This window comes from Phalacrocorax carbo, chromosome 14 (assembly GCF_963921805.1).
Source record: "Phalacrocorax carbo chromosome 14, bPhaCar2.1, whole genome shotgun sequence".
Classification (NCBI taxonomy): domain Eukaryota; kingdom Metazoa; phylum Chordata; class Aves; order Suliformes; family Phalacrocoracidae; genus Phalacrocorax; species Phalacrocorax carbo.
In genome coordinates, this window is record NC_087526.1 from 12059506 (window position 1) to 12203684 (window position 144179).

Below are 144179 nucleotides of genomic sequence, written 5' to 3' on the forward strand. Positions count from 1 at the left end.
CTGGGAACAGGACCTGGGCAGCTCTGCACCCTCAGAACTTGGAGGGCCGGCCTGCTGATATGTACATGCATCATTCAAGGCAGCTTCCCGGGGGTGCAGCAACCAACCCCTACAAGCACACTGCCACGTGGGGAGCAGATGAGGGATCTGGGAACCAGGCGAGCTGATGGAGCACCTTAAGCCCAGCCTGACCAGCGGCACAGCCTGGTCAGCCCTCTGCGCCCCTCACCGGCGCTCCAGAACACCCCACACTGTGATGCTGCAGGACCAACCCCTCCATCCAGTGAGGGTCCGGCTACATGACCATACCCGCCTACCACGGAGCCACCACGACTCAACACGAGCAAGCAGCAATGACAGTTACTCAAAACATTAGGGCACCATGAGCGGCGGCGGAAAGCATTATCCCTTCCAAAAGCCAGCCGTGGCCAGGTGCCTCATTTCAGATCCCTGGCACCGCTATGAGCCCACATGCTCTCAACTCCCCCGCTGATGCGCACACAACTGCCGGGTTAACCCCAACGCACCTGGCCCCTGCCATGGCCTCGCCAAGTGAGAAAGGCCCTGTTCAAATGAGAAAGGCTCGAGCATCTTGCTACGGCGGCAGCGCCTGCTGTATGGGGGCTGCGAAACAGCACGGTGCCAGGCACACCACCTCCCCCCCAGCGTGGGGACCTCGCGGCCCAGGGCCCGAGGTGGAAGAACACACAGACACCAACACTCAGTTAAGTTGTAGGAATTTATTTTAAATAACCTACAGTTGATTAAAAGGGAATTCATGATAAAAATAGAAGATACTTGTTGAGGAAAGGCTGCAGGAAATGGTCTTCGCACACACACTACGCTAACAATGCCTCTAAAACTAATGATTATAGCAAAAAAAGGTTTCACATTAAAATTCTGCTTTTTAATTTTTTAAAATTTTTTTACACAATTACAAAAGAAAAAATAAAAGCCCTAAAATCTTGATTTTTTCCTTTTTGGACCGATGCTCATTTCCCTCGAAATTTATTGACCTGTGAAACTTCTTTTTACACAATAAAATCTTTCAAGTAAAAGAGGGGAGTGGGGCTTAGAAAAAAAGGGGGGGAAAGGTAAAACAGTCTGACAAACCTAAAAAGTAGATATTCTTGAAGTGTACAGAGCGTGTTCAGAACAAAGGGTGATGGGAATATCATTTGTAGCTAATTTCACTTGTCCTCAAATCCCACACGCACCTCCCCATCACACGGCCCCCTCCCCCGCTCCCCAAACCTACACGATCTTTAAGATCAAGAAGAAAAACACCTGTTTAAATATTTTAAAATAATTAAAAGAAATAAAAATTCACATTTAAAAAAGGAACACTCAAGTCAGGAGGCCGATTTCCCATCACGCTTTGCTCTGAACAAATGTGGTGGATATTTGTAATTCATGTTCCAATGCCACGACTGTTTCAAGTGACAAATTAAAAAAGATTTGGGTATTTCCATGACTATAGTGACAGCTGTAACAGGTGCGTTGGGTTTTCTTAAATTTTGTTTATTTGTTAAATTCTGAAATGGGGCGGGAGGGGGAGGGGAAGGGCAGGGGTTAAGGAGTCCATTTTCTATTAAAATATAGAAGTTATTGCAAAACCCTAACTGTAAAAACGCACCAATATAATTGGATTTTGTATACAGTAGCTAAAGATTCCCACGCTCTCAGTGTGATGGTGAATTTGCCTGGCGGAAGGTTGACAAATCCCCCATCCACTTGCCCTGCCTCAAGAGAAAAACCACACAAACCAGACAGCTAGAATTTGGATCTCTGAAACATTTTTAAATAAGTTGTCCATAGGACAACTGGCTCAGCTCCTTTAGGATATTTCCAGGTTATGCTTTCTGCAAGATGTTGGCTGTTTTATCTGATGCTCACTTGCCCCTTTCCTCCCCCTTCCCCAGCATCCAAGGACAAGTAAGGCTCACAGTTTATCAATCTCCCTAAAAACCAGGCTACTCCCCCTTTTTTTTTTTCCCATAAAATTCAGCTCATTAAAAACAGGTTAAAACTCATAGTCTTCCTCTGCCATGTCGATAGCCCAGGCAAATTTTTCTCGTTGGGTCTTGTTATAAATCTTCTCTATAGGAATTCCCCACTTCTTACACCTGCAGAAGAGGAGACACTGTTGGAGTCAACACAGCACAGGCACTCAACTGTCCCTCGCCGTGCCCCGCTCATCTCCCAGCACCTTTTTAGCTCTGCTCCATTACAAGACACGCCACGCAGCCCTCTGGCATTAGACCCTGCAGGTTCTCCAGCCCATCACTCCCCAGCGCGGTGCTGGCATGTTACACTTGAGGCAAGAGACTCTCATAACTTCCTGAAACTATCCGAAGATAAGGGAAGGCCACAGAGACAGACACCTCTGGCAGCACAGGGGCACTGCTCTCAGCCGCAGCCCTGTCTGCTAACTGGGTGGGACACGACACGAGGGAAGGGCTGGTTCCTTCCAGCACACCCCAGGCAGATGCTTACCAAGCAACGGAGATCCTGGGATCCAGATAGTTGAGTTTGGAGGTGCCCAAAGCAATCTGCTTGTTCTCCTCCCTATCTGTAGCCTGAACCTCCAGCTTCATCAGTTGCTCCTCAATCCTCTGCACTGCTTTCTTCTTGCTCTCCACTGTCCTGGGGTGGGAAAGAACCAAAGCATTTAATGCCTAATGCTCTGCTGGGCTTGAGACGGCAGCACTGTGGGAACCCAGCGGGACTCTGCTCAAGGTAAGCAATGCCACCAGCCACAAAGGGCAGCTGTGTCAGCACAGACGGTGACACAAAACACTCAGCACATGCAATTAAGAACCGACATTTTTGAAGAGGCCGAGCAGAAATCTTAAGCAGCAGTTTTGTTTTACGGGATTGGAAGCAACAGCCTGAACTACACTGATGCTACACCCACTTTAAAACCAGCCCATCTATCCCTCTATAACAGTCATGCTGTGATTCTGCTTTCAAAGCTCCCTTAACTCAGCACCCCTGTGGCTATTCTGCAGCGCCCCCACAGAGTCCATGTACATCATCTGCACCGCAGGCTCCCAACAGAGCAGAGCAGAACCCAGAAAAGTGCGTGTGCAATTGCGTAACTCCTGGTTCCCCATTAAGACGGCAAAGCTGCACACTGGATCCGTTGCTCTGCTTGGTCCTGGGCAGCAGGGTGGTTGAGCGCCGGTTGGTGCTCAGCTCAGAGGGGTGACACGGAAGAGACTAATGCTAGTGACCACATCAGGAACTGCAGTGTCAGACCACCCTATAGTCGTCAGCTTGAAGGCTATTTCTTCATGCACTGAATGAAGAAGGGACAGGAAAGCCTGAGGAAGAAGTCTTCCCAGATGACAGGCTGGGGGAGCAGAACACAGGGCGAAGGACTCATTTGGAGCTGAGAGTACTGTGAGCATTGCACAGCCTGGTAACACCAGCCTTACTTTTTAGACTTCTCATCCCTCCGGACCTTGGCATCAGCTTTGGCGCTTTTCAGTTCTCTCCTGGCATCAGCTAACTGCTCCTTCTTGGCATCGATCTAGGAGAGGCAAAACCAGACGGCAGCACTGTGAACAAGCTGCTGACAACTGTGGTAGTCACCCGTGGGCAGCACGACCCAGGGAGTGAGTCTGTGACCACGTTCATAATCCACCAGCGCTCAGACCCACTTCTGCAGAACAATTAGGCCATTGGCCTTTCAGTTTGCTACAAAGCCTAGTGTGGTGAAATATTCCCCTCAGAAAATAGGGCCCCACTCATTTCCAAAGACAAGGTTGTGCTGAGAGCTGTCTCGCACAGCTACAATCAAGCAGGTGAAGGAATTGGCTTGGCCTGGGACTGGCCAACAGCCCCTCCAGGCAGCTTGTCTGCCTCCCGTGTATCCCGCTACTACCAACTCTCTGATGATAACATGGAAGGATGATCCCTGTTCCCTCAGCAGCAATCAGTTCTTGCCCCAAATCCTACAGGCTGAAAGCTATTAGGGTTTCAGGCAGTTCTTCTCCAGTAAGTTTAGGATTCAGGGAGATTTAGCATTTTGCAGCCCCTGTTCAACCATTCCCCTTAAACATCCCCCAAGCTCTACGAACTAGGGTGAAGGCAGCCATGTTAGGTGTTACAGAAGCAGGGGACACTGCAGTGCCAAACCAGAAGTCCTTATTGTGAAGGTTACTCTAAAGCCAGACCAGGAACAGACCTAACCCCTTTGGACCTCATGGCCTTCACCAGAAACAATCTGCAAAGGAAGAGGTCAAGTCAGAGGGGCATAATGTACCATGTACACAGCCTGCACTGACAGTGGCCTGGGAGTCACACAACAAGAGTGGATGCCCACTCTGGGTTCTTTAGGGGATACAAATCAGAGCTAGAGCTTGCTGCTCTGAAGTTTCAATGGCAGCAGAACACATAACTATGGGATGAAGGGCAGATAAAAAGGGTCTGGTCTTGGTCTTTACAAGTAAAAGATGACTCAGATTGAAAGGTGTCCCTTTCAGCTCACTACTCTTCTCCAAGCAGGCCCATCTCTGAGGCAGCACTAACAAACTCCTGAGAGGGAAAAGCAGGCTCTGCTTCTGTTTCACCCCAAGTGAAAGGAAGCAGTGACTCCTGAGATGCAGCACTCTGAGCCCTGCCCCAACCCAAGAGCTGGGCAAGGGTGGGGTACCTTGCTTTGCAGGTTCATCATGGACTTCTCAAAGGTCTTCGGCGGAGCCCTCTGGTGGTTACACAAAATGGCAACCGCTCTGTTGGCACGGTTATAGGAAAGGATCTTCGCTGGGATGTTATCATCCGCTGCAAAGTACAAGAAAGTGGTGAACAAGTGGGTTCTCCAGGGCTGTGCAGTCCCAGCCAGTGTCCTACTGACTCTGCAAGCTCACAGTCACTGCAGAGCTGACCTTCCCCTCTGATGGGCCAGTCTCAACACTGCACTCTAATTACAGTTGTAAGAGGCTGAGCACTTCCATCCTGGGCCCTAACTCTTTCTGGAACAGTTTCTTCAAAAGCAAAGACACCATTGCTGCTCATGAGAAGGGAGGCACATCCATGCTCAGAGCAAAGGACAGCAGGACCATACTGCTCAAGACACCGTTGGGCTTCACAGATTGAACGTGCCCATTTTGTAAAGCTGTTAAAGTTACAAGTTGTCAGTGCTCGACAGAGAGGTTGTGAATGAGCAGCCAAGAAACATGGGGCTGTTACAGATGCATCTGCCTTCCCTGTCACCTGTAGCACTTTACAATTAACAGAAAGCAAATGAAGAGATTTTGTAAAGGACAGGCATGAACTAGCAGGCTCACCTTGGTGTGCTCACAGGTCAGCTCTGCCCTGCCCCAGTGCTGGGCTGCTCAACTACCCCAGAAGATTGTCTGGCAGCAGATTTTTGGTCAGACCTCAGCTGTCTGACTTTTGCACTGACACAACTGCAATGAGGAAGTGGAGTACAGATACAAGACTTGTGGCTAAGCCAAGGACACCAGGTCTGTGTTGCAGAGTAAGATCTGTTCCCCTCACAGATTCAAGGACAAGACTTACGATTAGTGAGCTCCTTGAGCTGCTGCTGTAGCGTGATGGAGGCGTTGTAAGTACGGAATACCTTGGCTGTCAGTCCCTCCATAAGGTCTTGAAGGTGTTTATTTAAGATACTGGTCTAAGGAAGCAGAAAGGACATGACGATTAGCACTAGAACTGAACACAGCATTTGTGAAATCTCTAGACACATGGCTGATGAAGACATGCAGCTCAGGGCTGAAGCCTAATGTACCTGACCACAATATTACTGAAACCAAAGAAAAGGCAAACAAAGAACCAACAAGTATGAGATTGGTATCAAATACCACAAGTGTCCAGAAAAGTTTTTTTCAGTGTAGAGATTTTGGTTCCCAACTTGTCTGCCCCATCCCAGGGAAGGTGCCTGAGCCACCACAGTGCTCCCATAGAGCCAAATGTGCAGACGGGGATGGCATCTGAAAATCTGTCACCTGACACAATCATCTTCTCTGAACTCTGAAAAAAAACTCCCCAAGCCAGAGCCAGACAGGCTCACCAGGACCAAAACCCATTGCTTCAGGAACCTGTGGGTACAGTGGACAATACAGACACCAGATTGAGAGAGACTCTCACTGCTTTTAGGCTGCTCATGCCAGCTCTGGAAGAAAATCACGACTGAAACCATGTCTGGAACAGAGCAGTTATTGCCTGGTGCAGACTGAGCCTGTTCATGGTGCTCTACCACCATCCCATCCCATTAACTATATGCTTACATTGAGGCGGTCAAAGAGGTCATCTTCAGGCTGCTTGTTCTCCATGAACAGCTGAAGATTCTTGAACACCTGCAGGGAAAAGAAAACGAGTAACTTCAGGCACACAGACCAGACAGCACCGGGTAGCAGTAATATGTAAGGAAGCAATACTGCCAGGGAGCCATTTAAACTATTTTCAGGCAACAGTGACAATGCTGGATGTTACCTCCCAGCAGGTAAAGACCCACCTCTCAAATACAACACCTGTGTTGAAGGTTCCTCCCCAGCAACAAGAGTCTGGAGCATTCAAAACCTTTTATCCTCATCCTTTAGATCAAGGCTGCAGGAGTCCTGATTCTGCTCTGGCTTAGCTGCCTTAACACAGAAAGAGACCCTAAACCTACCACTTTTCCCTTACTGTCCGTCATTACTCCAGGCAAAGAGACCCCTGAGCCATTTCCCATGGAGTGACACTACCAAAACTCAACCCTTCTCACTGTTACATTAACTGTTTTGTACTGTTCCACCCCGAACAGTCTCACTCAGATAGGGAGAATAACCAAAGCATCTTTGATTACACCGAGATCACAAATCCTAGCTCTCCGTGCTCCAAATCCCCAGTTCCCACTTCTCAACCATATACGTTCTTCTATAGACACTGAATACACACAGGTTTCTAGTTCCACAATAATCAATTCCCCATTGTAAGCACTGAAGAAGAGACCAAGAGATACCAACACCAATAAATCTAAACAGGAAAAATGTTTTCTTCTTTAAACAAAGAAGTAAGAATTCTCATTTTTATATGCTCATTTCTATAGCAGCCATAGTTTGGGTTTTTTTCAGTTGTTTTGCCTCTCAAGAGGACAACATTTACTGCCAATCATCGTTACAATTACCACAGTATTTTACATGCGGTATCTAACATACTGTGCTGACTGCAGAGCTGTGGGCCAAATGCAAAGCTGTTACACCCACAAAAACAAGTCTTTTTGGACAGTGCCCTCCAGGTTCATGCTGCTGGATGGCGATTTATTTTGGAATGAGGTCAAGATCACAGCGGATTTGAAATTCGTGGGTGACAAAGAAAAAAGGGAATTAACATTGCCTAGGGAAGAAGTTTTGGTTGGTAGATACCCAGGTTCACAGGCCAGAAGTATCAGTGCAGCTACTCCGTATGCTCCGGAGCACCCAAGACCAAGACCTACCTGAGTGAAGATTCAGCTCCAACATGAACAAAACCACTACGACAGGGAAGCTGGTATCATGAAAGCCCAATTCAGGCTGCTACTCTAACAGTGCCGTCCAGCACTGTATTTCAGAACCTTTAAGCTATTACTGGTCATATAGGCCTAGAACTCTACCTCTAAAAGTGACAAAACCAACTCTGCTGACCAAAACGAGACCCAGGAAACTCATCTAACATAGCTGTTGCAGTTATGTTATGCCCACTCTTGACACTGAGACCACAGGGAAAAGCAGTAAGGTGTTTAAACCTCTCATCTGCTGGGTGATGTCACACCACCAGCAGCCTTGTCTTCCGTGGCACCGCCAATAAAAGGGGAAGAACATTAACTGACTTATCTGGATTGGTATCTGACCAATGACAAAACACCCTGTTATTGCCATCAAAACTGTTGAGCACATTTTTCTGCAATTCAGTCTGCATATCTGTTTGTGGAGATGCCTTACCCTTTTCTCAACAGGGACTTTGTTGTAGTATCGGATGGAGTCCTTTCCGAGGAAGTCAAACTCAACCACGTATTCCTGGCCATCCAGTTCAGGATGCAGCTTGATATGTTCTACTCTCAGAGAGCAGCAGCCCACGGTGTCAGCTGTCTCTCCTTCTTCTTTTTCGTTACCAGCTCTCAGGGCAAGCTAAATTTATATCAAAACAAGAGAGGTAAGCATTTCAAACCATCCCAGTAATGTACAGATGTTAGAAATTTTCAGACACTGGCCTAGAATCAGCAGTGTCCATAGGAGAAGAGAAAGGGAGAAAATCCATTTGAGTGAATAAAATTGACGCTTAGCAAATCGTTTGATTTTTTTTTAGAAATCAAACTGACTTCCATGTGAACCCAACCTGATACAAAATCATGAAGTTCAGTTGTTCATCTTGTATGATCCTACTTCTTCACTACACACTAAATAAATACACGTTAAATAGCACATAGGACGCTTTGTGTTATGTAAATAATCTAAAGGCCACATTTGGCTGCATTAAAAGTGTTTTAACAGTAGTGGCTGAATAGATTCCTGATTTTTGAAGAAAAGCCTTCAGTGCTCATACAAAACCACAATTACTCAAATTAAAGTTCCCTGGTTTACACCAAATTATTTTGAACAAAACCTGTTAAGTTAGTTGGTCAAGACACCATACCCTACCAGGGCAACAGTTCTCTGGGAACTGCTTTTAAGTAGCTTTAAATGCATCAAAACAACTGCAGTTTTCTTTATGCTGTGGTGAAAAAATTAGCATAATTATGAAACCTCATGACTGTGACCTCAAACTAAAGAGGTGACAAACCAGCAGAAATTCCCAGCAGGAAAACTGAAACAGCTGGAGACAAAAGGCCCAATCAAACTACCCAGTAAACCAACTGGGCGATTCTGGAACCAGGCTGTGAGTTTTGCCTGAACTAAAACAATGCTGCCTGAAATAGCCTTGTTCAGTACAATAGTCTATTGCTCTGGATTCCAGGTAAGGGGAAGGAAAAGGAGACGGGAGCCTGCCCACCAGGGAGTCTCAGGATACCTTAGTAACTGGCTCAGTTCTGCCTTAGGAACACACAGAGCATTCCTGAATATTCCCAGCAGGACAGGAAAGGTAAGAGGAACGTGCTGGGGAACAAGCCTTACTTTATCAATGAAGTACAGTGCCACAGCCCTCTGCCGTACTTTCATCTCTTTGGATTTCCAGTCTTCTCGATATTGATTTCTGATTTTATCTACGCACTTCTTCAACCTCCGAGCCGTCTCATACTTCTGCCAGTCCTTCTCACCCTGCAGAGGAAGTTGGAAGAGAGTCAGCATCAGAAACCAGGCAAAGGACCAGTTCCAATTTGCATCTCTCAAGGCTTTGCAAGTCTCTGTGTGGCAAATGGTCTCGCTGTACAAAAGCACTGAGATTTTGATGCTTAACAGCTCAGCTTCAAACTATGCTGCCATGCAGCTGTAGGTAATTCAGATTTTCATGATATTGAATGGTTCCATGGAAGTGAATATAAGACACAAAAGATACTGTGTCTTCCATGCTTCTCAACATACAAATGGTTTCCTCTGCTTTATTCAGAGGACACTTATGCTCTTTCAGCTGTGTAATTAAACACCTATAAAACATAAAAGCAACATCAACAGTTCATCATCATTATTATATATTCAGGCCATGGCAAAAAGAGGGCATGAATTCACAAGGAACAGAGATTTTTTCCCTAGACTTGTAGGATAAACCCCTTGTTTCCAATCCAGGAAAAATATTTCTTAGAAAAAAAGAATTAATGAGAGGAACTTAAATCCTGCCCCTGAAACTGAAGGCTACTCATCTTTCAACAGGTTTATCACTGCTTTTATGGAATTGGTCCTTTGACTGGTTATTTGCTCCCACAGCAGGGTTTGTTTTCCTTCAGTCATGAGCTCCTTACCAGCCTTCTCAGCCAGTGGCCTGGCCACGTTTTTAATTTTACAACGGACTAATTAGCAACCCATGGTTAGAACTTGACTACACGATCAGGCAGGGGAAGTTAGGGCCAAAAGTAGATAAAATATCCACTAGAGCAAGTCTGTTCTTGGATAAATTGCTTCCTTTTAGGTTTACACAGAGTAAAGGACTCCTACTAGGAATTGTGTCATTACACAATGATGCTTTTCAATAGACGTTTTCCAGATTTCATCTGCTCTCCTGTGCAGCAATTTTGTTCTTTCTTTTCAAGGGGATCAGAAGCACAGACACTTTCCTGTGTTTTTCAATCAATGTAGGATGAAATAGCAAGACAGCTTTACTTCCTATCTCTCTTCTAGCCAACACCTACACTTGTTTCTTGGAGACATGATCAGTAAGATATTTTTTTTTTTAAACTACATCCTTACCTTGATTCTTGAGCTAGGGTTCAACATGATGTATTTGATAGACCCTTGGATGTTCTCAGTCCATGACACCAGCCAGGTAACCTTGTTATCATGCCGGACCTCCTTCCATTTGTGTCCTGGGGGAGGGGAAGGAATCTTGGAATCCCTGCAGAGAATTACAAAACGGCAAATAAAAACTATTTAAAGAGACTTCCACAGCATCAAAATAGAGAAAATAATTAATACCATCACACAAAAAAGCATAGGGAAAGAAATTGAGGCAACATAACTAGGTATTTCCACAAGCAGGAAATCAAGTGAATAAAAGTGAACAGTCAAAGAGCAGAAATGTAACCGCTATCAATATGTATCTGCTGAAGAATTATATTAGAGGTGAGAACACACACTGCTAGGATCAGCTTTCATTTGTGGACACTGCAGTAGCGTGGACAGTTATCAGAACAAGACTGAAGAGAAGCCCACCAAACCTTAGCCTTCAACATCAAGGAAGACAAAGTAAGGCCACCTACCCAGAAGAAAATTAATTTCTGGCAATACTAGCACAAAAGACTGTTTAAGCAGATGTAGGCTTAGGCATGAAGAAGAAAATATGTTGACAGAGTTCTACATAAAACCCATGACAGCCTTGTTCAGTCTTTGCTCAGTATGACTCAGTTTCTTATCCATATAAGAATTGGATAAGCAGTATGTGTATTTCTACGTGCTTGAATATCAACCTATACAGGATTTTTAAAAAGAAGCTATCCTATCTGGAAAGCAAAGCCAAGGTGTGAAGCATCCAGCGCTCACTTGCTGCAGTTAATGATGATGTCTTCTGGCATGATGCGTCTCTTCAACATGCCCATTTTGGGATGATTCCCACGACCTCGGAAGAGACCTGGGGGTTCAATCTTAAAGTTGGCAATCCTCTCCTTGTGGTTATCCATCACGCAGTAACCATATTCCTTCAATAGCCGCTCATTCTCCTCTTTGATTTTCTGGAAAAAAAGCAAAAGTGATATGGTATACCCAGCACCACACACATCTCTAAATGCCAAGATTAAAAGATTTTGATATTTGCACTGCACTAATGCTGAAGACCCAACTCAAAACCAGATCCCCATCATGCAATGTGCTGTATCAACACACAGAGCAGCAGACTGTCCAGAAAAGCATTCATAAAGTGCAAGCAGCACAAACCGGAAAAGGGGAAAGAATGTGCAAAAACTCTCTTAAAACTTGTATTTCAGGGAAACAGATTAGGGCTGGTGAGGACAGCTACAATTTTGCCACAATAGAGGCCTTTACCTCTATCTACATATCACAGCTACAAGGGCAGCCCTAGCACAGTACTGCTGCTTTATACTCAGCATTTGACATTCACCGGCCTTTACATCTTGTTGTTTATGTATAAGAACTGACTTCTGTGTTTGAACTCAGCATTGGAAAGCAGGCAGAAGAATGTCTCCAGTCTGCCGCATGTCAAGCCTGTGTCAGCAAATGGTCTCATAAGTAGAACACAGTCTCCTAAGTAAAAATGTGCTGAGATTTCATTGTGTACCTCTGTGCTTGAACTCTAATTATATGAAGAGAAAATAAAAACATTGCAGTCCAAAATAAGACATCTGACCCACAGACAGCACTGGTGCACCAGCTAAGAAACTAACACAATAAGCCATTTCTGCTCCATTGTAATAGCGACCATGGAGGGCAACTGAGAAGGGCTCACCCACACGTTTATCAAATGGAAACGGCAGTAAGACACAGGCTCTCTATTTTAGTGGGACCCCCTCTGACCCCAGAGCTGTACTTCCAAGCCACCAGGCCCCTTACTCAAGGGACAATTACTGTAGCATTGCAAAAGATCAACTGAGAACCTGGGGCAAGTTTCCAACTTCCACTGCAGTAAGTCTCAGTCATCTAAAATCTATTTAATTCTCTCCCCGCAAGCCACTGTACCCATGCTATTGAAAAACAATGTTTGTTTTTTATTCAGAAAACTGCATTATCTGATATTTAAGAGTTGTTCTCTTATTTTATTCACTAATGTCATTGCTGCGTCTCTTCCACCATCCCCAATTTTGCCCTCAGACCCAAGGAGCTTCTAAAATGAAAAGCTATTTCTTAGCTGAGTATCCACTGCTCATTATTAGCCAGGGACCAAGGCTCCCATGGCGGTAGCACCTCTGATTCTCTTTATTTACTTATGCAGGATCAGGAGCCTTAGCCCTCTCAATATCATTTTAAGTCAGGAGGAAGATTCAGCTGTAAACATAGTGCTCTACTGTGCAGCTCAGGTAGGGCAAAGACTCCTACATTTAACATGAAAGTCATAATGTGAAAGCTAGTAAACACTGACTTACAAACGACAAGGCAGGCAGAGGAATGATTACACAAAGATGTTTACAAGCCAGCTAAGAATCAAGAAGCCTCCTAGAATTCCCTCTGGTACCTGTTTCTCCTCCTTGGACATCTGTTTCCTAGCTTCCGTCTGAGCTTTGAAATACTGGCTCATGTGGGTGAAGTCACACTTGCTGAGGTTGGTGATAGTGCTCTTCTCTTCAGAGGTCATTTCCTTGCAGAAAGAAAGTAGCGCCTTAAGTTTTCATGCATAGCAGAGCTTACCCTACCCCAGGCAGTTTAAATAGGAACAATAGAGGCTCTCACAATAAACCCCCAGATTCTTGCACATGCTCCCTCCAGCTAAGGTCAAAGAGAAAAGGACAAGAAGCAGAGCATGTGGACCGCTGGCCTTCCAGAGGTCTGACCTCTGCAAGCGCTGGCAACGCTGTACCACCTCCCAGAGTGCTCTCTCAGTGAACAGTGGCTGGAACTGTTGAGGGATAGGGAGGAAAATCAGTGACCCATTTAGGAAAACTGCATCAACTGACCTAAAGGTTTAATCTTATGGCTGACAAGTTGACTGAGGCAAAGTTCTGAGGTTTAGGTCTTGGGAAAGGGTTTCCTTCTAATATAAAGCTGGCTCTTCAAGAAGGCATTTAACAGATCAGCTATATCCCACCCTGCTAGAACAGGCGAATTTGGCTGGGAGAAGTCCGACTCTGTTCTTTTAGAAAGGTATTTAAGATAGGGTCCTTCCTGGTGAAACTACAGGATAAACTGGGAACTTCACAGCTACAATCTGAGGCAGCTTTTAGTTGCCTCAAGCTAACTTTCCTGTGCATGGAACCATAGCCCCTTTTCACTGCCCAGTGCTGAGGGGACACTGCAGCCATTGCAGCCCAGTCTACACGTGTACCTTTCTCCAGTCTTTGAAAAAGTTTTTCCTGAAGATCTCCTTTGTAGTGTACTCATGATCCAGCATTTTTGCAAAGAATGTGGCGACTTCTTCTGCTTTGGTGCTCAGCTTCATGACCTTACCTACAAAGAAAGGTTTTCTTTTTAAACAAAATGGTAAACAGGAATTGAAGCCAGAAGGAGGCCATAGTGACTACCTTAAAGGACAGTATATTTTTACCACAGAGTTTCTTAAAACCGTTACATAGTACAGCAAATTGGATGGACAAGGGAAACAGAGGAGCACAATTACTTGACGTTCATCATAAACATTTTGAAAAAAGTTTCCTCTGGAATCTAAACATTAAAAAAAGCAACAGCAATCCGATGAGACAGGCCTGGGAGACACAGGGCAGGAAGGGGAAAAGGCCTCCCGCAGGAAACCCTATGCTGAGACACCCCAGCAGTGTGTACTGCTGTTTGAAGTGAGAGAGGCAAGGGATTTTATGAAATTTCATATTCTGGCACTCAGACATATGGGAAATATAGTCTCTGTATTCCTCTTCTACCCACAGAGGGATTCTGCTTTGGAGCACCCCATCCAGCCTTTAGCTATTTCTAGCCAGGAAGAGCCCTTCCTATGTATACACCACGAAGAGGCTGGAAAGCGATGCCAAATATTTAAACCCCCTTCATTGCAGGGAAACATGTCAGGATTCTGCTAAGCGTTCCTTTTGCTGTTGGAACGCACTCCTGTGTCTCCAAATCAGGCTCAATAGCTAGTAATTTTTAAGAAAGACTGAGCTTTCAGTGAATGGAGAAGTCACATTTCAGCTTATCTGCAAGACTGCAGTACAAAGTGATATTGCTGCAAGGGAAGACTTCATAACACAAGGGAAAAGAGGCTGCTGCAACCCTGAAGCTGTGGATTCGACATCTAACATTCCTATCGAGTGTCTTTTTGGTCCAGACTGCATTCCTGACAACCTGTGAGGTGCCAGTGATCTCTGTGAAGGATTTTGCATGCAGCTCACATCTCTAGCTAGTTGCAAGAAATATTTAAAGTCCCAATGGGCTGGCAAACAGTCAACACCTGTGGATTTTTTAACAACCATTTTACTGCACAAAAGTCAATACAAGAAACAGTACCGTTGATTCTATGCTCTTGGAAAAAAAATACCACACTTTTGATTTACTACGTGTTTTAAAAAGTTGCACCATCTCCAAAATTAAAGTATGGGAGTAAGCTATAAAACTTTAAGATCTATAAACCCTTGTAAAACAGGACTTAACAAAAGGTCCACAATTAAATTAAACCAACAGTAACTCTGCCAATTTTTAAGCTGCAACCCAAAATACAGCATGTTTGCTTGTAACAGGAAATGGGGGAAGGGAGAGACAGCAAGGGAAACTGTTTTTCCAGGCTGCAAGTCTAGCTTGAAAGAGGCTATCAAGTTAGTATGGCGTTACGGGGCTAAGATGACCGATATTTTTCCCAAATTGCTGAAGGCTCAGTCGCCTTTATCTAATCACTTTAGAATATATTTTATTGGACTCAATTTCCTCTTTTTTACAAAGGTTTGAAAAGGCTTTCAGTGACAGGGCTGGAAAAGAAAAAAAATAGTATTTCCAGAACCATGAATCTTAAGGTACCTGACTTAAAAACTGAAAGACCGAGAGCAATCAGGGGACATAATGAGCAGAAGAGACTGAAGCACAGCTGCCACCATCTACTCTCCTACCTTGTCCCGTCTACAGAAAAACACGCAAGTTCAAGCCACCTTTAGGGTACGAGCAGTAGCTCGTTAACTCCGTCACCTGAACATATAAGCCAAGCCCTAAAGATGGTTTTGGCATTTCAAGGTCCTTCGCTGAGTCTGGTATTGTCAGCACAAACAATAAGTCCAGCAGCCATTACGTTAGATGGAAACGGGCAGTCTCACTGCAGTGCAATCACTCGGCAAGGGACAGATCCCTCCAGCGAGAGCCCGCAGCCTGGCAGCTGGCTGCCCAGCCATAGCGTGATTATTGGACTCTACAAATCACCCTAGGATAATCTTGAAATTAGACAATGCCTTGTGAGCACAGACAGCGGCTCTCAGCAGCTGCTGTGTATATCAGACATCTGATTTTTTGTCTAGTTTCTCAAGGAAGATTTATGTGATTGCTTTATTTGCCAGACCCGCTGTTCACCCTGTAACTGTTGAGCCTATTGATGAATTCCTGCCATGACAGAGACAGGTTGCAAAATCCCTGCACCTCCTAAAGGTTTCATGAAATAGATGGCTTGATAGAAGAGGAGCAATTTGCTGCCCACACCAAAGGGACAGCTACAGTGCAATTTGCCCATCCCCTTCTCTAGACAGCTGGAGAGATACCATACATTCTTCAATGGAGGAAAAAAATTTCCAACTTTGTAACAGGTTCTTATCAAACCCTAAGAAAGAAGTCTGTAGGCTTCCTTGATCAGTGTGCTGCTTGCTTGGTGTCAGCCTTTAATGGGATATGTTTATTTCACTATATTGATGCTGAAAATGGATGCCACCTATTTCTCAGTATTTAAAAATGTGCCATGTCACATGAAAATGGCACACTGCTCCTGGAAGGGTTCCATGCACAGATGTCCCCTTCACCAAAAATTACATTTTCATCCATTCAAATGCCTCCCACTTAATTCAGTCCTGGGTTAATTTGACCCTTCATTTCACATGATCACAGGACTAAAAGGAAACACATGGGTCATCAAGTCTGGTCTCCAGCAGGCATCACATCATATAATCCCTTCCACATGAGCCTCTAACAGCCAGTCAGCCCAGCATATTAGAATCCCACATCAATTAGTTCTACCGCACACAATGGTGAGTGGGACCATGACTTACATCACAGGGCTGTGTCCTTGAGGCCAGGGTCATCCCATGCATTCCTACAAAATTCCATTGTTTTTTATCCCACTCATACCACCAGATGAATTTCATCACAGATGACAGAAGTTGCATTTCATAAGGTTAAAGAAAACAGAGCAAGCCTACAGGTGACCGGTGATGAAGTAGTTACAATTACGTGCTCTACTGGTTATACACTACTACTCTCAGGCGTACGACACACTGATACTGTTAAGTAACCTGAGAGATTTACTACCATAGCAGAGTGAGAAGAAGTTTACCTCCATGTCAACTCGGTTAGCGGAATTCAGGAGGGTGTTCCTTTACTTCCACAGATCATTCCTTCACTTAGCCACTGAGGAACTTCTTTTAAGCTAACCACTGAAACAAAACCACCTCCTCGTCTCCTCAGTCCCCAGAAGAATGCCACAATACCCTGAGAATGTTTATTTCTCTTCCCAGAAAGTGGAAACAGATTAACTCACCATCATAATAAAACTTGACATTTTCAGGCAGAGGTTCATATGGTGGAGCAAATACAGGACCTTTGTGCTCTAGGAACTTCCATTTAATGCCTTCAGGGTAGCGCTCTTCTTCCCACCTTCAAGAGAGAAATATGAACCAATACAATTTTAAGCTCCTAATATTCATTTTATTACTAGGTGGGTATAAGAATATGCTGAAGAAAAATCAGCACGCAATCATTGCTTTGCCAGGCACAGACCGAGTACAAATATTCAATGCAGTCACCATTTATTTTCTCTCCCCCCACCCCCCCTTTTTTTTTTTTTCCTTTTTTTAAAAAACAAAAATGCACAACCATGCCCCTAAACAGAACACCTTGGGTCACAGGTTATCTGATAGCACCATAGACCTCACCTCCCACTTGCTGCCCTTTTCACAAAATCACACAGCTGAAAAAGCTTAGAACTTAAGAAAATGAAGAATTCAGTCTTGTAAAGCAGCTAGGATGAGGCCAAATTACAGTCAGCTGTGATCTAACATCAGGTCCAGGATGCCTGCTCAGCAAAGCCAAACAACTGTAGTATATTATGCATCTGCTTTCAGATGTGGACAAGTATGTCGTTAAGGGCAGAGATAAAGAAACACGTGTTCATTTACAACCTAAATGAGAACAAACCTGCTCAGACAAGAAAGACTGAAACCTGCTCTATCATTTTAAATTCATTCCAATTCTTTGGGTAAGAACAGCATACTTGAAGAAACACAGAGTAGCACAGGAAAATGGCAAACTTGCCTTAAAGCACCTCTATAAAAATGTTTTGCAAATGATGCATTAGATATCACAACATGGCAAGGTAGGTGCCACCAATCCCACATTCCAACTGAACAAACTCACATGGTCAGCAACTCATCTACAGAGAAAAGGGGTCCTGCCAGGCCAGTACCCTCCCCCTATTTCCCAGTTCCCTGTGCCCAAGCCACTGATTCCACACTCCTCCCCTCTAAACTTCTTTCATGATTACCAGAACATTACTGTTACATGCTGCCGGCATAGGGTTCCCTGCTGAGAAAGGCTATTTTACCTTAGTGACTAATCAACTGGAGGACCATTAACCTGTCACAGCACTTGGTCTTTGAATTGCCCAAACAACTTTGCTGAGCAGCCATGACAATACAAAAAGTTAAAGCTTCCCTCTAGTGTCAGCCCTACGGAGCGGTCCCAGTCTGGGTGCAACAGCAGCTAAGAGAAGATGTGCATGTACTGCATGCATCTCAAGAGATGTCATGTACAAAAGCAGATCACTTCATCCCTAGTGAAGTAACAGGGCCACTGTACAGAAGATAAGCACTGTATAGAGAAAAGAGCTTCTGCTAGAAAACACTCAAAATCCTTCTCTGGTGCCTCTACGTGTATAATTTCAGAACAACAACAATTGTATGGGACACAGTGCTTTGCTATAGTTAAAAAGGCACCATCTTTGACCACAGCACTAGACCTGACTTCTCCCTCGTGAGAAGCACGGTAACATCTTTAACAGCAAAGCGCGCAACCCCAGCCATCGGTACAAAACCTGCACATCGGATTTCAGTCCCTGGCTGGGAAGAAGGCTTGAGTAAACGATGTTGATATAAGAAGCTAATATTGACATTTGAAGTCTAGATCCCAAATATTTACATTCCTAATGATTGTTTTTTACATTCATTAGAAGCTACAAATCTAAATATTTTGTCAAACATAGGCCTAGGTTCTTCCACCCAGAAGCTCCTTCCAGCAAAATAAATCTAAACCATTCACCCCTCCTCCCAGCCACAAAAAGGCTATCCTCTCTGACAATGAATATTTTCAGTCCAGTAAGAAAAAAAGTGAGGGGATCATTCACAGTAGCTACTACTTTACGGGATAGGTTTGTTATTCTTGCTTTTCAGCTGTGGCCTTTTAAGATTTATCACTCTGGTATTTACTTGATGAGAAATTCTGTTCCTCTACCCATTCCTGCTCTTTTATAAAGGATGTATGGAAAAGGAGTACCAGAAAGGTAGTAGTTTAAATAGATAGCTGAAGCACATTGTGTCTTTTGGGAGGGCTACAAGGAAACACGGGATTCATGGGGTGGTTTCGAAGCCCAAAGCTACCAGAGAGTTTGCCACAAAAAGATCACAAACCATTCCCAAACCCACCTCCACCTTCCTAAACCTTGTACATAAGCATTAAGAGAAAAGGTAAAAGTGAACCTCCTGAGGTTAATCAATTTTTCATCCTCATATCCTTTTAAACAAATAAAAAACACTACAGCAGCACTGCCCAAGGTAGCTCTTGGCACTAAAGCAACATTCTACAAATGATTTTGTGGGAGCGTATTAGGACAGCTGCCTTACTGATTTGAGCAGAAGCAGCACTAACCAGGCAAACAGGTACAGTGATGAAACACTGCATTGAACCTGTCGAAGAATGCCAGGGTGGCTCAGGAAGGTAGAGTTGGGGAGGGTTTTCCAAGTGGAATGAAAACAGAGAAGATTCTTAGGGAAAAAAAAAAAAGAATACACCTCAGGGACATGTTATTTCAAGGAAATGAACTTGCTATAACACAAGGTGGGAGAAGTGCTCGTAAGGTATACTTCTGGGTTGCATATTCTTCACACGCTGACAGGGTGTGAAAATGACCTCTAGCAGAGCTCCACATAGTGATGAACGAGGCCAGTGCCTGGGAATGTCTAGCATCAAGTATTCACATAAGTGAGGATGAAAAATGCTAAAGGCAGCAAGCGCTTGAGGAAGCAGCAAAAAAAAAAAAAAGATATCAGACATTCAGAAAATTGACTCAGATGGAACATAAAATGACCTTAAGAGACACAGCTAAGTGCAGATGAAACCCTGTCCAGCAAAGACACACTACACAAAAGCTGTGGCTGGACGACAGGAACATCAACAGAAGGATGATGCAGTTACCTACTGCCAAATTTTGCAAAACACGCTTTCAAAGGCAGTTTTCCTCAGCAGTAAGCACAAATCGCAGAGCTTTTCACAGCTACCTGGGAGTGTGCTGCCAAGGCAGGTGAGGGGAGATCAGTACGGCTTTCCAGTAAAGGTCTGCTGTTGAAGGATACAGACTATGATAAAAGGGAGCTGTGATAACAGAACATTAAGTTGGATAGAACCAGCAAGGGCAGCTGAGACAAAGCCAAAAAGAGAACGGATCGTTAAGGCTTAAAGAGACCTTCTGTAGCTTCCTATTGCTTCGTGTCCCTGTAGTTTGTTAATATCAAAGCACATTAAAAACATACGGTCAAGGGGATAGAGAAAAGTGTTTTGCTCAGAAAAAAAAATATCAGAAGAGTTTTGGGGAGAGGCCTGAAAACCAAGTTTCTAAGGGAGTATACAAATATGAAAAATATATGCAAGTGCTGATGTACTGAGGAAGCTGCGACAATCAAAGAAAAATACGCGAAGACTACAAACACTACAGAATAATTTTTCTTTTTAAAGGTGAAACAATAAAAGTGACAATAGAGGGGTAAAAGACTGAAGCTGAAAGGATCGAAGAAGCTTGCAAAGGCATTCCCCAACGCTACAGATCTATTAAAAATAGCCAAATGATGTAAGAAAATGCTCATGGAGACGTCATCCCCAAAAGGTCCTCAAAATACATTACTGGAGTGCAGAAAACACACACACTTTTGAAATCTACATATGCATTAAATTGAGGGAAGTACTAAAGACCCAAACTTCAAAACACACAAGTAATAGCTCCTCAAATCTAGCAATAAGAGTAGCTTAAATTACTGCGGAGAGTTAAAAAAAATCCATCAGGTTTCTTACAGAGCACTACTGATGCTGCACAGGTCTGTCTTCCAAATGAACCACAACGTTTAGCCTCATTTAGAAAAAGTTCTAAAACAATTTAAGAGTGAGAGAAAGCACAACTTCAGTTGCTCAGCAATGTTACTTCAGGACCCTGGGCAAGACAGGAAGCGCTTTCCATTCAAAATGTTTTCAAAATTCATTTTCCAAACAGGCTACGCTTAACTGGCCACTTGACCAACTTTCCTTTTTCTTCCAGAGACAGAAGCAGGTTTGAGGGGAACACAGGTGACACCCAGCTAGAATAAAAAGGTGAGCACCCACTTATGTTGTACCTCCTATATAATACAGATAAGATCTACTGGAATACTATGCCTGCACATATTTATATATTCCTGCTGATACGCCCAAGCCTACACGTTTTCATATTGCTCTGAAAAGTGTCAGCAAGAAGCAGGTTCTGGGTACAAGAATACTGGTATTTGATCATTATAGGCAGCCGCTACATTCTACAGATGGGGGGAAAAAAACACCCTAAAACCCCCTTCTTTCTTGTTTTAGGTATACCAAAAAAGGTATTGTACTTACAATTCAGAGGATGAATGTAGTGAATGAGCTATTTATTTAGAGCTTACCAGAAAGTAAACCAATTATTCTGAACAAATCCTCATGAACCAACGACAGAGAAAGCCAGATGTGCTTAGTCAGCATGGGAGGTTAACAGGGAAAGTCCAGGTGCAGAGGGTAGCCTATGTCATTGGTATATAGTTACCATTTCCATTTTTGCTCCTCTTCTTTTTTCGGCTTCTTTCTCTTGTCCGCTTCAGGGACTTTCTTATCTTTGCTCTTAGCTTTCTTTGCTTTGATGTCCTGCAAAACAAATAAGAATCTGTTAGAAGAAGCTACTGTATTTCCCCCTCCCTGAAGAGATGTTTTAAAGCTAAAAGACTGTCTCTTGGGGTATATAAGTTTGACCACAAACAACTGAATTCCTGTGGCCTCACTATATAAATGCGTTCTTAGACCATCCTATTAAGTCAAAGTTTGCTGACGGTCCCACTTACATTTTAGGCCAAATTCTTTTACTTTACACCTGGGACATGTGAAGCGCGCACACAGCCAGCTACCCTGCCTCACCTGATAAGTGGTGAATCTGGGCTATAGTAACATGGTTGCTTAGTTATATAAACACCCTTCCTGGCCTGCACTAGGGTATCTAGTCTGGCAAATGCTCTGTAGCACTTACACCACTGTGAGGTGGCTTCTGGGAACGTACTGGTATATGCTCACTATAGAGACACTTTCACTGAAGGGAAGAATTAACCATGTTGCCAGAAGATGCTTGTGACTTGTGCCTTAGAAGGTTATCTTTGCTAGACAGGGAACATAGCTCATTAGTCTCAAATTATGGCTACTCTCTCTTCACTGAGTCCCTCTCCGAAGAAATTTCCACCCCAGGCTCCACCTAAAATCTTAAAGTGTCTTTCTAGCAGCTAATCTTGGTTTCATGTCCTCTACTTCTGAACTGTGCTGCATCATCTGTGCAGTTACCAGATGATGTTAGTAAGGCTCCTCTACCCTCTGCGAGCTACTTAACAGAAGGACTGTGAATTGCCTGGAACAGGCTGAAGTTCATGTCCTGGAGGCATCTTCTCCAGCCGTTCCTTTAAGAGCAGGAAAAAGTTTTCCTGACTTTTTTTACATTATGGCTCAGAGAAGTTAACCTGCACCATATGTGGGGATCTACCACACGCAGTTTTGTTCCAGACTGGTCCTTGCCTCCTTACCCTTGAATCAGATTACCCCCGCCTTACATAATTCAACACCAAATTGTCAGCCTTGCTTTTCTTGATCATAGAAATAAACTCATCTTTCACATTACCTCTTCCTCCTCTTGTTTCCTTTTTTTTGCTTTCTTGATGTCTTCTGTTTTGATTTTATTGGGTTTGTACTCAGCACTGTAAGAACAAAAAGACTAGCTGATGAAAAGAATCAATTTTCCAGTATAAAAAATAAAGATAAGTCATACACATGCAAAGCTTGTGTGCACAAGTTCACAATATTTCTGGCACATTTAATTTCTAAAGAATATAATTTTATGCCCAACTCTCCCAGAAGACTGAATAATCCCTATCCAGCAAAACAGCCTACAAAATCCTGAAACCCATACGCTGTTACTGTGAACACCTCTCCACAGGTTTCAGACTGCTGAAGCAAAAATCTTCCTTGATGAAGAATCGATTCAAAAGCATTAGTAGTCACCCAGTGATTACATGGGATGGGATAAATGGGCAAAAGCTTAGTGGCATGTTCTACCCCTAAATCCTTTTCTAGTCATCAGTCTGGGATCTGCCCACAAGCCTCATTTTTTGTATCCCCCACCAGTTCAAACAATAACAAAATTGACTACTGGCAAATTCTTAATCTTTCCACTGCAGACATGAGATGGGAGGTCACAAAAACTTAACAGAAGGCAGCAAGTGATTACACAAAAGAAAAGCTGCCACACCCATCCCTCTTGGAAACTGAGAAATACCACATAGGGACAGAATGCCACTATGGTTAAACCCTACCAACCCTTCAGCTCCAGCCTGCTAATGAGGTCACGCTACCTAAAGAGCTGGACGCACACAGATGGCGACAGATGACAGCATGATGTAACTGGGCTCTTATTTTACTGGGTAGGTTCCTATATCAGGCAAACACCATGTATATTTTTCTTTTGATTTAGAGACAAAAATCCTCAGCATAACCCACGACATATTTAGACTCTAGGCAAACCATGCCAAGCAGCGGAGGCAAACCTCCTCCCCGCCCCCAAACAGGCTGACAATGCATTTTCTTCCTCTTGTGCAGTCATTTCCTCACCCAGCAGAAACCACTGCAGCCACTTACTGAGCATTAATACCTCACTTGCTCAGATTTATGTTTTACAATCTTTATCGGTGCCTTTATCTACCTTCTGGGTTTTTACTTCTTTATTTACTAGCACTGCAACATTTCACAGCAGCAGGTAATGGTATTTTACCTTGGACACCACAAATACTAGCCTTGCCCTGCTCAGAGAACTTGTAACAGCATAAGGAGCCTGGTCTCAGACCTCCAGTCACCCATCTGAACAAGTTTGTACTGATGACCTGAAATCCCACCTGCTCCCTCAATGTTATATATTTAAAACTACCAGTAAACATCCAAGTCACCAGCACCCACGCCACTTACTCATCATCTTCTCGAGGTCTCTTCAGGGGTTTGGAGTCCTCTTTAGGAGACGCATAAAACCCATCATCATCTGGTTCATCTTTAATACGTGGTGGACTACAATAAGAAGCAAAGAAAGGTGGTTCTAACTTCAAAGAGAAAGCTTATTGGAAACCAGCAACAACTCAGTTTTAAGAAATTATCATCTGCAAAATGGGCATGCCCTCCAGTCCTGGAATGTGTTGTTTTCTTACAACCCCAAAGACCTGAGGTGTGTCATTCTGTGAATATCCACAGACAGCATAAGGAGAGCCTTTCAGCATCTATGTATTTGCCATTTCTCAAGCAACATCAAGATCAATTTCAACTGCTTAGATTTAACTGTTGTTTCTTTGAGGTTTTGAGTAAAAACAACTGCAGCTTCCAGCACTTTCAAATATACTTAAAACAAAACTGAAGTACATGCATGTGTGCAAATAGAGGACATTACCTTCAACTCAATAACCTTATTGCGCCTGATAAGAGAGAAAAATATTCCCAACTAAACAAAGATTTGAAAGCTATTCCCTGAAAAGGAAGCAAAGATTTGGCAAAGTTAAGCTGATCGGTCTCTTTTCACTGTCCAAACTGCAGGAGGCAAACAATTCTGTCCCTTTCAACAGACCGCAAATCTTAAATTAGGCTCAATGTTTTCAGCCATAATGTCCCAAGACACCAGTAATAAGAAAAAAAAAAAAGTACGAGTACAAGAGACTCTCACTTTAAACAAACTCATTATTTCTAGATTTCACAGAAGCATTTCACTTATCTTCATAAAGAAGAGTCCAAAATTACATTTTGAAGCACTTAGCACTGCTCCACTCAGGTAGAAAAAGAATCAGTGCCGTCTTGGGCTTTCCTATTCATATTCAGTCAGCAATAGCTGTATCAAATTGACTCAGTTTCCAAGTCAACATGCGGATTTTGCAATTGGATGGAGTGGGAGAGAAAAAAAAACCACCAGCATTCTGCTTTGTAGATCGCAGTCAGCAAGAGACATTCTAGAGTCTTATTTTAGCTGGTAATGTGTCCATGAAGCAGAACAAGGTGGTTTGCTCTTTCACAGCTGTAAAGCCACTGCAGTGCTGGCAGATGCAACTTAAGGGAAACAGATACGTGCTGATATAAGAAGCCATTTCTGTGGCATCGCCTAAGATTAAGTAAGACACAAGCCTGCAGCACACAGACAGTTGCTAAACATCTGTGGAAAAAGAGGTATTTGTCCCATTTAATTTCTTCTCCCTTCCAGGCAGAAATCTAGAACTACTGTTTCATAAGTTGCTAGGAATGTTATCTAGTCTATTTTAACACTGAAATATTTTGCAGCATTTTCTAATAGTGGGAAATGAAGTGTGATTATCTTAGAAGAAAGGAGCTATATGACCAAGCTGAACCTTGACTTGCATTGTTTCTAAGACCGTAACGTTGCTCATCATACTGAGTCTTAAGGAAGAAAACCAAAACCATGTGAGTGAGTACATCTTCCTCTGGTGAACTTGTAAGAGAACATTTCAGCAGGAAAAAAGAAAATTATTACTTCACTCTTAGCCAGCTTTTGGCCCTGAGGGAGGCACAATTGTCATGGCTCCTCCAGGCTTTCCTCAAACACACAAGAAAATGCTCTTGGACCTAGAGAGGACCCAGTTACCTTGATATGAGCACACCCAAAGTCCCTCGTGAGATTAGCACATGCATGCAATTCTGCTGAACAGTAGAGGCTAGAACAAGTTATTAACTGTCTCCCACACCATGAAACACCTATGCTATTTCCAGAGTATCCCCAAAAGAGCCTGGAGAGGGCGCCTCTTCCCTGTGCCAAGCATAACTACTTAGCTTGCATTTTAGAATAGCAGTAAGAAGATGAAATGAATGGAAGAACTCATGTCAAGAAGGCGCATGCAAAATACACAAAGACCAACAAACAGGCATGGACTAGACAGGTGTCTTCTCCCAGCCTCTCTGTGTCCGCAGAACATGGTGAGACTGGAAGGATTTTGTTGTTAAGTGGTTTTGTAAAACTGGACACATGATTGAAAGCTTTTCTTGACTAACAGATATGAACACGTGCATCCACCGTACCACAGACCTCCAATAAGTCAGTGGACTGGATTTACCACCATAAAAATAACAAATGGCTGGATTTCAACAAGCCACAAGAGATCTTAGTCAAGTATTAAGAAAAAGCACTCTTCTACCAATTGCTCACTTCAAGTTTTTAATAAGACTACTTAGTGGTGACTGATACAACACCTCAGTCCAGGAGGCTCTATTATTGCCAGGAATTTAGTAGAGTAGGACATCTAGGCATTTTCTGAAGGTACTTCTGATTTTACACAAGCACCCTCCTTACTCGTCACTCCTCTGCAAAGGCTTTAGGCTGCAGTCACTTACAGAAGAGACACTCAGAGGCAATCTTGACTGTCTTTACACAGCCCTGTCTCCAGAGGACTGCCTGCAGGGTTCAAGTACCAATTTTACGACCCACTACCAGTATTTCTATAGTCCAATCTGTCCTTGGCAGAATTCAACTATGTAACAGTTGGACAAACCCAGCACGTGCAGGCAGATACCAGGTATTCAACAGCTCCCATCTCCAGTTACTAGGTAAGTAGATCAATTACCAGTTCCTGTAATTGAGAGGAATATATCGTCTGAAGGGGCAAAGGCACTTCAATTTTTTTCCCCAAGACCAAGTGAGAGGAGTCAAACACTGAGCACCTAAGAAAAGTCGAACTGCTTCTTTTTTCAGATCATACACCTGGTTTCTTACCTGGAGAAACCATTTTCCTTTTCCTTCTTTATTTTTATATCACCAGAAGACGATTTCATCTGAAAAAAATAAAAAGTAGGAGCTGATTAGCACTGCCCAGGGCACCTTATGTTTTCCAACATGCAACACAGGCAGGATATTTAACTTGCTGAAGGAACCAAAGGGCATTGTGACTGCATCTTCATCCCTTGTAGCCCTCAGCAAACTACATGACACACAAGGCAACATTTTCTGTAAGTCTTAGCCAATTCAGTATTTTCTGGCCCTCCAATTGATTGGACTTAACTTTAGAGTTTGTTCTTGCACAAACGTGATCTAACAGACTTTTCTCCCTTGTCTCTGAATCTAAGCTTAGCCAAGTGAAAAGTAACAGGGTTAAAAATGTGGAGCCAGGGGGCAGAGATCCAGTGTGGAACTGTTTCCATTCACAATATCTGCAGATAAAGCCTTCACAAGTTCTGGCACCCCACAAACCAAGACTCTGGGTTAGCTTTGGGATAATTCTCTCCAGGTTGAAAAAAACCCTTGGAACTATAAGCTACATCTAACCCACTGAGTTTGTACCATTCTGTAATACAAACCAGAAGCATCCTCTTGTCTCTCTCACAGGACACCTACCTTCTCTTCCTTTCTCTTCTCCTTGTCTTTATCTTTGTGTTTGTCTTTGTGTTTCTCTGAGCTGCCATCTTTGTGTTTGGTTTTCTCCTTGTCTTTGTGTTTCTTTTCCGAGGAATCTTTGTGCTCACTGCAAGACAAAAGCATATGTTTGCAGGAGGGAACACAAGGAGATTTGACTAAAACAGACAACTTCCAGCAGTAAAGAGTCACAGGTTTTGATGATTACAAACCCTACAAAATAAGGGATCACCTTAACAGGAAGATCCACCAGTCTCCTGTCATATGTCATCCATTCTCTGCGGGAGGAAGAGGAACAGGAGGGGAACATACCACAAAACCACAGCCGCCAAGCGCTCCACTTCAGGAAAACCCCCGTCAGCCTGGATTGCTGAGGAAATCCACAGCTGCTACACTTAAAGGTCAACACTTTAGGTTGAATTCCCACTGTCTCTGCTTTTCCTCTTTTTCCTAGTAAAAGGTCACTGGAATAGAGCCGCCAGTCCCATCAATGCCCATGTCAGCTTTTGCTCAGATAACAGTTTGTCATTGTAGCAGCTCTCATCTCTGGAACTTAGAGAAAACCGCTGATCTCTATTATTCCCAAACAGATGGGAAAACCAGAGCAAACAGGATATGCTATGTCCTTGTGTTTATGCAAAGTCAAACAGAAAAGGCAGGAATAACGCTGCAGTCCTCAGTTGGAGTTCTTTCATCAACTGTGCCTTACTACCATGGTCAGCCCAGCTCTGCTCTGGCGACTCTGCCTTGCAGGACAGAAACTCAAAGGTGTTTCCAAGTGAGAATCTGGTCTGCTACTACAGACAACAGTATTGGAAGTTTAAATACCCCAAATTCTTTAGTCAGAATAGAGGAGAAAAAAACCCCAAAGAGAAGAAAATAAATCAACCTTTTTTTATTCTACTTCTACCCCTTTCTGATTTCTGAGACATTTGAGTAAATTTGGATCACTTTTTCAAGTTCTTCTGATCAACCAGAAAGACACATGACTGTTTTCAAATGAAAATGAATTTTCTCATGGAATGACTTGACCCTTGGAGCCAGAAAGTGAGAAAAGCTCTCAGGAGACTCATGATAGAAACCGCAAGAACTGGCCATGAAGGTTAGCAGCACTGTTGTGGAAGCCAAACAGCAAGCCCGTCAATTCGACAGGCCTTCAATACATATTTCTAGTGTTGTGTGGAGTCCTTGAGGTCACCCTAGGCTTAAGCATACCACGGTGAAAATCGGGCTCTCTTCTACTAGGCACTGTTAGGCACCAAGCAAGCTACCCTCCTCACACTGGCAGTTCACACCCCTCCTTCCCCAATGCTTGACTCCCATCATTACTGCCCTTGGGACTCACACTGTTTCTCCCTGGGACTATGCAATGCAATGCAAAGCTTTACTAGAAATAGGCAGCTTCCTATTTCAGTTATTTCAACACTCAAGTGCAAGCTCAAACTGATCTGGGCGAACATAGCCCTGAAAAACAGCAAGCCTGGAATGCCAGGTAAGAATGTGATTTTTAAAAACAATATATGCATCAAGTCATCTTTCTATCATAAAAAACAGACTGCAGAAGAGTTGCATGTTTGATGGCTGCAGAAAGCAAGCAGCACATTAACCAGCTCCCAGAAAGCTTGTGTGTGATTAAGTGGAAGGCAGCCACAGTCACAAATATGCCAACCCACACCCAGCTGTAGAATCGCAGAGTAAAGTCCAATGTGGAGAGTTTGAGCCTCACGTAACACTAGCACGAATGGACCTGAACCTGCAAAAGGTCTAAATTATTCAAGCTCAGAGCAACACACAGTCCAATAAATACACACTGACCTTCCAAGCCCAAGCAGCTAAAGCATGAAAATCCATCTCTGTAGGAAATCAGTATATTCATGTACTGTGTCACATTAAAAGAGATCAGCAGGAAGAGAAACCAGTTTCATTTTAACTCTTTAGCAACCTCTTTATACTACATACAAAACTGTAAAGGAGTAGCTAAACATTAAAAGGCAACCGGCACTCTAGAAATTCTTGCAGATAGATGCACAGCGCCACATGTTGCCTGTGAGTGAAGATTCAACAACTGCAGACTATTCTTACCCAGCAGATCATGTTATGTACACTGTGTGATCTGGGCATGCAAGTACACATACAGTACATCCCGACGCTGGATCTCGGAAATGCACGAGGTTCCTGCTACTCTTGCTCAGATTTGACATCCCAGTTTCTGTACCCTGTTTGTTCATCAGCATCTATGAGTGGAGACACCTATTTCGTTTTCCTTTGCTCCAACTAGATTCATTGACTGTCTGAAAGCACAGACCCCACACAAGTTATTGACCATTTTTAAACTCAGGAAGGTCTGGAAATTCTGACTTGATATCTTTTACTGTTTTCTGTATGCTAGGTACCTCATTTGCCAAAGATTTAAGTTTTACAATTAGAAACATATATCATTATATAGGAAAAACCATAACAAACACACAAGGCTTAGACCGATTTTGTTCTCTGCAAGTCTGCTTTTGTCTATTTTCTGACTTTCTTCTTATTATTTGGTATTTAAATCCTACCTGAAATAACATGCTTTACTCAGAGAACAATTTGCATCTTCAAAGCATGGTACACACTGCAATCGATGGAGTTAGTTCTCTAAGGTAAAGTTAATGACAGTGTCTGTTGCTTGGGAGTTTGGAATAGCAAAAAAAAAAAAGACATTTAAGCTTTCAGCACTACACTCCTTCTTCCCTAGCAGCCAAGACCACTAGCTTTCAATGTGTGACTGGTAGAGCCCTAGGATGTACAAAAAACACGACTAAAAGCAAATTAATAGATGACAATCTATATCTGCAAAGCTAATACTAAAAAAAAAAGAAAATCCCATTGGTCTAAAACAACAGTGACAATTTTTGTGTGTATTGAATGCTTACAGACTATGGCTGGAATAAAAAAAAGTGCTAAAAACTTAGGCTTGTTTAAGCAGAAGCTCAAGTGACATCCCTCTCGAAAGAGAGTAAGTGGCCACCATTGAAAAGCTGTTACACAATCTAATCTAAAGCTAAGATTTTTCAGCACCAGCATCAGAATCAAGAAGTCTGGATTCCTGACTCATTCTTAGTTGTTGGGTTTTATTTTTGTATCACAAGACTCCCCTTCCCCTTTGCTCTGCAGCAAGCAGAAAGATTTCTCACCAAAGCAATATGGGCTCAGATAACCCAAGGAAACTGTCTCCAGTTTCACTCAGCAGCTTCATTTTCAAAACAACAGTATTGATGGCTAGACCCCGAGGTCCTGCTCGCTGCTGCTCCTGGTATGTGACTGGAAGAAATTCCCCAGATAAAAATCTGTTTTCATGTGCTACTTACTCCAATATAAAAAAGACCATAAATTGCTTTCCCTCATTTCTACGTAGATAGTGTGTCAGCCCTGCGTGTTTCTAGACAGTGGACCACAGCCCTGACTTCAACAACTCAGTCTGAAGTTTTCTGACATGTGCAATGATGAATGCATGTGCTGCTCTTCCCTAGGAGGGCCTGAAATCTGCATCTCTCAGAAAAGCTCATTTGGAAATGTGCTGATAACAAAGGCCACAAGCAACAATCCCGAGAAAGGTAACTTTTTTCTCCAGAAGCAAAGCAAGTTACACAGATATTAACTTTAGTCAGCAAGCTGAGCAGCTTTGGTCTTTCACTTGGCTAAGATACTTATGCAAGCCTCCAGGGGAAGACAATTTAACCACCACACTAATCTCAAAAGAAAAGAGAAGGCAACAGGATGCCATCCATAACCTGAAGAAGAGGTTTCAGCCTTCTATCAGAAAAGCTATTTCCAGACAACCCCAAAGCTATTATTAGGAAGGACTGGGAACAATTTAAAGATCAGAAGTCTGTCTTCCTGACCCATTCAAAATTGGGGGGGGAGGGAAATCACTTTTCTTTAAAGAAACCAAACACACACACACAAAAAAAAAGGTCTCAAGACCACATGCACCCAGATAATGTTATCCTGAATTCATGTCTCAGAGCACTGTAGATCCTTCATTACCTTTGCTGCACATGCCCCTCTGCCAACAAGCCAGCTTGACGCCACCGAAATAGAGCGGCAAACCCCCAATAATGATAGAGGGGAAACTTCAGTGCAAATCAGCGACAACTGGATTGTAGAACAATTGTTCACAATCTGTTTTAGAAATACCCAACTTTGCTGGCAAAAGATCTTCCTTTTCACTCAGACCACTACAGTTGAACCACTGCAGTGGCACTTGGAGTTTTACACCTTTGAAGGTGCTTAGTGCTCATAACCTGCACTTTTTTTTTTAAAGGCAACAAAGTACAGTGGGACACTGTACTCATACAGGCAGAACCAGGGATTACATCACCTAGAGACATATCATGGTACTGGCTTAGTTCAGACAAAGGCCATATGAGTAGAAATGCATCTCCTGAAGTACTACAGCCCCTCTGCTACCTTGCTTACTGTCTTTCATTTAGAGTTAGTGTAAACAAGGACATCTGAAGGCCTTGGAGAGCTCAGGCTGAAGCACACAAAGCAGTAAACGCAACAGAAGCGACCATTTCCCTGGAAAGCATGGCTGTATTTCCCAGTGAGGGTGCCTGCAGGAGGACAGGAGGGAAGAGAGGGAGAGGAAGGGAGAACAGGCACCTGGCAGCAGCTGCTCAGGCTACGATCACACGGGAAAGTCACAAGTGGAAAGTGTTTCCAAAGAATGGCAGATGTGCAGATCACAGCTTCCTTCTTCAGACTACAACAGCTTTGCAGTAATTTAACACCGCATTCTTCAGGTGCCATTTATGTACGTTAATAATCCCTTCCCAGGCCCTTTCCATTCCAGCTTCAAAATCACAAGCTGGGAAGGATGCTTTATCTAAAGTGTCTCTTATTTCCTCTCATTTTCTCAGATGTAATTAGCTCGTGACTGGGAATCTGCTACTAGCAAGCACCAGAGCTTTGCTGCAAGCAGAGCTTTGCCTGCCTACTTGGAAGCTGCTACAATGCAACTGAAGCATAAAATAACAGGGAGCTGTGACTTTACTGAAATCTAAAAACACAATAGGGACAGAGCATAGGTTACACAGCCCATGTCGTCTTTGACGTAATACAGTATTAATGGAAAACTGTGATCATATTCAGACTAACGCATACCAAGGAACGGCTGACTGTGCAGGGAGCATTTCAGAAACAGAAGTATTTTATGCTCACTGTTAGAGGGTTATCATATGGTATTACAGGGAATGAACACGTGAGCCCCAATGTTTCTGCTGGGATTTCAGCAATGCAATTTAAAAAAAAACCTGAAAGCACTTTTCCCCAGAGTTGAAAGGAGTCTTTTCACAGATAACAGATCAAGCTTTCAGAGAGAAGAACAAGATAGAGAGCTGGACTAATCAATAGCTGATAAAAATACCAGAAAGTAGAAAAATATTTGCACATTGAGATGAGTATCAGGCTTAGCATGCACTTTCTATAGATGTGTGAGAATTGGGTATACCACTAAATGAAAAGTAGACATTTTTACTACTAGAAGGCAGCGTCCCATTAGAGAGGTGATCAAGGTGAGCTGTGCACTCAGACAAGGAATAAAAACAAAACTACCCATGCTAGGGAAACAGTGGATTCTGAAACCTTCTCTTAAAATTGCCTTTTCCCCTACGTCAGATACCCCTGCCTCTTCCTACCCCAACACACACAATTCTTAGCAATTCAGGATCACATAATAAATCAGAGGAGGTGTGCAAGAAGTCTGAACCAAAGTTTATCTTCATTCGCAACTACCAAACGCCTGGAATCTGTGTTTTTCCTAGCAAAACCATAAAACTTAGAAGGTGCCAGTGAAGAACAGGTCTATAAATCCCTTATGTGTTCCACACTTCTGTTCATCTCAAGCTGTGATCACAAGAGATTTAGTAAATGGAGGAAATATGCAATCTGACAGAAGATTTTTCTTCCTGCGACTCAGATGCTTGTCACATTGGCAACACGGATCAGTGCTGCAAGAGCAGCCTCTTTACTCCCATTCCCTGTCGCTGCCATTTCTGCACTCTTCAGTCTACTGGCGGCCCACACTCCATGCACAAAGCCCAAGACACCTCGCAGAAAAGACACTTGTTACTGTGAACACTTCTAAACCAATCTCTAACAAGTCTTGGCTTCAAAGGACCCGTTATTTCGTTATTTTACATGGCCTACTTGCTTAAAACGCTCGTCTTCCCCTATTGCCACGTCAAATTTGTTTCATTTTATTTTTTTAACCACTGACATTTATATTTAATGGGTGTGTGTTAGAATTTCTTTTGGGAATTGGGAAGTACAGGGCTGAGAAAAGGAGCAAAAGAAAACACTTTGCTTGATAGAAATGTGGATTTATTCTTTGATACTGATTTTTCTTAAGTGGGCTTTGCATTTTCTTTCCTTGAGGGATGATGGGGAAGATCTGCGGCATACAAATGTTCTCTCCCAGTTTACTACAGCTGTAAATGAGTGGTTAAGATACAGAAGTGTCATCTTGTGAGTGGGAGGGGAAGAAAGCAAGAAGCAAAATTAAGTAGTCCTACATACCACTCCACACACTTCTGCCATATGAAATCAAAATTATCTATTTAGGTATTTCTGAGACTTATCTTGGCACTTTAGAGCCTTCAAAGTCTGTATACAGGAAACATTCTCCTGCATTGGAATTGTTCTGCCTTCTTGATGCAGGTTTTATTTTAAAAGCCTTTCTAAAGTACAGGGCAGGAAATGAAATTGTCAAACTATTACAGACAGACATAAAAACGATCTGCTTCAAACACAACCAGACAATGCTCTTAACATTGTACAATGTCCGATGCACTACGGTACTTCTCAGAATGTGATTAGGGGACTCTTCACACACTCTGTATAAAGAGGCACAAACCCAAGTTTCACCAACAACAATGGCTTGGATTTCTGCTCAAGCACCCTTCAACCTCTTTGAGAATTATCAAAGATCCAGCACATCTTTTGCAGTAACGTGGCAGCTTTTCTGAAACACATACTGGATTTTCTGAAGATTTACATGCAGTTCTATTAATCTAAGATAAACTTTTTTAAAGGATTCATTTTTGATTTTAGCAACAGGTGACAGGCTGTTATCAAGTGCTTTAAAAATTCCCCATACAGGTAAAAGCCATTGGAAAATCCCATATTCTTGTTACCTTGGAAATTTTTTGTTTAATTTCTAATGGAGTAATGTATATTTTCCACTTGTTTTTCTTTGTCAAAGAAGAAACTTCAGTACAAACAGGCTGGGTTTTTTTTTCCTTCAAAAATCCTCAGTGGGGCAGAGGCTCTCAGAATTCTGCTGCAGTCCTCAGCAACTGGGTTCAGCTGATGTTTTTGCTGCAGACGGGAGGTGCTGCATGGTCACAGCGGAGGGACAGCAACATGGTGGCACTGCTGCGGGGCTGGGTTTTGGAAGGGGCACTTCATCACGTTTGTTTATAAAAACAAGACCTTTGACCCAGCAGTCTTTACAACAAGTGAAGATGGGAAGCAACCATGAAATTCCCTTGTAGCACATAGAGGTTCACCGCTTATCTCGCTGCAAAGGTCTGAAAAGAGCTGTTGAACTTAAAGAGTTTTCTTTTACAGAAAGACAAGCGTTGCAAACTTGCTGATGACCAGCTGCCGTCAGTAGTATGCCACCTAGCAGATATTATCCAAGAAAAAAAACACACTTAAGGTGCCCCTTCAAGGTGAAGTTGCCATTTGAGCAGAGAAAGTAACTGCTTTTCAAAAGAAACTCATATTATGGAGAGATCATGACAACAGATCCATCAGTATCTGATTTTGCTGCCAAAACCAATACAACTGTGTCACCGAGAAAAACTCTTCTAGCTGCACACTTGAAAAACCTGGAAATGCTATTTTCTAACCTGTCTGAAAAATCTTCCAAGCAAAGAATTTCCATGGATTTTGAACCCATTTGCTAAAAATCTAAACATGCAACACCTTTCAGTTAGCTTGCAGGCACAACTGGCTGACACCAGGGAAGATAGACATTTACCAGCTCAGTGTCAAGAAAACCCTTTGCCTAAGCAGTAGATGGGTTGAAAAAATAGTAGCCCTGTTTAGTAAGCAAAGCTGATGAAGCACTTCTTCCATTTGCATATATACATCTGCATGAGGAATCTTTTTCAGCACTGATGGCCATGACAACCAAGTATCATAATAAACTGGACGTAGAACCAGCCCTTCAGATGCCATCAAAGGCCTAGGCCATGATTTCCAAAACTAATGAGTGTAGGCAGAGTCCTCGCTCCCCTTCTCCCAGTAACAATTTTGCTTTGTGTCTTGTTATATCATAGCTAAGAGCACTTTTGAAAGAGGGCGATTCTGCAGTATTTCCTCACAAAGCAATTTCCTCCCCTCCCACTGTTGGCAAAATTAAAAGCTACTAAAAATGACAAAGTGATCAAATGCCCCCTTCCCCTCCCTAGTGTAACCCATCTGGTTAGCAGTATAATAGTGATGGACAGTCACACAGGCCGTCTTAAAATTCAGACTTTTCTGTTCATCTTGGCTCTGTCCAGGAAAGCGTTTTGGTACAGTGACTGTAGTAATGGAGCCTGAACTGAAACTTGGCTTGCTTCAGTCCTCCCCCGTCCTGTCCATAACTCACCAGGTCTGGCCTCTGCTATCCTGGGATTCACACCTTTCTTGTGAACACCTGGCAGTTACCTGGCCACAAGCACGTGCTCCATTCAGGTCCTTCCAGCAGCTCCCCTCTAAGCAACTCCCTGCTCACCACAGATCTTCCTTCATCCCCATGTTGTGAGCTGCTGCGCTATCGCCTCCACCAGACAACAGTTACCTAAAACCTAATCCTGACAGACACAGCTCACATTTATGGAATTACACGGACGTCAGCTGAATCAAAGGATTTGGGGAAGAAATGCTTAAATTTCAGTTATGAGGTCAGTTATTTCTAAAAAGTTTGTCTTAGAAGTCAGCTGGCTTTAGACAGCAAGCAGCCGTGTATCCTGTGCGTGACTGAGCAGGAACGGGGCAGCGAAGATTTTAGAGGACTCCTAAAGGAACTATACAACCAGAGCACCACACTGTACATTATGTTACCCGAGTACCACCTTCAAGACCAGATCTCACGATTCAGCACTATAATACACTCATTTTTAAGGTGGCAGTTCTGACAGGGAGAAAACACACTATAGAAAACTTTTGCAAGCTGTGCACTCAGCCTAGGGAAGTGAAGTCCCACCTTGTGTAGGGGCCGGAGGGGCAAAGCAATATTTAATAATCTCTCCCCAAAACACACCTTAAACAAAGCCCCTCCGCAGGCATGCACTCAGTCACACCATCCACACAGGTATACCCTGTAACAGGACTCAGAGGCAGTATACTGTGCTCACAGGACAAATGAACACTTAATAGATAAATGAAAAGTGACAAAGCACAGTTGCCTAGAAGAACATGATGCCTTTCTCACAGGGATTTCAACACTGTAGGAAGGAATGAATTACTACAAGATAAAGCATGATTACATATCATCTCATGAGCTACACCTCACAAAACACATCAGCCGTTCTTATCTCCTTCCCACTGTTTTGGTATTTATTGTTTACACAATCAGTAGCATGCAGCTTCAAGTTATAAGCCATAATTAGTCCTTCCAGTTAAAAATATGCTGACCATTTCCAGCCTCTATGCAAATAAGGTCAAATCATTAATAAATTTAAAGATAGTGCTTACATTACTCCTTACAAAAGGATATACTTTGCTAAGATTGCAGAACACTTTTTCAAGTGAAGCAAAGAACATCTGGAAATGTGAGACAGTCAATTTTGGGATGCATGTTTGAAAAACGAGAAGAATGAAAATCAGACACCAAGGCAATATAGATATGTGAGCAACGAGTGCAAACAATGTGACCAAAGTATTTCATCTTTGCTGTGGAAGCCAGTAAATGCTGCAAGTTATTTGGCCTAGACTCCCCGCCCCCCCGTCCCCCAACAACCATTTACTTTTAAAAAAAAAAAAAAGCATGTTATGGAACAGCAAGGTTGTGTAACTTCTCAAAAGGTCACAGAAAACTCAAATAAAGTGCGACCCCAATAAAACAAACCCTCTGCTCAGCATAGACTCTCTCCTTCTTTCCACACTTCTTTTGAATAGAAACAACTGTTAGCACAAGCTTTTTTTTAATCGTTTTTAGATTGTGTTATCACAGTAGCACAGCAATTAGTTAATAACACTTGCTTGGCCATAGCATAAACACTATCTGCCATTCAGCAAGTGTCACAACACAAACTTACCCTCCAGGGACTGTTTTTCGCAAGTTTCATTGTCAGTGTAGGCTCTGTGGCACTTGCATGTCAGGAGTTACACATAGGAAAGCTTTTCTGCGTACCATCCTGTGTGTGACATACCTGCCCTGTGCTCCACCATACCAAAACACCACAGACAGACCTGCACGTCTTTGTTCTTGCAGTTCACAGCCTAGGCTAGGGTATCAGTTGGGCCATGGAATTCACCACCACAAGAGCTACAGGTCATCACGGAGTAAATAAGTGTTTATATTCAGTGTGGATGACATGGCAGGTGACTGGCATGAAACACTGTCCCCACAGAGGGGCACTGTAGTGTATCAATCACATCAGACAAACCAGCATGCAGTCCTTTCAAATTCATCATCTAACCCAGCAGAAATTCACAACACTGCCTCACAGAGTTGAGATATTCAGCCTTTGTGGTAGCAGGCCAAGGACATCATGATCATTCTGGGGGACCACCTTTCCAGACACTTCTAATTATTAGGAGGCTGAATAGTCACATCAGATTCATCTATGCTAAAACAGTGGGATTTATACCAACACTCAGAGAGACCTCCACATTTCTGACAAACAATTGGAACCACACACAGAAAAGGTTATGAACAAAATTGATCAATCTTCGTGAAGGTGGAGTTAAACTAGTTTTCAATGCCTTTAATAACACTAAGCTACAACAATCTTTTAGACATTAGTATTGTAGCCATTATCTTGCAAATGTGAGCCTTCAGCTACCCATATGGCAATGCATGCAATGACAGAAGCCAGGCTTAAAGCACCTACACTCATACAAACCACAACCAAAGTGGAGCAATTCCGTCCTCGTATATTATCAGAATAATTCTTGTAAGACTGCATTTCCAACAGTGTTTTTGCCTATGAGGACTTGATCGGCTTTTCCTCACCTATTACTGTGCTTGGACTTTTCCCGGTCTTTTTCCTTGTCCTTCTTGTGCTCTTTGTGCCGGTGTTCTCGGTCTTTGTGTTTATCTTTGTGTTTGTGAGAATCTGCAAGCAGAGAGGCAAAAAAAATTAAGAAATCAAGTTGGGAGAAGACTCCATGCCTCCCTCATGAACCTCTGCATTTTCCCCCTCCCCATACCAGCAGTTTCTGTGATTCAAAATTTGTAACAAAAATCTTAGTTTTAGAGGTCTTAAATGGATTCATTGTTCTTGCAGCACAAGTCAATTCATCTTGGCAACAGCTGCATTTATATGGTCTTTAGTTCAATGACCTTTAAATGCTTTACAGACCCTGAAGAAATGCAACCCTCCTTATTAAATAGGTAAGTATGGCTATAGCAAGTTCAATCTTATTGGGGAGATGAGAAACCTAGCTTCCTATGCCTGTATTTCATGTCAAATAGATTATAAGGATACAAGAACAGAGCATAAAGCTGAAATGTTAGGCCTGCTGAATCCTAGAATTCAGACTGCTACTTCCACAAGTATCTAGTCTAGACAAAGCAGTCCCCTGCCCAAATTAAAATCATCTTACTCTTATCCCCAACAGTGCACGGCATGACAGGCACACAGCAAGGGAAAGGGGGAGTAATGAGGGAAGAGGAAAAGAAAGGGTGAAAAGACAACTAGGAATTCTCTCTTCATGCTTCTCTTCTGCAGGAGAAGCTTACCTCCCTCTGATAATAGCCCCACCAAGAAAATTCAACGTGACAGCTGTAATGAGTTTGTGCTGGTGGTAACCCACCTACACAGGTTAGGACTGGTCCAAATTAAGTGACAGGTCAGAAATGGGATATGGCACTCAAGTAAACCTACATGAACACGGTAATTTTATTGGTATCAACTTCTACTCTGAGTGACATTTCCCATCTTCAGTGACAACTGTACTGTACAATGAAGTCCTTTAAAGCACCCAGAAAATAGATCTAGCACAGAGAGAGCAACATAGCTGAATTGTAAATAAACTAATTTACAAGCATCTTTAGGTCCTTCTTTATATAGGAGGACCTCTTTATGAAAAAGGAGCTGAGGCTAAAATAGGCACCTCAAACCCACCTCAAATGGCACCATCATTTACAGTCAAGGTCACTAATGTTGAGAAGGATGTGTGCATGCCCAAAGACACCACTCCCCTCCAGTTTTGCTTTGCCTTTTTCTTTTTTTTTTTTTTTAAAAAAAGCGTGCTTCTCAAAGCAACTAAAAATAAGCAAGCTCCTTAGGACACCTAAAACGCTGTGCTGACTTTGGCCACTGTTTTCAGGTCACAGCTCCAGAATTTCCACCAGAGACCCTGATGAAATGTATTAATGCTTAATTGTAAAGATGTTACCATGCCTCTAAGAAGGCCACTATCCCTGCACTAAGAATAGGAAACTGCAACACAAGGGTTTTGTGACTTTCGCAGTCACATGGGAAATGCATTGCAGAGCCAGGAAAAAGCCTCATTCTCCTGACTCCAAGCCTTTCACCACAAATTCATTCTTCTCCTTAACTGACACCAGCTCTTATAACATAAAAACATTCAACTGGTTTTAGTGGAAACATACCCAGAGTCACATTTCCACAGAATATGATTCTAATCTATTGCTTGCTGTAACTTCAGGTATTGTTTTCAGACACCTGCAGTAAGACAATGTATAACAACAGATGAATGCTGACATTCAAGCCTCCAACTTGCCTTCTGCATCTTGCCTCGATCTTCCTGAACCTGGCGACACTTCCTAGTGCTTTGGTGTATACAGTATAGACATTTAAAACACCAAGATTTAGTTTTCTGTATTTTGATATACAGGCACGTGGCAGGTTATGTGGAACATTTGGTGTTACAGCATAAAACACCTAAGAGTTTTCAAGTACCTAAACAGCAAAATCTACTTCACAGCAGGGAGAGCTTTGCAGGCATCTCTGGCAAACTGTGTGGGGACTGGACACCTACACTCTCTGAACTGCCAAGAAGCAGTTTCTCAGTACCCTTCTTCCCACCAGGACAACACACATTTCACTGGCAAAAATGTTTTCGCAGTACATTTCACACTTAAGATTCTTCAGTTCAGCCAGTAGCTGGAAGCTCAGGCTGTTTGCAAACTGCCTGGGTTTTATTCCACAGAGAGTTTACTCACTGATTTCTAAAGCACTGGCTGAAGTGAACAGCCATCTATTTATACTTGATGAATAGGTAAATTGCTAGAAAAACCATCATGATGCTATACATAGAACTGGACACACTCATAACATACTCGCTTTTTAAGGAAGCACATGCCAACACAGAGTCAATTTTTTTCTAGCAACCCATCGATGGAAAACATGTGCAACTGAGCTCAATGCTATTCTCTTTAGAGCTTAGAACCACAAGATTGTTTTTCACAAAAAAAAGTGGAAAACGGAACTGTCTTTTACCTTCAACACCAGATTCCCTTCCAGCTGACTCGTGCTTTCCAGCTGAATATATTATTTGCTCTTGAAAAGTAGTTCCAGGGCTATACCCTGGAAACACTGGAGTCAGACATCTATTTCCTCAATCCTCTGCGCTGCTTACAATGATTTGGTATTTTCAGACAAAGCCTGGTACAGCAGCAAAAGTACCTGGCCAGATAAACTGGCTCTGCTTGCTAGTATTTGCCACCGCTCAGCCTTCCTTTGCTGTCTACCAAAGGATTTCTAGCAGGAAGGTCTTTCATAGAGGTATTCCGGCTAAAAGGCAGGCCAAAGTGGCTGGGAACGGGAGGTTGCGCACATGGTCTTGAAAGCAGGAGGGAAAAACTGGCAGGAGAGTTTTCACCTAAGTACAGTCAAGACTGGACGGGTACTTGGCCTCTCACACTGGACAACACTTTAAATTCAGTACTTCCTTGGGGTTAAGTGTACTACCTCCCAGACATGTCTCCTAAGAATTAAATTATTCCGGAATATTTGCCTAGTATTCAGACTCAGTGGTGTTGCTTTCCGACACAATGCCATGAGGTAGGTTAAGAACGAAGACTTCAAAAGAGTTCATTAAATAGTCTTGAGCTGACATATGTCTGTCTTCAGAAGGCATTAAATCTCTGGGTATCTTTTTTTTTTTTTAGGGTGGAGCTGGATGAAGTTCAGGAGAGTGGGTCATTAAAAAGGTCATAATTCTTTTTTTGGCATATCACACAAAAGTGATTTGTTCCAGACCCTCTTTATCTAGGAGCCCAAGTTGATGGTTATTTGGTGGCTGACATGAAACAAGTTTTGCCATTTCATTCCAGTTTACAGAAACCAACACAGCGTCACCTCCAACTGAATGACACAGGCAACAAATGACTAAAGTGGGAACAAAACTTTAAGACACAGTGGGCCACCTCACGGCAAACCTCATCGACACAGAAGCAATCAATGGAAGTGTTCTTGTCTCTAATATATCTTGATATATTTCGCATACTGATTCCTAGAAGAATCTTCCAGCCTCCAGTAACTCTCACCCAGCTTGCATCTGATCAGCAGTTGACTAGGTCCAGCCTCACATGAGCTACAGAATGAGGTCAGACATTATCACACATTCAGATTTGTTTCCTGCCTTTTATATCTTCCATTAAGTATGTCTGCTCTCTCTAACACTAAACACGGAGATAAATGCTAGTCCTTCTCCAAGAGCATTAGCAAAATCCACTCTCTACTGTGAGCAAAGTTCAAACCCCCAAAAGCTTGTGTGATATTTAAAGGATTTCAGAAATCGAAAAGTCTCTCTCTAGCATCAAGGTTACGGTGAGGACAGGGGTTATGCTCACTGGGCAAGGATCCATTACCCCTAAGGCTCTCCCTTCAGTATCCTCTAACCCAAACAGAGCTTTTGGCATCTCTTCTGTCCTACAAAGCTCAGTGTCTCTGGCACTGGGTCTCTGTCTGTTAATGCTGAGCCTGGTATGTCTCCAAAAGATTACCGCAGTCCCTGCACTATTCCTGCCATTCCCCCCGTACCTCCAACAATCACAAGCAGCTCTGCATTTTTGTATGTTGATTCATCTCTCAACTCTGTTTAATTACAAGGACGCCTGATTTAAGGATGGGAAATTCTAAACACTTTTGGTCTGTGGCTCTGTTTTGTTCCTCCCTGCCTTCACTCCACTGCTAAGTCTCTGGGGAAAGGCTGAGTCATAACCCTATTTGCAATACTTGTATATACGTATTACTGGAAGAGTGCAGTTTTACTCTTTATCCAGGAACAGAGCTGTAAAAGGTTAGGCATCTCTAACTACAGCACGACAAGAACAGAGATGAAGTAAAAGAAAGCCTTCCTCCAGCAGGCAGTTGCCACCTGGAGAGGCAGAGTGCCAACAGACGGCAAGCGCGAGCAGTCACCCTTCACAACGAGAACGACCCCTGTGTTAATAGATTAATAACAGACAAAATAGACAAAACTATTTTGTGGGACTACACTGTTTTAATTTGAAACAAATTAAGTTGCTTTTAAAATGCTCCTGAACGCCCTTCTCTGCACCCCACCCCTCCCCATAAAGATTACTTACATATCACAATCAAGGGAAGTAGGCCTACTTCCTACACTAATATTTCAGTTTGACAGCAACTCTTCTAATAAAACCCTGAAATCACAGAGAGTCGTGTAAGTCCCTGTATGCCCAATCAGTACAGCTGTCAGTATTATTTGGGAGACTATCGCTCGCACATGATACAGGATGCTATAGATGTCATTTTATCCCACTCCCACTTTTATCCCACTTCCATTTTATCCCATCTTCATAATTTTGCATTAGAGAATCTCTCTTTTTTAAAAAAAAAAACAAAACCAAAACCAAAAACAAACAACCAGAACAAAGAAAAAGATGTGAGCAACAATCTGGTCCTTCTCATTTCTCCTAAATTGAGATAGCTGACAAATTAACACCTGGTAACCCCAATTTCTGGTCAACAGTAGCTTTTCCAAGTAAATCTATTAGCTTTCCATATTTGCTGTCTTTCAATTCACCTTCTTGTAAGTTTTTGTGAGCACAATTTGAATACTTCATTAACCTGCTTACAGAAAGGTTTCTGCCAGCAGTCTTTGCTCTTTTGAAACATTTTACTAAGTTCTGGGGATAAAGACTTTTTGTATTTTCCTTCTGGTTCCAGCAACACCCCGATTGCTTTCACTCTCATTAGACAGTCTAGAAATACCTCAACTAGTATGTATGCAGCTATTTGATCAGTTCCAAGCCTCACCTCAATGCTTCTCTACACTGATGTCCACAAAGGCAATTTAAGCTTACTCGATTCTTGGGACTGAAATCTGTGTCCAAATCTGAAGACACAGCATGAAAAAAATCAATCACGTTACCAACTAAGAAGAACATTTTTAACTTCTAGTTACTCCTGTAACACTTCTGCTTCAGATGAGCAGCTGAAATTTCTGCCCCAATTGAAGTCCAGTGCCTCAATATTAGTTATTTGTTACAAGAGAAGCATACAAGCTCTCAAGACTTTTTCAGGACCATTGGTCTGTACGAGTATGGTGCTCCCTCTATTATGGGTACATTCAGCCACCCCGAACATGAAGCATGAGTGAGAAGCCGTTTACTATCAGCACGGGAACAGGTATGACTAAACTAGCAGCGTCTTTTCAGCCTCTCCTCTGGGAAGGAGGAGAAAGTCTTAAAGACTTCTGCAGTTCCACTGCTAAATTACGCAGCTGAAAGGGAGGTAATCCAGTAACATGGGATTAGATTCAAAAGCTGGTCAAATTCAAAAACTTCTCATGAGCCTTCCTGTGACTTGAGAAATGGTTAGGCCCTTCTCAGCTCAAGCACCACCTCTACGTTAGACCATTTATTCCACAACTGCAGCCTTTTTGCTATTTAGGCTGGGGTTTTTTTGTCACCTGTTGTGGTGCAAAAGCAAAAAGACTCTGTATGATCTAACTGAAACAATTAACTGACTTTTCTCCTCCCCCACAGGCTCTCCTCAAAAGTAGTCAGCTTAAAATTGCAAATTGTCAGAAAAAGACCTCTTACTTTCAAGCTACTCAAGTTTTATCATTTGTTAGCATTTATTCTGCCAAATCATATTACTTTTAGAGTTTTAATTTCTTGTATGTTGGGTATAAAAAGACAATTATCAAGGTTCAGTTGCTGAAATGATGCCAAGAAGGGCTATGAATGTTCAAACACGTGAATGTAGTTCAGAGTGTCCAAAATACTCCTCATATTCCTGGCAAATAGCACGTACTTTTGCCTCAAGCATATAATGGAAATGGTTTAGTGTTGCACTAACTTTTGCAATATATAGATCATATTGGCAAGTAGAAAGACTGTAGCATTTAGTCTTTATCCAAGATCTTTAATGTGAATCGCAATGGGGTTAGCAGATTACCTCAGTAGGCAACGGTAATCCCATGTGTAAAGGTTGCTCTGTTAGATTCTGGTCAATTTATGAACTGTTCATCTGAGAAAGCAACTACTTTGTAGAGAAGAAAAATCCCATCTGCAGACCCCATATGGCTTGGAAGAGCAAGCATATGGAGAAAGTGGCACGGTCTGAGGCATGGAGGATCACGACCCTCAGTGTTAGACAGGTTACGACTTTGGACTAGTCTTCTGACTGTACATGCTTTGATTTAATGATTTTAAAGGCATGTACAATAATGCCACTGGATCCCAACCAGTCTGGAAGAGGTTTAAACTTTTCTAAAATAATTGTATTCCAGTAGGAGGAAGTCCCAGAATGATCATGGTGTTCCAGTAATTGATTACAGTGTTTCTGGAGTTTGTTTAAATGGATTGCCTTTGCTGTAGCCCAACAAAAGGGTGAGGAAAAGCTATTGGACTGGAAAACAGAACTGCATCCAGGTATTGGAGACAAGACAACACCCTTCCCAATAAAGCAGGGCAGACTGAAAAAAAGAGGACTGGTCGCATGAAAGGTACAGAAACTGGAAAGCATCTGTGTGCAGCTAGAGGTGTCAAAAGCAGAAAACCATAGCCTGAAATTCCCACATGAAACTGGGTATGTCACTTACTGGCCCTATTTACATAACTACAGAATACACATAAAACATTTACCTCAAAAAGGTATTGCAGGTCTGTTTGCTGTGCTGCTTTATTTCTCCAATAACTGACTGCAAAACATTTGAAATCCTGAAATGAGAGTGACTGAAAAAAACATGGTCTTGGCAGAGTCCCCCATAACCATTACCTGGATTAGAGTAACTCACCAGACTCAATGTGAGAATCAACATCATCACCTGCTCTAACAGAGTTTGGGGACCAATGTTTCCTAAGCATGAAATTCAATAAAAGAAGCAGGACCTGAGTTTTCAGTAGGCATCAAGAACGGAAAGCAACTACAATGACACTGAAACAAGACTGCCAGACTTCTGCTTCCTCATTTAGAGTGCCATCCTTAATGGCACAGACATACTTTTCAAAAGCAACCCTTTACCAGTGTTGTAAGACATCTCCACAATCAACATTGCTACAGAAAGCTATTTCTAAATTTTTTAAATTCTTCTTGAAGTCAAATTCAAATGAAGTACAATTACTGTGCTATCACCAACTTACTGCAGGTCCATCGCTGGTCAGATGCACCAGTTCAGGGAGGCTGACACTTCAACACACTCACTGTTTCCCTCCATAAACCAAATAAAAACACAAGTTTTATAGTTTACTGCAAAACAACTGAATTAATTTTAACTAAGCGTAAGGAGAACACACAAAGCAGCACTTGGTTGTGAAGCTTCAGATCCTCAGTCATTCATCGTCCAATGATACAATGGAAGAAACAGGAAAAAAAGTGTGAAAGCTTCGTGAAAAGGGAGCCTGGAAAAGTACAGCAGAATAACCAAACAGTTCATACTCTCCAAGGCAGGAACTTTGTTACTAAAAGTAAGACTCCACCCAAGTGCATTCTTCCTTTTTCTAAGGGGTTCACATGAAGAAATGTATCATCACTGAATAGATTTGAGTCAATGTATTTTCCAGGCTACAGGTTCTCCAAGACAAAACTCCTCCTGGGCTGAGGCAGAACTGACCACACCACGCAGTATCCGATTCTGCCAAAGCTTGAAGACTTAGTCCTTTCGATAGGAACAGAATAAAACCAATGACCTTACAACCCCTCGATACTCCAACAGTTATTTGAGGCAAAAGTATTACAGGGACAGACAGACATTATGTCTTTTTCCTTAAAAGGACTGTGCTGGGAAACTTGGCTTCAGAACAAGGCAGACCCCTTAGTTACGGCATTCTTCATTAATCTTCTAATGTGAAGGCCCTGTATTCTGTGCTGTTGAATAGAGGGAAGCAAATAAACCTGTGCAATCACTTGGTGATAAATCTTGACAGGAGAAGATAGATTGATAGATAATTGTCTCCAGCCATTCTCTGTCCTTCAGGTTAGGTCCTATCAACTTCTTGAGAAGTTCCACTTACTCTCCAGCAAAGTTTTATTATGCAATCAAGGATCTTACATAGCTTTTTAAAAACACAAAAAGTTTGCAAAACAAGATGAACGCACCTTCTGCTCCACCGAAACCCTGGGGCAGCTTCGATCTAAGGAAGAGAGGTAAACAATGTGACAGAACTGCTAACAGTGAGACAGCACAGCGGGAACAGGACCAAGTCTGCAAGCTAAGCTGTACACTCCTTTTAAAGTTTGGGACGGATAAATCTTATCATGGATAGGTTAAGGATGCCAAAAAAAAAATAAAAAAAAAAAATCACAGACTCATCACTCCTATCTTGTGTGACTGAAGCCTCTGGGACATGAAGTTAACCTGAAGCAAATGTCATTGCTGGTGTTTCATCAATCTAAACCAACCTGCAGAAGATGGGTAGGTAAGCAAGATGTGCTACAAGAGCCTGGTCAGAAAGAGGAGGACAGATCTTCTTTAGTGCACCTTTTGAGCTGTTCTCCAAATTTTTTTCAGCCACACTGGATTAATTGCTTATTTTCTGTGCGCCTCATTATTTCACCTGCTGGGGAAGTACCTAATACTCTGTGGGCAATTAATGCTTAAGTAATTGAGAGAGCTATGAGGTATACAGGGATGCTGACCTTAAAAAACTGCTACGCTGCAAGCCACTTTGCAGCAAAACAACTAATGGCGCAGGTGGCAGCAGCAAGTTTATTGACCTGTCAGTGCCTTTTACATGGCCTCTTCTAAAAGAAGTGGCACGTTCACGTATGCCTATTCCACAGCAGATCTTAGTTGCTGTGTAACAAATGGATAAAGTCACTGCAAGTAGAATTGCAGTAGACAATATTACACAAAGGACAGAGGAAGCCTTATAAAGCATTAAAATACATGTTTGATCAGTACAGAAAAGCTAAATTAATAGCTGCTTCTTACACATGCCAAAGGGCTCCCAACCGGGAAGCAACAATGAAGTTTCAATCCATTATTTGGATTCAAAACCAAAAAAGTTCAGTGTGAAAAGAAACATGTGTTTCCAGGGATTCCCAAGATGTAAAACATTCTCCTGTAATTGTATAAATAAGAGTCAAGGCTGAAACGCATTAGTTTGTTTCCACTAACAAAGCAGAATAAAACAGAGCAGCAAGTTAAAACTTCAGGGAAACGACAAGCATCAGCGTACAGCTTAAAATGCTGCTGTGCTGCCATGGAAGAGAGGAAAGTCCAGAGCAGTCTCTTACGGAAACAAGATAACAGCAACCCCATTCTTGTCCCTAGTGATATTTATTCTTACAAGGCTACACTCTTTTATGAGTAGATGTACTCCTTTCCTTAGCCTCATCCATTCACAATTTGAGTACCTCACATACTAACGCTCTTCCCTTCCCTTACTAGGGTAGAAATAGTTTCAGCAATTTTTTCCTGTTGTTTTGTTTATTCGCGTGGGCATAGACTCAAAGTTATGCACTGCATGTACATCTTTAAAGCAGCAGCAAAACTAAAGATACACTTTTGCCTCAAGTTTCAAAAGCCATGGCCCATCACATCGCTGCAGATCAAGAGGCCAGGATGAGGCTGAGAGCAGAATCTAGCGGAAAATCCATGCAGTGAGCATTGTGGGGCTCAGGAAAGCTCCAGGACACTCTAGGGATGCAGCACGTGTAAGTTTATATGGCATATGCCCACTTTACTCCTAGCTGTTGTCATGTCCAACAACTGCCTTGCTTTCAGTAAGCACTTATTCCTGCTCCTCCCACCTCAAACTAGCTCAGAATTACCTTCCACAGCCAGTGAAGGGGTCCAAACAGATAGAAAAGTAGAAAGCTAGGCTACTGTAGCAGCCAATGACCCTTTTCAAAGCTAGCTCTCTCTGTATCTGAATACCACAACCACATCCAAAATGCAAAAGGTAAAAGCAAACAAAGGACAGTCACAACAAGCTTGAGCTTAATTTACCTGTCAGGTTTCAAAAGCCTTATGCTCTTTGCAACTAAATCCGTATTCCAGTTTGCTAATACACATATATACAGAACTGAGACGCTGGAGCACTTACGGGTATGTAAGTGAATGTTGCTGAGGGGAAACAGATGTCACCAGTCGGCTCAGGGAAAAATTTTGCGTAATAAAGTACTTATAGGTAGGTTCCCCGGGGATTTCTTTTAGATCCACTAATACCAAACAATTTTTACTAGAGCATCTAATCTCTGGCTTTTCCAAATTTGCACCCATTTCCTCCCCATTGTACGAAATCCAGTTAACATAACCGGCACAGCAGGAAGGACAGGCTCACTGAGAAAGCCTGGACAATTTGCTCACAAACCAGTCTAGCATCTGGGAGCGTAAAACTAGCTTACAACTATGAAAGAAGGTAAAATTTAAGGGCATTCAAATAGATAATGCAAATGGGACTAAACCCATTTTCAGAGTCATAAAGCAACCAACCTTTAGCAGAAATTGAAGGCATAGCATAGAGACCATCACGCAGTGCTGTCACACACAATCTTCTCTTGGTGAGAGACAAAGGGAGGGACATCCGCACCACACCAAGGGATGGGTGCACTGCACCCGCCAAAACAAACCGCCCAGGGTCACTCGCAAGTCGCTCAGGAGCAAGAACAAGAGGCACTCACACCTCTGCTTGCCTTCTGCCCTGGCGCTCCAAAGTGTTTGCTACAGTGGGGCAATTGCAACATTTACAGTCATGTTTAGACTTTGGAGCTATCAGGGACTGCAGAAGATAACCTATCCCTTACTTCAACACAATCTAACACAAAATGGTTCAGTAAATCCTTTACTTTTCCTGTTTGCAGGAATGCTTTTCCTTAACGAGTTCTTGGCTGGCAATTTGGGCTGCAGAATTTTTTGGGATAGCACATTGCTCTTCTTCAATCCCCTCTCATGAAGGATGTGCAAGCTGGGGTGGATAGAAACACTCCCTTTTGCTCAGCCATTGAGCACACTTACACCAGAGGTGCTTCGCTCTTTGGTTGCTTCATAGCTCAGAGAACCCCAGCTTATACTCAACTGTAGCATAAGAATCAAGCCTAGACCTTAAGCGAGGAGTGCAGTGACTGTGCTCCTGCCTGCATCGCTGTCAGGTAGGTGGGCTGAATCATCTTCTGGAGATTTTTGACAAAGAATTGCCCAGGGAACAGCTTTGAGAGTTACTTCAGTAGACTGGGTCAAGAGCAAAGAAAAATCTTTTGGTGCAATCTGTGACAAATTCACACTGCAGACAGAGAACTTCATGTACTGTACTCCATCCGTAGACTGAGTCAGTGCCCCTAGCAGAAGGTTTTTCCGCCTCCAACTGCTCTTTATACCATCATTAGAAAGGTGCAAACACCACAATTTGTGAAGCAAAGTCAACAGCTGCTTACTGCATGCAAACTTTCAAGACAGATGAATCAGGAGAAAATAAGGGCAAACAACTATAATTCCTAGTCCTTAGAAAAGATAATAGAAACTTCAGCTATATTTAAAAAAGAGATTGGTATTATTTTGGGGCATAAGAAGAAAAATTTCAGTTCTAAAAACTGAACTAGCCAACAGGAAAACTGCTGTGTTGTCAGGAATAATTGCACTGCAATGATGTCAACTAGAAAAATATTTTCACTTGCTAGCTGTGTAAATCACTAGCATTTTGGATTCACTAAAAAGTTCGTAAAGACTCCCTGAAATCTGACACTTCCTCAGTGCAAGAGTGACGTCTCAGCAGCAGCTCGCACAGAGCCTGTGTTCACACCACCAACACACGAGGACAGGGCTGGTATGTTTGATGATCCCGGGTTTGACCCAGAACAAGGGCTCCCCCCAAGCAAAACAATTTTTCAGAAGATGAAAAAAAAAAAAGCAGTTGCATTGAAATGCTTCTCTCACAGCAGTCAATGACTAGCCTCCTGTCAGCAGTCAGGCTCACACACAGTTTATACACAGGGGAGCGGTACAAGCTGTGCTCAGCATCCTCAGCGGAGAGGCTCTAATGGCATTTTTTCAAAGCCTTTTATTAACCATCCCTTGACAACATGATGTGGCTTTGGCCAGTGCTGGTCTCCTGCTTGCTGTAGAGAGGAAAGACTTGAAGAGGCAGCACCCTTGGGAACAACGTAAGGCATCCGCAATCCTCAGTATTAGAGTATAAATTGAGTCTGCAAGACAAAGTGGTTGGTACAATCTTGAAATCATCTCTGCCAAGCAGTACCAATGTTTTATGCGCTGGAGTCAGATATTTCTCCTACTACTTGTTTAGTGTCATGCCTCCTAGGCTGAACTGATAGGGGAAGCACGGCCAAAGTCTTATAAACAGTCTGTTTCAGAAGTCCAGGCACCTATATTACCACACTCAAGCTGGTTCCTCACTGTAGGAGGAACTCCCACGCTCATTCCAGCTGGTGTTTTTGTTTTGAGTTTTTTGTTGGTGTGGGTTTTGTTTGTTTGGTTTTGTTTTTCCTATCTACAACCATTTCTTTCAAGTATAGGGCTGCACTGGATGGATATAGCCTGATTTCACCTGTTCCCCTTGTGGTTAAGTGATCACTCACCCAGGCCAGGCTAATTCCAACAGTTGTCTGCAGGCACCTTATCACCAGAGTCAGCTTTGCCACAAGTCCCACTCTCAAGACAAGGGAGGGAATGCAATTCCCCTGCCTTAAGGGGACACGACCACAATTAGCACACAAGAAGAAACCCAATTCCAGCTAAAATACACAGGAAAGTAAACAAAAGGTAAATGTGTAATGACAGTTGAGATTTCTGTACTGTCGGAAGACTCAGGAGTAGATCTGGAAGGAAGCGATAGAAGACATCGAAAGAAGCCTCACCAGAGCAGTGTAGGTCACAGTAGCTTTAAAAGTTTTATAAGGCTATAATTGCAATAGCCAAATGACTAGTACAGCTCTCAGATACAGGGCACCAAATTCCACTGGAAGTCTTCAGTTTACATCAGTAGACACAAAATGTTGCTTTAAGTCACTGATTTTAATCTCATTATGCACCTGTAATCTGTTTATTTTGTTAAATCCAGGTCAAGTCTCACTAGCTGGCAACTGTTAAACCACACTGATACAGATACCTGAATATAAAATGTAACCTGTTACAGCCGGATAACATGCTGTCATTACTTTATTATGCATAATGAACTCCTAACTTTTTCAATTACGAGCTCCACACAATATCAATTTGGTGAGGTTTTTTGTTGGGTTTTGGTTTTTTGTTGTTGTTGTTGGGTTTTTTTGGGGGGCGGGGGGGCAGCTGTTGTTTTGTTTTTAAACTAATGGCTTGCATCTTTGGATGGAAATCAGAATTTTACTGAACGTGCAGCCAACAGTTTTAGATTCCACCTAATGCAAAACTGACAACTGCCTTGAATAAGAATTATGGAGGGGAAGAAACACATTTACTTAATTTGTTTCACATCTAAAGTCTATTTAAAAGAAAGGAAGTGTAATCCTTGGAAACTGAACCTTGGAATTGCTTCTGGTTACCTGTTCCACACTTTTAAGAGTAGTCATTACTTTACCTATGCAGAAATAACTAGATGTGAAAAGCTACCTTTCTTTTTTCAGCTTTCAAATGGCTTCCACTGTCACAGTAACTAAATGAGCTGTTTAAACTGAAGGAAACTGAAGCTGCAGGTGCAGAGAGTCCTCAAAAGTTTACCACTGCACTTCAAACCCCAAGTGCTTAACTAATGACTTCCATCGTATCAGAGGTTCTGCTTTACAACTGCTGCAACATGATCACATTATTTACTTTTCAAGTTTTCTTAACATGAAACCTAACATTATTTAAATATATTTTAAGAGGTTGGTTGGCGAGAGGGGTAGAAACGTGCTTGAAAAACTACAAGCACCAAAGCTGCAACCACAGGGACTCAAGACTTTGTTACTCCTCTTTTATATAACCCAAAGTGAGAAAAACAAATTAGATAATTTTTCCTTTGGAATACTTCTGAAAATAAGCTAAGAAATATTTCTTTCCGCTTTATTATTTGATGGCAGAAATAGGCAAAGGGGAAAAAAAGGAACATCTAAGAATATTTACAATCTGATAATTTATTCCTGAATGATTCAACTGTAAGGCTAGGAAAAACTATTTTTAAAAGTTTCTTGGCTGCCAGTTTTATATATGTTGAGACGAATTTTTAAAATGTTATTGGGATTCTTACTAGAGTCAAATCAAATTAATACATCTGTTAAAATTTATTATAAATTTTACATGAAGGACTAATACTACCTTGAAAGTTGTAGCCAGTCCAGCTGATTTAGTAGTTTGCTCCTAACGCAAACAAGCCCAGAGCAGAAGCTGTACTGTTCCCTCCCATCCTTCTCTTCCAATTATTTCAAACCTCTGCTAGACAAAAGCACTCCTGTGAGTGAAAGCACCATCCAGGTACCCAGCAGCAGAAAGCAAAGCTCACACTCTTCAGAGTAAGTTCTGCTTTACCCAGAAGAGCACAGCAGCCCCAGCGGTTTCTGAAACTGCACTCCCTGAATACATTTAAGCTGTTTGAGTTTGTATGCATTTCAGCGACACTATTTTGCAAGTTTTCAAGTGTACCAATTTATTTTTTAACTTGGATCTGTTTCAAAATTCACAATTACCTTACTTCCTGTACTCTGTTCCCTACCAGACCAGAAAAAACTCCGTTTTTCCTGTAATCACAACTGCAACCTGTGATCAGCTTTACCTGATACTATCAGATGTAAAAAGGCACCGATACTAAAACACTGGAGCCTTAAGCTTTCACTAATGCATAATTGTAGTACTAAGTAAAGCCTGCAAACAGGAAAACTATGTGATTGAGTAGCCTTAATATACCACAAGAAAGAATAAGAATAACCTATTCTGAAAATCAGCTAATGACACAAGATACTTAACTTCACATGCCATCCCCAAAACTAACAAGCTGCATGGACAGATCAAGATACCCCAGGAGAAAGAGGTATAATAAAAATTGAAACTTAAGTAACAGCCTGTAACAGTAACATTCCTCCTCCAGTGACAGCGTACTAAATACCCCAAATTTGTTGGAGACAATGTAAATTCAATCTGGTTTCCCACGGACATTTGTTTGCATCTCCAAGAGGAGAAACAGTTCAGTAGTCTCTGCTCAGGAAAGGATCTGCAACCAGAAACACAGTTCAACATAGGTTTTTTACAACAAGAGACTTTAAAGTTAGTACCAGTTGCCTTGAGATTAAAATATAGAACAGATACTTTCTGCCATTACATTTTCTGACAACAACTGGAATGTTGTCTGCTAGCACTTTACAGTAAGACAGCTATTTTGATACAGAAACTGCAAATTTTTTTAAGTGAAAGCAATAATGACAGACAAGTAAAACAAGCAGACAATTTGCCAATACCAAGCATCCCATTCTCAGAAAAATGTAACTTCGCTACAGTGAAAAGTGTGCAGTTAATGTCCAGTTCCGTCAAGAAGCGCATTAGAAGTTCCTTTATGAACTACACGCACATCTGACATACACGAGTAATTCCAGCTTGACTAAGTGCAAGGGGAAACTGTAGTGACCAACAGGGAGAAAACATCATGTGACTCTCGGTGTACAAAGACACCCGACAACCTATTTCTGCACTGATGCCTTTCTGGAGTACCCACCTCCTCAAGTAATTTGATCTGAATTTAGTTCTGTATGTAAATAAGCCCATTCAGATCACAGGATTTGGGAAATCACATACCTGTAGTTAGCAAAGCCCTAACCACACTGCCTAATAAGATGCTATTTGGATACCTGGCAGTGATGGGCAGGAGATGGTTATGATTTAAGAAATAGCTTAGGAGATTAAGAACTGAGCAACACTTGCTGACTAAATGACACCAACTTCAAAACAAGAGACCTATGAGAAACCTAGAAATTATACAGATTTTCATTCATTTTTAAGCCTTCAAGCATTTAATGGATGCTTAGAAGAAAGCCCTTTGGAATACCAGATCTTCTCTGAACTGAAAACTAGTGGAAGCAACTGATATAAATCACCATTATACTTTTGTAGTCCACATACTACAATTTTTTTTAAAAGTACTTTGTTCAGTTTTGAGGAAAAACAACTAAAGCGAGGGCTTCTTTGACTCTTCTATCAAGCTAATTGCCAAGGACTCATTCCAGAGCTCTGATGAGATTAAACTGTTGATACACACAAATAGACACTATAAAAACTCAGCAAAAAAAAAAATCAAATAGCTTTATTTATTTCAGCTCAATTAAAAAAGTAAATATTTGCAATGTGCGAGTCAGTAGACTTCTTCCCTAGGATTCCTCTATAAAAATGAAACTGAGAAGTGTTCCTTTCCTCAGCTCAATGGCCCTCCCAAAACACAAACACACTGATGTTATGCAAAGAGGACTCCTTGAACTACACGTGAACAAATTCCCTTTGAGATTTAAGGTTTCTTAGTCTGGGTTATAGTCTGAGCATGAGGCTTCTGTGCCTGGGTGGATGGGTGGGGTATTTACAAAAAGGGAGAACACACACAAGAACGTAAATTAAAAACAAACTAATTCTGCCATTAATAAGTGAGGCTCACATCTGTTTTGAACACTGTTTCATGTTCTTGTGAAATACAGCTACAGGGGATTCATTTCACAAAACAATGCTCCACAGCTTCATCCTCTATAAATGTATCTGTTTAAAAATACACACTTTAGTTTCAGTACACCAAGAGCTTGTAAACCTCCCGATCGTTCCGAAGCGTGGCCAGGGCATTAGTATCATTTCTCATTCTAACCAAGTACACTGATGAGCAATGGGCAAAGCCCAAGCACAGATCGGTTCCTAGGAGATCCAGCCCACCTTCCGAACTAGCTACCCCTGCTGTCAATTGGTCTGCGTGCAGTTTAGCTAACACGTACAGTTTCAGTTGGTGTGTAAAGAAAGCACCGGCACCTTTGAAAGAACCCCAAACCTCTCAGATTCCTGAAAGAGGCAAATACTGACCCGGATGGATACTGTAAGAGAGGCCTACTTGTGAACATAAAGACAGACAGAATATTTTAACTCAGGCTATGGTTCAACAATAAATGCACTTCTTCAGCTGCACAGCCGAGCTCCCACTTTGACAGTGATTGATAGCAAAACCATAAACTGCAGATTATGCATCACTGGACAAGAGTCTCAACAACAGGGCTACGCAGGAGGGAAGGGGCAAGCGTGTTAAGACACAGAAGGCAATGCTTGAAGAATGACAGCTTTACACCTTCAATTATAAAATAAGAAACTGATGAACTCTTCAATTCAAGTGCTTCTGCCTTTTGCCTAAGATTCAATTCGAGAATTAAATTACTGGGACAGCCACCTTATTGCTAGCTGCACTCTCCATCCACTGAAAGACTGGGGCCGATAAAACTACACTGCGCTGGGCTCTCCCAAGACCGCACGCTGACAACTAAAGAAGCCAAGCGTAGAACATCAGGTGCCAAGTTGTACTTTCCTCTTCACATCTAGATGATTAGGACAGTCTAAAACCTACAAAGCAGCTTTCTTTAGATACAAGTGATGCTGAATAAGCCTACTTGATAAAAGAAACACATTGTTTACGACAGCTACCAAACTCCAGAGAGCAGCATATTTTAAATTAGAAGAGTGTATCTACTCATAAAAACAGGTATTTCAAGGACAGCTTGCCTATGCTTCCTTAATGAAGCGCAGGTGACATACACAGCTATGATGATATGACTCAGACAAGATGCTAGCTCCTCTGAGAGGCTTCCTTATTTTGGAGTAGGGAGAACATAGAAGGATATAAGACAGCAGAAGTGAAAAAGGCTCTTGAAAAATGCAAGTTATCCACATTCACGTCCAAGGGTATCCTGGACAGCTGGAGAGATGTTCCAATCTGCTGGAGCAAGACAAAGTAACCCAAACCCCTACACAGCTCCAGTATGACAACCTGCAAACATCAGAATTAACAGCACTGATAACCTGACTGATTCGTGCCAACAGTTATTTACTAAAAAGATGGATCAAGATGACACCTACAACAGGATTGCACAACACTGCAAAAGTTATTCAAGGTCACTGTTGTTAGGAGTTCATCTCCTGCATCATATTTGTAGTCACAGGAACCTACTGCCTCTGGATCTGGCAATTTACACTTGTAAGCTGGAACACAACTGGCACCTCGCTTTGTCTGCAAGAAAGTGCTTTTTGCTCTTTGCCCCTGAGGTGCACCATCACCAAACTGAAGGAAGCTAATCTTCAGTTAAAAACCAATGCTAAAACTTAAGTGTCATGGGGAAACACCAGTAAGGAAAGCTTACTCCGATCCACGCATAAAGGGGTTTCCTGTGCACAAGCAGCATTACAACAGGTACAGCACATTTTAACAGATTCAGTGACGTTCTTGGTCCTCAGAAGAAGAGCAGGCAGCTTTTTATTCCCCATCTGGTGGTCATTAACTCTAGAGTAAAAACCTCAGAGGACGTCACTAGCACTACTCCATCCCTCCATTTTGTACATGCTGCTTATGTTGCAATGAATCATACCCTCACACGGATCTCCAAAGAGCTCCTGCTTCCAGTTTCCCAAAAGGCTAGATTAAAATGAAGAGTGCTCGTCTAACTTGTAAGTGTACCTTCTTAGGCAAGTTAAAACTGGTACCTGCCCATCCCAGCTGTTTTATGTCTCCAATAATTGATCTTACTCACACACTTGCTAGCATTCACAGACTGACAGAAGACATAATATGCTCTCCCTATTGCTCAAGGCACAGTTATGAGACACTTGTATCAAGGGGGCACGGATGGTGCAAGACCTGTAAAGTACTCAATACTGGAACCCCACACACAGACCAAAAAACCATCGATCTCCCTACTATAAATCCAGTGATTTCACTAATTGCAAAACTCAAAGAACCTTTTAGTATTTGTGAAATAATTTAGTACCACAGCAAAAAGATGTAGGTTTTAGCTCCTGAGACGAGTTCTGTATTTAAGAAAAAAATTACAACATATGCTAAAGCTGCAGAAGCTGCCTTTTTTTTTTTTTTGTACTGCCCTTTGCTAATCACCTCAGTCCTCAGCTGGAGAGAGAATGAAAAATTGAAAACAAAAGGCCAAATTGGAATTTAATCTTAGTCCTAGCCAGACAGCTTTATACCTATTTCTGTGCTGGAAGACATGACTCCCACTCTATTCTTGCTTCCCCACCTCTGAGAAGAGCATACTACTTCTACTGTGTTGCCTACTTAAACAGTATGGCCTTAGGACAGGATAACAACATATAGCACGACAGACCTTAATCCCAGGCATAGCGTCCACACGTAACAGAACGTCTCTCCCCAGTGCTTCCTGCCTTCAGCTTCAAAAGAGTCTTTCTTCATATTCAACCCTTCATCTTCACATAGCCTGACCAGAGCACCAAGCAATACAGACTACGCTGATAGCTGGCAAGACAGCATCACGCAAACCAGAAGCTGGAATAAGAATTGCCAACTAACTTAGCTAATCTCCCTAAGGGCAGAAAGAACTCCATTCACTTGCATCCACTGCAGAGCAGATGAAGGCAGACAGCCCTCCTACCTGGTTATCTATCAGGCACCCAAACCATCTCCTGCCACAAGCTATGTAACGGTGTCCCCTGCCACCACCTGGACTTTTCTCCTCCTAAAACTCTGCTTGCAGACCACAAAAATAGAAGCCTCTTAGTTGTGCTACCCTAACTCCAGAAGTCTCTGCACTTCAGTTAGAAGACCACTACAGATTTCTCAGCTCTATCTCCAGGTACTTAAAAATCTGCCACAGGTACTCACCATACTTCTAAGGGGGGGGAAAAAAAAAAACCACAGAAGGTGAGAGCCCACTTTTCCCCTCATCCTATTCCCTAAAAGGTCTTTTTAGGCCACCTCTCCAAAACAAGAATCTGCAACCTCAGAGGAAGATGAACAGCTGTTTTGACAAGTCTGGCCCTTGTTCAAATACTGGAATATAAGCCTTGAGCAGTAATACATTGCCATCAATAAAAAGTTCAACTAAAGTACATCGCCCTGGCCCTAAAACACAGGTCATCTATTCCGTGTGACGCGCAAACGAAAAACTACTACAGCGTCATTCAAATTGAAAACGTATATAGAAGAGAAGTGGCAAATAAAGTAAGAAAAAAGGTCCTGGATAACACTCTGCAAGTTCATATTCTCATGTGTCAGAGGCAGTGTTAGGCAATAGATCAGAGTAAGTGACAAATACCAGGAAAAATTAAAAAGCTATCTGTAATTGGGTATTCCTCCATTCCTATTATTTTCTTTACTTTTTACCATGAAGCCATGTCTCTGGTCAACATCCAAAAGAATTCTGATCAAAAAGTCTTACAATTATTCCATTTAGACACTGCCACAGGTGGTCTAGCTGCAAGCTGACAGACATTCGGATGGAAACAAGACAACTTCCAATCCCATGCAGTATACACTGAGTAGTGGAGTGAGCCCAACACTTCAGAAATTACAAAGCATTTGGTAAAACTCATTCCAGAGCAGCCAGACAAACACTGCTCATGCATTAGCCCTGTGGGTTTCAGACAGGACAAGCTGTATGCACGCACGTTCTTATCCATATGCATGTTCTTACCCACGTTGAACACGAGACCTCATATTTCATTTGTTCCTATCATTTATTCCCTAACACAGCAAAATGCTCTACTACTGATGTCCCAGACACTGTGCAAAAATTGGTATGACTGTGCAAATCAGAGATTAGGATTTCAAAATGAGCAATAAGTAGGAAAAGTCACCAGGGCCTTATTTTTAGAAAAATCATTGGAAAAAATAGCATTATGGGAGAAAAGGGGTCATTTTGAAGAACTGGAACTATGCCTTCATTGAGAACGTGTCTTACTCCCCCCAAATAACGTTGTGCTGTCTGCTAAATACTGTGTGTCTGTAAGAGACTATGTCAGCTGTATATTGCAGCTCATGAGACGTAACAGACACTTAGCTAGTAAATCCTCACCATGGAGCATGTCTTTAATGGACAGAGATATGAACTAGCCAAAGATGAGTTACACAGACCAATCAAAATATTTTAGTGAAGCTACAAGTACACTCCAAGCTTTCCTGAGGCAGAAATCAATCTCTCTTCAGTCATGGAAAGATACAGCCAACTGCAGAATCACTGTGCTGCACCACTGAATTCCATGAACGTCCATCTGCCTTTAACAGGAGACCGTCTACGTTGAACAGAATTATGAAGGAGCAAATCTTCCTCTTTTAGTGGGCACCACGAAGCTCAGCACTCTGCAGTACTGCTAGAGAAGGAAGCCATTGTCTTTAAAACACTCCCTAAAAAAATCCCTTCTCGGCTGAAGGTATAAGATAAAAATACATGCATGCACACCCACACAGCTCACAACTGCACAAAGCATATGGTAAGCTTGTGAACATGAACAAATACATTCATGTCAAAAATACTGATAAGGAATCTAAAAAGATCTACTGTTCAGAAGCTTTGTGGGAAGCAACTTTAGGCTCCTGTCAGGCTTAGAGCCATTTAATAAAACAATTTCCCAATGGCCCGATGCTGTCCCTCTTTACACTGCAATTTCTATTTCACAAGTTACCAACTGCAAACTTAAAAAGGGATTTAAGTACTTTAGGTAGAGACGCAGGTTGTTTTTCTTGATGAAGTATTGTCTGCTGAGGCTGCATGACAAGCACCTAAACTAACTTTCTGGCTATGCCTCCCATATTTGAGCCTGCACTGCCCCCATCCCATCAAGATATGCATTTCAGAAATTTTCCAGCCCCTGCCTCCAAAGCTTTCCAAGACAGGAGTAAAGCATGCTCAGTGCTGTCCATCCTTGTGACTCCTTCATGTTGGGAACGGGCAGTTTCAAAACGCACAGCAGCTGTCAGTACAAGTTAATCGTCTACACTGAGGACTACTGTGACCATCTTCGAGTGACACTATTGAGATTTAAGTAACAGCCATGAACAAAGGAAACTTCCCCAGGGCGAAGCAACAGTATCAAACGCAGCATTCACAAGAGCTGTCTGACCACATCTTTTTTGCACAGAGTATGTTATTCTAGCAGACAAACAGGCCTTGAGATGACGGAAAACTTCACTAGAACTTTGTGATAACACTAGCAACTTTGTGAGGCAATTCTTCTTTGAACTGCTATCCCTCTTCTACTCATCCTTCCTGATTACAGGACTCCCATCTTTGTCATTAGCTATTAATAGGGAACTAACTGTCAAGGTCTCCCACTTCCCCAAAAGCATCAAGTCTAATCTCCACCAGTTGTGCTGGAGGATCTCCCAGAGCACTGTTTGTTGCAAGGACTGGCACAAAACCACGTATTTCCTGCTGACACTGCAACACTGAGGTTTAACACAATCTTACTTTTATCTCAAAGAAGTCCAAGAATCGTTGATGTTAAGTAGGTGTTACAAACGAATAAGTTTCAGGAACACTGACTGCAGCCCCACACTCACCACTTTAATTCTGGAGTCATGGAGCTCTCACTTGTTCATCAGCCAAGTATCTACAGAAGTCAAATTTAGAAACCAAATTTCAACTTGAAAATATAGTTGTATGCTCATGTTTCTCAGGCCAACAGCAACTTTTTACTGTTCTTTATACCTTGCAGGTCACAAGAATATGAAATTAACTTCACCCTTTCTTTTCATGTCACCTTCCGAACATCCTATCTCTCACTGTGATGCCACAAGATACTACTTCAGCTCGCTCTTTATGACCATTAGTTTAAAAAGCAAGCATTCAAGATGAAAATATTACAAACTATAAATCTGATTAAATCCCCTGGAACTATTTATTTAGTATTTATGTCAGCCAGGACATTTTGAACAAATGCTGTGCTAAAAATACTGTAGTCTCATACACACCGGGAAACCACTACTACAACTTGTTCAGCTGAACTACTAAATAGCAGGAGCCTGCAGTAGAAAAGGCGCTCTCTGCTCTGTCCAGAACAGCACTTCAACACTGTATTAATTCCAGCGTTCAACCAGTGACAGGCAGTGGAAGCCACCAGAGGCACATGCAGTGGGAGCTCCCTAGAGCAGACAGTTAAGAGCAGAATAAGGACAGCAGTAACTGGGAATACTGTTTAGAAGGAATAATCCTACTGCAGCTGAGAACTGGGTTTTAAAATGGTTTTCTAGCTGTTCTTTCAGAAGAGCTGGTCAGCAAACTCACTACTGAAACAACAAGTCCATACCCTTCTCCTGCTCTCTTAACAGGCTGAAGCATTTTGAAATCTAATGATCATCCATATTTAAATGCTGACAGTGCTAAACAGCTCAGAACAGATAGTCACACAGGGAGAAGGTATGGCTGGGCATAGTTGTCATATGCTGCTGTCTCAGTCAAATGAAACAGCCCCAGAAAAGCAAGGTGATAAACACTGATTTCTGCAATGAATATCCTCACTCAGATTTGGAAACCTAAGGCACAGTCCTTCAAAACTGCAGGCAGGAGCAGAATACATAATCCTAAACAGCATTTTGCTCCCATGTTTCGGAGTGTGAGGTTTCCTATAAACCTTGGGGCGGCTTCTATAAAACCAGGAGCCACAAAGGCAATTTAATTTAATAAGCTGATAAATATTTCTGAATGACTGCATGTCTTACAAGGATATGTGAAATTATATTAGCACAACCAGCGCAAGCAGTCTTGAAAGAGAAACTATCCAGTCTTGAAAAGCCTCAGAAAAAAATCTGCACTGATTTCTTACGTTAAATTGTCCTTTTCTGAAATAGTCACTGTATCATCATGGCCCATCCCTGCAGTTAAATAACAAAAAAGCACATACACGATCAGAGCTCCGCTGATTTTAGCAGAACTACAGCAATTTACAACACCAGTAAGAATCTGACCTGGAGCCTCTCTCTAATAGAGCAGTGGCTTGTGCTATTTCAGCAGGTATTACTTTAACAGGAATCCAGTGAAATCATTAACAGAGGAATTTGAGTCAATGAGATGTTAAGTACTTGCTATAATTACATATTATTGCAGTTTCTGCTGACAGCGCAACTCAGGAGGTTGGAATTCAATGAACTATCCAACAAATATCTGAAGTCACAGTTGTAAATTAAATTAAGTCTAAATTTGTGTTCGACCACGTTTATGAGATGTGTGCCTACCTTACGTGAAGCTATGTAAAAACCCATGCTTTTACACTGGTCCCCTGGTTAAAAATTTTTCATGTTTTACAAAGTAAACAAAGCAGCCCTGATAGCATGTTAATAACAGATATTGCTTAACACTGTAGTAAAAGGAAAACATCTTAAGAAATTTGCTAGAAGTAGGAAGCGCACAGGCCATTAACCCCCGAAACACATCTTCCAGCACATTTAGGTAATTCTGCTGAGTTTTAACAAAAACAAAAGTTGGCCACAGCTAACAAAAATGCATTGAACTCCCCACTCCCACAAGACACTCATTAGGTTTTAACCTGAATGCTGAATGTGTCAGAACAATTAACACAACAGACCTCAATGTCTTTAGTAAAGCACTTCTGAGGCTACTGCTGGAAAAATAGATGCAAACTTCTGTAGCATATCATATTTAAGAGCACCTTACCAACAACACATTTATTTACTTTTCTGAGTCTGCATTTCTGAGAAGCGTGATAAATGATCGATTTTACTTCTGAGTACCCTCATGTGTAACCATCTGAAGATTCCTACAGTAAAGCTCCACTGTTACATTCTACAAGCACTGCAATAGATTGCTGTGAACATACTGAAAATCAATGTGAAAACAAAATTAAGAAACTTTGCAGATTGGCGTCTGATGTTAAATACTTCTAAAATAAAAAACCTAAGTGGTTTCAGACTTAAAACTACCCCAAGTATTGTTCTGAGGCTGCGGGCAGCACTTCTTACAATGCAGGCTCATCACCCAGCACCACAGTCTGGAAGCAAAGGCAGGGAGTGACTCAAGGCTTGTGTTGGAAGGAACAAGTTACATTCTTCAGGATTCAAATCTCCATGTATCACAAAAAAGGGAACGGAAATGCTCAGTTGAGATATCAATCTGCATGTAAATACCATTAACTATTGTATTTTGGATCCCTTGCCAAACATCTGACATTTAAACATGCTGGTGACAACATGCTCCCAAGGAACTTTGTCTTTTAAGTTTCGCCCTGATGCGCACAAGATACAGACAGAGCACAAGAGTTTACCTTCAAGCTTCCTAACTTCATGAAGTTTGTTTAGCGCAGTGGCTCTAATAGTGGCACTAAGGTACACAGAGCCCTGTGTCAGAAGTGGCCCTGCTCTCCTTCAAAAAACTCCCACCCATCCAGAAGGCGCCAACAAAACAACAGCAAGGAAGCAAAAAATCTGCTCTCCAGCAGTCTGTTTCAAAACCACTGAAAATTTTCAAGGATCTCCATTATGTTGCTTTTCAGTTTGTTAGCATTTAAATCACCCCTACCTTTTACGTGCACAGCTCTATCACACATGAAACTTTAATGCTAAACACAAAACATGCTGAAATTTCTTAACTTGTAAGGCATTTGTTCAGCACTCTTGTTATTTCATTTAAATTTCCTTCTTGCTCATTCCCCTTCATATCTTCACCCCAATAAATACAGAGGTGCCATATGAGCGCTCAGGCCAACATAAAAGAACTGCCAGCTTCTGATAAGATGTTGCAGCAGCAAGCACTTCTTTTTCCTCGAAGTTAAAGCAAGCCCCTCCTTCAAGTGTGTTGGACTTCCAGAAGCCACCTCTACGATGCTTAACTCACGTTAATATAGTGTAATGGTCACTACAGTGATACTGGCCTCAAATTGCATTTTAAGATGACTGGTCAAGTCAACCAGAGGAAAAGAACAATGCTTAGGGTGATGTCTTTACTTTCTACACAGAATGCTTCTTGATTCTACACAAGTCTGATCACAGGCTGATGAACAGCCAAGACACTAACAGTAGTTAGTGGAATTTAGTAGCTTTGGAACTCAATTTGATTATTTTGCAAACAAAAGTAATTTTTATCTACTTTACTCTGCAAACACGATGGGAGAACTGAAAGTCAAGATAAATTGCTTTTAATCTCAACATTGTCCTCAGCTGTAAGAGGTTGTTATGTTCAACTTTAATAACAAAGCTCTTAAAGGCAAAACTCAATAGAATCCAAAATGATTTTGCATCTGACGTGATCTGCGATTTTACCAAGTGGGGGGGGGGAAGCAAACCAGAAAAAAAACCCCAGGATGATTCCCTCCCTGAGTACATAGTTGTGACTCAACATTCACATCTGTGAAGGGGTCATTTTCAATGGCCAAGCTGTACTCAGAAATGACAGCTTTAGACTACCATTTCCTTTCTACAATGCTGAAGACTGAGAGGATGCTACTTGCAGAAAAGGCTCCCTGTTCCAGCACAATACTGTTCTCAGGATGGTTTGCAAACCGGCACTGCTAGGACTGAACATGGAAAATTCTTTGCAGTGTGTACTGATACTAAAAATACAGTTAAGGTGAAAAAAATACCCACTATGGCCAAATTAAACAAGCGGGAGAATCTGGATGTTGAGAGGGAATGCAATTACCCAAGTTGGAATTTGCCCAGGACACTCTTGCTTAGAGTGATCTGGCTATTTAATTGCAAGAAATAGCCAGGAACACATATTTACTGCTGGCATTCTCTCTCATACCTAACATCACCCTGCTATCAATGAAACGGGTGTGTAATCAGATCCGAGTTCCCAGCTACAACTGTGGTGCTCCTTGCTGACCTGCAATGGGCTAGCAGATCCACCCCCACCCACCTTACTTCAGCTGCAACAACTTGCGTGATCACCATGCGAGGTAGTATGTCCACTGACCTAGATATGAACATCAGTAAAAATAGGAAGCTTCAAAGTGCTTAAGCTGCTCTATTACTGATACACTACCCAGAAGTCACCCAAAACATTCTTTATTAACAAAAATGTTTACTGCTGGTATATTCAACATTTAGAATGAGTCAGTACCAACCCCCAGAAAAACTTCCCTTCCCCCAAATGTAAAGAGGGAAGGCAGCCTAAAAGGAGACTGGCTCCACAGTTAAGCGCTGCCTAACAATAACCAAAGTGCAACCAATTGTAAGCATCTAAAAGAAAAAAAAAAGTACCTGAGATTCCTACCACTCATTCCTAATCTTTGCCACTAAATAGGATCAAAACAAGAATATAAGAGCTAGAGCCTCACCACTATGCCTAAATGACAATCACTGTCCTCGGATCCGTAAGAGACAATTCCCGACAGAGAAGTGCAAAGAACTCCTGCGTAGAGGAAAAAAAGACTCGGTGCAAGCAGAGGTGACAGGTTTTCAGGAAGATCAGTCGTGGTCACAAGGTCAGAGAGGACAGTGTCTATTCCACGTTATTCCCTTAACAAGACTAAGGGGGTTACACACACCTTTCAGCGCTGAAAAGGATTTTGGATTTTAGGGGCCTCTGATCAGTCACAATGATGTTACAGGACTGCCATAAAATAATTACAATAGGAGGAAATGGGTGCTGGTACCTACAGTAGTATGAGTTTGTTGGGTGTGCTTGATTTACCAGGTATTCAAGTTTTCCATCAAGGTGTCTTCCTTTGAATTTCTGTATTGAAATCCTCCAACACATAGTAGAAATAAAAACTGGAGGAGTTTTAAGTGCTGTGTGCCTAAAACTCTTGAAAGAATAAAACAGCACATGGTCACAATAGAGGAGAAAAGTCCTTTTAAGAGGTTCACTGGAAGCCGAAGTGGAAAGGTCAAATATGCATCTCCCCTGTGTAAATCAATACATAACTAAAGCTTACCAGGAAGTACTTCTCCAAAAATAAAGATCATCCTAAAGCAAATATATCCCAGCATAAGAAGGCTACTAGTACTCAAATACGTGCTTATATTTTACTCCTGCACTTCTTAGGAAATCCACTGCACCCTTTTTAATGTTAAGAATTATTCATAGACCCCTACTAGAGATTCATAATGGAAATAAATGTTCAAAACCTGCATCTTTGCTACCGCCTGCTCCTATTGCACACACACCATCACATTCCAATGAACTGACAGAAAGGTGCACACAAACATAGGTTTGTAAATATTTACATGCAGTAGCCTACAAAGCAACCAGGCACATGGACATCATCCAGAAAAGCATGCTAAAAATCAGCATAAGTCTAGCAGATATCTTCAACCATTTTTTTGTCCTCTGCTACCTCACCAGTCAGAGGACAGATCAGAGTTCCTTACACATCCCGAACAGCGACAATAGCACATACACACAAAGGTAGGTGTATGTCCTCAACTTCCCTCCACCCTGCTTAAGCCCTTCAATTTGACACCTACCAACCTGGGGGGATTGCAATTAGCTTGCTTCCTAGAAAAATGAATAAGCGATCAGAAAAAGTTAGCAGCCATCAGGCCGATTAGAAAAGATAATAGTATATGTGTGTGTATATATATGAATATAAATATATAGACATATAAGTGCATATATTCATACATAAATATATACATATATATAAAATTACAGGACTCCTATAATGTTCCTGAACGAAATGAACAGTTAGCTTGCAAACTTTCTGAAGTGATGTTGTCTACCTTTCTGGAATTGTCTACACTGTTGTTGGGTGGGTTGTTTGGTTGTTTTTTTTTTTTAACGTAGGCTTTTATTTTAATTAAAAAGCTCCACCCAACAAGGTAAAGTTACATCAATTAAATAGCAAGGAAAAAAATAAGACTGATCTTAAAATGGATGCAGCAGATTCTTTTAAAGAGCAACATGTTGCAATCACCTTTCGTTTTAGGGGAAGGGAGGGATTCCCTGAAAGGAACAGAGACGGGGAGCAGTGGGGGGAGGGAAACTGCGATAAAAAAAAAAAGGCTCAGGGATTTATTTTAGTTAAAAACTTTGCTTTCCCCTCCGTTAAGAAGGGGCTGGGGGCCGGGGATCGCTGCGCGGTGCCTCTGTGGAAGGCTCCTCTCCGGCAGCTCGGGGAGGAGGAGAAGAAGAGAAAGCCACACATAAGAGAGGAGAAAAAGAAAATGGCGCAGAGACTAAGTCCCGACCGTCGACAAGGCGACTTTCCAGGGAGGAATCGGGGCCCAAAGGGGACCCCGGGAGAGCCGATGGGCTCGGATCGGGGGCCTCCGGTGCCCCCACTCGGGGAGGCGGCGGTCGGGGGGGGCCGAAGCCGCCGGGAACGGGGCGCTTTTGGCAGCTCGATGGGAACAATGGGGCCGGTGAGCGAGGAGCCGGGACTTAGTCTCTGGGACGCCATGTCTGTGCGCGGCCGGCGCGGCGCGGCGCGGCGCGGGCGGCGCGGCGAGGGCGCGCCGGGCCACACTCACCGTTCGCTCGGAAATCCGCCTCGATCTGCGGGGAGAGGAGACAGGGAGAGACCGTGAAACACGCCGTCCCCACGCCGGGCTTTTTTTTTTTTTTTTTTTTTTTGGCGGCGGGGGGGGAGCTGGATTCCAACCCCCCCTTCCTTCATTCTCATTTTTAGGGAAATTAAATATCAAATGAGAAACGACCAGCGCGATGCAGAAGGTGCCCTCCGTGGCGGGGGAGCGGGGGGGCGCAGGGTGAACCGGCACCCGCACAGCTCCTGGGGTGACACCCCCCCACCCCATAGGGAAGGCAGCCGCCCCCCTCCCCTTCTCCCAGGCCGGGGGTCACACACGTCCCCCTCCCCCACCGCCCCCCATCTGGGCAGAACCGGGGCGGGAGGGTTCTGTGGACGGGGGCGCCCCAGCGCGACGAGGCAGGGGGGACAGGCCGGGTTGACAGGGCTCTCCCCAGACGCCTGGGCTACCCCGAGCGGGGGCAGCAGCAGGGCACGTCTCCCCTCACGGAGGTTAAACGCGGGGATGTCAGCCTGGCCCCTAGGGCCGACCCTAAGGGGAAGTAAGGACCCCGCGGCCTGGGTGGCGAGGGGCCGGGGTCCCCCGGGAACGGGCCCCCGCGGGCAGCGAAGGGCGCTCACCTGGGAATCGTTGTGCAGCTGGTCCCCGCTCATGCCGGAAGGCACGGGAGGCCTAACGGAGCGGAGCAGGAGGAGAATAGAGCCGAGGAGAGCAGAGCAGAGCAGAGCAGAGGCGCGCCGAGCCGAGCCCCGCCGCCGAGGACGCGCGGAGCCTGGAGGCGAGGGAGAGCGCAGCCCCTGGCTTCTCCGCGGTTGTGTAACAGACTAAGTCCTCATTTCGGCGCACTGCGCAGGCGCGAAGCCTTTTACAGGCGGGGCGGGGCCAAGGCGCTGCTGGGCTGAACATTGGGGGAAAGGCGGCTCGTGTATTTGCATCCGAGCAACGCCCAGCCGGCTAGATTTGCATATGGACCACTCCCCGCCCCGTGTGCTCCCTCCAAACGCGGCCGGGCCGCTCGCCCCGTCCTTCCACACGCCGGCTGAATTTTACATATCCGGTCACGCCTCTTCCTCCCTCTCCTCCAATCGAGTGGCAAAAATCGGCCGTTATTTACATACCCGGCCCTACCCCCCACTCCCCATCCCACCGCTGAAGGAACCTTGTGCATTGTATAAGATGCCGTCCCCCGCCGTGCGAGCAGTGCGCATGCGTCCCACGCCGGTCATTTGCATAGTGGGTTCCGCCTCCCAGCCGGCAGGCCGCGGCCCCGCCCCGTCAGGGGAGCATGGCGGCCCCCTGCGGGCCGGCAGCCCCGTGGGGGCGCCTCCCCCCCCCGCGCTCCCCGACAGCCGGCACGGTGACATCGCGAGCGCCCTGCGAGGCCACACAGCCCCCGCGGGAGGAACGGGCTGCTGGGGTTCCTTGGGGGCCTCGGGGCGTGCCCTGGGCCTGGCCGGGGCCTGCCAGGCCTGGACCCCCGACCCCGGGCAGGGTTTAACGGAGAAACCGGGGCAGGCCGTCTCCTCACGGCACCCGGGAGCTGGCTGCGGCCACGTTTCGGCGTCCTGGTTAGCGCCAGGCAGTGGAACTGGAAACAGAGACGGTGTTGTCTCGGCTGGGCAACTCCACCCGGTTGCGTCTCCCCTCCAGCGGGGCTGCTGGTGGGCTTGAGGCCTGCGGGCCTTTCTGGTAGGCCGCTCTGCACAGGAGGAACTCTGCGAGCTTGGCTGAGTCACGCTCCTACAGAACCTGTATAAGCTTAAATGGCCTGATGTGCAGTTTGATTCTGAGCATTTCAAAATGACGCGGCTGTCAGTTCCCTTCAGCAGGAAAGGAGCCGAGCTTGGTGTGAGCATCCATCCTGCGGGCAGCCTGAGCGTGCGACTGACCTCTCCTTAGTCTGCCTACATGACTGCATCAGGCTGAAAAGCAGAAGCCGGAGTAACCGCGCAGAGATTACATTGTGCTAGGCGCTGCACGACTGCCCTGCATGCAGATCAGAGTGATGCCAAGGAGGGTCGTAGATCCGGCAGGTTTGGACTGACTTGACTTGAAATCAAGGACAGCACTGGTGCATTGCAAATAAGAGCTTTCTGCTTTAAAAAGGGATCAGCCAGCAAGATTTTTCTTCCACTGTAAACAGGTCCCTTAATTTTTTTTCTCTCATGAAGAGGCGGAGGGTAAAAAGGAAACAAAAGCTTTATTTTCTTTTAGCTAATGTGAGAATGAATTATGTACCTCCCTAGAAAAACACCTCCCTGCCCCAACCCAAATCTGAAGACATTTATTTCTGTTCTGCAGCAGCTCTACTAAAGGGATTTTCTTTTCAGTGTACTAAATGGCAGGTTTAGTATGCATGGCTGGTACATGTCTCACAGGACTGCCTCCAGTCTTCTTCTTGGAGCTTCCATCCTGTGCTGCAACACAGACTGTACCTTTCCTCAGCTTCTTTACACAACCAGAGCTTTGATTTGACACTAAAATAATCTGGCGCTGCCAGGCTATCTGAAGAGATACATCAAAATGTAAGCAGCGACAGCAGCCACCTATTTGCACTGCATATTTATATCCTGTAAAGGGAAAACTCTGTCACTTTCTTACAGTCTTCAGAAGAGGATCTGAGGACTTCCTTTTTTTACTGAGAGCAGGCAAATATTTCTGGCCCTGGAGCTGTTTATTATGCAAACTGTTAGATTTTTAAATATAAACATAATGAAAAGGCTTTTTCAGGCACCTTTCCTGTTGGAAGAGATGTTTCCCCCAAGCTCACGAAAATGGGATGAAAGGGGGCTTTGCTCTGAGCCCCTCCTTGCCGCCTTCGGGGGTGGAGGGGTTTGGAGGCTGTGTCAGCTGGTGCTGGGGAGCAGTCTGGCACCTCCAGCTTTGGGCACCAGAGATTCCTAAAAGCCCTTTGTCTGAAGCAGCAGTTTCACTTTAAATCTTACATATCTCTGTCTCCCCAAGAAGCCTTGCTCAGGTGGCTGTGCGCTGCCACAAGAGAGGGACCGGCTGCAACCCCCCCGTGCTGCAGCTGCAGCCAGCCCCGTTCAGAGGGAAGGATCACTACCTCTTCTAGCAGCTGCCATCTTCACAGGCATTTGCAAGCGTGCGTCTGGTTGCAAAACAGAGCCTCCAAGCTGGCACATGAGAGGCTCAGTGCTGCGCTGTCTGCAAGAGTCTGCTGACAGACAGATAGGAGAGCTCTGAATGTAAAGGGAGCTGCCTGGTTTGTTAGCTCAGGTCCTAATAAAGACCCATGGCAGCAGTGCCAGATCCATTAGTGGGAGGCAAAACCTTGTGCCACTGCTGTGAAATACCATTCACATAATGAAGGAAACCTCTGTCTGAGACATCCATACGTAAACCAGGCAGAAGCATCTCCCAAGGGTGGCTTTCTATGTGCTATATTTTGTCTCCACTCTCCCATAGGATTACCTTGGAGTCTGAGCAGGGCCTGCAATGAGCCCCTGCTCCACTGTTAGATCTGAGAGGCAGGGAGCTAAACAACGTGTTCAAAAGCATATTAAACTGTAACACCTCTGTGGCCACACCTGTTGCAACAAACTGGATAATAAAAACACCATCTGATCTCCCGGGACCCCCTCCAAACCTACAGCCTACACCATCACACTCCAGGAGTCTGCACCTCAGCCCCTTCCAAGCTTGCATCCGTTGCTGCTGGGGAGGCTCTGCCAAAGGAAGGGAAAGGCCCATACAGGACACGCTGCTGTGTGACAGTCCTTTCAAGGGCACAGCCTGGCAGTGAAGTGGTTAACATGCTTGGACCTGCTTCCCTGGCAAGGCTGTGCACACCCCATCAGGATAAATGGGGGAAGTTCACACCTCTGAGTGCTGTTGTCTCCTTCTCTCCAGGGCTCCCAGGAACTACAGTACATCACCATCAGGTTAATGTAGCCTAGGTGATTGCTTGCAAAAAGAAACGGCTGGAAACTATGTGTTTAAATTAAATCATAAATCGACCTGGATATAAAACCTGTAGGAAACCTTCCAGTTCTTGATCCTGGTGAGTTGTGAGATTTATTTGGTGTACTCAGGCCTTCTTGTTGTGCTGAGGGCGCCTGTTTTGGGAAAGGGAGGTGGGTACCTTTTTCCTGACCAGCTTTGCAGTCCTGTGTCAGGATGGGATCCTACACCTTGCTCCAGCTTGAGTTCCTGCTCTTGTGCATGGATGAGATCTGTAAAGGCGTGAAATCCCCTTGTCAGACCAGGCTTGTGGCTGTGCTGTACCTGCAGGGTGGCTTCAGCCCTCCACTTCTGCACTGCTTCTTTCTGCATTCGGGATCAGAGAGTTCACAAGGGCAACAGCTTCTGCAGACCTGCCTCCCTCATGCAGCAGTTGGACCAGTGGCCCTCAGGGGGCTCTGCAAAGGCTTCGCCAAAGTTGACCCCGAAGGTTGGACAGTGCTCTATGCAGCAAAAGCAGGACTCCTGGGCATCAGAGCCAGCACAGGCTCAATGGGGTCACGGTGCCCAAGCCAAAACAAGGCTGTGCCATCCCAGGCCTAAGAAGCTGAAGGGAAATACAAAAGCAAGGCTCTAGGACCAACACAGGACATGAAACCAAACCCCTAAACCCTCCATAGCCCTCCTTCCAAGCCATTGCCTTGCTTTAAGCCCCATGTGAAGCCATCTACGTTGTGTTCCTTCAGTTAATTCTCTTCTATATTCAGCTTTATTACATGATGCATTTCAAGTTTGCAAGTGAAACAGATTTGGTAATTAAATACATCCATATCTCGATATTTTTGATTATGATATCAAAAGTTCAGGTCTTTGACCCTCTTTCAGAGTACAGCAGGAGGCACGCAGCATTGCCAACTCATCCAATTTTATTAGCAGCCCCACATATCCAAGTTCACTTGTTTTCTTTTCCTTGATGTTATTTCGTAAGAATCTCTAATATTCTTAGAGGCAGCAGCATGTTTCTAGTATTTATGTTTTAGGAAAAATTACATATTAAAAAAAAGCTTCTGAATATGAAACAAGTGCATTCTGCTAATAAAGAGGTAACAAAAGACCAGTTACAAAACAGATTTAAACCTGAAAAATCGCATTTTTAAATGCCTGTCGTAATTTTTGAGTCTTAGCTCATTTGTAAAAGCTGTGGTTTGGATATTTATATTGCTAGTCTATGATTTTTCACAGCCAGAGAGACCTGCCTGATGTGCAGGACTGCAGATCAGCGCAATCCTGTAAACCTGCTGTGACTACAACAAAGTGACACTTGTACAAAATAGGAAGTCACACATATGACTCCCCTCTCATTTTTCATTAGGATAACCTGCTCAAAACACTAGTATCTATTACAGGCTGTTGAATGTATTGAAACTAAGTGATCTCAGGGCTTTGAAAAATCTTTATTTTCCACTTTAATAAACTGCAGCAATTACTCACAGTTTTATATGTAAGACGGGAGCAAATTAAGCAGAACCAGCAGATACTGGAAGCTTTCAAAGGTCAGTCATAATTACCTAGTTTCACCTGGGACAGGAGAAGCTTGCAACAGTCTTGGGAAATTATTAGTTAGAAAACAATAGCTGATATCACTTGAACTTTATTATGTACTCATGTGCCAAGTTTAAGGGAGCCAGGAGTGGCAGAAAGATTGGTATAATAGAAAGAAGAACATTTGAATCAATCTAAAGAGCATGTAACTGCATTTTTTCATGGAGCCAGCTAATCTATGCAAACCCATATACATCTGCTGTGATGGTTTGTGCCTGCTGCATGACCGTTGCCTAACGCTGAATGCAGTTGGGCGTATATATTCCACTATGCCACATTGCCTCCCTGTTCCCAGCAAACAAAAGGAACTTTCCTGCATCAGGAAGCAGCCTATAAGCAGCACCTTGCTTCAGCCTTCCTCCTAGTTTTACTGTGTAAAGCAGTGCCTTCTATTTGGAGATTACCCCATCGCCACGCAGCAGAGTGTGGGTGTTTCAGGAGCCCCAGAACACATGAGAAAAGCCACCCTTGCATAACATGGCACGTGTAGGAGGCAATAGGATGGCTCTTTTTGAGCATTAACATGTTGCAAATATAACTGAGATAAGGAGACATTTCATGTAACCTGTGCCCCTGGCACAAACTTCTCATGAATTTAGGCTAGCTGGTTTCACTTCTTTTTTTCTCCCATAGCTGATTTCAGTTGCTGTTTATCACATAGTAGCATAATTCTGTGATGCAGATTCCTGACATTGCAAGGAAAGGGTCCAAATACTTCTATTCATATCAAAACTGCTATTAAAAAAAGACTCAGAGTTAAATCTAGTACCCACAGTTAATAAATGATTCTCCTTTACAGTACAATGAGATAATATTTCCCCCATCTGTAGTGTTTTCCATCCAAAGGAAAGAAGAATCCCCATTTTGGGAAAGAAACTGCTCACTTGGAGTGCTTCCATTTCTGGAGTTGCGCCACGTGAAGAATGCTGGGCCCAAGTCCAGGAGATCTGAGCAGCCTAAACCCATCCAAAATCCACAGGAGCTCTGATACTCATCACTCCAAGCGCCAGACCAGACGTATCCCAGAGACTGCCCCTGTTAAACCCAAAAGTACTTTTGAAACAGAGCCTTTAAAAAAACTTTGCTCAAGTCAGTGGCAAGAGCTGAAAACTCAGCAGAGGCGCTTGGTACAGCTTCCCATCCAACATGCCAGCGTGCCATTGACCTCCTACACCACGACTCATGCTAAAGACCCACTGAGGGTCTTTGAGGTAGCGTAAATTCAGCCTAGCCCAGAAAACTTGGTAGAAGAAAGCCCCCAAACCATGAAGAACTACCCTTTCACTAGCTTGCCTTGCAGACTGAAATCTGACCAAATGTGGGTGCATTCAGACTTTAAAGCCTAAATGAGGTATGAATTGCTCACCCCTTAGTCAGGAGATAATAAGTGGAGATAATAAGATAATAAATCTTTATTAGCTTTGGTGGTCCCATGCCTTCAGGTGGTGCTTCCCAGGGAGGGAGGAAAGTCACAGCTCACAGGGCTTCAAGGGTTGCTTGGTTCCTGCTCTGGCACAGACTTACTCTTGAGTGAAGCTTGCAGCCATGGCTATGCTCACCAAATTGCTGCTTTCACGTGGCAGTGGTGGATGGGCCAGCAGGAACTGCCACGAAAGCGCTGCACCCTGCTTGGTGCACCAAGCTGTGTGGGGGCTCCAGCCTTTGCACCCTTCAGTGCAGGCTGCTGTCCTTGGATAGCCATGTCAGTGCTGGCAGCTCTGACTGGGTGCCTCAGCTCTCAGCAGCAGCTCCAAGGGTTTCTGCCACATGGGATCTCATCAGGCAGATGCAGCATCTATCCTCTTCTGTGGCTCTTCCCAGGCTCTGGGTAGACCTTCTACCCTCTTGGCACAAAAGGAAAAAAAGCCAGAAGGTCTTCTGTAAGTTAGTGCTTGGTAAAGTTGAGATGGAGACATGCCCTGCTTTTGGGGTTGCAAACCCTCTACACTGAGGACAGGTTAGCCCACTTTTAGCCTCTCTGTGCTTCAACTCATCATCTGGCAAATGAGGCTCGTGGTTCCTCCCAGCGCAGATGATGGGGTGAGAAATGCAGGTGTGGGACCCCCCTGCTGATCAGGTAAGAATAATTCAAAGGAGGCAGGGCATTTTCAGGTCTAAGCTCACCAGCCTGATGAATAGTGCTATTACAGAGCAGAGGCAGCTAAAGGCTGGGTTTGCTAAGGACTACCTTCCCCCTGGAGATTGGTTAGACCTTAGCACCCCTCACAGTCCAGGAGCAGCCCATCAGACCATGCTTGCTTGGGTCCAGCCTGGGTGCAAATACTTGGTTTAATATCAAGATGCAGCAAACCATTGGCAGAGGCAAGTACAGAGTGTGCGTGGGTTGTTCACTCAGGGCAGGACTGCCATGGTTCACCCACAGAGCAAACCTATGAGCCAGCAGCACTTGCACCCGTGGGTACCAATCACGACTGCGATGTTGCAGTGGGATGCAATGCCTGCATGCAGTGTCATGTCAGGCTGGAGAGGTTTTTGGGAGACACTTGTGTCTAAGCCTAGTACTGGCCTGCTATCAGGCCAAGGCTGCTGCATCTGAAAAACCAACAAGCTGCTATTTCAGCTTATTAATTGACTCTGTAAATCAGAGTTTAAAGGGCCACTGTTGAAGTGAATCTGACCAAATTTGTACATTTTATCAAACTAGACAGGTCAGTATAAAAATGTCTATATTGCTGGTTTAAAATTTATTTATCATGGTTTTAGCTGGAACATAAATCTTTCCTAAAATAACTTGCAATGTTAGTATTGTAACAGAGTTACAAAGGCCTAAGCGTGAACCCCTGATCAGGAAATCCACCAAAACCTCAAGTAGAAGTACCTACTTTAAAGTAATTTTGTCAGGGAGGAAGTAATGAAGATACTTTATAAGGAAACAATAATCAATCTCAAATAATAAATAAAAATAATTATGGAACTTATTTTAAAAATAATGAGGGGGTTTTTAGCTTGCTTTTTTCCTTATTTTTAAAATAGAGTTGTCACCTTCAATGGCTTCAGATTTGTAAACCCCTACACCCTTCTGGAACATTAATAAATATTTGTGTGTCCTACAGAGGTCTTCATAAAATGCAAGATTAATATTGCCAATGCCAAGGATTTCGTAGCCCCTTTCAAAAATCCCCATCCCAGAAATAATGAGACTGGATTTAAAATAACAAATGTAACTTTCTGTTTGAATTCTCAGCCCTGATGTCTTGAAGGTGTTCTTTATTATCATCTTTTATGATGAGGTGGAATAGAAACTTAGACCTGATCTGCTCAATACAGCTGCACTGATTTAACACAGTAGCAAATCAATTTAATTAGCTCAGTGATTAGACCTTATGTGAGCACACCTCCGTGCTAAGGGAGGCTTAAACTACTGGGAAATTACATCTTTAGATCAGAAAAACAAACTGCTGCCTTAAAAATAATAATAATAAAAAAGGTTTTTCCTTTAACACAGATATCTTTCTGGACCAAACTAGAGAATAGGGTGGGTGTGAAGAGGGAAGGTGCAGCACCCCCTGTGTCAAGGTGGCCAAGAAAAGGTGTGAGAGAAACTTCTTATGGTGGTAACCTCTGGACCCTGATCACCAACATATCCACATCTGGTTGTGCAAGATGGAGCAAGGCAGAACAGCATAGACCATAACTAGCGAAAGGATTGTCCAACAGATCTAGTCTTGGGTCAGTACCATCTACATCTATGTCTATATATAGAGAGACAGACAAAAGTTGTCATGGCTTTAGAGAGCTCAGATGCTACGGAGAAAGCACAGAAATGTGGGTAACCGGCTATCTAAATTGATGTTTAACTTAATCTAAGGCCTGCTGCCCGATGCTGATAAGGATGCTTTTTTTTTGCTACGGTTCCTGTCATCTGCGAGCAGCTCTGTGCAGGCGGACCCCGGTGCCAGCGTGCGGAGCTGGGGGTGCAGCAGGTCTGGGCACAGGCACGAGCAGCCGGGTGCAGGATCAGTGCTTCTGCTGTCAAATCAGGCAGCCTCTCGTGGTGTGTCTGAGAGTTTCTTCTGTGTAGCCCCAAGATCACCTGGCAGCAGGCTGTGACCCAGAGAGCAGACAACTTCCTAAGGCCTTCATCAGCATTGTGCACCTCTGAATTCACCATGGAGGTGTGGTGATGTTAACTCTAATAAAATAAGGGTGTGCAGATGCAGTTATAAAGAGAGGCTTAACCAGCCCTAAGTAGAAGGAATGGGATCTATGTTTAAACATCTTTTTGTATGGCTAGCGTAGCTGGTATGTTTATATGAAAGCAGACTTGTAGCCAAGCAGAGCTCATATCACAGCCGAACAGCATGAATGTGAAGCAGTCTTAAAAAATAAATTGAAATATGAAGGATCCCATGGGAAAGTGTCTCTTTGGAGGCTGGAGCTGGTGCAGGAAGACAGCAGTAGTGTTTTTGTCCAGCTCTTGGTCTTCCTGACTTTCTGCAGCCACAGGCTGGGGACACACGTTTTCCTCCAGGGACACGCGAGAGGTCCTGCAAGTCCACGGCCCATGCTGTGAGTAGCTGGTTGTGCGAAGAGAGAGATCGTAGAGGAGATATGAGAAGGAAAAATGGTAGGAGAGGATGGAGACGCATGGCAACAGCTGTCTCCTTCCAGTCACCAAGGCATGTGGGACCAACTCCTTTGTCACCCCCGAGCTAAGACCCATCTCTGGTTGCTACTCACCCCCCCTTTCCTTTTCCAAGACCTCCTGGATGTGTCAGGAAGGAGCAGAGCTGAAGATGGGACTGCACAGCCACCAAATGCCAAGGAGCAGCAATCTCCATTCATGCTGCCCACAACGACCACAGCTCCTGCAGTCCTGGGAACTGATTTTTGATTGCCACACTTCGAGCAACCTAGATGCAGAAGAAATCAACACAAATATCCTGGCCAGCTACTGACAATGATGCTTGATCCAAAGCCACAGTAAGAACTAGGTTTGTTATGGTTCAGAGGGTCCAAACCTGGGCACACAGATGGAAGGGGACAGATGAGATCAGAGCAGCCACTCAGCTGAAGGGAACAGCATGGCCTGGAAGCACAGGGTGAAATCCTGGCTCCTGGGAGGTTGTGGGTGCTGGGAATCAACTCCAGCATAACGTGTTTCAAGCATAAGAGAGTTCAGTGCCTGCGTAACCAGATGCTGATGATCCCCGACCTGGCTCAGAGAGGTGCTGGAAGGGTTTTCCCAGAGTACGGGCAGATCTTTGGGCACACAAATGGGCTGTCATGGTTTTACATGATGTGCCATCAGCATGTGATGCTGCCGAGTCCTCTGCCAGCTCTGTATCTTCATTTTGCGTGAAGCGTGTTGAAATTGGCCATCCTTCATCTGTATTGTGCTAATCAGTAGGAAAAACACAAAGCGCTGAACGTGGTGATGCAGATGGGTTGCAGGCCAGCTGTTCACATTGCCAGCCTGCCCGAGGTCCCAGCCCTGCTGCGGGGATGCCCGTCTCCCCGGAAAGCCCGCCAATAGTGGGAGTTTCCAGCCCAATGTAGCAGAGAGAAGCGGCACCAACGTGGGCTTTGCTGCTGTGCCAGGACACGAGGACACACGAGCTGTTCCCGTGCAGCCATGCCAGCTGGCAACCTGGCACAGGCAGCTTGCGAGTTATAATCCATAATAGTCCCCAGTGAGTGGGCACGGGGATGAGAAGGGGCTGGGAGGGGAGCACGGCACCATGCCCTCGCAGGGTGCAGGCTGTGCACCCCAAAGCCCTGCCTTCCCCGCCATGTTCAGTTCCTGACAGCGGCAGGATCCTGCTGCGCCTCCATCCCTGGAGTGAGCCACCCTGGGCTGGCAGGGCCCGCTGTCACCAGAGCAGGGGACTCATTCATAAATCCAGTGCTGGCCAGAACAGGGCTTGGGGAGGAGCTGGGGATGGAGCAGGGAACAGGGGCTGCTTTGTTGTGACAGAGCCAGCGTGGAGAGCAGGAGAGCACGTGTGCACGGAGGGAGCTGGTGGAAGAGGATCGGCAGCTTTGTGGTTGAAAGCTCCTAGTTGGCTGCTCCTTGCACGGCTCATGGCAGGGCTCAGCCCACCTGCAGCTCCCAGCAGCACCCAAAGCCTCTGCCTGCTCACCCAGCCCCTGCCCAGGGTCAGCACACCCCAACAGCACCCTTCCCCTGTTCCCCCCCCAAGAGCACGCCTGGCAGAAGAGCTCACGGCAGGGAATGGGTTCAGGAAAACTCCCTTCTGCCGGTGCACAGGACAAAGCCCAGAGACTGCAAGCTCTTCTGGCTTGCATGGGGGAGCTCCTCTGGGCCTCAGTTTCCCCATGTGCAAAATGGAAGGGGGTGATGCTGGTCTCCTTGGAGTGCTACAGAGGGAAAAGTTCTAGTGCTAGTACAGGACAGAAGCCTGCCACCAGCATCAGCGGCCCTGAGGCAGGGCAGGGGTGGGTGCTGAGCAAGACGAGAGGGTCCTGGCTAGTGCAGTCACCAGCAGGTAGAGAGAGGCAGCCCTGAGCTTGGCAGCCAGCTTGTGGCTGCTTACAGGATCAGGGCAGACAGTGGGGCAAGAACCGCCGGTACCCACAGACATCATGCAGTGCCCTTGCTGCCTGAATGGACCTATTTAAGCGTGCTGCCATGGTAGTGTGACACCCACAACATGAGGCTGGAGGACTGGGGCAGCTACCACCCCTGGGTGTGCCTGGGAGCAGCACCCAGCCCAGGCGTTTCAGCATCATCCCCTTCCTCACTGAAGTGGGCCAGAGAACCATGAGACTGCATCAAAGACGGACTCCGGGACCCTTCCCAAACCCTACCACATCACCAGCACTCATTGTACGCTGCCGCACCAGCTCACCCTGCTCTGCTCAAACCACACCAGCAGCTCTGGAGGTACTCCTGATTTATACCTTATCTGGCCTAATTTTTTTGCTCTTTTGTACCAAATTGCTGGCACATGTCTGAGATCCAATTATTTTCACGACCATTATAAAAGCTAATAAACTTTAGCAAAGCCTCTAAAAGCCCCAGTTGCTCTGTTTGTGCGTCTGTGTAGTCACCAGGGCAAAAAGCATTAGTGCCGTCAGCACATACAGGCCGATACAGGCACCCCCGGGGCAGTCAGATACGGTCGCATTGCTTAAGACCATGCACGGCAATTGCTTAACAGGTAATTTAAATATAATGCAGCTGAATAACACCAATCCAAATTGTTATGAACAGGAGACCAGAGGGGCAGGGCTCTGGAAGGGTTTCCTGCTTCAGCCAGAAAGGGGTCTCTGCTGGCCCCTGAGCACAAACCCAAAACTGTGGGAGAGAAGGTGCTTTGGCCCGTTTTTCTTACATCTTCTCCTGTTTTAACCAGGATAATTCCACTAGAATGAATCGTGTATGTCCCAGCAGGGAACATCAACTAGAGAGGACAGGTGCTGCATTTTTACTGTACCAGCATCACCACAACACTGTCCCATCACACACCCCTATTCTTAGGCAGGGACAGGGGACGCCCATGGCCAGGCAATGGGCTGGGACCTGGCCCTGGGAGCAGCTGAGGGTCACAGTCACCGACAAAGGCAGGAGATGCCCCAAATACAAGTGCAGTGGGTTGGAAATCTCTTTGGCCCTTGGTTCAGTGACCTCTGGGGCCTCCAGTCTCGTATTAGCATGGGCTTCGTGCTGGAAGGGGCTTTCCTGGGTCCTAGCGCTGCTGCCTGATGGAGGGATCTGGCTGCAATCAGCTTTTGGGTACAAGGAGGCTTATAGATAGGAATGGGCCTGTGCACACATCTGGATGGCATAAGTCCTGGCAGTTGTGCTCGGAAGCATGGTAGGGAGAGCGGCTCTGCAGCGAGAGGCCTCTGTGTGGGCTCACAGTGCTGAACAGCTGGAGCTCAGCACTGTGTCTTTGGGACCTGGCTGCCACCACCCATCTGCCCAGGTCTGGGCAGGCGGTGCAGGGACCTCACTGCAGAGCCAGCTCAGCACTCACCAACTGCATCTTTCTGAAAGTTTTTCTGCTCTGTCTCTGAAAGTGAGCTGACCCTTGCTGCAGCAGAGCTGCCTTCACTTCCCCTTTGGTGCCCAGCGGATGATTAACCTGCCATCATAGGAACCACCCTGGGGAAAGGCAAGCAGCACACGTAAGTTTGCTTGTGGTCAGGGGTTGCAGTGTACCTCAAACACTGAATCCGCTGCTGGGCTGCAGCCTCATGCCTCCCAGCTGAGGACACAACCTATCCTCGGCTCCCTGGGACCACCTCATCACTTGCTGGGACTTGCTGAAGGGGAGGTGGGGTAGAAACGGAGACCCCTGAGCCTGGCTGTCTCCTGCTGCCATTGGGTAAGTGCTTCCGCTCCATCACCTGTGCTGGAGCAGCTCCTTCTTGCTATGGATGCTACCGGGCTCGTGGGTCAGCCATGAGTGATGTGCACTGAGGCCAGAGCATTCAGCAGGTCCTGCCCTCATAGCCCTCCACCCCCCTGCCCACATCCTGCAATGGCACTACACAGTGGAAAGTGGATTTTCAGGGGAACACCCTGAAACGGGCAGCTCAGATTTCTTTCCAAATTACTGTGTGTGGCTGCCTATCTTGAACTGGTGTGGGGAGCTTTGGGAGAGGGCAGTGGTCCTGGAGAGTAGGAATCTCGAGGTTCTGTTACGCTGGTGAAGCTGTCTTTCCTCATAGCCCCAGTTGCCCCTCGCCCTGATCATCTCTCTCTACTTCATGTGGAGGTAAACCATAGCAAAAGTCACTAGCAAGAGGCTGGAAGACTGGATGGTGATGCCCTTGGGGGGCACAGGGCTGAGCTGCAGATTGCCTTCTCCCCTTGATGCATTAACTCCTTTTCTGATGGTCTCTGCTGCAGCCTTTTGTAGCGGGTTGCAGGTCTGATCTGCCCTCGTAGCAGCTCCATCAGCAGCCTCCAGCCTTAGGAGCCAGGAACAGCCAGAGTAACAGCAAAGCTGTTAATGTGTCACAAGTCTCCACTGATAATTAAAGAGCCCTGCGGATGAGCAGACTCGCTTTGTCCCATGTGCGTCTGCTGACATCTTCCACTATTTGCCAGTAGAAAAGCCTGCCTTGTCAGTGCTTGGAGCTGACAGCACCTGCTTGGATTTTCATGCTTTCAGAATGATCTTTTTTAGAATTCAAAACTTGCAACCTGTTTTATTTTTTTACATTTCATTCATCTTGGTGGCTGAAAATAGCCTATGAAGTTTCAATTCCTTTTTTTTTCCTCTTTGTTTTTTAAATCATCAGTTTCATTCTCAGACAATCTCTTTGCTGCAAAAAATAAATGTCTTCAGATTAAGAGCTCTGTCTTGCTTTAAAAGCTAGTGGGAGCATGGCCCAAGTAAGTGCTACCTCCATGTGCCCTGCAACCATATATCCTGGTTATGCTCCCTGGCTGCCAATTTCTCCCAGTTAGCCAAACTCTGATCCTGAGTGATAAATATCAAAGGGCTTATTTTTGAAATTAATAAACTGATTAACAGATGTGCTTCTGAATTTCCAGAAAACTCACCGTGTGACCAAGGAGCGGGGCTGTGCGTGGGGGATTGCCTTGTGTACAGGATGAAGGCAACCCCGCGGCTCTGGGCTCAAACCAGCCCAAATCACCACGCCGCAGTCCCTCTCTCTTCCAAGGATACACACAAACTGTGCACAAAGTTCCCAACTAAAAAATTAAACAGAATGATATTGTAATTGCAGATGAAAAGGTACCCTCAATAGTTACATATATCTATGTGCATTTGTGCAAAGGCAACAAAACACACCAGCAAACACCTAACACCGTCGTGTCTTTGAAGGGAAGGTAAGGAAGCTGTGTCTATTAATGCAGGGGGAGAGAAGGGATGCAGTCGGATATTGCAGGCAGACAACAGCTGTTAAGGCTGACTAAAATAAAAACTGCAAGCAATCGCTGCTGGGTCCACGCCACAAGGGTTTCCCATCCCATTGCTGGTGGCAGAAGGGAAGGGGAGCACATCACGCCTGGCAGAGCCCTGAGAGCAGAGATGGTCCCCAGGCAGGGCAGGTTCATGGGCTCATTACAGGGCTCTGCTGAACTCCCGGGGTGGTGGGTTAAATATTAGTCACACCATACATAGCTGCTGCCACCCTTCACTTTGCATGCCTGATACTGGATTAACATCTGGTAAGGGCCACCATGAGACTGTCTTTACAGCCCCAGCTCCTCGCCTTGTTTCTCAGCTCGAGGCTGAGTCCTCATCCGCTCGGGCTAGGAATGAAAACAAACAGAAAATCTCAGCTCTGCTGCCAGGCAGGCAGAGAGGCCAGCTTCAAGTCTTCACTTGGATTCAGTTACAGCAGCAACAAAGTTATAACAGGAACTGATATTTTTATTCTTTTCATTTGCATTTGAAATGTCACTCTGGGGACATAATTATTATTGTTATTATTGCAAATGCGCGCCTTGATCTTTTCCAATCGTGACCGTGCTGCACATACAGATACTGAAACCGATCTCCCTCCCTGCAGAGACTGGCCATCCAAATTCCATTGCCCAACAGAAATCAATTGGGCTTGGAAGGGATGCAGACACCCTCACCTGAGGAGTGTGTTACGGATCCACTTCTGCTCTCAGGTCCACTTAAACAAGCTCTTAAAATCAGCTTTACAACATTAAAGTTCCTCTTGAGTGTTATGATTTATTAATGATTAATTACTACATAGCCCAGACCAGAGATTTCTATTTTAAAAATATTCTCATTGCTAGTGATTTTGGAGTAACGCCCATGGGAGGACTGTCATGGATGGGACTCCTTCTTCTTAGGTGCTCTACAGGCATGGGACAGGAGGATGACTGCAGCTGTGCCCCAGAGGAGCTGAATGCTGAGCTAAAGCTTAGTTTTCTAGGAGACCTCACCAGCCCACTGCACCCAAAAACGTTCTTGCAGCAGCAAGAGGGCCTCATGTGAGCAACGCGTGTGGCCAGAGTAGGTGCAGTTGTTATTACACATGAAAAGAGTCTGGGTCCTGGAAACCAACCCTTGGATTTTTCCCAGGGCAATGTGCTTGTAGGAGAATAACAAACAGAAGATCACAGAGGGCTTTGTCAGGTCATGCACCATCTGGTCTCTCATTCTTGGCTCCAGCAAGACCGAAGGGCTTGTCTTCAGCCCACCATCACTCTTGAAAATGGTTAGCATATGTGAAGGCTCTTGGCAGTCCCCAGTGCTGGCCAGGGAGAGCAGGGCTTTGGGAGGAAACTGAGGCATGCAGAGGTGAGCTGGCTTCCTCTGACTCTCCAAGTTAATGCCACACCAGAAAGGTCTGAGTGCTCAGAACTACGCTTAGCTCACCAAACTGAGCTGGAGTCCATCTCGCTGCCTCGGATGATGCTGTGATGTGGAAAGATGTGGACTGGTGGGGCAGCGAGCAGAGGAGAAGACACCCATTGCACCAAGTGGTCATGACCACCAGAAAAAGTGCAGCTCCAGCCATTCTCCTTCCCCATGCCTTGCCAAGCACAGTTGCTCTGCATCCGGCTGACAACGGCTGGTACCACCTCAGCACGCCAGCAGGGTTGTCCTCTCCTGGGCAAACCAGCCCAGCTCCCTCTGGTTTTGATGGCTGCCAGAGCTCTCGCAGCGCTGCCGTGGCAAGCGCGTGCTTGTGGCAGGTAACAGAGACTCAATGTTGGAAAGAGCTGAGAGTTGCAGTGGTGCATTATTTCAGATGTTTGTATTCTTTCCTTCTTGAAAACACTCTATTTCTTCTGCCTCAGTGGGGAAATGAAAAAAAAAAAAAAAGGCTGCAGGAAAGGATCTGGAACATGCTAATAACTGCACCTGCCTCTCGGGGCACGTATCAATCTTCCTACGATGTTCCCATGGAGATGACCCAATGCAGCATTCTCCCCTCCTTCCCTCTCAGAGCTCTTTAACCTGCGGCACAGGCAGAAAAAGTTTATAAAAACAAATATCTGCAAATCTGGCTTGCAAAAGTTCTTTTGGGAAGGGAGATGTAGAGCCATTGGGACTCGGGCTGCAGCGGGGCTGCTCTCTGCTTTGCCGGAGAGAGGCAAAGCAGTGCACAGGAGGGGAGGTTCAGCCCCTTGGGAGGAAGGAAAAGGCCAAAGGAGAGAGAGGGACACCCATCTGCTGCCTGGGGTGTCCCAGGGAAGCTGCAGGGTGACCCGCACCAACGCTTACCCTGGCACTATGTCACTGCCTGTCCCAGCTGCTTCCCTGCAGACTCTGGAGTGAAAGGCAGTGATCTCGGGCAGCTCATTATCCCGGGAGAAAACATCATGCAAGAGTCATAGCTACATGCACTCAGGGACTGGTAACCAGCGACCAACCCCCCTCATAGCTACAATAAGCCACGTGCCAGCTGCTATGGACAATATCTGAGAGAAATGGGAGGAAAACATAGCTACTGAATGAATACGTCTTTACTGGATGAATTCCTCTCTTTTTCAACTCCTCCTGGAAACTCTGGGGAAGAGAAAGGCTTGGACTGCATTGGTACAGATTCCCAGTGATTGCATCGTGAGACTAGCGTTGCGGCTTTCTTATGCACTCTAATTTTCAAAAGGCCTATTTGCAATTTCTGAGCCCCTAGGATGCACCCCGTCACTGAAAAAAGTTTTAAGAACCTGTAAACCCACAGAAGGTGCAGTTCTTACACAACCCAGCAACCCAAGACCTGGAGAGCTCAAAGAGCCGCTGTGGAGATGGACCAGAGTCCTGGATGGACCAAGGTCAGATTTGAGCGATTCACGGTGGCACATTTAATGACTGTATCGTCCCACCTCGAGGCAGGACCTGTCAGTGCCAATGTGACAATCCCATGGAGATACAGCCACAGGTACCCTAACACGGCTTGAACCCTGGAGGTCTTTCCAGCTACAGCCAAGTGAGGGGCTAAGGAAGGAGCAGACACGGTGGAAAGGGCTCTTCTGATCCACGTGTGGGACCTGACATCTCCAGGGGCCAGATCTGCCACGGCTTTCCCGTGGGAGCCTCTTCCCACACATGAATGATCTCTGTGCACTGTGCCCCTCACTTTGATCTCTGCTTCCTCCCCTAAATCTGTCAGCTGGTGACTGCCGTAACTCCCCAGTTCACAGGCTGAAAACCTTCTGGGTTAAAAAAAAAAATCCTCCCCATCACCCCAGGCCCCTGACAACACCATCATTCTCCTTAAGTGTGTGTTAAAGATGCTATATAAAAATAAAATGTATCTTTTCTGATGACACAGAATCCTCGTCTTAAAAATGTAATTTATGAGGGAGGCATAAATCGTGAATAGCTAGCATTGCTTTTGCTAACTCATGAGAAAAAGCCTTTGTTCTGAAATCTTGCCTATGGTGTTATTGGCGGCAATCATTCTTCCAAAAACCTCACCAAGTTTCATCTGAACTCCCTTGCAAACATCACTCGAGTCATCATTTTGCAGGGAGCACTGCCTGCTTCCAGGCAGTGTTTGGTTAATCCAGGCTCGGGCCACAGGAGGACTGAATTTGGTAGATGCCATTTCCCCTTTTCCCCAGCACAGACTGGACAGGGACTCTGGTTTCACTCCAACCCCACCTGAAGTCTGGCTGTTGTTTGGGTCAAAAGTCAGCAGGAACAGAGGTGCATTTAGCAGGACTTTTTTTTGTTTGTTTGTTTTTTTTAAACACCATTCTCCCCGACCCCAGCAAAGAGGTAAGCGCTGATGTTAAAGGGTGTGAGATTTAACTTTAAAAAAACCCATGAATTTTCATCACATAAGAAGGTATTTGCAGAGTCTAATGAAGCCTGATATTGAAATCTGCTGCAAGGGGCTTTGAACACCTAACGCTTGCTATACTTTCCTTTGAAAATCGATGCCCTAGGTACAAATGATCCACTCAAACCATTCCTGCTCTCTTCCAGTGTTAACTGAATCCCCCATCCCCTGCAGCCACGAGTTGCCCCATCATTAGGCATATGCCTGTCAAAAGCATGCCACGGTTCAGTCTGAAATGCCCCGTTTGCAGAACAGGGCCAAGCCGCTCAGCCGTGACTACATATGCTTTGTTTTTCAAACATCGCTTAAATCAGCTGCTCAGGAGGCCGGCAAGATGAGCTGAGCTCGTTTTCTGCTTCCAGTCCCTTTCAGAACCAGAGCCCAATACTGACCGACCCTCTGCCATGGGCAACTCTTGAACTTTCTAATTAGGGGGGAAAAAAAACAAAGCCAAAAACCTGGGCTACAATTTCCCACATTTTCTTTTGCAGTGCGGCGGTAGATGGGTGCTCCTGGACATGTGTAATGTGGGGCTCCACCGCTCCCCGACCCACCTTTTGCTATTCAGCTGCCTGCTGTCTTTCTCCAACACTGAGGCCTGATGGATCCACATGGTCCAAAGACTTATCCTACTGATAAAGCCAGTGAAGTGACAGAACCGATGCTGAGGGAGGCTGGGAAATGGCACTTTGGTAGCAGGTTGGATAACAAGTTGTCAGGACTGTGGACCAGGCAGCTGATTCCTGCTGCAGGGCAGGATGAGCAACACAACTCCAGAGAACTTCTCTAGCCTTGTTTTCACTCAGATTCCTTCGGATCCGCCGGGGTCACGCTTGTAGCAAGGTGGTGAATAGGTTTCTAACCCTGTTACAGCCGCAGAATGAAGGGATTCAGCTGCTGCATGAAAACATGGAGATACCTCCATGCTTGTAGCAGAACAGCTACCAGTAAGAGAGGCCCGACCCGGACACGTCAGCAGTGTGATTGCACAAGGGCTGTGCCAGTCTGCAGAGGCCGTATCCGTGTGAGTGCATCTCCCCAGGCCCAGCAGGGCATCTGACATGAAGGGTGGTGGAGCTGGGATCTACCAGGATGGGTGCCGTTACGTGGTGGGGTGCAGCAGAGGCCCTTGCTGAGGTGCTATCACCCTACAGACCAGCATGCTCCCTTGCCATGAGCACTGCCTCACGGAAGGTTTCGCCCTTCCCTGGGCCATGGTGGGAACCATTAACGGGGAGAACCAGACAGGCAGAGAGCAAGAGGGAAATCATGCTGTGTCCAAGGCTCTCCACCCAAGTCTCTCTGCTGTCCCAGGAGGGACACGGGAGGCATCCCTAAGCAGGTGGAGGGAGCCCCGGCAGTGCCGGCCTGCGGGGAGAGCAGGAGCGAGAGCTCCGAGCACCACCTTGTGGCACTGGCCACGCCGGTGTGGGCTGCGCGCAGGCTGTGCACGCCGCACGGCGCTGTGCGGGCTGCTGTGCGGGCTGCTGTGCGGGCTGGGCGCTGCCCTCAGGGCCGTACGGACCGCACCGCACCCACCGCAGCTTGCTGTGCGGGCTGCTGTGCGGGCTGCTGTGCGGGCTGGGCGCTGCCCTCAGGGCCGTACGGACCGCACCGCACCCGCCGCAGCTTGCTGTGCGGGCTGCTGTGCGGGCTGGGCGCTGCCCTCAGTGCTGTACGGACCGCACCGCGCCCGCCGCAGCTTGCTGTGCGGGCTGCTGTGCGGGCTGGGCGCTGCCCTCAGGGCCGTACGGACCGCACCGCACCCGCCGCAGCTTGCTGTGCGGGCTGCTGTGCGGGCTGGGCGCTGCCGGCCGTACCGCACGCTGTCGTAGCGGCTGCGCCCCGCGCTGCACGCTGCTGTATGGTTTGCGTGCCGCTTTGCAGCCTGAACTGTGCACGGCTATAGGGGCTGTAATAGCAAGGGGCAGTATTTTTTTGACATTCCCATCACCCACACACATCATCTCTTCCCACACAGGCTTAGTAGCACCAGGGGAGTGCTTGTCCCACATTTAACCATGGGAATCACAGTACAATATTCAAACAAATTCACTGAAAAGACCTCTTCTTTGGCTTCTCACAAGCACCCTGGGCCAGCCTGGCAGCACCCTTAGTGCCACTGCAGGCCCTGGTAGGGCAAGCACAGGCAGACCTGCTCCCTCTCCTTCCAGTGCTACATCTGTCCCCACATTATTGTCTCCATCTCCTTTCTTGGGATGCTTTGACCACCCTCTGCCTGCAGCCTCACAGCCCCATGCTCCAAGTCACGCAATTCCTTTGTTTTAAGCAGACGTTTAATTACAATGTTGTCCTCCATTGGGATTTGGCTAGGAGGTTGTGATGCTCCAGGGGTATCTTAAAAGTGCACAGTTTTGGAGTTAAATCTCTGTGCAAAAAGAAACATCCTCTTTCCTTAATAGAAGATTAACAGAGAACAGAGAAGGGAGGTTCCCGTTGGTTTCTTGATGCTAGAAAAGGGCTTCAAATTGAGAGCAAGCCCGGGGCACAACTGCAGCTCCTGATCCTGAGCCTCTTGGGTATTTCAGAGGCCGTGTAACATCCCAGACCTCCTGTACATCTGAGGAGCAGCAGAGAGGCTGTGTTATACATGTCTCGGCCTCAATTTCCCCACAGGAAGGTGAGGAGCACCGTGCTGCCCCCATGACGGGTGATGCTTTGGTACACAGTGGTGGGAAACCCAGGGGTGAAGCTTATTTTAATGAAACTTTTTCCTCTGGAATCGAGATTTATGGCATAACCACGGGAGGCTGCAGGGAGGGAGAAGGAAGCAGGGCTGCAGACTCCCAGAAGATGGCACTCGTGGTCTTCAGATGAAGCCCCGGCCCTCTGAAGACGGCTCCCTGCGAAGGAGCCAATAAATAGCCCTGGACAGGCTGTCAGCCTGCGTGATTTAAGGACCAGAAATAGTGAAACTGTGGAGGTTTCTCAAAAATTAATTTTTCTAAAATGGGAGAAAGATGAAGCTAAGTAATTTTTTTTCTGCCTCCCTTGCAAGCCTCTTCCCTATGAGGAAATAAAATTTAACTCCGTTGCTGTTGCTGCCCCAGAAGGGTCAAGGTGGCCTTCGGTTGGCGGGGAGCAATCCTGCCTGTCCTGCCACCACACACCAGTGGCTGCCGTGCTGCTGCACACTACTGGCCAGACCGACACGGGGTGCTCAGCCCGGGGCATCTCGCCTTCACCTCTGTGGCCCATGGGGCTGAGCTGGCTGGCACACTGCAGCAATGCTGCTCCACAGGATGGGGCAGGCAGCAAAGCTTTCATCTGGTGTCATCAGGGCAGGGCTAATTTAGGAGGGAAGAGGTAATTACCATTACCAGAGCTCCATTTTGGCGAAGGCCCTGAGGATCCCCCTCCTTCAGTTTTAGATCTGCAGGTGCTATTAGTCTGGTTTGCACATCAGCTCTAAAGACACACTTTAGCTTTGAGTTTAAGCATAAGGTGTTGCAAATAAGATGTTGCACAAATACCAGTCTCCTCTTCTCCATCCCTTTGACAGCTTGGATGCAGAGACGCCTACAGGGTGAGCCCCCTCCTCATACACATCAGGGAGGCACCTACCCTGAAACTCTCAGGATTTAACTCCTGTTGTGCTACATTAAGATTTTTGCTGCTTGGATCCTGCAGAGGCTGAGAAGCTGGGTGTCACTCCTGCTAGGTTCCCTTGGTGGGAAGAGGCTTAGCTTGGCTCCTCACTCAGAGCACAGCTGTGTCCTGCCCATGAGAGGTGGGCCGGAGGCCAGATGTCCCTGTAAATAGGAAAAGCAAAGGCGGCTCGTGCTAAGCCCTGTAAGCCCAGGCAGGGCAGGGGGCAAGGGCAGCCACGTGGGCAGGAGAGCTGCAGCCTGGCTGCAAGGCAGCTCAGTGGCTAAAAGGCAGAACAAGCATTACATTATTTTAACCACTGCCGCAGCCCTTAAGGATGGTGATGGGTACGAGGTACGAAGCCCCTTGCAGGGCACAGATGTTCTCAAGCCACTGAGATGGGCTGTTACGATGCACAAGATGAGTTGCAGTACAGACTTGTGGGGAGGCTCAGAGCCTCTGGTCTAGGAGAGAAGTGGATTATTCATCAAAAGGGCAAGAGCTGTGCCAAAGATCAGAGCAGAAAAATCTGACCCCTCCCTCTGAAAAACCTGCAAAATAGTCCTTATGGGCTCATGCCCTTGAGGGAGAGATGGGATGGGATGGGATGTACCAAGCCCTGCCACACTGGGTCAGGCCAGGTCTGCCTGCAGGAGCACCCTCTCCCCTCAGAGCTCTGGGACAGATGCACAGGGAAGGACCAGGAGAACAAAACTGCCTCTTCTCCTCCCACCACCAAAACCCACTCAGTGTAAATTATGCCCTAATTATTGAGCACTGACTGCCCCCTATAAATTATGGATCTGTCACTGTTTGTTCCCCCAGGAGGTGCTGGGTAATTTTTGCGGTGTCTCTGCAGCTGCACTCCCACTTGCACAGCAGAGCCTGTGCTGATCAGCCCTATGAAAGCATTTTCAAACAGGGATTTTTTTGCATCATCCCTGCCTTGCTTTCAAACAACTATTAATTGTGTAATAATTTAACAATTATTTGCTGCTAGTTTGAGTGTTCCCTCCTGGTTATGGATCCTGTTGTTAATGTGCTAATCACACCTACCTCCCCTCGCTTCCCTCTGCGCTTGCAATCTGGGATGGTGTTATTGTGTTATTGTTTGGCCTCCTATAATACAGCGTGGTGTTGCTGCGTGTTGCTCAGCCGCTCCTGCTCTGTGCCAGCAGTGGCTGCATTTCACTGGGCAAGCAAGCTGTAATCACAATGCAGATAGATATTATCGGGGTGGAAAAAGAGAGGCTTAGTTTGAGATCTCATTGTCCAAACACCAAATAAGAGACTCTGTCCCAAAGAACGTTTGTGCTAATATACCTAATATTTTCAGAGTAGTAGAGCAATGAGAGACTTGGACAAGTCAGATTAAGTCAATGGCAGGGTCAGGAGCAGCGTAGCAGGGTGATGGGAAAACAGCCATTTTATGCTGCATTTACATGAGGTTCTTAATTACAGAGATCAATCAATACCAAAAACAATCTCGTATGATCTATACCTATATAAAACTGAAAGATGAGGGAGTCCAAACACGGGATATTCACCATGAGCATAGTCCAAGAACAGTGAAAAAAAACCCCTTTGAGCTAATGGAATATCATTCTTACTAAGAGAGATCAGACTTTTAGTAAAAGATCAGGAGGAAGAATGGACTCTTATAAATGCATCTGTGGGCAGACACCGAGGTGAAAAAGTAAAAGGTTGGATCTGGTCTAAGCTCAAGAGGTTGGAAACTGGATTATGACTGTATTTGGTCTACTATACAGTGACAGCTGGCAGGGTGAGGGGCTCCCCTGCACCCAGAGCCACCCCAGCTTTGCCCAGGTTAGCCTCTCAGGTGCCCTCAAGCCTTCTGCTGTAGAAAGCAACTGGCACTTCACCAAATCCTCACAGATAAAGGAAAAAAATTGGATTGCCTCTCCCTCAACTGGCAAGCTGAATTAAGGCTTGGGAGAGCTGCAGTCTGCAGAGCAGATTGGTGATGAGGCGTCAGGCATCCCAACAGGAGAATGATGATGGGCAAGAGAGAAAGGGGAAACCAAGAAGTCCTGCTGCACCACTGTGATCAAGCACAGGAAGCGTCAGGCTCAGGCACAGTGCCTTGGAGAGCATTGAAGCCACACAGACACTTGCTGCCCTTTTTTACAATTGCTTTCCAAGCAGAACCACGAGGTGTTTAAGATTGGGATTAGCAAAGAGTACTTCCCAATTAATTTTAGGAAGAGAAAAATTACATTAAAGCTGAGCAGCCTTGGGCACTTGGTGTTCTGTATTGCTCTGTAACATGAATGTGAAAATGCAAGTGGGCTCTGCAGGATTTCTGAGGGAAAGCCCCCAAAATACACAGTCAGTCTGGTCACTGCAGAGCTGCTATGGCAATGCCATCACCTCAGTGATACGTTTCACAACATCACTTCTCTGGAGGGAGAGGAGATTGTCCTCAGCTGCACAGTCTGGAAAGACAGCACAGCTGTCCGATGTGTCATTTGGGAAGTTACTTTCTCCTTGAGATTACATGATTACCAGGTATAATTGTTTAATAGAGTCACATCATCGTCCTCTTGCATGAGACAAGGGAACTGACCACATCTTTGTCAAGACAGAAATCCTAGGAGTCTGTATTAACCAATTACTGTAACCTACAAGTGCTGTAAAAGGCATTTTTGATGGATGAAACTGATTTAGTGACTTGATAACTTGTCACTTAAAACCAACAGAAAATTCTTTTTTTCCCTTTATGATGGCTGGAGAAGTTCTGATTTCTGTTAGCAACCCAGCTCTGTTTAAAAATCCCCACTGAATTTCATTTTTCTTGCATTTGTGGCTGCTTCTTACTCTGTAGACCTTGATTCTGAAACACCATGCTCCTATTAAGTCGCAGGGTGCAATGAGGTCTGGGGAGGGTTTGCAAATGCCTATGAAAAACGGCCAAGCTGAGAACATTTCACCTGATCTGAATTACATGGCCAAGACATTTGTGCAGCGTCCAGTGCTAGAAACATGAGAAATGGGCTCGTTTCCTCAATGTGCAATTTCAGGACCATTCCTGACAAACGAAGCCATCTGCTTACCTTAATCAAGGCATCTTGTTACGGGATGGTCTTAGGTGTAAGTATTAAACATACTGTACTGCGGCATTATTTATTACTTGCACTGACACTGCATCACTCTGTTATCCATACTTATAGAAAAAGACCCACTGTAAGTATAATTAGTTAATAAATCACCATGAGTGATAAACAGGATGATGGATGCAGGTTTCAGTTGATCACTTTTTTATTAAGGAGAGATAAATCAGCATCATATTGTTGCTGTAAACCTCTCAAATTGGTCAAAAAATCTTGCCATGCTGAAATGCAGCAGGGAGGTGATTAACATGTCAATTGTGCAGCAACAAATTGTACCTGATAATTGATACCAGTCAATCCTTTTAATTTCTCTCCAATATAATGGGTGTTATACGTCATCCTGCTCCTCTGCCTCTTCAGCATGGCTTCTGCCATTCTACCTTTCATCCACACCCAGAGATCTCTCTAGGCATCTCCTGCAGCATCAGCCCATCTCCCTGTGTCTTGCTGCTACAGCTCCTGCAAACCTTTTGGCCTTCTCCAACTGACCCTCCATTGCTCTTGGTTATCGGTGTTCTGGTCCCACCTGATATCAAGAAAGGACAACATGGCCACCATACAACCTTTTGGTCTTAGTTTTGCTAACATGACCACTGTCGGAGCTACAAGCCTTTCTAATAAAGTTTGGCTAAAATCTTCAAAGAGGCAGAGGTTGGGAGCAATGATGTTAGCAGATTAAGGTGGCTCCTACCATCCATCCAGGTACTGACCCCAGGTTGACTCAAAGTCTGGATTTTTGAGGTGTTTTATTTATTAAGGTGAGAAAATGGCTATAAGGCAGCAACATCCCTTCCTCCCAAGGAACAGACAGGTCAGACTCGGGAAGAGAAGCACGGCAGTTCTCTTGGAGGAAGGAGCTGAATCAGAGATGCAGAGAGACCCTTGACTCTGCACAACAAGCTCTTTGGTCTCTTGGTGATTAACCACTACTCCAAAGTCAATTGTTATTTCCTTAAGCCAGGGCTCACAGCTTGGTGTTTTCATGATAGCAAAGCTAAAAGAAGAAGGATTTGACCCCCTGCTGCACATAATGCCCAGGGAGGAATATCTATAGAGATCCAGACCCCACTGCAATTGTGATTTTACATGATGCTGTACTGCAGGTGAGCCCATCAGCTGGATGCCCTGCGATGCAACCTCCAGATCCAGCTCTGCGAGGGACCATGAGCCCAGTGCTAACCCAAATGCTCCTGCGTGAGCAGGAGCAGGCACATACAGCCATGCACCCCTGGTGTCAGGGAAAAGTGCCTTTCCCTGTATCACCTACTGTAGTACTTGGCCACACCAATGACTCGTGCCATGCAACTGCCTGTGCTCATACACAGTAAGGTGGGACCAGGAGGCAGCCCGAAGACCCTCCCTGGGTGCCTGGGGTAGGAAACCACAGAGCCAGGCCTTGAACCAAGGGCACTACTTCAATTCACAGCTCCAGTTAGATAGCTGTTTGATCTCTGTTACCAAGTCAGTTTCTAGTGCAAAGTTTTGCCCGCAGCTAAATGCAGGGGGAAAAAATGCTTAGGAATTACTTTCAGCTACAACTTTGCCAGGCTAAACCAGGGAGGCTTACTTGGAGCAGCCTGAGAGCTTGGCCTCTGCTGCACGTTCAGAGGAATCAGATGTGCAACAGACAAGAGAGAAAAGAAGCTGCTTGGCTTGCCAGCTGGAGCAAGCTCTGCAAGTACCCAGCTATATTTAGCTAACAGTGATATACGTGCCTTTCTGCCATATTCCCAAGGGAGTCTGTTACTCCCTCCGTGAGACCACACAACCTTTTTCAGCCTATGTGCTCGCATGGCAAAGTCCGACCATGTGGTAGAATATAATTAGAAGTAAGCATTTTTCTCTTTGTAGCATGCCCATACATTCACAGCTCATTCGCAGTGGTCCAAGCCCTTGTTGCCACCTGTACAACAGTTTGTTAGAATTAGCAGGTGTATTACATCCCCAGGATCACTTGTCCACTGAACCACAAAACAAAGCCAAGCAGCTCTTATAAAGAGGGGGTGGTGAGTGGGGCTTGACCTTGAGTCAAGAGTGGATCTTCAGGGCTGTAGTCACTGGATCATGTCCTCAGGTGGTGGGTATCCATGTGGTTCCATGGAAGTGGTGGAGCAAATTCAGCTTCCACAGGTGGAGGATGTGGGTGGTATCTTCCATTCTTGCAATAGCCTGTTCTCCTGCCCCATCCACATTCAGCCTATGGCTCTGGCTCTTCCTGCCTTTTTCTGTTTCATCATGGTCTCCCCTCTGTGTACATCATATCTGTCAGGTCTCATATCCCCATGACATAGCATCCTCTCATATTATACTTGCCATAATACAGAGAAGATGAATATTGCCCCATAAATGCCTCTTAAGTTAATGTAAAACTACATCTCGCTACATCATGTATTCAACAAGCCGTCATTTTCCTCATAAATTTGGAAGAGCGTTTTAGCTTCTTGAAACGATTGGCTTGTGCGTCCAGCTAAGAAATAATCACAGCCCATGGCCTAGGCTGGATGCAGGGGCTGTAAATCATCCCAGGGCTGAGCAGCCATTCTGGCCTCCCATCCCAAGCACCCACATTTGCTGCTGACTGGCTTTATGGCATCAGCTCAGCATGAATGACCCTATTCAACAGCCAGCCCTTTAAATCAGCACCAGACAGGTGTCACTCTGCAAGGAAAATAGCCTTGCTTTTTTTTCTTATGATGGAAAAAGGATTTCTGATGCTGTGGCATTGGTCTGCTCCAACCATCAGCACTCAGGGACACATAAGTAGTAAGAGCCTTGTAGCGTTTAATTTTACTGGGGTATTTCTGATAGATCCATTCCTGCTATGGTGAGTACACAGCACTGGAACCATTCAACTTCTGAATATTCATGAGATTTTCCGTTCTGGCATGGGGCCACTGAGTCCAGAAACCCTCCTGCAGCCAAGAGTCATGCTCCAAGCTGCAAACTGTGCTACTCCTTTTCAATGGGCACAGACCAAAAGGGAGGAACTCCTATTTGGGATGCTCAGCTAGAAGGAGGCTTTCAAGGTTTACTTACAGAACAGGGGCCACTGACCATTTCTGACTGCACTTGTTCCAAATTGCTCTGCTTAAAAAGCACCACAAGCTATAAAGATGCCCAACCACATGGAAGGACACACCTTACTAGAAATAAGACGGTGAGGTGCTCACTTCTGTATTCTTCAGGGGTGAATAGGGATCAGAGAAGTAAAATAAGCCAAACCCTCCTCCCAACACACACCAGACCCTTTTTCTGGTAACCACCATGGCCTTTAAACTGCAATAGTATGCTGAACTCCACAGCAAACGTGTTTCCAGGCCTCCCTTGGCAGTCATTCCTCTTGACAAAATTCATCATGCATTTTGGCATGAATAGCTAGCTTCAGTGTCTGTGTTTTTGGGGAGGTTTGTCAGGAATGACACAGGATAATGTACACTGTATATGCCTGAAGTACGCTTAAGATACATCTTGGGATTAGTCCCTTATTTTTCCATACACAGCGTTTGCTGCCAAAGGCAGAGGAAGCCCAGCTAAAGCCAAGTGATAGCAGGCTAAATGCTCTTTTCATCACATTTTTCCTACCTGACAAAAGAATCCAACACTCCCCAAGCAGGGACAGACCTACCATGGAGCTGGACATGCCCATGGTCTTTAGGTCGCACCTCCCAGCAAAGCCCACCATATTCCTGCCATGTTTTCCCCCAGACTGAACTGCCTAGAGCCTCCCTTGGAAGAGGAAATAAATTTCCTCCCAGCCGCTGTTTCTCTGCAGAATTGCCTTTTGGGAAGCTTCAATAACACCAATTCCCTCCTGCATTCAAGTACCCCTGAACGAATGACCCTGCTAGTGGTGCAGTTTTTCCCTTCGCCCGCCTCCCCCTTCTCTCTCTCCCCCAACTTTGATTTGATCAGGCCAAATCTGAAATGATGTGTGAAAGTAATGATATTTTGTAATTAAATCTCTGGTGATGGCGCCTCTAATTTGTGGTACATGCATTGTTCATAAGGAAAAAGGCATCAATTCATTTTCTGACTGGCTACTCCAGGGACTCGTAATTAGACCCAGTTCATCTCTTGCTGCCTTGCATATTAAAGAGCTACTGAAACGCAAAGGGAATTTGGGAAAGGGTTTTTTTTAAACCTTCTAATAATGTTAGCTCAATTAGAAACACTCAGGAATTAAAAAAAAAAAGAAAGTTCTGGATCACCCAGAAAATAGAGGCATAATTTTGAGCAAGCTGGCCAGAGCAGGCTGTTCACTGACCTACTGCCAAGACCAGGGACCAGTTTTACCCATTCCCTTACAAGTTGTGATGTTTTAAGCACGATTTGTAGAAAACACACGCTACAATACATGAGGCAGAATCCTGTCTTAAGAAACTGCCTTTCTGCTCTGCCTCCAAAATAAAAGGGAGAAAAATTTGATTTACTACAATTTGAAGAGGAACATCAAGGAAACACAACAAACAGCACAGTGTTGTGGGAAGGGAAACGAGCCAGCAGTTGCACAGGTTATTTTGTGGGTCAATGCTATAAATGTGTATTTACACACTACATTATTTTACATTCACAGAATTTGCTGGGAACATTTTACAGAAAGTCTTGGATGGAAAATACTCAGTTCTGTCATAGTTACCAAATACCATAATAAAAGCAAATTCAGTAGGTACTGGCAATAATAACCAGCAGCCCCCAAAGATTCCCTGAGCTTCCCACTTGCAGCAGCATGAGAAACTACATTCCCATCCCACAAGGATTTTAAGAGAACAAATTCTCTCCATCAGCTAGTATAAAGTTGAATTCTCAAAAGCACTTGTGTCCTGGTCATCCAGCAAAAGAGAAAAAAAAAAAAAAGTCACTTGGGCCAGAAGTAGTTGGGTTTCGTCTTTTTAGTACTTAAAAGGAATTTACTTTGTCAGTGTTTGCTTCCCAGTGGGAAGCTGCTTCAATATGGGAATCAAATGCTTTCACACAAAGACGGTGAAACCACACGCTGACATTTTCAAAACTATTTTTCTACCTTCACAGTCACTTTTCAAGCAAAAAAGGTCCTGGAGAAAGATTCAAATCTGAGGAATCTGCATTTCCTAACAGAGCCACCCAGCAGCAGCTTTGGAGCGCCCAGCCAGATCCCTGTGCCCCATAGCTCTGTTGGCAATTCCTTGCCCACTGTGTACAGCCTCTCTTTTGGCAGCGGCAGCTATAGCACGTCCCTTACGTGGCAGCACCCAGCCATTTGATTCATGCAAATGAAGCACTATAACAACTATTTAAGGCACCAGACATTCTCGCCACCCCAAGAGCCACCCCTTTGGGTCTTCCGGTGCAGCCAGATACAGACTATTAATCAGAGAAGCACTGCTAGCTCAGCATGGGGAATTAAAAACAGAGCTCCTGCTCAACGTGTGGGATTTGTGCTCATCCTCACTGTGTCACAGAATGCATTTAATTTGCTCCAACACCTGCAAGCAAATCCTTGCGTAGAAGGAGGGGAAGAGGCACCTGCTGGCACGCCTGCTTTGAGGGAAGCGGGGCAGCATGTAAGTGGCTTTTTTCACTACACACCCAGCTTTGAAAGTCTCCCTGCCAAAGTGAGCACAAGTAAAGGTTGAGGAGCAAGGGATGGAGAAGCACATGAGGAACCTGGAGGAATAAGGATCCTTTCTGTCAAGAGCAGCCAGGCTGACACACACCCACAGCACAAACACCAGCCAGGGACTCTAAAACTGGATATTTACTGTGGGACCTTTCTGGGGTGCAGGTTAAAGTGCTGTGCTTTTTGCTCATGAAAAATGTATCAGAAAAGCAGTGAACAGGCTTCACCTGAAAATGCATCCTGACACTTCAGCTCACTGAGGTACTGTAAAGATGAGCAAACATCCTAGCAAAGTCCATACACTTAAATAGAGACCTATTTTCAGTTAATTCCTCTGCTTTTATGGGGAGTCCCAGCACCCGGCAGAGCCTCCCAAACACCTCCCATGCTGAGTTCAGCTCCTCTGGGTGGGCAGTCCTGCTTCTTCAAAAGAAGTTGCAAACACCCTGCTTCATGGCAGGGTGCAAGAGCATCGGGGTGGGAGCCCTCCTCCCCTGCAGGCAGCAGCCCGTTATCTCCCCTGCCCACCCGAAGCCCCCACACCTATCACCAGCTGGGGCCATACTGAGGATTTGCTGGGCCATGGCTATCGTTTCTAACAGGGGAAGGTATCAACATTTCAAAACAGTTTAATTATTCTGAGAATGCTTAGCTATTAGCAAAGACAAGAGAGCTCAGGGCTATTTTTCAGCATTAATTTTCCATTTGAAATGAATTCCTTTTGGTTACACTTTTTAAATGTTTCTTTTAATTAGACGCAATTACTTCAGAAGAATTGCTTTTATTTCTAAGCCTGAGATCTCAATGATAAAGCTGTTAACTGGCCGAGCTGAATGCTGTGTATGGCTCATTTAGCTGGTACACTAAAGTATATTGAACTAGGAAATTATACAGTGAATCAGCTATTAATTCATTTTATGATCCTTTCACTCTAACATCGTGAATGAGATCTTCAGGGGGAAATTTAGTCACAATACATATAATTGTTCAACTATATATATGCCACTGGTTTACTACTCTAAGGTTACAGGCATTGCAGAGCTAATCAGAGTGCAACTGTGCAAACAGCATTGACTCCTGACTCCCAGCGCTACAGGGAGCTTCGCTGCAGCCTGCAAGGCAGGAGGGCCAGGGAGGTCCCGCACCTCGGATAAGCAAGGGGACAAGCCATGGGCACGTCCTCTTGCAACTTTTCTGTTTGACAGCACTAGGAATCAGCTTCCAGGTGCATGCCCCCACACCAGTGCTGTCTGCTGTCGAAGGAAAAATCTGTGCTTTCCTTTCAGGGCCCAGCTGCGTTCCCACAACGTCTGGGAGAGGCAGGAGCTGCTGAGGAGTACCAAGGCTGGTTCATATGGGACTGAGTATCAGACTGCTGCAAACCACCTGAGAATGTGAACAAGGTTTTCTCCAAGGTGTCTGTCCAAACCAAGACATTTCCTCAGACCAAGTAGTACTTGAATCACAACTTGGATGCTTCAGACTAGTGGTTAATTAAGCAACTTCTACAGAGGCAATTGATCCTGTGTGGGTAGGACCAGCCCTGATGTGAAGAAATACCAATGTGGCCAACACAGCACCATGCAATACAGGATCCCCCTCTTCTGTCCAACTCTGTGTCCATTGCAGCACCACACCCTGCAGCTTTGCCCCTCACTTGGGTGTCCGCATGGCTGACCCTGCGACAGGGGCGTTGGGGCAAAAGGGGTGTTGCAATGGGAACACGCATGTCCCAGCAGGGGGTGGGAGATGGGCTCTGGCCCTTCACCAGCTCCTTGGAGCCTGCCTGGAAAGTCTATGCCTGGGCTGAGCCCTTTTGTCTTAGTCTAAAATCCTACCCATAATACTGCTTGTTTCTCAGACCATTGATGGGCTGTAATTCTGATTTAAACTTACCCTCACAGCTCAAGAGACTATTCAAGTCTGGTGGCCCAAAAGGGCACAAGAATTTGTGCTTCAACTCCCAACAGTTTTCCTGCAGGGAACACCTAATTGCCGTCCCCAGCACACATCCAGTGTGGAAACCCAGCAAGAGACCCACATCCAGAAATGGATTTGCCAGCACATCATAAGGCCTGCTAGCATTGCAGTAGGGCTTGGATGCACGTTAAGCAGTTGTACATACTGCAGAGTCACCATATGGATAACTTTGTAATTGAAAATGTAATGTAAACCTTGGCATCCAGGGCCTTCTTCTGGAGAAATCATTGTGGAAATGTCATATAATTAATGAATTGCATCAGCTAGCAGGGAAAAAGACATTTTAACCATGGGATCATGGGACTTTATTACTGTAGATGGACTAAATCTATATCTTCCAGCGTAGATCAGTCCTGACAAAAGTCTGAGGCTGCCAGCTGGCCAGGTTTGTTTTTACTAACTTAGCTCTCTTATTATTTTAATGAAGTCCAACTGATGCTGCATAGAAGCCAATTTTTCTAAATGCTGCCAATAAATTAAAATAAAGATGTTGTGTATGAAGATTGGCAGGTGTCTCCCTGCAGATTTTATCAAGCTTCCAAGAAGGGTCCCCCGCTTCAGCAAAAGCCATGGCCAAACATTGCCTATGGAAAGCAACAAGGCAGTGGAGTTTAGAGCAATTACCAAAATTGTGATTAGTGCCAGATCAGCATCTAGCAGTGTGCAGAGAGAATCCCTTTGGACCACTGAGGTGTAGGTCTAGGGCTTGTAGCAAGGGCTTCAGGCTGGCGTTATGGCCTCCATGTGAACATGGGACCGGTCCTCATGCCCTGGGACTTCAGTCACAGTCTGAGTTCAACCATATTCAAACTTGCAGTGTGACCATGGCCAAATTTTGTATAAAAGGCAGAATTCAGCAAACCCCCACTCTTTGTGGGACTGATCTTGTTGTGACTACGTGCCCACAAGTGCCTGAGAGCCAGGGGAGAGGAGGGCTCCGGAGCCGGGGGAGAGCTGGGCTGCAGCCGGAAGCAATGCAGCTTGTGTTTCCTCTGGCAGGAGGGAAATCAGCCAATATTTTCTTGGTCTGGGAATTTAATGGCAAACTGCCACAGCCTGCATGGGAGGAAGTTGTTGGGCAAGTGCTCACTCATTGCTGCAATCTGGGCTTTCCCAAGCACAAAGCTCGTGTTCTTCAAAGCATCTACATGAGGCAGGAGCACTCATGCATCCTCTGTTGGAGTAGGGTGCCGTATTCAGAGAAGAGCGGACATCCAACCTCCTCAGCTCTCAGTACGGGACAGCCCAGGTCCTCAGGGTGTAAGCCATGTGCTCTGTTGTCCTCCCCACGCAGCTATGACATCCAGATGTCTCCAAATCATCGTCGCTGACATCTCTTGGGAACCTACCCAGGCCAGCCTGTCACGTCCATAGCAAGGGAGGAGGAAGCATTGCAAAACACACATCCATCTATGCTGTGACAAAGGACGCTTGGCAGCCTAAAAACATCCACCTTTAAGAAATAGCTGCTTGTTACCTTAGTGTGGAGCAGACGTACCTGAACCCTCAGGCAAGTGAGGGGCTACAGGATGAAAACTCCTCTGTGTGCAGGAGAGGGCAGGGTGAGGGCCCTGGGTCTGAATGCTCACACATGCTCATAAATTAAATATCTGTCCTGGGCAGTTAGCCTAGATCTACTTTATCTGAACATCTCCTAGAGGTATATGTTTGAAGTAACAGAAGTGTTAAACCCCTGTGTTACAAAGGCTGTTTAGTGAAAATGAGTAGGGAAAGTATTAGAGTCCTGTACATCATCAGTTCTGTCTTGCATTTATTCAGTTTCAAGAGACTTGGTACTTCGTTGTTCAAAAGTGTTTGCTTAATCCACAAAGTGATAGTATACAAAACATACTGTTCAGGAAGCAGAACTACTGGGGGTTATAGTAAGACTATGCATTAGTATAAATTAAATACATTAATTAACCGTATAAATTAATACTAATGTGGTACCCTTAATTATATTTATCAATTAACAAAGAAACTTTTTAGTATTGCCATTTCACATTTCCATACATTTAGCTGGTAACAAATTTCAGAAAAATTATTTGAAAATTCAGAAAGACAATTGTGCTCCAGCAGTCCTGACATCTCCAGAAACCCACCCCAGGTTGAACAGCTCTCCCTGAGCTTTTTGCTTTGCACTTTTGTTTCTCTTGCACTTATTATTCAAGCTTATTTTGGTACTGAAGCCACCTGAAAAGTCGTTTCTTATTAAAAAAAAAAAAAGAAGCTACCCGAGTTTTACACAGTTTTCCAGCTAATTCCTGTTACCGTAGGCAGCTCCATCTTATCACCCCTTTCATAAGACAGGAGAAATGGGGCAAGTTTCACAGATTCAGTTAGAAGCACAGCCTGCACTGTTCCCTCCCTGCAGAATTTGCCCAGCCCGGGCCCAATCTGTACCTGCCAAGGGCATGTGCTCATGGGGTGCTCAAGCCATTTGGACAAAATACAACTGTAGTCCATGGAGCAAAGGTAAGTTGGGAGTCAGCCTGGACCAACTCAGACACTGCAACAGCATCCCCGCTGGAGTTGTGCGTGCACACACACACTTGTGCTCTCCGCAGCTCTCAGTGTGTTTGCAGTGTCCCACATCCCTCCTCCACCACCTCCAGCAATCCAGTCTTCATCTCCGTTGACAACTTCCCCCTGATTCATGATGCTGCTTGACTTCATACCAAGCAGAGGATGGATATCTTTATAAAAAGAGAAATAAAACATCCCCCCTCTCTGAAGGGGAAGGTGAACAGCCTATTGAAACATACAGACCTGTTTGCCTTTCTTGTATTCCTGCTACCCAGAAAGGTACAGCAACAAAAGATATGATTCAGTGAAGTTATTGAGTGCCAGGCCTTCACATTTGTCTTCCAGTGACTCTTAAGTCTTCCTTTTCTCTATTGAGTTCCATCTCATTGACTTCCTATAAACACTAATACAGAGCCACAGACATGCCTGGAATACAACCCACACACCTTACAGACACTGCCTGCGTCTGGGCTGGGCTCAGAAAGCCCAGACGTCAAACTAATGTAATATAACTAGCAGAGTAGTCAAACCCACAACTCCTCCGTACACCTCAAAAACACTCCAAACTGATTTTTTTATTTCTCTCCTGTTCATGAGTCCACAGCTGAATTTGTTCCACCTCTGGGATTTTTTTGTTTCCTTATTTTTTGCCTCAAGTGGAAGCTGAGATTTACACATGTTCACTCAATTCCAAAAGTTTTGTGAGAAAACCCCTCCCTGCTCCACATAAGCCCAGACAATGAAACCACCAAGCGAGACGACTCACCACAAGACACGGAAACGCTGTTAATGCTAAACTAGACATGGAATTCAAAGCGTGCCTCTAATTAATCACCAGTTAGCCAGCTTCGTCGGGTGGCATCTTCCATCTTGTTTCAGACACAATGGGCTTCCTCCTCTTTTGTAGTCACACACGTTCCTCTTGGGCTTAGTGCTTGATAACTGCCAACCTCCTCACCCACTCTCCTGCCATCCCACCCTCCCATCCATCCGACCTGTTGAAATATTAACCCAGAGCAGTGAATGGCTTTGCTGACTGCTACATAAACAACTGCCATGTAGCTACCGGTCTGCCACAGCGTCTGCTCCGTTAACATCTGAATGTTGTCACCGCTAAGCAATTGCCCGGACAACAGGAGGATGGATGGACAGAACTGCCAAAGATGATGAGCAAAATTAAGAGCAGAAGCTGAAATAAAGGTGAGGAAAGAAATTGCCACGGGTCGCCTGCCTCCAGGAGCACACCCAGCTGCTGCACTTCCTGATCCATAACTTTTGCTGTATGAAATATCACTACTGGCTCATCTTCCTGTGTGCATCCTGAAAATCACTGCCCCCCTGCCAGCTGTGCTCCCCTGAGTACAGTTAGGGGATGTTATGTTTTAATATCCATTCAAATCTGTATTGCTGCTGCTGGACTCTGGTACAGGTCCTTTATAGGTAGGGCATTAAAAAACTGCTCTTTGAGCTTGTGTAGTGCATACACTGAGAGTATAAACCCTCTTCCTGCTTTGGACCCAAGGCCTATCACTTGTGTAGTTTTCAAAAACCTCAAATACTACCCCAGAAAAATCAGAAGCCACTCAATGGGTTCAGAACTCACACAATGAAATTGGACCCTTTAGCAAATTTAATCGCAGGGTCTCTCAACCTTCTTTGGGATAGGATTAGGAAGTGATGTCCAGGCTGGTCGTCTAGGGGTTTGCTTGTGATCCAGATAGCTCAGTTTAACCTGCCTGGAGGTTTACTGGTAATCCTCTGATCCCTGGCCACCAGCAGGGACAACCAGCTTGCTCCAAAGCCTTACACTTCCCAAATGCAGCATCACAGTCTCAAGCACATGTGGGCACAGACCTTCTCATAAGCATAAGTACTTGCTTAACCCAGTGTTGAGCAAAACAGCAGCCTAGTAGGGGAGCAATTCTACTACCTGTGATTTTTCACACCTTCACAACCTACACCATCTCCCACGCTCTCCTCTACTTCCCAGCCTCTCTTTGTGGGATAAAAAAGAGAATGTGATAAAACATCTGATGATGCAGGTGGCACCATCTGCTCCCTCACCAGCTGCTACTTCCACTTAACCATCTTTTTCCATGAATTATTAGAGAACCAAAGTGACCACATATGAAACAGCTTTCAGGATGGTCCGAGCACAGAAGAGAGCAGTTCTCTTGTTAGCAAGTCCTGAACCTGCAGGCACCAATTGTCATTCCTTTCCTATAAGCCAAGTCATGTTCTGGTTGTGATATAAAACTTGACACCAATGAAATTTAACCAGTTCCCAGAGTCTTCAGTACGTCTCTACCCACAGATTTATTTTGGAGCTGAACACCAGGCCCCCACTGCAAAGCCTAGGACTGTGTAATCCAGGGGCTGCAGTTGCCACACTGAGGAGCCTCTGTTCCATGAGTACCTTGAGGAGAGAGAATTAGGTCTATTCTACATGCAAGATCTGTCAGATTGGTGTATGCTCTCTGGGCATGCAGCCTGCTCAGACTGCAATGTATGCACCAGCCAGTTTTGCTCCCTCTGCAGCTACCAGCTCACCTCTGCTATGAATTTGCATACAAGAGAAGTACCTGCAGTGCTTCGGTTTTGCAGAATACAGCTGTGACTATGCTGCTGGATAAGAAGGATCCAACCCCGTTCTCTCAACTGCTCTCTTCCATCCTTGCTTTGTGCATCCAAGGAAGAGCTCAGGCAGACTAAACCCCGTAGCACTTAAGGGGAAGCACCAACACACAGGCTATGGTCTCCCTCAGGTTAAGACACCCTTTTATTTTACTAAATGTGACATCCAGCTAAACTATATCCTTTAATATTACATGAAAAATAGCTCCAGCCAACCCGCTCCAAAAAGCGTCCTTAGCTGTCTCAATAACAGTTTTCTGCATTAAGCTCACGCTGACGTGGTCCTTCCACATAAGGATATGTGAAACAAGTTAGAAATACTTTACTTGAATTTGTCATTACAATGGAGTTGAGTTTTGGTGTCAGATCCTGCTGTGAAAGACCAAGAAAATTGAAAACTGAAAGGAAGTAGCAAAAAAACTGCTAAAGAGAACAGTAAACCAGTCTTAAGATTTAGAGGTCCAGTGATACCTTTGCATAGTTTCCAAGGATAAGAAAAGATGGTGGTGCTGTGGTACCCTCAAGTGCGGAAACTGAAACGGGTCTTGGGCTTTTGCTGCTGCCTGTATAGCCAGGGTATTTTATATCGGCTCTCAGATCAGGAAAGGAATGGGTGGGCTAGTGGTCAATCATTATTCAGATACAATACTGATGATATCATGCATCATTTGGTGGTTATTTCAAATCAGTTTGGTCTTAAGGGGAGATATGATAATTTCTAAATAGAACAGCAGTGGCTGGACCCTGACAGCCCATGAGGACACAGTAATAGGACAGTCATGTACTCTCCTCTGTTAAGGAAAGGGAAGAAGTGTGGTGTGTAGCTTCCCTTGCTTATTTGCATTTTACTTTCCTTTAAAACAGCATGGCTTTCATCTCACCCCTGCCAGCATCTCTATTTTGCTGACTCCTCTCCAGGTGTGCTAGAAATGGAGGCTGAATTGCAGAGAGTCCTTGCAATTGCAGTTGAACAAGCTTGTCAGCCAGATTTCAACCACATGAGCACCTACCAAAACCAAACCATGCGCTGTTAATGCAGCTCACTCAAAAATGGAATGAAAAAACTTCTCCGGGTCTATCAGACTAAGGCTGGATGCATTTATGATAATTTACAGAGCCTTTCACCTTTTGGTGGTTGGTTCCAAACACCAATGCTTGAAAGTCTGCTGTAAGAGGATATGAAAACAATTTAAACCAATTACCATTTCATCAGTACCTAATTTCCAACAGTGGCAAACAGAAGTTGCTTAGGGAAGAACATAAAGTTAACAGTCCTTCCAGACTCCAGCTCTGCAGCTCAGGGACTCCTCCCTGAGCCAGAAAGGATCATTTTGTTTAATGGACATGGCTGGATTTTTCTCCCATGCATTTGTCTAATTGCATTTGAAAGCCTCTTAACTTGCCACTGTGGTTAAGGAGCTGAGCTGGGTTGAGCTCAACCAGCCTCAGCTTGGTCCTTGTAGGAAGGCAGGGTCCCACATGCCATCCCCCCAACATGCAGTGTCTGGGGACACGACTGGCACTTTCAATTTAGTTACTGGAGGTTAAAGGGATGCCAGAACTGCCAGGTCTAGCTGAAATCTCACACAAATTGCTTTGCAAGAGCAGTGCGGTGACTGGAAAACACATTAAACTTGCTGGGACAGGAAGTGTTGCTCTCCAACAGTTAATCCTGCCCTCCTCACTAACAGTGAAATTCAGGGTGAAGACAGATCAATGGACAGCATATTCTATCTTTCTTTAAGCAAACAACCCAACCAAAGGTAAAAGATCAGTTACATCTGCAGGCTAGAAAAAATTGCCTTAGTTTTAAAACAAAGCCAGAAAATTGTAAGTCACTGCTGAATTTTATGTTCAAAGGCTTTTCTTTGAGAGGTGAAGTATAACTAGGTAAAAGTGGATAACTAGGCAAATGCCTTTCCCTTCCCCCTCACTGCCAGGCTGTCCCCTGGCAGACTCACTTATTGGAGCTCTGCCTGTCTAGATACCACTAGACCAGCTTTTTGGGAGAAAACCTGGAGCAAGAGTTTTTTAAAGACTCCTATTCCTCTGCTCAAATGGGGGGCAGAGGATGTCAGCGGAGATAGTGTGCTCAGGGAGACAGAGGTCTCGGCCCAGTCACCACCGTGTGAAAAGCCCAAGCTCTGCGCCAGCATGTGCAGAGCACTGGGACAGGCTGAGCATGCTGCAGCCCACCAGCAATCACCCCATCCCACTCCCACAGCACAAGGGCAGGCTCAGAGCCCCATCACACTGGTCACCCCATGCCCAGGACCACTGCTCCAGCCTCCTCTTCCTCAGGCACAGCCTTATTGCCCCCACTAGCCAGCTGAGCCTTCCCAGAGCAGGGCTGATGAGGAGGCACCAAACATCCCACATGCAGAGCCATTTGAGACTAGATAAGAAAACTCTGACTCCCTGATTCAAGATTAGAGTGAGTCTACCTAGAGACTAGCATGGCTCCAAGGCTCAGTCACATAGGAAATATGTCCATTTGGCATCAAAACACGTTTAGGCTCTACCTAATGACCATTTTCCACTAGGAACGAGACTTATTCCACCGGGGCACTAGTCACATTCTCAGGAGAGCAGAAGGATAGTACCTGGCTTTATCACCTTTTGCAAACAACTGCCCAATTCATCACTCAGGAGTTTGCTTGTGATGTATTATTTAATAATGTCTAGAAAATACATTATAGATGCAGGGTCTTTTCTTTGCCAGTTGATTTTAATGTTATTGATCATTCTCTAAATCACTTATTGTGATTTTGCTCTGAAGCATTTAGTCTTTGGACAAAGGTACCAAAAGCAGCTTCTCAGTTTATAGCCACAATTTTTGATTCAGCAGTTCATAGCCTGAACAAACCCTGCCTTTTGTCTACACTGGTAAAAGCAATTTTTACATGTAAAAAAAAATGCTTTTAGAAATTGACCCTGAGTGTGAGTATGTACATAGACACTTGATTAACCCACCCCCTTTGATGGTAGACTGGAGCTTGATTGTGAATTCACTTTAGCTATGTGGAAGATGATGGAGGAACCTTGTCAACACTGGGCTTTCATCCTCTTTTTGAAACATTAGCAAGTTATTTAATGGCTTATTGTACTTTCCCTTTATTCACTAGAACGCTATTGAATTTTCTAATGCTAGCACCCAGCTACTTAAATTGCACACAGGAAGAGGCCGTGTCCTCACCACAACTCATTTATTCTCCTGGAAGACAGTTTTGGCAGGTTACCTTAAAGTATCAAGCTGCTTTCAAAGGGCCTAGTGACAAAGCAAATTAGTACCTTTGAAGGGCTAGGACAAAATAAATACTTATTAAAGCCAACATAAAAATTTTATATACAATGGACCCAAGTTATGGAGTTGCCCATTATAAGACTGCAGGAGTGACTAGTTTTGAAAAAACAATCCCCCTCTTCACATCTTCCTGAATTCTTCAGTCTTTATGGTATTTGCAGCCTTCTTCTGAGGCTGTTTGAAGAGTTTCAGCTCCACGAGGGCTGAAAGGAGCCTTAATCTTAAAGGCACTTCTAGATCATATTTGGAGTACAAGTCGTGTTTGTCTATGTGTTTGTTTCTCACGCTGGAGAGAGCAGATATGCTCGTGCTGTGATACTGCAAGGGTAGCCCAGAACATCTTTGCTCTGAACTGAAGTTTCTCTGAAACCATCTGGTGATCTACACCCCAAAAACCGGTACTGAAAAGACCACATCAACCAGACCTGCAACCTTGTTGTGCCCAAGCCACCTCAACAGCTCAGGAGGCTCTGGCATTGGTAGCAGCCTCTCTCAGCTACTTTACTTTGTCTGAAGCTCTTTCCTTTCCCCTCTCAGCAGGAGGTTCAGGGACCAGCCTGTGCAAAGGCTGCAGTTTGCTGACAGCTGCACTGGGAAGTCCCTTGGTTGCTGCTTTGGGCAGCTCTTTGCAGCAGAAGTTAACAACACATGGCTGCTCCACCAGAGAGCAGCCACCTGCCTCTGCAGCACACAGTAGCCTGCTCAAAAGCCTTCCTCAGAGCCTTGCTCCCCCCATCCTCATCCCATGGCTGGAAAGTCTCTGGGCAAGCTGCCTGAGCAAGCTTTGGGCTTCTTGCTCCTGCTTGCCATGGTCACATCACACACCAAGGAGAGCTGCACATCCCTGTGGCACACCAGCTTCCTCGTGCAGAGATGTCCATAGTGAGCTGGCACCAATGCAGGTGGCTTTGCAGCCATGGCAAGGGAAGGAAAAAGACTGCAGGGGTCTAAGCGGAGGGGGGTGGATCTGACACCTGATCTCTCCAGCTGTAGCTCTTTAAGTTGCTAATGAGCAATTCAAGAAATCCTCCCTTCATGAAATGCACACCATCCTTGTTTTCTGCATTAAGAAGTGATGCTATCAGGGGAAGTGAGCTTCATTCATGACCCACAGGTGGGAGTGCCTTTTCCCTACATTTTTGCTGTGTCAAGCTGAGCTGGCATAACCTAACCCAGGTAGGTGTACAGTGATGTTACCATGTACCATGATACATGGCTCAGGATAGTCTTTACTACACTGAGCCCTGACGATCTCTGCTGTGACATGCCCTCCTAGCATCCTCTCCTGACTGAGCTTCATGGCTCATCTGTTTTGACTGAGGAGTCAAACTGCAAGGCCAGCACTGATGCAACAGTCCCACCATTGTCCAGACACCCTTGCTTTCTCTTCCCCTTCTCCCCAAATAGCACCTCCTTCCTGCTCCCCTGCCCACACAGGGCCTCTGGCCCTGTTTTTCTTTACATATGCACCCCAAGCATCTCCATCCTCCCTGTTTAATGATTAACTTCTGTAGCTGGAGCTGCTAGAGCTGGGAGTTACCATTGTCCCATAGCAAATAACCAGGAGGCAAGGAAAATGCTTTTACCCATAAGCTTGAGAAGATAAATGCTCATATCACAAGGCTGGACAAAGTGTCGTGGATTTAAAAATAAGAGACCAAGGGACACTTCCCTAACATTAAGAAAGTCCAGGAATCAAACTCAGCTCTGGAGAAGCCAAAAAGCCCTGTTAATGGACAGCCATTCAAAACTCCAGTTCATCAGGGCCTTATACCATCTGCATTGAACATCATACTGTACGCCCTCATGGCCTGAAAAATCCCATGAAAACCAATTCCCAGCACTGGGAAGCTAAGTGCCACTTTCTACTGGTGCTGCTTAGCCAAATTTCTGGCAGAGGTAAGCTCTTGCCAGTGCCAAGTGTATTGCATTGTCAGCACAATTTGTTCATAGCAGTGGGGCTGAACCAGGCCTGAGAACAGCTCCATCATCTCTGTGCCTTAGGGTCTGCTGCAGAGCATGCTCCAGCTCCCTCCGAGCAATAACCTCAGCCTCCTGCTCAGAGGGCTCAGCTAGCTTCTCCCAGGTACAAACTGTCCCTGACACTTCATGCCTTCTCCCCAGCCCCAGGGTTTTGTTCCAGGCCGGTGAAGCAGTGGAAAGCAACTCAAACACTTCAGAGACAGAAGAGGTGTCTGAGGTAGATGTCAATCTACAGAATTCCTGGAGCTGGAGCTCTCTTGCTTCATAAAAACCAGCTCACCCATCTTGAGCTGATTCACTCTCCCACTCCTATACATGTCTCCTATCTCTGCTAATCTAGCAGCTATTGCCTCTCATAAGCCTCCAGAGAAGAGAGTTAGACAAGACTTTAGATTTGTCCTGAGAGATAATCTATAGGAACTTTTTTTAATCCCTAGAGCACTTTGCAACACAGCCTGAGCATTATACTATTACATTTGGAGGCACAGAAATGAAAGAGCAAAGATGTTTGGACACTTGGGAAGGCATAAATATTATTTCAGTCTTACGCATGAGGTCTTCAGGAAGCTCTGGTGAAGCTGGCCCATTGATGGGGCACAGAGCACTGCCACATCACGGTAATGCTTTCGGTCCCAGGGCAATACAGCCTCTTCAGCAGGGCACACTGCCCTAGTAACTTCAGCACCTCCTCTGTCAGGGGTAAGTGGACCTGTTGCATACTACAGCTTGTTTCTGGAGATGCCACTGATTCCTTTCCACATCACGGCCCAGCAGAGGCACACTTCTCATAACAGCCCAGGGACACAGTCTCCCCAGCTTTTGTGCAAGAGGCCAAAAACCACAGATCTAAGTGACAGTAAAGATGCACACCCCCACCCCCAAGTAAAATCTTTGCCAGCTAAATTGTCATGCACTCCCCTCCTTTGTATCACAGTGCCTGTGCCTGCAAACAGCAGCTGCCCTGGGAAGCCACCCAGAAATCAGGACAGTGCAGACAGTTTATTACAGTCCAGGCCACTGCTCAAATCACAGGTCAATGGGAGCTGCAGGGATTCTCTGCTTCTGGGGGAAATATACTCAGGCTAAAAACAACTTCAAAAACACATGTTTAACCTGAACTCTTATCTTTTATCCCTTTAAATATCCAAGCGGCCACTTTTGCAAGCCTGAAGCCTGGACTCCAGCTACATTTATTTCCCTCTTTCATCCCAGCTGCAGCTCCTCAGAATTTATCTCTATGGTTAACTTCCCCTTTCATAATATTAGCACAGTTGAAGCACTTGCTTTCCTGTTGCAGGCAGTGATTATATAGCAAATTAACCACAAGCTGTTCAGTCCAAGTCCAGCAGTTGGAAAGATGCTCCTCTGAGTAATGGTTTGTGTAGTTGATGCTTTCATCTGTAATTTGCATTTGTAATAAATGCAGAATAAAAAAAATGGGGTCTGTATTTTAAAAACAGCCTGGTACAGCAAGGGCAGGCAGACAAGCTAGCGGAGAGGGAGAGACCTCAGGGGTTGACAGCTGCATCCCAGGGCACCACACCACCTCCTGCACAGGGAGGGGGAATCCATACATATAGCTTTCCCACATGTAGTTGTACCATATCACACAAATTGTGGGCTTCCTGCCCAGCTTGATTTTACAAAAGGAGAAAGGGCACAAAAAAGAAAGCAGAAGTCTTAATTTATTAGACACATGCCTTGTACTAACAATTACATACCAGCAATTTCCACCATCATCAGAAAGATGGACTGTGTGTGCACATGGGAACAGCCCCCCCCAAGTGACACAGGGACACACAGCAGGTAGCCTAGCTGAAGCTTTGCATGTCCTATGGCCTCCCTGCTAGTGATGGGGGTACCATGCCGCCTCTACAGGCCCCACACAAGCTGTGTCAGTGCTGCAGAGTAGCAGGGGAATACCTAAGCCAGATTTGCCAAGCTCCAGCCTGTGGGAAGTTGGTCACCTCAGGGGCATGAAGCTCAGCTCGGGCAAGCTGACCCTGCTGAGGAACAAAATACCCAAGCTGCAAGACAAGCACTGCATTGCCTCCACAAGACTGCCCCCAGCATTGCTGCTGCCTCACCATATACCCAGGGACATACAAGCATGGTAACATTAAACCAGCAGCCAACCAGTGTATTTTTCCAAGTTGAGAGTATCACTAAAACACTGCAGTTAAACAGTGATGCCTGGAAACAAGAGCGCTGCACCAGTGTCCTGGCAAAGGGGCAGTACTGGAGCAAGGAGAGTCTCAAGGGTCTTGCTGACCCATCAAGGTTCCACAGAGCTTGTGTGGCCCTGGAAAGGCTTTTGGAAGAGGAAGACTTCTGAGACAGCACTGGACCTGTCTTTGCCTCTCACCCGACTCCTCAGTAACTATGCTCATCACCTCTTTGATCTCAGTTTCCTCAAGTGTAAAACAGTTCATGGTTCTCAGCCAGCACTAAGCAGCACACAGTAGACATGAATACATACCCATGCTAACAATTACTGTGATCACAGCAGCCACACAGGCTGGTAAAGCCTTAGGCAGCACCAGCTCCCTGCACCCCTCCCTCCTTTGCAGGTCTGTAGTGAGCAGCTGCCATCTCCCAGGTCACACCACGCACCCATGGCTCAGCCTGCACACGCCGGCTTCATGCCCCCTACCTGCATTTACCCACCTAATGCAGGGTATAGCCAGTACATTTGACTGCCCCAGGGCATTAAACTGCTCTGCCAGTTGGGGAAGGTGGTCCCTGTGAGGTGAAGATGGTTACAGCTCCACACAGAGGCCTCTTGGTAGATGCTCCCCTTTACCCCACCCATAAAATCTTAATGTTTGGGGGACAGACCTACAGCCTCAACTAAGGAAAGAAGGGGGAGAAAGCAGACACCAGACTACACCCTCCTCCCCACGGGCAGCAGCAGACAGGTAGCCGCAAGCAGTCTCCCATTCCCACGCTGCCGGCAGTGCCCTCAGCCCACGCAGGTGCACGCTGCCCTGGGGCTGCTCCCGCTGCTCCGGCCAGGCGTGGGCACGCGACTCCTGCTCGCTTGCCGAGATGGCACAAGGGAAACGGCTCCACTTCCTGGAGAGGATACCGCAGTGGAAGCGAGGTGGCTGCCTGTGACTTCTGCTTCCCGATTAAATAAGGAAAGAAAGGCCAGGAGAGCCAGTTTCTTAATGAGATTTAGTAAAATAATTATTTGCTGCAATTAGGAACCAACCGAAAAGGTTCCTTTCTAACACTTTGGAGAAGGCCAGCATTTTAAAGTTGATTTATCTGATGCCAGGGACCAACTTTATCTTTGCTTCTGTGCAGCAGTGAGCAGATTTTTAGCACTATACCAAAGTTATTACTTATGAATCATCACATAACTACACATTTTATGGAGCTACTGAAAAATATATTAGCCTTCCTAGATGGGCAACCCCAGACCACACCACACAGGACTTGAGCCTCCATTGTAAAACAAAATTTTCTTTCTACAGTGATGCTGAAATACAGAGCCATCACAGGACATGCAGTGCCATCTCCCCTCACCCAGTTACAACAGGGTAACTTGCAATGCTTAAACAGCTCTGCTTTCTGGCCCCCTCCCAGGCCAAACACACTAACCCCTAGGCTCAAAAGGTCCTGCAGCTTTTAAGGACTTGCATCTGAGCTGATGCAAGGCGAGTTGGGGCAGAGAAGTGGCTGAGCAGAGCCCTCCAGCTGCAGGGGATCCAGGCAGGGCAAAGTAGGTATTTGTAGGCAGGTAGGAGCCACAGCCTCTTGCACTGGCAACAGTGGCTCTTCATCCAGATACAACCCTTGGTGGTCCCATGTTTCAGTTCTCCACCAAGCTACCACAGCTAATACTCCTTCCTCCTGTTTTGCAGCTTTTAGAGGCCACATATGGGCATGCAGCATCTAGTGCCAGGGAACTCCCACTTCGTTTGGGGCCTCTACAAGCCAGGAAACAACTAGCAAGGGGGTGCCTTTGCGGGGGGGACAGAAGGGACATGGGAAGGGAACTGTCCTAAGAGACCTCTTTGGGCACCCCTAAAAGAATAAAGGTAAGAGATGGATGAACAGCATATGCACAGGAGGGAAGTTACACACATTGCACAGAGGGGAGAGGGGGAAAAAGAAGATTGAATCTTCCTGGAGACCAGTGAGATTCTATAAACATAATCAAAATGTAATAGAAACTTTTTGGAAATGCTGTTAGAAGGAGAAAGCATCAATCTTCATGGAACTCCACTCAACAGGCTTTCTCCAGCTAATCAATCACGGTCAAGACATGGGCCGTCCCATCTGTCTGTGCAAGCGACCAGGAGGAGATTGCTAAGTGCCTGGGCTGGAGCTACCATCTCAGTACCAGGCAATTCATCATGCAGGAAGAGAAGGGGGGAGAAGGGAGAGAAGGAAAATAATGTATAACACTAATAAAGTTTCTCCACCGCTGCATTCCCAAACAATTTTTAGTAAAGGAGCCTGATCCAGAGGTGTTGTCAGTAGAGGGTGGGAAGGGGGATATGCACTGGGGACGAATCTGGTTACAAGATGCACTCCAGTAAACAGAGACAAAAGCCATCATCTGCATACCAGTCCCTCGGCAAAGCCCACACCACCTCGGCTGTTGGCAGCTGCACAGAAGTGAGGCTGCACCCAGTGAGGCTGGTGTCCTTCTGCTCCTGGAGCTGGGGGAGGACACTGGCAGGGACAGCATCACTGGGGAAATGCAGAGCAGAGCCCAAGGGAGCTTCGCCAGCTAGCACTGGGTGAAGAGGCCGAGGCTCTGCATGCAAACAGCATTAATTTTTCCGGGATGCTGCCATAACCATTTTGGGGGCCCTGAAAGTAGAATAAAGTGAAACTTAAGGACTTGCAGAATACAGCCTATTTCACCTGCAGCACATATGGGATTTTTATGTCACAGGGTGGGTATTTACACTGCAAAGAGGGAGTTTTGCCCTTTACTCAAATCCCTACTGTCTTCAAGCTGCTGGCCCTCACTGTGCAGACGTCCTTTCCTTCCCCAGCCACTCCTCAGTCTGGGCCCCAACCTTCCTTGTGCCCGGCCACTGTCTAGAGGCACTAGCAGCAAGGAGCCCCAGCACACGCCTTACAGCCAAGGGTCCAAATCCACATTTGCATGAGAAGAGACTATTTCCCCTGCTAAATGCATCCAGAAATGATGCAATACGACTCTCTATCCACACTCCTTTTAAACCTTGCAGATTTCTCCCTTCCACTGATTTGTTAAAGTGGAAGATAAAAAGCATCTGACAGCGTCCTTTACCAGCACCAAGGCTGGTATTTTTAGGTACCACTTCTCCATGTGCAACCCATGTTTGGCATGTTCTATGCTACTCTTGGCATCAGACCTCAGAGACTTGACAAGACTCCCCTCATGTTTACAAACACATAATAAAATACCACAGGCTTTCTTCAAGCACTGCTTTGGCCTCAGGAAGGGTTCAGTCCAGACTCGAGCCCAGCTCTCTGCCGTTTCCTGTGCTTCCCATGACACCTGAAGTAGCCCTAGCATGCATCTGAAGACAGTACCTGGTTCTGGGTAAAGGATTTTTTTTTCCTTCCTTATTTTAATTATACAAATATTCTTCCTACTAGTGTTTTGGCCAACTTTTGTAGAGATTCCTGTGTGTGTTCAGCAGCAGGTGAATGGGAAACCAGCACAAATATCCTCACATCTGCTTAAAGTGTTATTTGAAATAGGAAACCAATAGAAATTTATGCCCTAAACGTTTTTTTTTTTTTTTTGTTGCCCTAAATTTAATCTAGTGGATTGACTGAACTCTACAGGTGAAGTTCAAGAAGTGAAATTAAGTAGGTGAGAGATTTATTCTTCCAGAGTTATGACCCCCCTACACACCTTCCAGTAAATGTCAAAATTCTTCCCTTCCTCCATAGACAGGGTAAACAAAAAATGTAGTATAAAAATAGACTCCACTTAAAAAAATGTAGTGACACAGGATTTTGGCCTCTACTGTAAGTGTAAATATAGCAACAAATTAAATCAAAACATCTAGTAAATAACTTTGACATCCCTGAAAGTGAAGTGGCTTCAGGTTTAACTCGTACAGGCTGGTCTGTGACCAGGTGGCAGGAGGACAGTTTAACCATTATAATAGATTGCCTTCAAGGGTGCGTTAGGCCCACCTTGTGACACATTTAGTTCTTTTCTGTCAAAGTTGCTTCTCCTCCCCCTTCCAGCCCCCCACCCCAGTGAAAATGCCAGACTGAAATTTTTCTGGGGCTCATTACTATGAGAAGCCAGTGCAAAACTCTGCTCAGGGTACAGACACATCAAAGAGCTTACAAAGAGCTGAAAAACACAAAATTGCTTAAAACTTATCAATCCATCAATTGTCAGGAATTTTAAACATTAACACATGGCTCATAACAACTTCATCTATTCCTAGATGTGCTTTTAAACATATACAATGACCTACCCCTTATGTCCTAATGTGTTTGTAACCATAGTTAATAAATTATTAACCCTTTACTGCCAGAGTTTAAGGCACCGCTCAGCAAAACCAAGGTAGAGAAGTCACCAGCCCATGCAAGAGGTCCACTATTCTTTACTGAATTCAGTTGTAGCTCCCAGGTTATATTCCCCCCAGCTCTCACAATGAAGCTTTACAAGACCCACCATCAGCAAGTCCTGCATAAACACAAGGCAGGGATCATTGCACGACCACACCTCCCCACTCTCCCCCAAAGCCACAGCTCCAGTTCAGAGGTCACACAAGCCTGGATCCTTCCTTCTTTGACCCCAAAGGCCTAGCACAGATCTCTGGGAAAGAAAGCAGCTAACATAATCATAGCTTTTATTCAGAGGTCCTCACCCTTTTTCTTTTTTCCTCCTTCCAGGCAACAAGGAGAACCCAGGTCACCACAGATACCAGAGAGTATAGCACAGCTCTTGCACAAAGCCCAGCCTTTCAGAGCACAGCACCTCTCCCAAAGACCTGTCCATCCTCTGGCTTCCCTCCAAAGCAAACTAACCCCTCATACTCTATTAATGTGTCTCTTTTATATGTCATCCCACCCCTTCCTCCACTTGGAAGGGGCAGGGACTGGCTCAGATGGCCCCAGACCTCTTGCTATCCTGGGAGAATTGGAAGCAGCTGCTGAGGGGTGCGTGTCTGCAGGAGCTCTCTGCATCCCAGGTGAGCACAATTGCACTTTGCTTGCCAGCCTGGCATGACCAATTTAGGTGGCAGTGTTAAGGGCAAGTTTCCTGCAATAGAACTCTTCTTTAGTCGCTATACAGTTATTCTCAAACCATAACCTTCCTCTCTAATTACCATGAATGTAAATGACCTCTGGTGTAAGGTTTATTATAGCGATCATTGAGCTGTGGATTTTTAATAATAACCTCCTGGATTTTGCACTTGATTTCCTAATTTACTTTATATTTCCAGGAACACATATAAGGGTCTGAGACTTCATCTGTATAAAGTCTGACCATGATCTTCACTAGTTCTTGAGGCTATAGCCTCTTAAATTGTTAGATGCATCCAGGCTTTTGGGCTTTCAGAGGGTCTCAGGAATTTAGGCAGTGTGATCGGACTCCTGCTGACTTGCTGTGGGGTAGGGATAGCTGAATCCCATCGGCAAACTCAGGCGTTTTACTTCTCGTCTCAACAAGGGCAGACAAAATGCAGACCCTAGCCTGGTGGAAGGAGGGAATGCATCCAGATAGTGACAGGGCTTGACAGGGAAGGAGCTCAGTATTGAAAGCCAGGCAACTTCTCGCCTCACAGAAAGCTGGGAGAAGAAAATACATTGTGTAAACTTCTGGCGCAATTTAAATAGTCAAAATGCGCTCTCTGGAGTTGGAGTTTGCCCAGAGCATTGCACAGTGGATCTCCAGGCAGTGTTGCCCTTAGGTCCAGAGCAGACTTCCAAGACAAGAGAGGGAGATCCACTCCCAACTCTCCAGTCCAGTCCCATGTACAGAGACATCTTGTCCTGTTTTTTCAGGAAGCTAAACAGCCAACAAAACCCCACCTTGTTTAAAGATTATTCCGTTAAAATGAAACACTGTGGTTTTACATTATTGCTAATAAAGTACACAAATAATTAATAAATGTTAACTTGCCTCTGGGGCTTTCCCTTTTTTGCATGTTTATTTTTGTGTTATAAATGACATCCATTTTCCGCAACTCACTAAATTGGCGGATGAGGAAAAGAGTCCAAGAGAAGAGCCATAATCCTCAAGGGGAAGAGCAAGCTGTTGTTCCAATCAAGATGTATCCTGACAAGTCAAGTTGGTGAAACCCATTAATTAGCACTTTTGGAAACAGTTGCAAAGTTAATTATTCTTCTTTCAGATGAAAGAAAGCTAATTTCTGGCATTTGCTTTGACAGTGACACGCGCTAACATTTTTAGAGTTGACATCCCTCAAGATAAATGATACTCTGAAGTGTGCGTGCAAACATTTTGACTGGGAGCTACTGTGGTGAGTTGACTGCACTGGCACCTCTTTCTGCAAATATTTTGCATCTGCTGGGATTGTGATCAAAGTTTGGAGGCTTAGAGGAGGGCGGGGAAACTTCATTTTCAACTTCAGGGCAAGTGTGGGTGACTCTGGCTTCAGTCAGCAGGCAATAACAATCTGTTCTATCTAGGTAACGTCAGTAGGGAATGCAAAGCTTTCTAGCTAACTGTGCTGGCCAAAAGGAAACAATTTTTATACTATCTGAATTGCTCTGCTCAAAAGTCGTCTTTTGTTCTTGGCTTGGTAGCAGCAGATGAAACAGAAGATCTCCAAAAGGAAGTTCTCTCTTGGTATAATAAGTGCCAGCTGGTATCAGCTCACATTATTTGAAAAGCAAGATTTTGGATGTGGAAACTCAACAAAACCCTTATGCCAAACCCCAGTGTCCTCACTGGGAAGAACATTAGTGTGACTTGGGATTTAGTCCCAAAACCCCTTTGGCAATTTTGGAAGCTGCCTTGATCACGTCTTGCATGTGCAAGGGCAGTGAGAGCAAGGGTTTATCTGTAAATGTTATTTAGGCCTCCTTTTAAGAATGCAGTTTGATCCAGGATTGTGCCAGAACACACACTTCAAACCCCACTCCAATAAAAATCAAGTATATGCCTAAAACCTGGGCTTCCCCTTGCAATTTTTAGGGGGCTACAGATCCTCCTTTTTTTTTCACTCCAGCTCTTTACATCACTGGCATGACTCCATGACTGATCCAGGTGGAATTCTATGACCCTGTGTTTTCAGTTTCAGTAGTTGTCTCCTGAAGTCTGAAGGGTCAGTGTGAGATGAGTAAGGAAAGTATGCCTAAACTGCAGAAACTGCTTTGTACAGGAGCTGCATTTCCAGGAGAACACACTAAATGAGAGCTGTTATTTGGAGAATCCCAGGGTGACAAGCAAGGGAGCAAAATGACTACTCTAAGAAGGTCAAAATCCTCCTGGTAAATTACAGAAGATCCTATGCCTTCAGTTGCCTCCTCCTAGCCGTGCCTGGTTTGGGTGCACCATGGGGCTGGCCTGGCAGGGGAGGATGCTCTCCATTGCATCCCCTCCAGTATGCTCAGCTCAAAGCACTTCACAGCAATCTTCCTCTAACAGCCCAGCCCTTAATAGATTATCAGCCCAGTGTATCACCGAGGGGCCAATCCACCACTTTAGGAACCTGTTACTTGTTTGATAAGATTCTTCAGAAATAATAAGTGCAGGCAGGTACATGAAGAAAGGAAATTGGTGGTAGAAAAAGTATTTAATTTGCTTTTCAATCAGCATATGGGGGAAAAAAATTGAACTAGGAAGGTGATCTAAAGGACTACTTAGTTGGTATGCGATTCACACAGAGCAGGGCAATCAAGAATGTGGAAACACCGGGTTCAGAGGGCTCGATCCAATGTGGGAGGTGAACACCACCTTTTCCTTCAGGGGAGCCAAAAAACCGACATGTGCTAGCATGCAAGTTCTTGCAGACAGGCGTGCTATGCTGAGACGGTTCAGTAAGGACAAGACACAATAAAATAGAAAATAAGTAAAAAAAAATTGCTTCTACTAGTTCTCCACTTTGCAAGGAGCAGGGAGGTGGCAGTCCTGAGCCGAGTGACTCGTCCTCCCAGCAGATCTGCTGTGCTCCTTTTTGCATATTCCTTCATCGTACATAATACTTATTGCTGCACAAATTGCAGGGATTATTTTCTCTTAACTGCTAATGGTTTTAGAGTCTGTAATTGGGGATAGCGCTTTGTAATTTAGTGCCAGAAGGGAAGGTACCTGTACAGGAGACTAACTTTTTTCTGCAGGCACACACAGTTACGGCAGGAGTACTGGCTAAGAGGATGATCATCTACCAGTTCTCCACTTTCTGTGCTGTACTGGAAGGTTTGAGAGGTTTGGAGCATTTTTCAGTCAATGTAAACATGGAAAGATTTTTAAATTTCTCAATAAATCAATGATACTTCGTCTCCTTTTGTAGCGTTTGTGATAATACTAGGGTTCACTTAACTGTAATAGAAAAGATTTTGCTCTATATAGTAAAGAAAAATAAAAGATTAAAACAATTTACTTATTATGCCATGTACTGTGCTGAGTTATGCCCTGAAATTATTACTTTTAAGCCCACTGTTGGATAATCTGCCCCATTTATTTAAGTACAATTTTAATCAGGGTACTTATCAGCCTTGGTTTAGTGTATTAGTGTTTAATTTATTTAGCAATGCATATATTTATTTATGTTTTAGCTTCCAAGTGAGTCATTCTTCTGCCTTTGCAGTCGAAGGTTAAACAGTTTGATCCATTGTGGGGCAGACAAAAAATGTGGAATAAACAAGTACAGAGAAAGTGCAGGCCATGAAGAACAGGATTAACTCTACATTTACATCCCTAACAGGCAACACTCATTCAGTGTTGCAAAACCAGTCTGTACAGTAACACAATTTTTGTACCCCCGATAAGCAAATTACTTATTGTAATTTTTGTGCAGTGGTGAGAAAAGAAAATATGTATGAAATTCAAGGGGAAAATCAAAGGTAAGAGAAGGAAATAGATGCTGCTGTGGTTGGAAACCCTTGAAAATGTAAAGTTGGGTCCAGAATCTGGGAAGAAAATAAAAACACCTTCAGATATGTTGTGATTATTTATTTTCTCAGGCCTCTTGAGTCAATGCCCTGGCGTGTGGAGAGCATTCTCGGGATTTCTTCACATGTTTGGGGCTGTGAGGACACGTGTGCAGGCTGTTCAGGTGGCAGCAGCGAGTGCCGACAGGCAGCATGTGTTTGGCTGCCTCTGCCCCCGGCCACGATACAGTCGGCACCTATAAATACACCGGCACGGCGATGCCTGCCGTTCGCACGAGCGCATTTCAACCTGCTGTTCAGCTTCACGCTGTCCTCTCCACCTCCTCTTCCCAGGGTAAAATGCAGCAGGGATTTTGTTTAAAGAGATGACGCAGTCCATGTAACATTCCCCGCTAAAATGCAGCAGCTGGAGCGGGGCGAACGCCCGAGCGCAATGTGGAGAGGCTGCTGGACGCCGTGGTGCAGCCCTGCCCTGCTCGCACCGGGACAAAGGATCCTCCTTGCTGGTTAAAATGCACTTTAAACAACAGAGCAGGGAGAGGGCAACGGGCATCCAAGGACCATGTTCCCATCCGTTTCTCCTCCATTTGGTGCCCTCCTGGGGAGCCTGGCTGTGCCTGCGGTGCTTAGCCCAGGGCAAAGGCATGGATCAAGGTGCTAAGGGTCAACTCTTCAAGCTGAACAGCTTGAAGCCAACTCAGATGATAGCCCTGCTGTCCCCAGGTCTTAGCTTGGCGACAATCTGGCTCCTACAACCTTTGGCTGCAAGTTAGTGGTTTGGGAAAGTGGATGGGCGCTCTCCAGAAAAGGAGCAGGGATCAAACTGGAGCTGTGTAGGCAGGAATGGAGATCGGGACTCCTGGGCTCCTGCCCAGCACTGCTAAATAATGATGATAATGGTTCCCTTTGGGAGTGCATGGAGGTCTATTTACCAATGTTTGCTAAGGGCTTTGGGATCCTTCAACAAGGTGCTATGAGGCTTGTGATGAATGGCCTTCTTCACACTTGGCTGTGGTGGCAAACACATTCTTCTTCTGCAGTTCTAGATATAAACCCCAATATATGGTTAATCTCGAACAGATTTTATACTTTGTATATACATATATTTCTCAATATAGTTCCAGTAATTAACTATTAGCTAATTTATATATCTTTTCCTCTCGCTGATTGATTTCTAATTAACAGAGATAAAGGATTATATTCTTTATTAATGCAGATAGTTACTTACTTCTGCTTGTATAATTGGAGTCATGGCCTGGCCCTGGTCAGGATCCTGCTCTGTTGGATAAAAGGTAAAGCACAGAGAGATACGACTCCCTCTCACTGATATCCCATGTACAGAAGCTGGGGGATAGTTTTGGGTATGTGTGGAGGGACTGTTTTTATGTTAAAATCACCTTATTGCGGTGTGTGTGACTGCCACTGAGCAAAACCTGCCTGTATTGCGTACACAGAGACTGCAAATCATTCTCTCTGCCCCTGTTTGCTGGGGATGTCGAAACCAGCCTATATTTGCCAGGAAAATGAGTGTTCGCTGGGGCTGGCCCTTCCAGGTGTCTATCAGCCCAGCTAGGCAGGTACAAGGATCAAGCCTGGCCCAGAAGGGATTGCAAATTATTTTCCTAGGAAGGCTGTTTCAATCCCATTAGGAGCCCAGGCACTTCTCCGCGCTGGGGCACGAGCCCGCCTGTGGGGATGAGCACTAGGTGCTAATGGGGGCAGCCAGACAGCTCCGTGCCCTCCTCTGCCGCCTTCAGCCCTGCAGCCAGGCCAGCCATGCAGCGGGGAGCAGATGCAATCAACAGCGGGTGAAAAAATCCCCAATGGGCAAAAATATCCCAAGGAATCTGGAGGGGAAGAGGCGGCCACATGGAGGGTGCTGGGCTGGGAACCCGATAGCGGTGTCAGTTGGGACTGATTTCATAAGACACAATGGATGCACCGAGGTGTAAATCAGGAATAATCTTACCAGTATTAAGGGGAAATCAGTATCGGGCAACATCAGAATTGACCTGCTGAGTGACAGACGTCCCTCTCTTTTGGTCATCTGTTAAAAGATCCTTTTGCATTATATTGCAACTCCCTTCACAAGGGAAGAAAGAAAAGGCCTCCCTGATTTTCTTGAAGGGACTCAGAGATAAAGACTGATCACATTTCACAGTAATTGGACCTTCATATCTATAATTGCATTGATTTCTCCTAAGTTTCAGGCGTTGACTCTAGTGAGCGAGAGAGCATTGCAGCAGGATACGGCTGCCAAGAAACCTTCTGCATTTGGGAGGTGTCAGGCTGGGAGGCTCACTGTAGTTTGGTAACTGGCATTGCAAATTGCTTTATGAACAGTTTAATGCATTTAAGAGGGTAATAATTTCAGATCCTACCATACAATTTGTTGCAGTGGAGCAGAAGCGTATCTAAAAACTTCCAGGGTGAAGGGAGGCAGGGGAAGGAGGAAGGTGAAGAGGGGAAAGCCAAAGGAGGGAGGCATTGCAGGGGGGTGGAAAACCTAATTGTTTTAATCATGCTTGATATTACACTGTGAAATTATAATTAACTTAAGAAGTCACTCAAAACCAGTTAATAACTGTGGTGTAACTTGGCTGATTTGAAGTGGTACATAGAGGGGAGAGGAGACCATGGTAGCAAAGCTGCTGGGCTTGAGCCTTGCAAGCTGAAGCAGTGCAAAGGCCCTCCAGGCAGCTTTGAGGCTCTGCACAAGTAGGGACCAGCACACACATCATCAGCTAAGCCAGTATCACGAGTACTTAGTCACTACAACACTTCTGATGGCGGATTGAGAAGCGCAGTCTTCCCAGTAGATGGCAAGGGGAAACTGAGGCACGGAGAGAGAAAATGGTCTGTGAAATGTCAGCAGGCCACTGCCAGAGCTGGAGATAACGATGGCAGCCAGCTGAAGAAAGGATCAGGCCTGACTTTCAGCCTGTGCTGATGTGATTCTTGAATGGCAGCCTCTGGAGATTACTCAGTTGTTCTTTAAACATCCCTTTTCTTTTGCTCATCGGAGAGCAAATCTTTTCCAGTGACTCTGTTGCAGTCAGAAGAAACACAGCCCTTAAAATGAGAGTGTATATATGGGAAAATCCTGGTCTTTATTAAAATATCTGGGATTATATAGGTAAGTGGGAACAGAGTTAGAGCTGTGCAGTCTTCATTGTATGTATCCTGTGTATATATGGTTATAACAAGGGTTAATGAGCAAGCAAGCTGGGATAACAAGAGTGTCTTGATGGTATTAATATCCCAAAATACATATATAGATGCGGATACTGCTGAACCCTATGGGAGGCCGATAGCGATAAGCGTAGTGACACTGTAACTAGCTATGAGGACCGTAGCAGAAATATTTGTCACAGAGAAGATGCACCTAGGAAAGCTCTGTGTGTGTGTGCCAGATATTGCTGTCACTGATTGCTGTAGCAGGGCAGCAGCATATATATTTACGGTCTGGAGGATATATTGGGAGTGCTGGGCGATGGCTAGATATCAGCATGGACAGAAAACACGAGAGGAAGGAATTAGAGCAGAGTGTGGGAATAGGTCTGAAATCTCTTCTTAGATGATGTGTGTTGAATGTCTGGAGCTGAATTTGTAGGTAGCTTTTACCACTTAGGCGCTGTGGAGAAGGGAGAAATGTTCTAAAAGGGGAGCTGCAGCACTCCAGGGTTTGGGTATTTCCCACAGCCATGTCGGGTGAAACACAGCACCCGGGGAGCCAGGTGTGCTGTGAGTGCCATGATCCCATCGGACCGTGGGCTTTGACTGGGGACAGGCGTCAGAGCAGCACAGCTGGGGACAGCTGTACCGTGTCCTGTCATCCCAGTTCCTTACAGCAAGCTTATAGGGAGAAGAGGAGGAGCTTGTGGGTATTACATGCTCAAATATGGCACCAACACAAAGGTGTGGTGCTCTGCGTGGATGTTTGGGTCAACTTTCTTTTTATTGACTTTAACCCCTGTCCTGGAGGTGCGAATCTGAGGTAGCTGAGTGACTGGCCAGGCCAGGCTGAGCTGGGTTTTTGCTTGACAAGCACCCCAAACCCATCCTTCCTGATAGTCCCAAACCTAAGAACAGACAATTGGTTCACAGGATCTTCATGGTGACAACCAGGCCATCCTCCTAGCCATTCCTCTGTGACCATTGTTATGGTACCAGCCCTAACAGAGCAGTGCTGCTGCAGGGCCAGCAGGTTGGCAACTCTAGGCAGTTTTGGACTAAGTGGGGGGAATTCCACAACCAAGACTGATCCCCCCACCCCCCCCCGAGATTACACCAGCCGTAGCTCCTGCCCTGGAGCACCCATGGAGCAAAGGCACCTGCTGACAGGTGGGGAAAGGTCTAGAAGTGCACCAATTGCTGGGCAGGCTCTGCCTGCCTGGGACACCTCCAGGACGCTTTGGCCTTGCTGCTGCACATCTGCTGGACAGGAGGTGTGTCAGATTGTTTTACATTATGCATTCATTAACAACTTTGGAAAATATTATAAAATATAACTAAACTATTAACTTAGAACATACCAACAATTGGAAACTTCCTTGGAAGATGTCTCTCTGTCTACCTCTTCCTCCTACAATTGCTTTGATTAGGGACTACTGGTGGAAGGACCCAAATGAAATCAAAGGCCCAAAAAGCATTAAAGGGTTTCTTCCTCACCCCGTCTTTTTTATTTTATCCCCCGTCAGTATTCCTGTGACAACTCAGCCCCAGCAGCCCCAGGGGACAGGACAGAGAGATGAGGAGGAGTGGAAGTGCCCTTTGACTAAGTGGGCATTAAATGTTGGCTAACAACCGAGAGACGCCGTGTGACTGGAGAGAGGGGGAAAGTTAAAAAGAAAGAAAGAAGAGCTTTTCAATATGAGCATTCATGTAGTTTTGACAGGAGCAATTTATCATGGCTATGAAAGGCGGCTCTGCCTCCACTGCTGAAAGGCAGCCTGGTTAAACTTTTACCTGCCCCTCTGAAAAGGGTGCTGTGCCACAGCCGGGAGGGGATTGCTCCCTGCTCCGGTGATGCATCTTTCCGTGGGGTCTGGGGGAGGGAAGGGCAGTGGTTCCCAAACAGCTTGTGCCCATCTGTTCTGCACAGAAAGAAACCCTGACAGGGAAGGGGGAGGGAGCGTGTGAGCAAGCGAGCCGGGGGTTTCCGGATGCCCGCACTGCATCGGGAATGCGGTGATGTGGTGGGAGCAAGGCTGGGAGCTGCCCCACAGGAGATGCTGCAAGTTAGCACTGAGGATTTCACCACCCCACTTAGCTGCCCTAGAAGTATGAAAGATTGTGGAGCAATGCTCCTAAGCGGGACAGCAGGGTGACCTGATATTTTGGGGGGTGCATCATTGGTGGCATCGCAGGTAGGCAGCAGTGGAGTAGGGGAAGCCATTGGGGTGCAGGAAGCAGCATGCCCTGATATACAAGAGCTCTTGTTGGCATCCGTAGAAACGGTTTGGAAGGAACGGTGGGGATTACGCTGAGGAAAACAACATAAAAGCATACCCCAAGGAAATTCAGCTGACATATTCTTTTGCCCCAGGATTTGTCATGGGGAAAAGTGTTGGTTCTGCACCAGCTCATGGCAGGCGGGAGCCCAGGCTGGCCAGGATCCTGTGCATGGACTGGTTTTTGCTGTACTTTTGTGTGGATTGAAAATTTCTTGAAAAATAATTTTCCAGTGAGAGTTATGATCCCTCTACATTAAAGCATTCCACTGCAAAGAGTAGATTTTGTCGACATTTTCAACGGAATGGTTAACAGCTTCCACAGGCACTGTTTTTTTGCAATAACCAGCTGGTATTAGGCTACATTGTACTGTATTTTCAATATTTTACATACTAAAATTGTACCATTTAAATGGATATATTTTACATTGTGTGAAAGTAGCTGACCAGTATCATAATAAAACTTTTCATCCTTGTCAAAATTAAACTTTTTTTACCCCTCAAAAACTTCCTTTTTTTTGCCATTTCCCCCCCCTGCCATTGATGAAGATAGAATGACATTCGGAAACCTCAGATATGTAGCCACATCTTACTTCTTGCCTGCCTGTGCATCCATCAGCACCTGCCCCTGTTTAGGCATGAGGGGGACAATCTATAGTGTTTAAGACAGGAATGTGCTAAAGTATTTCCCACATTGCAGGACGAAATCCAGCAGTGCTGTTTCACCAGCATAAAACCCATCCAGCTCCCGTTCAACAGCTGAACAATTCCCTGACTGTGAAATGGTATACCGAGTTGACAGGGGTGTATAGTCACACACCAAGGAGCTGAACTCACCTAACATTAACCATCTCAAATTTAGGCTACTTTTTAAAGCCAGTAATCTGGCTTAAAGAGAAAGAGAGAGAGAGGGAGATACAACTGCAAAAGACAATTTGTTCCCCTCTTAAATGCAATGTCTAAGACGTTGCTGAAGCTAGCTAGGGTGAAATTCATCTTATTTCTTACCCTCTGTATGTTTAAGTCCTGTCCAGAGGCTGTGGGACATTTGTTCACATTGAGACAGCTTCACAGAAACACAAGTTGTTCTAAAGACTGTTCTGAGAGCCCTCACGCCAGAGACTATGGCCGCATTATATTTGAAGCAGAAGGGGCATTAAGTGTGCAGATATTCCCACTAGGCTTTTCATGTCATTAATTGGTGATCTTCCGACTCTGAAATAACATTTTTCCCCCTCACATTCCTTATTTCATTATCGCCAGTTCAATACACATCAGTGCAGTATGAGGCAAACTAGTTAGATATATTAGGAATTATTTAAATTAGAGAGAGATGTATGGGTAGTTAAATACTCAGTCTTCTATTTTACCCTAATTACGTATCAAATTACACTCAAATTATACCCAAATATAGATGTAGGGAGGTAGTCCTGAAATCTCCAGGAGGTATCAGTGGGAGAAAGGTGAAATTAAACAGGTGGTGCAAGTAGATCTGAACTAATGCAATATGAAAGCTGTACAGGACTATAATTTTCCATTGTGTCCTGTTATTATCAACATTTGCTTAAAATTTCTTTGCAAACAAGACTCAGTAATGAATGAGCGTTCTCTGAGCCTGGGGGAAGCAGTTTATTTTTCTAATGCAAGAGAATTTTGCTCTTGATTTTAAGACCATTCTGCTTCTTATTCCTCTTTGTGAAAACAAGAATGTTAGAGTAATAAACCACGTTTGTCACACTGTCTAGCAATCAAGGAGATGGGGGGACAGACCGATGCCTCTTGAACTGGAAAGTGTGTCTCTCAGACTGCTTCCCGTGCAGCAGATTTCAATTCCTAGTGCCCTGGCTGCAAGCGGATGGTGCTTTCACAGTAATGTTGTAAGCCTGCACTGCCCCTGGCACATTATATAGGTTAAGCTAAACTGTTGCTACACCCATGCCTTGATTTACTTGGTAATATGTGTTTAATACTCTTAAACTGCTTTCTAGGGGATTACAAAAAATAACTGAGGTCTGAAAAGTATCGCATTGCCTGGAATTTCTTCCCTGAAATCCTCCTCTCCCGGTGGACAAAAGGAGGAGGTCTGCACGCACGCAGCACTGTGCCAGCCTGGTTTGGAGGGTGCTGCAGAGCTCTTGGCCATGCCCCCATCCCCCAGAATGGCTGAAAGCCCCCAGTTCTCTGGGAAAGGACACGATGGTGCTGTCGCACAGCAGCCGACCGTGCCGCTGCAGCTAACAGTTGCACTTCTGCCATGCCCTGGCTCCTTCCCACAGCAGGCTGCCTTGAGACACCCACCTACTTCTCAGCTGGAGAGATGTTTCTGGTATCGGCTTTGGAAAAAGCAGCAGATGGTCCCTGAAACCAGGTGTCCATCCAGGAGAAATGAGTAGCAAACTACAGCTGTGGGAAACATCATTATTCTGTTCCTTCTGCAAGATGAAAACCCGCCCCAGATCTGAAGTAAAATCCCAGACAAACCCCTAAACCTGCCAGCACGATATTTATGGTCTTTGAGGACCTCAGGATCCAACATCCATGCCCTTGTGATATTAACAATATCTGTGTGGCAGAGTGCGATAACAGCAGAGTCTTCAAGCAAGAGAAGCAGCTTCTCATCTCACATCTGAGGTGTCCCTCCCCATCAGCTGCTGCTGGTGAGAAATAATGAAAATGTGTTGTAAACAGCGGGATGGTCACTACCTCTTTATTGCTTCTATATCCAGCATCACGAGGAAGTGGAGAGTGGCCTATAAATAACAGCTACTTCTCATAGGCAGAGGCAGAGACCTTGGCTAAGGCTACAGTAGGACAGACTTCAGCAAACAGTGAAGGATGTCACAGACACTCATTTCCCACCCTGACAGCAGCAAGGACTGGCTTCTGGGTGTTGCTAGAGCCCATGGTGTTAGCGAAGCTGAAGACCAGTCTGTGGCCTCATCCCTCTTGCACATTAACAAATGCAGCATCGGTGTTGGACTAGACAAACGTCTGCTGAGAATAGCAGAGGTAGAATTGCTGGCGTGGCGTGGAGGAAAGGACTGCAGGACCTTTGGTGATCTCTTCTGGATTATTTTCTGTGATTCCGTGAGCCTATTCAATACGCAGCTATTAATTATGTTCAATGCCAAACTCCGAGAAATAAATGGTGAGGGACAAACCTAGAGACTGCCATGTAAAGCTACGCATTGGAGTGAGGGCAGAGAGCAGAGAGGGTGGCTGGGGAGGGTCTCCAACAAGCCACTCATTAGCACAGATTTAACAAAAAGAAGACTTTTTTTCATGAAGAAGCCAAAATCCTGTTTATGAAGCTATGCAGGCAGCAAGGCTCAGGTCCTCCAGGGCATCAGACTGCCAGTGAGAACATTATTCCAAAATAAAGGCAGCTGATTACTTTGGTCTCAGAAGTACTCAGGAAGCAAAGGTGGAGCTGGTGTTGCTGAGGCAAATTCAGAGGATGAAACTCATCTGGGCACTCTGGATCACCCTGAATCTGTTTCTTCTTTGACTCTATAAGAATTCAGAGACATCGGCCCTTTTGGTGGTTGACCCTGACCTCCCTGGGAGCTCTACAGAGAAGCCACAGAGCAGGACACAGTGGGCCAGAGGACACAGTGGGCCAGAGGAGTAGACCTCCACCCCATGTTGCCTCTGAGAAGAGAGAAGCAGAGAGAATACTGATACTTAAGGCAATTTAGAAAACCCTTAATCTATTTTCAGCATCTCTTTCGTAGAATAATTGCCACTAATCGGAAGTAAAAATGCGTGCATATATTTATATATTCCTGTGCAAATTATATATTTACATGGAACCGACAGATTTAAACTTCACTGTTTTTCATGTTGTTATGGAGCAACTTGGTTAGCAAACAGTAATAAATATTTGGCTTTTGCAAATGAACCATTTTTGACATGCTGCACCAACGGGGGGGTAACAAACACCTGTAAGCAAGAAGCATGCCTTGCCTTGGGTCTTTGAGCCGGCTCCTGTTGGGCTGTACTGCTGGTGGGGATGTGCTGTGTGAGCGTAGGGCAACCAGCGGTGGTGCGGTGTAGATATTCTGATCAAAGCCAGGTTGATTGCTGGTTCTTGTTTGTACCAGTATGAAAAAGATCACAGTTGCATGAGTTTTTCGATAGGCAAAGCAGTAGCCTTGAACACTCTGAAGTCTATGTCATCAGAATCAGGCATATAGAAATACGACACAGAAGGTACGTCAGACTGATCAGCAAGCGTCCCTCTTCTCTTGATGGGAAGGTCTATCCTCTGAAATGAGCAGAGCGAGGTCATGTTTCACTCTCTGTTATATAGCCTTTTTGTTTGTTTATTTTGCACATGGTTCCTGGTCAGTCTACAGCAGCTTGTGGCTTGACATTTGAAATCCAACCTCGGAGTGGCAATGGCTGCGTTGATTTGACACTTAGGTCACATATTACAGACTTATTTTCTCGTCGAACACACTTGGCTTCTAGAATTAAAGGCTTGCTTGGTCCTCATAGTTCCATTTTTATTTTTAGCCTATGCCACTAAAATTTTAGGACAGGAACTCTAGCTTTCTTTGTATTTGTGCAGCATCCAGCAAAGAGTCCTAGAGCCTGGGACTAATGTCTTGTGCTATAACACTAAAAGGAAACAGCTAATATACTGGTTCCTTGTATAGTATTTTAAAACACCTGATTAAGGAGAAAAGGGATCTGAATTCAAGTCAAAGCAAATGTGTTTAAAATATAAATTTTTAATAAAAACCCCTTTCATTCCTAATAGAGTATTTTTCTAGCCCCTGCTATTTGTCTTTCTGCTGTGCCTGTCTCCCTCGCACTAAGCAGTAGCAGGACCTGAACATGTGCACCACATCCTGACATGCCAGGCCTGGCTTTTCACACTGATGTCCCTTTGCACACTACAGAGGCATCGTTCCAGAGGGGATGAAAAAAATCTATTTGCATCCAATCGACTGAGCGCTTTAAGTGCTGAAACTAGTAGACCAAACGAGTTTATTAGATTATCATTGCGGAAGTTAATAAAGAATTAATTTCTCTTCATGTGACATCCAAAGGCAGTTATTTCAGTGGCCTGTCCATTTACACAAAGCCAAGTATTTGTCAAGTGTCAAACTCAATTCCCATGACCCAGGCCTCCTCAATAATTCTGGATTAGGAATACCCTTAAATGACATTACAAAAATTTTATTCCAAGATGCATTGAGCTCCTGGGACTGCTCGGGAATTTCAGGTTAGTGAAGGTTATGCAGTCAGCAAAAGCTTGTTGGATATAAGATCTGGAATGGAAGGATATGGTGTGCAATGTTTTTGTGACGGTGGAAGGCAGCATATAAAAAAGAAGCTGGTTTCCAAAAGGGGATCTTCTGTTCTGTTTCTCTTCCCTGGGAATCATGCAAAGAGAGTTTATCTGCGTTGCAAAAATACCTGGCCAATGTGATCTCCAGCAAAGGAAACGCTGTGGTGCCACTGTAGGAAGAACAACATGGGTGCTGCGAGGAGTAGGAGTAGGAGGCAGAATAAAGCCATTAATTGCTGCTGTGGGGATTAAGTGATATAAAACATCTTCATTCAGAGAAGGAGCTGAGTGTTTTGCACATTCCTAATGACCAAGTCAGATACGAAATGAAAAGAAAAAGAATCTTTTGTTTGTTTGTTTGTTTTCCAATACTCAGTAGATTTACCTCTGGCCACCAGAAATACAAAACATACTGAGTGGACACAGAGCTTCCTCTCATGCCTCTAAAAAAGAAATGGTGTAGGGACTTAGACTTAGATTCTAGGTAAAGGGTGATAGACAAAAAGAAAAAAAAAGGTCCATTTGCATCACTCGATCCATCAGAAAAAGAGAATCCTTGTGCATACATTGACTTTATTGTATTTCAAGGTTATATGAAAATGGAAAGCTAGACGGTAATCAGTAGGAAGAGGTGCTGAGCACTGGGGCCCCTTGGTTGGGATAATACACCTTTAAAATTCAAATGGACAGTCTCAATCATTGTTTTAATCATCATTAATTTTTCATTTGAAGGAGTCACTCCATCATCTCAACAAATGAATTTCCCTCCCTCCCCTCCATCTCTCTCATTTCTCGCCTTTCTCCTTATTGCCAGGGCATTACAAGTGCTTCCACCCCACCTTCTGATTAACGCTGGAAAAAATATGCCCGAGAGTTGGGGGGCAGGATCTTCAGGTGGGAATCTGGCCCTGCAAGTTTCTACAGATGGGAAAAACAACGACCTGACTGTATACTTCTCCTCTTCTGACTCCATACCTATGTCTTCTTTAATGATGTGGGAGATGGCTGTGAGCAGAGCTTGGGAACAAGAGTGGGCACTTCCCACCCTTGGTCTCAGGAAATAACTCACTAATAACTCACTGCCCAGCAAGGCTCGTATGGTTCTGTGAGTGGGTTCATTGTACCTGACCATATAGCCTGAAACATGTCTAGGGTGCAATGTTTTTGCTTCACTACGGCTCCCTAGAAGTTAAGTGACTAATCCAAGCTTACAGTCTAGACTTCCTTGGCTGTCCTGGGAAAAAGGCAGGGATCTCCACAAACTGATTCATCTGCCCTAAGATGCTTGCCCCAGACAGAAAGGATGAATCGGCCTGTGGAGGCACCCACCTCCTCTCCTGATTACAGAAGAAACCTGGGCTACCAACTTAGACAAGGTGCCCAGCCTGGGCTATGCTAGGTGAGCTGTATCGTGCCTAAAGGAGCTTGGCCATGAGAGTAAGACCAAACAAAATCTTCCTTGTCAAGAACTTGTGGGTAGTGTCACACAACAGCCTTAAGTAATAAAAAGGAAAGGAAAGAAAAACCAGACATGATGTCTATAACCCATTTGAAACGTAGATTTAAGCAGCCACTCAAATCTCACTATTTATTTGTGCTTAGCTTCAACCAGGTGTAAGTTTGTGATTAAAACTAAGCATGGGCTTGATTGTTTTGATGAACTGGGATGGACAGCAATATTCCGTACCACCTTCAAGGTTGCACGTAGCTACATGAGTTGGCTTCCCCCCAGTGGAGAGGACATGTGCCAAATGCTATGGACTGCTTAAGTCCACATGAAAAAGTCAATGTTAGGGGCTTAAATGCAACTATGATTTAAGACACTTCAAAGTCTGGACAGACTGACATTCTCAAGATTTCCTGTACAAAAAATATCTGCTTAATTTCTGTGCACAGGAATTATGATGGCCACAGTTTCTCTGAAAAGAAATCTGGAAAAGGTTGTTCAGCTGATTGTTTGAATGGGGAACTCTTGTCCCTGTGCTTGCTGTGGGGGCGATTACCCACAGAGGCTGGGGCACATGGCCCTGCCTGGATTTTTGTCCTACCTGTGACAATTCACCAACAGGACTAAGGAAAAACAAACTAGAGACAGATCCAGCATTTGAGCTACACTGAGAATCTTCATCACCTCTTTGCCTCTCTTCCTCTCTCATCTGCTCAGATTAGCCTGAGTGGGCAATATGGCATGACTGCACACATGATTCTGGCAGTGAAAGGCACAGCAAAGCTTATTTTCCCCTAAATATTTCCCATTCAAGTATCTTTGTGGTGGGTTGACCTGGGCTGGATGCCAGTTGCCCACCAAAGCAGCTCTATCACTCCACTCCTCAGCTGGACAGGGGAGAGAAAATATAACAAAAGGCTTGTGGGTCAAGATAAGGGCAGGGAGATCACTCAGAAACTACCATCATGGGTAAAACAGACGTGACTTGGGGAAATTAGATTAATTTATTACCAATCAAATCAGAGTACACTAATGAGAAAATAAAAACTAAATCTTAAAACACTTTCCCCCACCCCTCCCTTCTTCCTGGGCTTAACTTTACTCCTGAATTCTCTGCCTCCTCCCCTGAGCGGCGCAGGGGGATGGAGAATTGGGGTCGGCATCGGACTATCACCCATTGTCTCTGCTGCTCCTTCCTCTTCAGAGGAGGACTCCTCACACTCTTCCCCTGCTCCAGCATGGGGTCCCTCCCATGGGAGACAGCCCTCCATAAACTTCTCCAGTGTGGGTCCTTCCCACGGGCTGCAGTTCTTCAGGAACTGCTCCAGTGTGGGCCCCTTCCATGGGGTGCAGTCCTCTGGGAACAGACTGCTCCAGCGTGGGTCCCCCCCAGCGTCACCAGTCCTGCCAGCAAACCTGCTCCAGCACAGGCTCCTGTCTCCACGGATCCACGGGTCCTGCCAGGAGCCTGCACCACCACAGGCTTGCCACGGGGTCACGGCCTCCTTTGGGCACCCACGTGCTCTGGTGTGGTGTCCTTCACGGGCTGCAGGTGGAAATCTGCTCCATGGTTAACCTCCAGGGGCTGCAGGTGGAAATCTGCTCCATGGTTAACCTCCAGGGGCTGCAGGGGCACAGCCTGCCTCACCGTGGTCTTCACCAGGGGCTGCAGGGGAGTCTCTGATCTGGCACCTGGAGCACCTCCTCCCCCTCCTTCACTGACCTTGGTGTCTGCAGGGTTGTTCCTCTCACATATTCTTACTCCTCTCTCCTGACTTCTGCAGTTGCCCAGCAGTTCTCCCCCCCTCCCCTCTTCTTAAATATGTTATCCCAGAGGTGCTACCACCAACACTGATGGGCTCAGCCTTGGCTGGCGGTGGGTCCACCTTGGAGCTGCCTGGCATTGGCTCTGTTGGACACAGGGGAAGTGTCTAGCAGCTTCTCACAGAAGCCACCCTGTAGCCCCCTGCCCCACACTACCAAAACCTCACCATGCAAACTCAATACAATCTTGAAAGTGAGAAGCTCAGTCAAAGTGGATGACTAAAAACGGCAAAGGGTGACACAAACTGCTGTGACACTTTATAGATCCTCTTGTCAGAGTCATTGCACCTTTGAAGTTTATATGATGTTATCCTCCTCAAACTTCTCTCCCCCATGTGAAATCCCAGGCCACAAGTCTTTTGGCAGCCTTCTGAACTCCACCGCTTCAGCCTCAGCGCTTGAGACCTATGCACAGCAGGTGATTGATGGAGAGGGAGAAAGATGGGTGCCCAAAGAGTGTTTCTGCTGTGACCGTTGTCCTTGGCAGCAGCCCCTTGGGTGGGTGATGAAAGGTTTGCATGGTGGCTGGACTTCGGTCGAGTTTAAACAGCTCAGCTCTCTTTGCACGGCTGCATCCCGAGGTGCTCTGATGTTGCAGTGTCATGGAGGGCAGGATGAGGACACACGTATGATACAGAAAGAAGAGTTGTGCATGAGGGAAAGGGTCTGTAAGAGCAATGTTGCCCTTTCTGTGGCTGGTTGTTACTGGAAATGCAACTGTTTTAGATAGAAATAGGGATCTGAGGATAACTTTTTCCTTTCTCCTAGGAGAGTCCCAAGAGGTGACTTTGATTTAGAGCTTGGCCAGCCTCCTTGTATTGAAAGTCCTTAGATAATTTTGATTTCCTCCTTTTGTTAGCAGAAAACCTCCCTGTCTTTTAATATCTGACAGAGGTGTGCTGGCAGCACAAATTCTGAAATTCCTCCCAGCCAGGAGCATTCAGGACGGAAACATGAGTTAGAGCCTTGGGGCTGGAAACTAGCCTCAGGGTTTGCTCATTGCCTTGGGCCACTAAAGCCTGGCACCTGGACAATAATTATGGGTGATGTTTGTGAGGGAATTTGCAGTGCCTGCTAATGGTGAAGAAAGGTTCAGGAGTAGGGGTCTGTTGTCGGGCATCGAGAACACTTAATTATTCAGATAGGACAAAGCTACTTCCACAGTAGTTCATTTTTTGCTTCATTTTTCCTTTCTCATGCTGCTTCCAGCTGGATTTGAGCAGTATCCCTTATCCCCCTTCTCCGTCTGCCTGCCAGGGGAGCAGAGAAGGGGTCAGCTGTGCCCTGTCAAGCTGCAAGAGCAGCGCGCTGCAGCTGGGAAGGTGCTGAGTGCTGGGAGCCGCAGGAGAGTCATGCGTGTGGGAGAAGGAGGGGCATCTTACGTCCCCAAGGCACTGTGGTGGCCGACAGGGCCCCTGTGAAACCGCAGCTGGGGAAGGGTTGAACTTTAACCAGCAGCACTCAAACCCTTCCCCAGACCAGCAAGCGACTGCAGTGCCAAAGTGGAGCCAGAGCAAGGAAGACGCTGAGCTGCGGGGCGGCATGAGGGTGAGACCGAGGAGGAGATGCTTTTCCATATCTCCCCCCAGCCTGCTGGGATGTTGCCTGGGAGGACAGCAGGAGCCTCTGGGAGGGTTTCTGCCCCATCCAGCCTGTGTGGGTGCACCTTGGTCCAGAGCCTCCTTGCAGAATGGCTTTGTCCCTGGGTTGTTTCTCTCTTCCTGTCTCTGGAAGCTGCAGGACCCTGATGAATGACTCCCATAACCTGATCAAAAAGTCTCCCTAACAGTTTTAGTGTGTTTGTGTCCCTCTAGTTAAGATAAATTAGACAGGCTAATGAGACTGATTAGTCTTTAGCTGCGACCCTTGGCCTTTAGGATGTACTTTGAGCTAATAGAGAGAATGGGGATTATAGGCTGTGCTAATGTGCTTGTGTTGGCCTTTTAAAGGAAAACACATTTATTGCTACTTAGAGGAAATTGATCTAATTGTGCTGGAAGCTTTTCTATGGACTGAACATGGAATTTTTTATTAAGTAGGTGACTCAGGTTCAGCCAGAATTGCCAGATTTGAAATGGGCAGGAGATATTTTAAGAAGATTCCACCTGGAAATCCCTCTGGCCGCCTCTCTCACTGGTAACAAGCTTCACTCCTCCTGACTTTGATCTGCTGCTCTGCGTGTCAGACGTTGGAGCTCTAGGAACTTGGACTGCGATCCCCAGGTCTCATGGCTCAGATCCAAACTAACAAATCATCAAAGACAACCAGTTGTGTTTGCACGTTTACTAAGGGTTCAACTATTTGATTCCCTTCTCAATCTGCAAAACAAAATGGTTCCCTTAGTTACAGGGATCCCCAGGGGCAAGTGAGGAAACAACATCACGCAACAAGTTTTGAGAATGGCAGGGTGCTCAGGGGCCCAATCCTGCCCTAAAGATAAGGTTTGGTTTCATAGCCCAAAGCCCCGCATTTTCTGCTTCATGCACAAAAGAAGCAGTTGTGATCCTGCAAGGTTTCTCCAATAATATCAGTTGGATTTACAAAAGATACTGCTTCTTCCCATAAGCCTTACCTTTATGGGCTCGTGCTCTGGCTGGGTCTGTACCTCCCTTCCATTATATTTGGAGGGTTCAGTTGGTTTCCAGCAAGCTTTGATGAAGTGCCACTCTCACAACCCCTCTGATGAGTTTTGTGAAAACAAGCAGTCTGCTGGGGAGAGAGCAATACTGCAGTGGGGGAAATCTCTGCTCACACGAGCTCTTGCATCCGAGGCATTTATAAGAGCTCTTAGGAATGTTTCAGACTGGAGGAAAGCCTTAGCTGGAGATCCTAGTCAGCAAAATCCAGGGGAAACAAAGCCTTTCATGGGCAATACTTATTCCTATCCCAGTTTCCCCTGCCTCCAAGCACACTGGGATGCAGATGCACAACTATGGCCAGCATCGAGATTGGCTGGCACAAACAGCAAGAGATTTGATGCTCTTTCATACACTTCTACAGGTAACAAACACCATGAAAACACTAAGGAAAGGGCAGAGCTGAAGAGGTTACACTTAAAAATGTAATTTTCCACAGGATCTGTAAACGCTGAAGAATGTCTCTTCTCATTCCTACCCTTCACTGCAGCGCAGAGAACCGGTACTCACTGATTCATGAACATGGGCATCAGCACATAATCATTCAAGGTAGGATGCAAAGAGGACTCCAAGTCTGCTTTCAGAGGCCTCTCTTTTAGCAGAATGTAATTACTACAGACTGCAATTTGGCCAGGTTAACAGCATTTAATCTACAGTGGAAAATGGCACTGCTACTGTGTATTACTGGAAACATCAAGAACCCAGTCCTGGATGAAGGCTGCACCTTAGGTGCCGTATCAGCAGAGAGGAGATACGAGGCCCTTCTCATCATTAGCAGATGAGAAGATTTCTCTAGGGGAGGTGAGTTTGTAGCCTCTCCAGCAGTTAGATGACCATCAGGTCCCTTTCTACTACTTCACACCTTTAGGGGGGCAGGTCCTGCAGGAAGCTGATCATCTTGGATCTGTTTCCTGGACAGAAGCAGATCCTGGTCTTTTCTGAAGACCAGTTTCCACAGAGTCCCCTAAATATTGTGGCTGTAGAAATGTCAGATAGAACTGTTGTGAAAGAAGAAGAAAATCCCGCCCCAAAACTGAAACCCAACCCCCCAAAACCATACACCACAACTAGAAACAAAAGCAAATAAAAGTGAACCACAAAATACATGAACCGGAGACCATGAGAACGAATTAATGGACTACATTAATAAATAAAATAAGGATGATTTGCCTGCCCAGGTCAAGGCACCAGGGCCTTGCCAGCCCATAATGCTTCCCTCTGTTTTTCTGTTAAAAGCAGCAACCATGTCTGTGCTCCTATTGCTGAGCTTTGGACAGGATATTTTGAAATCTGGAGAAGCCCTGGGTTGGGTCCACAACACAGACGATACTGTGCAATCCTGTTCTCCACCTGGCCACTGTCCACTTTATTAGAAAATGTAGCTTCACAGAGGGTTGCAGGTTACCAGGATGCCCTGAGGGGATGGTAGAAAAAGGGTCACTTGGACCCCCCTCTGCTCTGCCTGTGGTCTGCCGGTGGTCTCACAGTCAATATGACATGCTGGTGCAAATAATAAGAGCCCTGCTTTTTCCTAATCTTCTGTCCTGCTTTGGGTTTGGGTAGGTGAAATAGTAAAACACTTTGTGCATCCTCACTGGAGAGGATGCAGAACGCTGCTGCACCACAACAGTCGTGTCCTCCCTCCACTTGATGCAGGTGCAAATGGCAGCACAAGCAGCACAACCATCACATCTCACCAGGTCTGGGGAAAGCAAGTCCGCAAATCTTTCTTTGAAAGCACCCCACTGAGCTGCACTGTAGCCAGTGCCAGCCTGGGCTCCCAGCAGTAATGACCCAGGATTTTTGTAAATGCTGTTTGACCCTCCTCACATCTCATACCCACCCTCCATTTACTGGAGCCATGCTGAGCTGGTTACGTGGTTTCCCAAAGCTTCTTCTCTAGGTCACTGGAAGATGCTCCCTTCCCATCTGACTCTAGAGGGAACCAGAGAGAGTTAGGTGTGCAAACCCCGCCTGGGCAGCCTCCTTCCACATGTGTGATGTCTTAATATTTTTCCTCCATTTCACCAAAACAATGGGTGAACACCTATACGCCTGCTGTGTGTAAAACACAGCAGTTCAGCACGCTCTTACAGTCACATAAATTCACAGAAAGGCTCTGGGTAAGTTGCAAGGTTGCAGCTTGTAACCCAAGTGAACCCACATGAAAAAAATCTGTTTTATTATATGCAACTCCTCCTCTGACATCATCTAGTCACTAATCAGGATGATCCTTGACACCTTCCATATCCACACACCTTGCAGTAAATAAGCTTATCGCTCTTTTACAGCCGTGGCAATGGAGGCCTGACTCAGACAAGATCAAAGTGGACCTGCGGGGCCAAGAGCACAGGAGATGCCACCTTCCCCACCTATGCACCAGTCCCATTTTGCTGAGAAGCAATACAGCTGATCAAAGGTTTGAGCCACAGCCCTGAAGTCAATGGAGGGACTCCTCAGCAGCCATAAATCACTTTATGATGCTCTATCACATATGATAAGTCCTGTACTTTGCCACCTTTGCATGCAATGCTTTAAGATGCTACGAAACTGGAAAACAGATGTACGAGCAGATCCTCATCCAGCATAACACCAGCTGACGTTTGGAGTGGAGCGATGACTGTTTATACCAGCTGTCCTGGTGTTGTCCAGATTAAATAGAAAGATCAGCCAACTTCCAACTACAACTGCTTCAGGGGAGATAATGCTGAGATTCCTCAAAGGTGACTGAAAATCTCAGCATCACAGTCCCTATTTGTTAAATATCTATGTTGCAGACAGCCAAGAAAATGAGAGTCCTGCACACAGTTTTGGAGGTTTACATAGAAAAAAAAGCAGGAACACTATTTAGTAACAAATCCATACTACTTCAGCACTGATCCTGCCAAAACACACTGGAATATGGCTATATGAGCACTGGACTGAGAAGGGCTGATCGCGAATAATGTTACCTGTGAAAGCAAGCCTGTGAGCAGATAAGCCAGAGTATTTTAGGTGGGAACCTTCTTGTCTTTACTTAAGGATGTTCCTTTTCACCTATAAATGCAAACTTCTGCATTTGGGTCAAATTTTATGCCAAGTTTCAGGAATTTTTGATCAACAAGCTTCCATTTTGGGTAAACTTTTTGCATCAAAAAATCATGTTAACCATTCAGTGTTCCTTTTCAATCTTTGCAAAATGAACGTTTAGACTTGTCAGCTCAAATTAATTTGGCATTTCAAAACATCGTTTCACTTTAATTAAAATGCTCCAAACTGAACTGGAATACTTTGCCTGGCCCAGAACAGAATGATGTTGGCTTTTCAGAATTTAGAAATAAAAATTTGAGGTGACCAAGCAAGACAGCTGCCTTTTGTTCTCTAGGCAGTTTCTTCACCCTCGTTCTGAGGGAACTGTTGGTGAATGGAGAACCCATACTTCTGCATAGCTCTGCTGCTCTGGCTTTCTCTGCAGCTGTGGGACCTTTAGCAGAACTGTTGGTTATACAGCCACGATCCAGCTGCCATCGACCTGCTACAGTACTCCATTGGAGGGACATGACTAACTGGATGCCCAAGAAATCCATCCCCCAACATTAGCAGCTAGCATTACTCTCACTACCCCAATGCAGCAGAGTTTTCTCAGCTCCAAAGTGCTGTTATTTAGTGTAATCCAGATCATGGCAAATGTGCTTGGTACCCCTACTGTTTAAACTCAAGGGGAGCTTCCCAGATTCTTCCTCCCTTGTGTCCAAAGGCCTCTACTACCTTTATTTTAACTTGAGATTTGTTGGGGCAAGAACAGGGCCTTCATAGCATCTGCCATTCAGCATGACGGCAGGCAAAGTATAGCCTCCAGCTGCCAGTAAATCAAATGGAGTTACATCAGGGTTGATGTTGCTTGAAATTCTTGCATCAGCGCTCAAAAGCCAGAGAGGAAAGAAAAGGCAAAAAAGCAGTTGTGGAAAGAGAGGAGAAAAGATGTGCTGCTGATTTGAATGAGAACGAGTCGCTTCCCTGCCCCTCACTGGCAGGACTGATTTAGAGGTAGGTCAGGAGCCACCCGTGAAGCTGTCTAGCCCCCTTTGGTTATCAGTGGGATTTGGTGCCCGGCTGCTTGTGCTCTCACAGTCCAATGTTACCACCATTAGATGGCTGGTCACCGTCCTGTCTGGG

At 45.2% G+C, this 144179-nt stretch overlaps 1 protein-coding gene and 2 long non-coding RNA genes across 5 annotated transcripts in view; 2 read left to right on the forward strand and 1 right to left on the reverse strand.

Annotated features, from left to right (window-relative positions):
- Window positions 1-720: 720 nt before the first annotated feature.
- On the reverse strand, window positions 721-69135 carry TOP1 (DNA topoisomerase I). Its single transcript, XM_064465758.1, has 21 exons — window positions 68917-69135; window positions 68279-68303; window positions 38540-38642; window positions 27313-27439; window positions 26695-26753; window positions 23907-24002; window positions 22570-22645; window positions 21460-21557; window positions 16909-17024; window positions 13564-13685; window positions 12757-12879; window positions 11115-11302; window positions 10326-10470; window positions 9099-9242; window positions 7929-8114; window positions 6258-6326; window positions 5530-5644; window positions 4661-4788; window positions 3441-3535; window positions 2497-2646; window positions 721-2126 (listed from the first exon to the last, which is right to left on the reverse strand). Exons 1-21 carry the CDS (start codon window positions 68947-68949, stop codon window positions 2024-2026), a joined length of 2301 nt encoding a protein of 766 aa, XP_064321828.1. The 5' UTR covers window positions 68950-69135; the 3' UTR covers window positions 721-2023.
- Window positions 69136-69516: 381 nt separating this feature from the next.
- On the forward strand, window positions 69517-74583 carry LOC135315742 (uncharacterized). Its single transcript, XR_010375243.1, has 2 exons — window positions 69517-70439; window positions 72170-74583. It is a non-coding gene; the product is annotated as an uncharacterized LOC135315742 (long non-coding RNA).
- A 64265-nt stretch (window positions 74584-138848) lies between these two features.
- LOC135315743 (uncharacterized) overlaps window positions 138849-144179 on the forward strand; it is a 6845-nt gene continuing 1514 nt past the window's right edge. The window contains exons 1-4 of one of the 3 annotated variants that reach the window (XR_010375245.1): window positions 138849-138936; window positions 139425-139610; window positions 140464-140573; window positions 142316-144179. The exon at window positions 142316-144179 is cut by the window's right edge and continues 1514 nt beyond it. This is a non-coding gene — a long non-coding RNA (uncharacterized LOC135315743). The remainder of the gene's footprint in view (window positions 138937-139424; window positions 139611-140463; window positions 140574-142315) is intronic. The other 2 variants (XR_010375244.1, XR_010375246.1) reach the window with 2 other exon arrangements.

What these genes read in the sequence shown, in the direction of transcription:
- TOP1 (XM_064465758.1), bottom strand. Translation starts at nt 68,949, where the DNA reads ATGAGCGGGGACCAGCTGCACAACGATTCCCAG. An exon ending in TGTCCAAGGAGGAGAAACAG is followed by an intron (nt 11,303 to 12,756) that starts GTACCAGAGGGA and finishes CTTTTTTTCCAG; the next exon opens with AAAATCAAAGAGGAGAATGA. An exon ending in CCCAGGATCTCCGTTGCTTG is followed by an intron (nt 2,127 to 2,496) that starts GTAAGCATCTGC and finishes CCTCTTCTGCAG; the next exon opens with GTGTAAGAAGTGGGGAATTC.